The sequence below is a fragment of the Dasypus novemcinctus genome, chromosome X (genome assembly GCF_030445035.2).
Source record: "Dasypus novemcinctus isolate mDasNov1 chromosome X, mDasNov1.1.hap2, whole genome shotgun sequence".
Taxonomy (NCBI): Eukaryota; Metazoa; Chordata; class Mammalia; order Cingulata; family Dasypodidae; genus Dasypus; species Dasypus novemcinctus.
This window is the reverse complement of record NC_080704.1, coordinates 106,954,763-107,098,941: the sequence shown is the minus strand read 5'-3', so window position 1 is coordinate 107,098,941 and position 144,179 is coordinate 106,954,763. Positions and strand designations below refer to the sequence as shown.

At 40.2% G+C, this 144,179-nt stretch overlaps 5 protein-coding genes and 2 pseudogenes across 8 annotated transcripts; 4 read left to right on the top strand and 3 right to left on the bottom strand.

Annotated features, from left to right (window-relative positions):
* The first annotated feature begins 13,717 nt into the window (after positions 1–13,717).
* Positions 13,718–27,724, top strand: LOC139437998 (52 kDa repressor of the inhibitor of the protein kinase pseudogene; annotated as a pseudogene).
* Positions 27,725–41,125: 13,401 nt separating this feature from the next.
* HNRNPH2 (heterogeneous nuclear ribonucleoprotein H2) lies at positions 41,126–46,785 on the bottom strand. Of its 2 annotated transcripts, none has more exons than XM_004447578.5 (2): positions 46,675–46,785; positions 41,126–43,302 (listed from the first exon to the last, which is right to left on the bottom strand). In XM_004447578.5, the coding sequence occupies exon 2, from the start codon at positions 43,247–43,249 to the stop codon at positions 41,900–41,902; it is 1,350 nt and encodes a 449-aa protein (XP_004447635.1). In that variant the 5' UTR covers positions 43,250–43,302; positions 46,675–46,785; the 3' UTR covers positions 41,126–41,899. The 2 variants fall into 2 exon arrangements, with proteins under 2 accessions (XP_004447635.1, XP_004447634.1); XM_004447577.5 differs by having other exon boundaries at positions 46,663–46,778.
* Positions 46,786–46,842: 57 nt separating this feature from the next.
* GLA (galactosidase alpha) lies at positions 46,843–56,685 on the top strand. 2 transcript variants are annotated; one of them, XM_004447576.5, is made up of 7 exons: positions 46,843–47,262; positions 50,228–50,402; positions 51,069–51,246; positions 51,848–51,939; positions 53,573–53,734; positions 53,923–54,120; positions 54,389–56,685. In XM_004447576.5, the coding sequence occupies exons 1-7, from the start codon at positions 46,976–46,978 to the stop codon at positions 54,653–54,655; spliced, it is 1,359 nt and encodes a 452-aa protein (XP_004447633.2). In that variant the 5' UTR covers positions 46,843–46,975; the 3' UTR covers positions 54,656–56,685. The 2 variants fall into 2 exon arrangements, with proteins under 2 accessions (XP_004447633.2, XP_058147310.2); XM_058291327.2 differs by having other exon boundaries at positions 46,945–47,262; positions 56,192–56,685.
* Positions 55,189–58,443, bottom strand: RPL36A (ribosomal protein L36a). The gene is made up of 5 exons (XM_004484866.4): positions 58,335–58,443; positions 57,792–57,897; positions 57,564–57,631; positions 55,981–56,103; positions 55,189–55,253 (listed from the first exon to the last, which is right to left on the bottom strand). Exons 1-5 carry the CDS (start codon positions 58,419–58,421, stop codon positions 55,233–55,235), a joined length of 405 nt encoding a protein of 134 aa, XP_004484923.2. The 5' UTR covers positions 58,422–58,443; the 3' UTR covers positions 55,189–55,232.
* Positions 58,432–96,407, top strand: BTK (Bruton tyrosine kinase). 2 transcript variants are annotated; one of them, XM_058291326.2, is made up of 19 exons: positions 58,432–58,532; positions 71,445–71,612; positions 72,121–72,219; positions 74,314–74,382; positions 75,953–76,034; positions 81,680–81,808; positions 82,132–82,199; positions 83,741–83,925; positions 84,316–84,378; positions 84,986–85,040; positions 85,348–85,427; positions 85,600–85,727; positions 86,449–86,523; positions 86,984–87,155; positions 87,672–87,888; positions 88,932–88,996; positions 90,402–90,520; positions 91,048–91,205; positions 95,896–96,407. In XM_058291326.2, exons 2-19 carry the CDS (start codon positions 71,472–71,474, stop codon positions 95,965–95,967), a joined length of 1,977 nt encoding a protein of 658 aa, XP_058147309.1. In that variant the 5' UTR covers positions 58,432–58,532; positions 71,445–71,471; the 3' UTR covers positions 95,968–96,407. The 2 variants fall into 2 exon arrangements, with proteins under 2 accessions (XP_058147309.1, XP_058147308.1); XM_058291325.2 differs by lacking the exon at positions 58,432–58,532 and adding an exon at positions 62,791–62,920.
* A 690-nt stretch (positions 96,408–97,097) lies between these two features.
* Positions 97,098–99,884, top strand: TIMM8A (translocase of inner mitochondrial membrane 8A). Its single transcript, XM_004447574.5, has 2 exons — positions 97,098–97,323; positions 98,859–99,884. The coding sequence occupies exons 1-2, from the start codon at positions 97,192–97,194 to the stop codon at positions 99,018–99,020; spliced, it is 294 nt and encodes a 97-aa protein (XP_004447631.1). The 5' UTR covers positions 97,098–97,191; the 3' UTR covers positions 99,021–99,884.
* A 42,036-nt stretch (positions 99,885–141,920) lies between these two features.
* LOC139437997 (non-histone chromosomal protein HMG-14 pseudogene) lies at positions 141,921–142,226 on the bottom strand (annotated as a pseudogene).
* Positions 142,227–144,179: the final 1,953 nt, after the last annotated feature.

Genomic DNA, 144,179 nt, shown 5'->3' with positions numbered 1-144,179 from the left:
CAGTGTCTCAGACTTTCCACCCCCGAATCCATCACGCCCTGGGGTCTACCTGGGGTCCTTGAATGCTCTGGACCTTAACGTTTGCGTTTTATCTTTATTGGTTCATATTGTTTTGTTTTTATTTTCACTTTATCTTATTTTTTACTCTTTTTGACGCCCTGATTGCTAATATTGCATTATCCCCTAGTCTTTTCTCCTAGCGTGCCCCCCAAAGTCCCTTTTTTTTTTTTTTACAGTTATTTAGGGGTTTTTTTGCTTGTTGTTTTAGATAGTGTTGTAATTGTGACACTTGTATACCTGTGTCTCTCTTCCCCCTATCTGTTCCCCACCGTGTACCTATCCTCTTTTTCTTTCTTCCTTTCTTCTTGTCTTTCTTTTTTTCTTTATTATAATTAGTGTTTTTTTTTCGGTTTTCTCTTTCCCTCTTGTCCCTCATTTTCCACTTATTTTATTTTAATTCAAGTACACAATAGGTGCTACAGGGAACACCTCATATTTGCTGGATTTTCCCATCCTCCACTGCCTCATATCTGTGTGAACTGATTTAGCCTACCTGCACTATCCTCTTTCCCCTACATCTTGATATCCGCCACCATCTACTGGCTCTCCCATATTCCACCTCCCACCTCCCTTTCTTCGATCCATGAAGGGTCTAAGTCTTAATTTCTAATATCTATGTTTTGTTTTCTGTCTGTTATCCACGCTTGAAACTATTACCACTTTTTTTCTCTTTCCCTCTCTCACGAAATCAATAGCTTTTTAGCTCATACCATAATCCTCCTATATTCAATCACCTACCTCATAATAGGTACTCTACCTACTGCTATAACTCTACACAATTTACATAAATCTAACCTCCATCCTCCCAGATCTCATATTCTTGCTTTGTTAACATATATCACCAATATTACTTTACACTTTTCCCTTGCTTACACAATTGCCTTCCCCCAACACTAATACTTTCCTTTAAAGTGAACTTAACCAACAACAAGAAACTAGAATAAGAAGAAAAAAGTGACAAAGAGAAGATATAACACCGATGCAAAAATAACAGCTAATTAACCTCCAAGAGCAGACAAAGAAGCTAAGGAACTGATTAAATCCGTCAAGATAAAGAGATGACCAGAAAGCAACAAAAATCTACAAACCAAACCAGTAATCAGGAAAACATGGCTGAATCCAGTCAACAAACCAATAATCACGAAGGGGAGCAAAACTTGGCACAAGCAATGAAAGATCTCAGAACATTTATCACCGACAAATTTGACGAAGTAATGAAAGAGGTTAACAACATGAAGACATCACTTGGAGGGGAAATTGCAGACATACGAAAAAACATAATAGATATGATGGGAATGAACACCACAGTTCAAGAAATCAAAAATACACTAGCAGCAAATATCAGCAGACTAGAAGAGACAGAGCAGAGAATTAGTGATGTGGAAGACAGTACTTCAGAAATCAAACAGATAGTAGAAGGGGTCAATAAGAAGATAGAAAAAATCCAATTAGGATTTAGGGACCTGAATGACAATGCAAAACGCTCAAACATACGTATTATAGGCATTCCAGAAGGTGAAGAGAAGGGAAAGGGGTCAGAAGGAGTGCTGCAGGAAATAATGGCTGAAAACTTCCCAAATCTACTGAAAGAGACAGGTGTACATATCCAAGAAGCACAGCGCACTCCACAAGTCATAAACCCCAACAGGCCCACCCCAAGACATATACTTGTCAAATTATCCAATGCTCAAGACAAAGAGAAAATCCTAAAAGCAGCAAGAGAAAAGAAAACCATCACATACAAGGGAAGCTCAATTAGATTAAGTGCTGATTTCTCTTCTGAAACCATGGAGGCAAGAAGGCAGTGGTATGATATAGTCAAGGTACTAAAGGAAAGAAATTTCCAACCAAGAATACTCTATCCAGCTAAATTAGCATTCAAACATGATGGAGAGTTCAAAATATTCGCAGACAAACAGAAACTGAAAGAGTATACCAACAAGAAACCTCCCCTTCAAGAAATTCTAAAGGGAGTTCTACAGGAAGAAAGAAGAAAACAGGAAAGGCAGAGTTGGAGGAGAGTATAAGACGAACAACAATAACAAAAAAGACAAAAAAAATATACAAACAAAATATGACAAACACAAATCCAATCAAAATATGGCTAACACAAATAATTCCTTGATAGTAATAACACTGAATGTCAACGGATTAAACTCACCTATCAAAAGATTCAGACTGGGCCATTGGATAAGGAAATATGACCCATCCATATGCTGTCTACAAGAGACACATCTTAGACCCAGAGACGCATGGAGATTGAAAGTGAATGGCTGGAAAACAATCATACAAGCTAACAATAACCAAAAAAAGGCAGGAGTAGCTATATTAATATCAGACAAAATAGACTTTAAATGTGAAACAATTGTGAGAGACAAAGAAGGATACTACATTTTAGTGAAAGGGAAAATCTGGCAAGAAGATCGAACAATCATAAATATCTATGCCCCTAACAAGGGTGCCTCTAAATACGTCAGGCAAACGCTGGAAAAACTAAGTGAAAGAATAGATACATCTACAATTATAGTGGGGGATTTTAATACACCACTATCAACTCTGGACAGAACATCTCAAAAGAGAATCACCAAAGAAACAAAACATCTGAATAGTATATTAGAGGAGCTGGATCTAATAGATATATATAGATCGCTACACCCAAACACAGCAGGATATACATTTTTCTCAAGCGCACATGGATCATTCTCCAAGATAGATCATATGCTAGGCCACAAAGAAAGGCTGAACGAATTCAGAAAGATTGAAATCATACAAAACATTATCTCTGACCACAGTGGAGTCAAGCTGGAGATTTGCAAGGGACAGAAGCCCAGATTTCACCCCACGATTTGGAAATTAAACAGCACACTCTTAGAAAAACAGTGGGTCAAAGAGGAAATCTCAAAAGAAATCAATGACTACCTTGAAACAAATGATAATGATAACACAACATACCAAAATTTATGGGATACAGCAAAAGCAGTACTGAGAGGGAAGTTTATAGCCATAAATTCATATATCAAAAAAGAAGAAAGAGCAAAAATTGAAGAACTAACTGCACATTTGAAGGAATTAGAAAAACAACAACAAAGTGACCCAACAGGAAGAAGAAGGAAGGAAATAACAAAGATAAGAGCAGAACTAAATGAAATAGAAAATAAGAAAGCACTTGAACAGATAAACAAGACCAAGAGCTGGTTTTTTGAGAAGATTAACAAAATTGACAAACCTTTAGCAACACTAACAAAGAAAAAAAGAGAGAAGATGCAAATACACAAAATAAGAAATGAGAAAGGCGATATCACCACTGACCCCACAGAAATAAAGACTATCATAAGAGGATATTTTGAAAAACTATATTCCAACAAAAATGACAATCTAGAGGAAATGGACAAATTCCTAGAAACACATAAGCAGCCCATATTGACGAAAGAAGAAATTGATGATCTTAACAAACCAATCACAAGCAGAGAGATAGAATCAGTTATTAAAAATCTCCCAACTAAGAAGAGCCCAGGGCCAGATGGCTTCACAAGTGAATTCTACAAAACATTCCGGAAAGAACTGACACCAATCCTGCTGAAACTATTCCAAAACATCGAAACAGAAAGAACATTACCCAACTCCTTCTATGATGCCAACATTACCCTAGTACCAAAGCCAAACAAAGACATCACAAGAAAGGAAAATTACAGACCAATTTCTCTAATGAATCTAGACGCAAAAATACTTAACAAAATACTTGCTAATCGTATTCAACAACACATTAAACGTATTATACACCACGACCAAGTGGGATTCATCCCAGGTATGCAAGGATGGTTTAACATAAGAAAATCAATCAACGTAATACACCATATAAACAGATTGAAGGAAAAAAATCACATGATTATATCTATTGATGCAGAAAAAGCATTTGACAAAATACAGCACCCTTTCTTGATAAAAACACTCCAAAAGATTGGAATACAAGGGAATTTTTTGAACATGATAAAGACTATATATGAAAAACCTAAAGCCAATATTGTTTACAATGGAGAAATCCTAGACTCCTTCCCTCTAAACTCAGGAACAAGACAAGGATGCCCACTGTCTCCGCTCCTATTTAACATTGTCTTAGAAGTACTTGCTCGAGCACTGAGGCAAGAACCAGAAATAAAAGGCATTCAAATTGGAAAGGAAGAAGTCAAAATTTCATTATTTGCAGATGACATGATCCTATACATAGAAAACCCTGAGAGATCTACAACGAAGATTCTAGAACTCATAAATGAGTTTAGTAAAGTCGCAGGTTATAAGATCAATGCGCAAAAATCAGTATCATTTCTGTACACTAATAATGAGCAAGATCAGGAGGAAATCAAGAAACAAATACCATTCACAATAGTAAATAAAAAAATCAAATACTTAGGAATAAATCTAACTAAAGAGGTAAAGAACTTATACACCGAGAACTATACAAGATTGTTCAAGGAAATCAAAGAAGACCTAAACAAATGGAAGACTATTCCTTGTTCATGGATAGGAAGACTGAATATTATTAAGATGTCTATCCTACCAAAACTGATCTACACATTCAATGCAATCCCAATAAAAATCAATGCAGCCTTCTTTAAGGAACTAGAAAAACTAACTATGAAATTTATTTGGAAAGGAAAGAGACCCCGAATAGCCAAAGACATACTGAAAAAGAAAAACGAAATTGGAGGAATCACACTACCTGACTTCAAAACATACTACAAAGCTACAGTGGTGAAAACAGCATGGTATTGGCATAAGGAGAGACACATAGACCAATGGAATCGAATTGAAAGCTCTGAAATAGAACCTCACATATACAGCCACATAATATTCGATAAAGCCACCAAACCCTCTCAACTGGGAGAGAGTGGCCTATTCAACAAATGGTGTCTGGAGAACTGGATAGCCATATGTAGAAGAATGAAAGAGGACTACCATCTTACACCTTATACAAAGATCAACTCAAGATGGATCAAAGACCTAAATATAAGAGCCAAGACCATAAAAACCTTAGAAAGCAGTGTAGGGAAACATCTACAGGACCTTGTAATAGGAAATGGATTTATGAATATCTCACCAAAAGCACGAGCAGCAAAAGAACTAATAGATAAATGGGACTACCTCAAAATAAAAGCCTTCTGCACCTCAAAGGAGTTTGTCAAGAAAGTAAAAAGGGAGCCCACACAGTGGGAGAAAATATTTGGCAATCATATATCTGATAAGAAACTTATAACGTGCATATATAAAGAACTTCTATATCTTGAAAATAAAAAGATAAACAACCCATTCAAAAAATGGGAAAAAGACTTAAACAGACACTTCTCTGAAGAAGAAATACAAATGGCAAAAAAGCACATGAAAAAATGTTCCAAATCTCTAGCTATCAGGGAAATGCAAATCAAAACTACAATGAGATACCATCTTACACCCATAAGATTGGCAGCTATGAAAAAAACAGAAGAATACAAGTGCTGGAGAGGATGTGAAGGAAGGGGAACACTCATCCACTGCTGGTGGGAATGCAGAAGGATCCAACCGTTCTGGAGGACAGTATGGCGTTTTCTCAAAAAACTAGCCATAGATTTGCCATATGACCCAGCAATACCACTGCTGGGTATATACCCAGCAGAACTGAAAACAAGGACACAAACAGATATATGTACACCAATGTTCATAGCAGCATTGTTCACTATTGCCAAAAGTTGGAATCAACCCAAATGCCCATCAACAGATGAGTGGATCAATAAAATGTGGTATATACACACAATGGAATACTACTCGGCTGTAAGAACAAACACACTACAAACACATGTGATAACATGGATGAATCTTGAGAACCTTATGTTGAGTGAAGCAACCCAGACATTGAAGGACAAATACTACATGACCTCAATGATATGAAATAAACAAGCTGCCTTAGATAGCAAGAGACTGAACGATAGGCTTACAGGAAATCGGAGGGTGGAGGAAGGATATGAGCCGATGTCTGCAGGGGTGGAATTTAAGACGAGATGGTGGTAAGTATGAACACAAAGAAGAGATAAAAGGGGGGCAAGGGGTTGCCTTTGGTTGGGGCTTTGCGGGTTTGAGGGTGGCTGGGGAGGGACGGATGGGTGACATTGCCCAAAAGTGGGGGGAGGGAGGGGTAGCATACGAACACAGGAGAGGGTTAGGTGTTGGTGGAGAGTAAAATGCCGAGAAAATCATATCAAAATATAATAAAGAGGGTTACCTGTTTAGAATGCTCGGAGGGGAGGGTCTGATGCAGGACGGGCTCCTGGGGAATGTCTAAATGCTCATTCTGCCAGAGTGGGTGTCACCATGGGGTAGAAACCCAAGTAGTGAGAGTGGGGGTGGACCCACATCCTGGGGAGGACTGATGCCACCAAATAGAGGGAACTGTATCCCTCGAGAGAAAGGGTGGCTCCCAGGGCATTGGGGCAGTTGAGCAAGTTAGGCCCTGAACACTATTCCATCTATCTCTGGAAGTGGCTCCTCAGGAAACGGAGGTTGGCTGTCACTGTGGGCACCAAGGTGGAAGGGAAAATGGACGTTAAATGTGTGGAACCAAGGTAAATGGGGGGTAAGAGAGGAGTTTCTTGAGAGTACACAAGGATGGATATAAAACATGTAATATTACACCATAACATATAGGAGATGACAGACTGATAATGTAAACCATAATGTAAAACATAGGATAACTAAGAATGTAAAGAACTGTGTATCCTAAAGTATGCACCATAATGTAAGCACAGATGTCACCTTGTTAGAAACCTAATGTCTCAGACTCTGTACATCACGTTAAGTAAATATGATGTGAATAGGGTGTAAGTGTATTGCTCTGGAAGGAAAAAGGTTTTTGTGGGGGATGTATGGGAGTGCTGTATATTATATATATGCATTGCTGTGGTCTAGGACTCCTGTGAAGAGAAGCTGAATAATTAGGGGGGGGGGGAAAAAAAAAAGATAGGATGTAGAATTTTTTCAAGTCAACATTCTTTATCTAAGTTCTTTATCTAACTTTATCCAAGTTCTTTATCTAACCTTTAAATCCCTCGCTATATGCCATTCCCTAGTAAGGGACCATGACATTATATTGGGCTTCAAATTTCGGGGAGTTCTGGATCACAGAGTGTTTCAACAATGGCAATGGAGGGATACTGGTATGGGATACCAATGACAGGTGATATATGGCTGACAGGGAGCTGTACAGAACATATGTCCAGGGTGCATGGTAATGTTTGGATATACTCATAGTGGCAACAATTAAAAACCACAGCAGGGGGGGTACTGGGTTCCTGGCCAGTGGTGCTCTGTCGTGGTCCCTAGGGGAGCAGCGACAGTCTCCCAGGTACAGCGGCGGGGACCGGGAGGGAGTGAGGGTTCAACGGTGAGCCCCTGATGCTAATGACTATGCTTGTGAGCTGATAAGCCTAAAATAAGAACAAGGCCTAGAGCAACATTGTGCCTGGGAATTTCCTCCTGTCAGCCTTCATGTTACTCAAATGTGGCCAGTCTCGAAGCCAAACTCAGCATGTAAATGCAATGCCTTCCCCCCAGCGTGGGACATGACACCCGGGGATGAGCCTCCCTGGCACCGAGGGACCACTATCAACTACCAACTGATGATGCAACTGGAAAATGACCTTATACGGAAGGTTCAATGCGGATCAGCAGAATATCCCTGTCTACATAAAATAACATGACTTTAAAATGCTGTTTGAACTAAAGTAAGGGGGAAATGGAAAAGAGAAATGAGTTTATATGGCTACGAGTTTCTAAAAAAGAGTCTGGAGGCTGGCAGAAGGATTGCCCTCATGCACAACTGAGCAGAGTCAGAGAGACAGATAAAGCAGATACAACCCCCAGATATCGGTTCCTTCGAGGGCTAAAGAGACCCATGGGAGTTATGGTCATGGCCGATGGGGTTAACTACCAGGTCAGATGGCCCCTTTTTGGAACTGGTGTTTATGTGTGATGAATCTGGACTCAGATGGGATCTTCCTTCATAAGACTTTCATGCTAATGTGCTGGAGGTGCAGTTAACGTTGGGGTTTAAGATATATTTAGGGGATTTGAGTCTCTGGACTGACAATGTGATAGCCAGGTCCTGAGCCTCAACAGACTCCAGCACCTACAATCTGATTTATTGGACTTACCACACTCAGCTAAGATGGAGTTGAAGAAGGACAACCACCACACCATGGAGCCTAGAGTGATTACAACTGAAAGTGGGAGGATTGCATCCAGCATCCATGTGGAATCTGAGCCTCCTCTTGACATAGAGGTGCAATGGACACAACCAATCCAATGTCCACATAGAAGAGGTGGCATTGGATTGGGAAAAGTGGACATGGTGGCTGATGGGTATGGGGAAAGGCAGGAAGAGATGAGAGGTGGAGGCTTTGGGACATGGAGCTGCCCTGGATGGTGCTTCAGAGGCAATCACCGGACATTGTAAATCCTCACAGGGCCCACTGGATGGAATGGAGGAGAGTATGGGCCATGATGTGGACCATTGACTATGAGGTGCAGAGGTGCCCAAAGATGTACTTACCAAATCCAATGGATGTGTCATGATGATGGGAACGAGTGTTGCTGGGGGGGGGGGGGGGAGAGGTGGGGTGGGGGGGTGGGGTTGAATGGGACCTCACATATATATTTTTAATGTAATATTATTACAAAGTCAATAAAAAAAATGATATAAAAAAAAAAAAAAAAAAAAAAAAAAAAAGATTACTGGGAGATCAAGATTGAGAAATGAACAAACATAAGGGGTGAGTGTAACCATTGACCAAAGTAAATTTATTGTTATTGTAGTTATTGTGCTAATGGAAGAACTTGTAACATTGATATAAAGATAGAGATTTCCAGGAGTTCAATCAGGAGATGGATAAATATGTGGAATATAGAACATTTTTAGAGCAGTGAATTTGGTCTTTATGATACTGCAATGACGGACACATTATACATTTGTCAAAGCCTATAAAACTGTACAGGATAAAATTTAAATCATAATATAAACTACAGACTTTGGTTAGTAGCAATGCTTCAATATTGGTTTATCAGTTGTAACAAATGTACCGCACTAATATAACATGTTTAGTAATAGGGAAAAATGTGTGAGTGGGTGGGAGGGAATATAAGAATCCCCTATACTTTTGATATAATTTTTCAGTAAATTTAAAACTTCTTGTAGCAGTTTGATATAATTGATGAATTCCAAAACGAAATATTGGATTATGTTTGTAATCTGATCTGTACCTGGGCATGATTGAGTTATCATTAGGGCGTGGAGTCCCCACCTAGTCCCCACCCCTTGGTGGGTGGAGACTTACAGATGGAAGGCGTGGCAAAGGACAGAGTTGGAGCTTTTGATGTGGGGATTTCTGATGTTAGAGTTTGATGCTGAAGACCCGGGAAGTCAGCACCCAGGAGAAAGAGAAGCCAGCCCCAGGAAGGAAGGCACCTTGAACCCAGAGAAAAGCAAGCCCCAGGAAGCCTGAACCCTCACGGACGTCGGCAGTCATCTTGCTCCAAATAGACTTTGGTGAGGGAAGTAACTTATGCTTTATAGCCTGGTATCTGTAAGCTCCTACCCCAAATAAATACCCTTTATAAAAACCAACCAATTTCTGGTATTTTGCATTAGCACCCCTTTGGCTGACGAATACATTTCTCTAAAAAGAAAGTTTATTATTACAAAAAAAGATTGCTGGGAGTAAAAATAAAAGAATAATGAGATCTTAGCAAAAGGACACAGGAGATAACCTAAATGGGGCTTCTACTGGTCACAGCACTTGAGCATAAGAAAGACTATAATAGATTGAAACATACAGAGTTTTTAAAAACTGTCAGAACAGTTCTCAGTAAAAAATTACTGCAATACAGTGCACTCACACAATAGAGAATTAGGCAACTGGAAAAACAGTGAGCAATATCTATATATACTATTTTGTATTGATCTCCAGGAAATATTATTAGATTAAAAAAGCAAAGTGGAGAACATTAGCTATCATTATTATTATTTTTTCTGTTCTTTTTTTTTTAATTTTTTTATTTTTTATTGACTTTGTAATAATATTACATTAAAAATATATATGTCATTATTATTAATAATACTATATCAGCCTCATTTTGTACCATGTTTCACTTTGTGTTCTACCATCATTGCCCTTCATTCGGTATCTGGAATAAGTGAGAACTAAAGTGTTCTATTCTTCTTCTATCCTTCTATCATAGGACCTTTGTTCATGCTGTTCCCTTGGCTCAAAATACCTGCCTTCCTCATTGCTTTGTTAGTTCCTCTTTGTCTCTCAGATCTCAGATCATTTATCACTTCCTCAGGGAAGAATTTTCAAATTTCTTTGACAGAATTAAGGCCCCTCTGTTACACATTCTCACATCACCATGTACCTTTACTTTTTAGTATTTAACACTGTTATTGTTTTTATGTATTTGTTTGATTAATGTCAGACCCACTAGATTGTAAACTTCATGAGGACTGGAATTTTGTCTTTGTTGTTGTCATTGTTCAATTTTGTATTCCCTATGCCTAATACAGTGTCTGGCACATAGTAGGTGTGCAATAAACTTGTTGAAAGAAAAAAAAAGCAAGGTGGAGAATAATATGTATCAGTTTGCTACTTTTTACCTTAAAAAAGAGGGAGGAGGTGTGAGTACATAGATGAAAGAGAAAGATTCCCTTTATTGCATAAAAATAATGGATGGACAGTCTTCTAATACAGTTCCCTCTGGTTCTCCTATTGTTCTCACTGTCAGTCCCAGCAAGTTGGACTATGGGATTGGCAGCAACCAGGAGCTCAATTTTGGGTAAGCGCCCAACTTTCCCACTACAGCAATTGCCAAAATTCCTAAGTAAAACAAGTGCCCAGGAGGAGACTGGCAGATTGTAGGCTAAACCTACTCCTGCAAAAGTTGAAGCTAATCTTATTAAAAAGGTAACAGGAAAAATCTTCAGAAAAAAAAATGTGCAAACACTAAAGATAGCAGAAAAGGACAAACAAAAAAGGGAAATCAAAGCCTTTCATATAATAGGAAGGAAAAAAGCCAAGTCTGATTGGCAAGCTTATATCAAGTGTTATCAGTAGTCCTGGTCCTTCCCTTCTTATACAGTCTGGAAGAATTCTTTTTTATCAACTATTTTGAAAATGTGTTTTTTAGTAGCTCCAGAACTACATTTTTAGAAAAGAAAAATCCCACCTCATTCCAGTTTCAAAATATATTTAGATAAGTGTAAATGCTTTCTATAGGAGGTGAAATCATGTGCTGGATATTTATTTTTCTGTAAATCCAGAAATTAGTGGCATATTGAATTAAAGGAAGCTGTGATTGCCTTGTCTGTCACCTTAACATTCCATAGACTGGGAAGCAGAGCTAGTTTTTATATTCTTTGATATGAAGCATAACTAAATCATAAGTAAGAGGTTCAGAACAGCATGCAGTTAACATGTCATAAACACTTCAAATTATTTATTCAGGTTATTTGTTATTAGTATTGTGTCTTAAAGAACATTACTCCCTGACCTTGGCTTACCTTATCAGAATTGTGTGCCAACTGTGACATCTTTGGTTGTGGTAGTCCAGTTTTTTCTGATAACTTTGTTCATGTTCTGTGAAAGAATGGGAAATTTTTAGTATGTAGTGTAGCTGTTATTAAATCACGAATGAATGGAACTTTAGATTTAACCAGCTTATGAATATTTGAACATATTGGCATATTGGTACTCAAGATCCTCCTTTTAAGGACAATTTAGCACCAGGTCTTAAGCTGGAAAGTAGCTGGACTCAACCATTTAGAAAAGGATTATATCCATATAATTGTTGTAGATTTTCTGTACTTGCATTAAGAATTGTGAATAAATTGCCCATAATGTCTGTATAATGATCATCAAATAAAAAGTTATAAACCACAAAAATGATAAGAAAAGGTAGGATAAACCATAATTATTTTAAAATGGTTACCTTTTGAGGCAGAAAATAAACAGGAAGGAGTGAACAGGAAGATAAGCTAGTCTTTTCTAATAAGTAGTCTTCAATTTTGTTTTACAGTTTAACAGAACGAGGCAAATATTTTACATATTTAGAAAACAAAATTAAACTATAATGAAAATAAAAGCAAACTAACAAGAGTTGAAAGCAAAATTCAGCAAATGAACCTGAGTATCCAGATGGTAGCATAACCATGAAAAAAAAAAAAGAATTCTTTCAAGTGACTTTATTTTTTTAAAGATTTATTTATTTCTTCCCACCCCCTCATTGTTTGCACTTACTGTGTCTGTTCATCTTCCTTGTTTCTTTAGGAGGCACTGGGAACCGAACCCCAGCCCTCTGATATGGGAGGGAGGTGCCTAATTGCTTGAGCCACCTAAATTCCCTCCTTTGTTTTGTCTTTCATTGTGTTTTTCTTCTTGTGTCTCTTGTTGCATCAGCTTGCCATGCTTGCCCATTGCACCAGCTCACTATCTTGCTTGTCCTCTTTAGGAGGCACTGGGAACCTCCACTGCCTGCTATGTTGTATTTCTCATTATGTTTTTCCTCTTGTGTCTCTTGTGTCAGCTTGCTGCACCTGCCCATCGTGCCATCCCACTGTCTTCTTTAAGAGGCACTGGGAACCGAACCAGGGAATTCCCGTGTGGTAAGCAAGAGCTCAATTGCTTGAGCCACATCTGCTTCCCTCAAGTGACTCTAGAACACAGTAATTAGGGCAATTATTTCTACTTTTCTGTATCTTTGAAATTTTTATAATAAAATATAGGAGGAAGCCATAGTAATTTGACCATATATCCCTAATAGATATACTCTGAGGATAATAAAACTGCAAAATAATAGCAATGTTTTGGAAACCATATGGGTAGTAATTATATTGGTGTTGTAATATAGCACATAAACAGAATGAAAGAAAAAACATGATCATTTCAATTGATACAGAAAACGCATTTTACAAAATCTAGCACCCTTTTTTTTATTAAAAAAAATCATTTAGAACGCTAGGAATAGAAGGAAACATCCTCAACATGACAAAAGGCATATATTAAAAAACCCACAGCTAACATCAAAATCAGCAGTTGAAAGACTGAAAGCTTTCCCTCTAAGATCAGGAAGAAGACAAGGAAGCCCACTCTCACCACTGTTATTCAACATTGAACTGGAAGTTCTAGCCAGAACAATTAGACAAGAAAAAGAAATTAAAGCCATCCACTTTGGAAAGGAAGAAGTAAAACTTTATTTGCAGGTGACATGAACCTATAGGCAGAAAGTACAAAAAAGTCTACAACAAAGCTACTACAGCTAATAAACGACTTCAGCAAAGTGGTGTGGTACAAGTTGAAAATGCAAAAATTAGTAGTGTTTCTATACACTAGTTATGGACATTCTGAAGAAGAAATGAGAAAAAAAAAAAAGAATCAAATATATAGGAGTAAATCTAACCAAGGATGTAAAGGACGTATACATGAAAAATACAAAACAGTGCTAAAAGAAATTAAACAAAGACCTAAATAAATGGAAGGACATTTCATGCTCATGGATTGGAGACGAAATATTGTTAAGATGTCAATTCTACCCGAAGTAATTTATAAATTCAATGCAATCCCAATCAATAGGCTTCTTTGCAAAAATGGAAAAGCCAATCATCAAATTTACGTGGAAAGGTAAGGGGCCCCAAATAGCCAACATCATGTTGAAAATGAAGAGCAAAAATGAAGGACTTACACTTCTCCATTTTAAAACTTATAAAGCTACAATGGTCAAAACAGTATGGTAGTGGAAAACGGACTTTGGCCCAGTGGTTAGGGCGTCCGTCTACCACATGGGAGGTCCGTGGTTCAAGCCCCGGGCCTCCTTGACCCGTGTGGAGCTGGCCCATGCACAGTGCTGATGTGCGCAAGGAGTGTCGTGCTACACAGGGGTGTCCCCCACATAGGGGAGCCCCACACGCAAGGAGTGCACCCATAAGGAGAGCCGCCCAACGCGAAGGAGGGAGCAGCCTGCTGAGGAATGGCGCCGCCCACACTTCCCGTGTCGCTGACGACAACAGAAGCGGACAAAGAAACAAGACGCAGCAAAAAGACACAGAAAACAGACAACCGGGGGAGGGGAGGGGAATTAAATAAATAAAAATAAATCTTTAAAAAAAAACAAAAAAAAACAGTATGGTACTGGGAGCGAAAGTGGTCAAGCAATTGAATGCCTGCTCCCCACCATGGGAGGTCCTGGGTTCAATCCCTGATCCCAGTACCTTGAAACAAACAAACAAACAAAAAACAGTATGGTATTGGCACAAGAACAGATATATACATCAGTGGAAAAGAATTGAGAGTTCAGAAATAGACACACACATCCATGGACAAATGTTTGTGTGTGTGTTTTTTTAGGAGGTACCAGGGATTGAACCCTGGACCTTGTACATGGGAACCAGGTGTTCAATCACTGAGCTACATCCACTCCCCAATGAGAGTTGGGTTTTTTTCATTTATCTGTTTTAATTTTAGGAGGTACTAGGGATTGAACCCTGGACCTCGTACATAGGAAGCAGTCGTCAACCACTTGAGCTACATCTGCTCCCACCAATTGTTTTTTATTTCTTTTTAATTAATGTAGTGGATATAGCTAGTATATACTCTTTACAGTGTCTGGTATTTGTTTACAAATTTTTATTAACAAAGTGCATTCTTAATCTTTAGTTTATTTTTTATTCCCCCTCCCCTCGCCATGTCTCCCTCGTCTGTCTGCTTGTTGTCTGCTCATCTTCCTCAGGAAGCACCAGGAACCAAACCACTGATGTTCCACGTAGAAGGCAAGTGCCCAACCACTTGAGCTACTTCCACTTGCAGCTCACTGCAGCTTCTTTAGGAGGCACCAAGGAACCAAACCCAGGACCTTCCATGTGGGAGGCAGGTGCTCAATTGCTTGAGCCAAATCTGCTCCCCAATTGGTTTTTGATAAGGGAGTCAAGTCCACTCAGTGGGGAAAGAATAGTCTCTTCAACAAATTGTGCTGGGAAAACTGGATGTCCACATGCAAAAGAATGGAGGGGAAGTTCTATTTCACAACATATACAAAAACTAACTCGAAATGGACCAAAAAACCTAAATATAAGAACCAGAACTATAAAAATCCTAGAAGAAAATGTAGGGAAGCATCTTCAGGACATTCTGCTTTGCAATGGTTTCTTAGACTTTACGCCAAAAGCATATCCAACAAAAGTAATATTAGATAAATGAGACCTCATCCAAATTTAAAACTTCTTTGCATCAAAGGACTTCATCATGAAAGTAAAATGACAACCTACTCAATGGGAGAAAATATTTGGAAACCACATGTCTGATAAGAGTTTAATACCCAGTGTTTATAAAGAAATCCTACAACAATAAAAAGACAAACAACCAAATAAAAAAATATAAATAAATAAGCCCCCATACATTGTTGGTGGGAATGTAAAACAGTTAAACCACTTTGGAAAACAACTTGGTGGTTCCTCAAAAAGTAAAACATAGAATTACCATATGAGCCAGCAAGTCTGCCGCCAGCTTTATATGAAAAAGAATTGAAAGCAGGTACTTAGATACTTGTACACTGGTATTCATAGCAGCTTTACTCACCATAGCTAAAACAACCCAAGTGATCATGAACAAGTGAATAGATAAATAATATATGATGGTGATGATAGCACAACAGTGTAAATGTAATCAATGCCATTGAATTATACATTTGAAAATGATTAAAATGTCCCCAATTTTATGCTGTATACATAAATATATGTATATATGTGCATATCACCACAATAAAATTTATAAAGAGGGAAAGAAAGAATTGTTGAAGTTGGTTCATGGGAGTATGGCAATCCCCTACTATTCTACTTTTATGTATATTTGAAAAAGTTGATAATAAAAAGTAAGAAGGAACATATCTACAGTACTTTAAAATTCATGGCCTTACTAAAACTTAAAATCATCATAGACATAAATACACCATAAATTTAGTCTGGTAGAAATGGTTCTGCAGAAGTAATATTAAGGTCAGAGAGGGAAGTATCATTAAGCAAATTATAAAGGTCATGCATAGCAAGACTTGAAAAAAAGTGAGATGCTAAACCCTTCAACCATCCAAAGGCACTCAAGTTATTAAGAATTAAATGTAATAATAGAGCTCTTCAGATATTCCTGGAATTTTATTTGACTAAAGTCTATGTACCTTTTAATAGAATAATGAAAATGAACTAGTTTGTAAAAATTTTTTTTACCAACTACAGTCTCCACTATCACCCCCAACCTCCTCCTCTGCTAGGCTTCCCTACCTCAGGAAATGCCAATCAGTTGCTCAAGCCCATGTTGAAAATCATTGAGGAGGAACAGATGTAGCTGAGTGTTTGAGTGCCTGCCTCCCACGTACGAGGTCCTTTGTTCAATCTCCAGTGCCATCCCAGAGTCCTCAGGATGGAGGAATAAAATGTGGATTAGAATGGACTTACTGGCATTCTACTATAGAATTATTGTGACTCTCGCAATGGAAGAAATTATATCATTGATATGGAGACAGTGGCCATGGGAGTTGCTGAAGGCAGAAAAAGAGGTGTGATATTGGGGTATTTTCAGGAGTTGGCCTTGTCCTGAATGATATTGTAGGGCCAGATGCAGGACGTTTTATATATCCTGCCATAACCCACTAAATGGACCGGGAGAGAGTGTAAACTACAACATAAACTATAGTCCATGCTGTGTAGCAATGCTCCAAAATGCACTCATCAAATGCAAAGAATGTACCACACTAATGAAAGAAGTTGTCGATGTGGAAGGAGTGGGGGGTGGGGTGGGAAGTGGAGTATTTGGGAACCTCTTATATTTTTTATTGTAACATTTTGTGTGATTTGTGTATCTTTAAAAATAATTTTTAAAATTTCATCGTTAAAAAAACTTAAAAAAAAGAAATAACATGTAGAAATATGAATTTAAGTAGGTTTTTCACATGGTTCATAATCCCTACAGTAATGCTTGATACATGCACATTAGTCTCTAGTGAGTAAAAATTAATTAGCCATATTGGATAAATACATCCAACACTTATGCAATATTTCATAATGCAGTATTCAGTTTCTTGATCTGTACACTGGAAACACTATTGCACTAAATAAATCAACACTACCACTACAAAAACAAAATCATTGAGAAGGGACAGATGGGTTTCCAGGAAGATGGCATTGGAGTAGGTAGGCAAGGCTCAACCCTCCCACAAAAACAACAGAAGAAGGGCAAAAGCTATCCAAGGAACCTACTCTGTAGGTCTACTCTGTAGACCAGGAGAGTGCTGCACACACACCCCCAGGAGGGTGAGGGACAGAGATGAAGAAGTCAAAATGAAAACCACGAGTTGTTAAACCAGTGGCTGGGAATGGCACCCATACCCCACCCTCAAGGTGAACAGCCTGTATAAACCCATGGCTCACTGCAGCCAACTGGGAGGAGAGGAGATGTCTTCCTCCCTGGGAAGAGGGAGGATGCAGAAGAGGGTGGAAAGTGGTTTCTTTTCCAGTAAATTTGACCAGCAGAGCCCACTTTGAATCTCTGCTCTGGCCATACCAGAATCATGCGCAAGTGGAGGTTGAGGGTCACCTCCATGGAAAGATTCACCAATGAATGACACCTGCAGGCCAGCCAGGAAACTGCAAGTAGAAAAAACTGCTTTTAAGGGTTAACTGTCCCAAACTCATGGGGGGCAGAACTGTGACCCATTAGTGACTCCCTGGCCCTATATTGATAACTTAAGCCGGGCAATTTTAAAGACTCAGAATAAGATGAACCAAAAATCACAAAAGAGACATGAAACAAAACCACTAGGCAAGAAAGAGAAATTGACCATCAGAGAGAATTCACCAACATATTCAGATGCCTATACATCAGCAAAAAATTGCAAGCCATAATAAGAAACAGGAAGAGATGGCCCAACCAAAGGAACAAACCAAAATCCTGATGAGGATCTAAGACAACTAATTAATGATAATCACACAAATCTCCTAAATCAATTCAAGCAGTTGAAAGAAAATACCACTAAAGAAATAAAGGATTTTTTTTTGCCAGTTACCTCAAAAGCATTCTTTATTTTTTTTGTCTTTATTTTTTTTAATATTACATTAAAAAAATATGAGGTCCCTATATACTCCCCACCCCCCTCAACCCATTGAAATAAAGGATATTGATGACTGTCCTTACGAATCTTTTCTTTTGAAATTGAAACTTAGCCTAGTATTACATATTGCCTAAGAGTTATTTCCTGAAGGCCTCCTGGTTGTCAAATGTGGCCTCTCTCTAAGTCAAACTCAGCACATAAATTCATTACCTTCCCCTCCCCGGGCATGGGACATGACTCCTGGAGATGAGCCTCCAAGGGATTATTACCAAGTGCCAACTAGTAATGTGCCTGGAAAAAGACCTTGACCAAAAGGGAAAATCATAAATACCAATGAGTTTTTAATAGCTAAGAGATTTCAAGTGAGTCGTGAGGTCATTCCAGAGGTTACACTTATGCACATGTCAGCAGGATCTCATTGATTGCCACAGTAAATATTGCCTCAGTAGCAGGGCTCCTGAAGGCTCTAGAGACATTCAGACACTTTAGGCAGGGCAGACAGCTCAGGAGTTTGATGCCCTGCCAGTGGGCCTTACTTTGGAATTTATGCTCCCCCAGTATGACAAAGTTGGACTCATTTCTGATTTCTCTACACATGGCCATTCTGCCCCTTTTATCTGAACCTATATTTAGTACTATACTTGATAGGTGTATGTCCAAGAGACTTAAATCTTTGGTCCATCCATGTGCCAGTTAGGCCCTGAATCTCAGCAGAGTTGCAACACCTACTCTCCAGTTCATTGTACTCGTGCAGGACAATTAACAAGGAGATGATGATGGACAACACCCATCCCAAGGAACAGAGAGTCTGCAACTGCAAGCAAGATAGTCCCATCCATCTGCCCCATGGGATATAAGCCCCATTCTTAATTAGAGTCAGAGTGGGCATCACCGTCCCCAAATCCTCAAGATTGGGGAATGAACAATGGACTAAAGTACTCTTATTATTCTTCTACTATAGACGTATTTTTATTCTAGCAATGGAAGAACTTTTATCATTGATGAGGAAGTAGTAGCCTCCAGAAGTTCTGAGGGGAGGGAAAGGGAAAAATAGGTGTAACATGGAGGCACTTTCAGGACATTGGAGTTGTCCTATATGACATTGCAATAACAGATACAGGTCATTATATATTTTGTCATAACTTACAAAATTGTGTGGGACAGAGTATAAACTATATTCTACGGTTAGTGGAAATGCTTCAATATGTGCTCATCAATTGTAACAAATACACCACACTAATGAAGGATGTTGCTAATGTGGGAAAGTATGGGAGGGGTAGGGAGTGGGGCATAAGAGAATCCCCTATATTTTTTATGTAACATTTATGTAATTTAAAGATGCTTTTTAAAAAAAATTTAATGTGTTAGAAAAATAAAAAGAAGACACTGGATGAACACAACAATTTGAAAGACTGCAAAGAAAAGGAACAAAGCTTATAGGAATGAAAGATACAATGGATAAGATTAAAAATATATTAGAGGGAAAAAGATGTGGCTCAGTTGGGCACCCACCTACCCTATGAGAAGTCCCGGATTCAGGTCCTGATGCCTCCCAAAGAAGACAAGCAGATGTCTGCACCCACCACAATGAGATAGACATTGTATCCTGTCAATGAGCTAGATGCCACACCCCGCCACAATAAACTAGAAACCACACCCCAGCACACCCCAGCACAAGCAGATGCCTAAATGAGCAGATGCCACAAGCCAGCAGATGCCACAGTCCATGGGGAGTGGATGTGGCTCAGGCTGCTGGGCACTCCCCTCCCACGTGGGAGGTCCTGGGTTCAGTTCCCAGTGCCTCATGGAGAAGATGAGCAATGAACAGATAGACAAGAGAACCATTCGGGGTGTAGGGGGGGGGGGGATAAATAATGTAAATAAATAAATCTTTAAAAAAATACATTACAGTGGGAGTTGATGTTGCTCAAGCAGGTGAGCATCTGCCTCCCACATGGGAGGTCCGGGGTTTGGTTCCTGATGCTTCCTAAAGAAGATAAACAGACAATGAGCTGACAACAAACAAAAACAATGAGCAGACAAAAAAATGAGTAGACAATGAGAAAAAACAACAAGCTGTCAATGAGCAAGACAAGGAGAAAACAATGAGCAGACAGCAAGCAAAACCAAAAAAACAAGCAGGAAGCAGATGTGGCTCAAGCAGTTGGGTGCCTCCCTCCCACATGGGAGATTCCCAGTGCCTCCTAAAGAAGAAATTAGCATGCAATGAGCAAAAAAGCAAGCAGACAATCAGCAAAAAAACAAAACAAAACAAAACAAAAAACAAACAAGCAAACAGAATAGGGAGCCATCTCAGGGTCGGAAATACATTAGATGCATATAAGAGCAGATTTGAATAGTGAATTGGCGCACTGAGCATCTGAAGTTGAAAAGAGAGGAGAACAGAAAGACAAAAGAATGGAAAAAATGGAACAGGAAATTGAAGAACAATGTGAAAAACACATACATATGTGTTATCAGTGTCCCAGAAGGTGAAGAGAACAGAAAAAGAACAGAAAAAAATATTTAAGGAAATAATCTCCAATCAAAAGATAGACTGGGAAGCACATGTGGCTCAAGCAATCGGGCTCCCATCTACCATATAGGAAGTCCATGGTTCAATTCCTAGGGTCTCTTGGTGAAGTCAAGGTGGCCCACATGGCCAGCTGGCTGGAGTACAGAGCTGGGGCACGTGGAGTGCTGGTCCATGTGGAATGCTGGCCTGCACAGGAGTGCTGGCCCATGTGGCAAGCTGGCCTGAGCATAGAGCTGGCACAGCAAGATGATGCAGCAAAAAGAGACACAGAGTAGAGACAATAAGAGATGCAGCAGACCAGGGAGCTGAGGTGGTGCAAAAGATAGAGTGCCTCTCCCCCAATCCAGAAGATCCCAGGATTGGTTCCTGGTGCTGCCTGAAAAGAAGACAAGTAGACACAGAAGAACACATAGCAAATGGTCACAGAAAGCAGACAGCAAATGCAAAAACATTGAGAGGGGTCTTGCTGAGCCGGCGGTGAGCCTGGCTCCCTTTCCTGGCCCCGACGGGCTGGCTGGCTGCCCTGAGGAGGTGGGGAGGGAAAGACTGGGCCAGCCAGTGGGCTGGCGACAATATGGAACTTCTGCGCTGCCCCCAACTTCACGCAGAAGAGCACGCACTCCGATCTGGCCTACTTCAGGTTCCTGCGGGACTGGCCAGATGCCAGAAGTGGGTGGAGAATTGTAGGAGAGCAGACTTAGAAGATAAAACACCTGATCAGCTAAATAAACATTATAGGTTATGTGCCAAACACTTGGAGATTTCTATGATCTGTAGAACTAGTTCTTACAGGACAGTTCTTAAAGATAATGCTATATCAACAATATTTGATCTGCCAGTCATTTGAATAATCCACATAGTAGACACAGAAAACGAATAAAAGAATTGAGTGAAGATGAAATCAGGACACTGAGTCAGAGAAAAATTGATGAAACTTCTGATCGGGAACAAAAACATAAAGAATCAAACAACAGCAATACTCAGAACCCCAATGCAGAAGAAGGGGGTAAAGAACAGGATGATGTCATTTTACCTTTAATCATTGAAAAGAAGGAAAACAAAGAATACCTAAAATCTTTATTTGAAATTTTGATTCTTATGGGAAAATAAACCATACCTCTGGATGGACATGAGGCTGATGACTCCCGGAAGGTCTCTTTACCCCTGATTACTTTCAAGCACTGCTGGAGTGTCGAATAAATTCTGGTGAAGAGGTTCTGAGAAAGCGCTTTGAAACAATAGCTTTGAACACATTTTTCTGTTCAAAAACACAGCAGAAACAGATGATAGAGACATGCGAGAGATGCATTCAGGAAGAAACCCTCAGGGAAGTGAGACTCACACTTCTTTTCCATCATCACTGATGATGTGGTGGACATAGCAGGGGAAGAACATATGCCTGTGTTGGTGAGGTTTGGAAATGAATCTCATAATCTGAGAGAGGAATTTGTGAACTTAATGCCTTGTGAAGCTGATGCAGGAATTTTGGCTGTGAAATTTCACACTACAATAACCGAGAAGTGGGAATGAACATGGAGTACGGTCATGGACAGGCTTACATAGTGTCCAGTGGATTTTCTTCGAAAATGAAAGGTGTTGCTTCTAGACTTCTAGAGAAATATCCCCAATTGTCTACACACTCTGCTCTTCCTGTGCCTTAAATACGTGGTTAGCTAAATCAGTGCCTATGATGGGAATATCTGTTGCATTGGGAACAATTGAGGAAGTTTCTTCTTTTTTCCATCGATCACCACTACTACTTTTAGAACCTGACAGTGTAATTTCTGTCCTTTTTCAGAACAATGAAGAAAGGGGAAATGAACTGAAGGAAATTTGCCATTCTCAGTGGACAGGCAGGCATGATGCTTTTGAAATTTTAGTGGGTCTCCTGCAAGCACTTGTTTTATGTTTATTATTTTTTTTTCTTCATTTTCTTTTAAATGTTACATACAAAAAATATGAGGTCCCCATATACCTCCCACCCGCCCTACCCCACTCCTCCCACATCAGCCACCTCTTCCATCATCGTGGCACATTCACTGCACCTGGTGAATACATTTTGGAGCACTGCTGCACCACATGGACAGTGGTCTACATTGTAGTCTATACTTTCCTCCATCCCACCCAGTGGGCCATGGCAGGACACACAATGTCCAGCATCTGTCCCTGCAACACCACCCAGGACAACTCCAAATCCTGAAAATGCGCCCACATTGTATCTCTTCTTCCCTCTCCCTACCATCAGCAGCTACCATGGCCACTTTCTCCACATCGATATTACATTTTCTTCCCTTACTAATCACAATAGTTCCCCAGCAGAACACCAGTAAGTCCACTCTAGTCTATACTCTAACCTTCATCCTGTGGACCCTGGGATGGTTATGTCCAGTACCCCTCTACATCAAGAGGGGGCTTAGATTACACATGGATGATGGATGCAATTCTCCTGCTTGAAGTTGTAGGCACTCTTGGCTCTCTGGTGTGGTGGTTGACCTTCTTCAGCTCCCTGTTAGCTGGCCAGTGTAAGTCCAATAAACCAGAGGGTAGGAGTTGCAAGTCTGCTGAGGCTGAGGGCCTGGTTGTCACATGGATAGTCCAGAGATTCAGATCTCCTGAGTATACACCAACCCAAACACCAACCACAGGTCTGGTAAAAGTAACAGAAGAGGCATGTGTAGAACGGTCATATCTGAGTCCCACTCCACCACGCTCAGGAACACAAATTCCAAAGTAGGGCCAATTGACACGGCCCTGAACTCCAGAGCCATCTGCCATGACCATAGAACATGTGGGTCTCTGTAGCCCTCAGGAGAACCCAGTATGTGGGTTTCAATCTACTTTGGATGTCTCTGGTACCCTGCTGAGGCATGTGTAAGCATTACCCCTCTGATGACCGCCCAATTCTTTTTTGGAGACTCATAGTCATATAAACTCATTTGTCCTTTCAATTTCCCCTTTTATCCAAGGTCAAAAAAGCAGTTTTTAACACCTGATATTACATGTAGGCTGAGATATTCTGCTGGTCTGAGTTGACCCTTTTATTCAAGGTCTTTTTCTAGTTACATCATCAGCTGGTGCTTGGTAGTAATCCCTTGGCACCAGGGAGGCTCATCCCCAGGAGTCATGTCCCACACTGGGAGCAAGGTAATGCATTTACATGCTGAGTTTGGCTTACAGAGTGGCCACATATGAGCAACATGGAGGTTCTCAGGAGGTAACTATTTGGCATCCTGCAGCTCTAGGCTTAGTTCATATTTCAGGCAAACAGTCTCATAATCGGAGCCAACAGTATAAAGGGCTCATTGTTGGACCATCCATCTTTATTGGTCTTTGCCATTGCACTTGAGGGATTGTTGCTGTTCCATTGGGGAATGTGATAGAGCTCCCCTGGGTAGGAACTCAGCACTCTCTCAGTTGTCGTTTTTTTAACTGAAACCACTATGAAAATATCCAAACATTTTTATGTACCTTGTGTAAATGCCCTGGAGAACTCCCTCCCAACCATGTGCACCTATTAATAACACCCCATGCCAGTGTTCCTTCCTGCCATAGTTGAACCTCTCTGTAGTCCAAAACTTCTTTAAAAAGAAAGCCTAATATATTGCCAGGTTCCATTAATAGGAAAATGGAATATAGTGATGGGTTTAAAGGTTAGATATAGAATACATAGTAAATAAGAAAAATTAAATATATGGGGTATCAAAAAATGAAAAAATGAAAAAGCTTTGTTTTTGAAATTTTGCCTTTCGTCACTGCTATAGGTGTTGCCCTGTATGAGCAGTGGCAAGGCAATTTCTTCCATTTCTTCCTCAGTTCCTACATACTTTCTTTTTTTTTCTGATTTTTAAGTTTGTCTTCACATAAGTTTTAGATCACAGTAATTCACATATATGATATATGGTACTCCCATATATCCAATATCAAACCCTTTTTCCCTTTCCCAGCAATGATATTTTTCCATGTTCATATTATATTGCTGCAGCTGATGTACAGATATTGAAACAATAGCTTTCAAACATGGTTCTATTTGAGTTTACATTATGGTTTTTATTTTCGACTATACAATTTTCTAAATTTTTAGTTATCTTATGTTTTACACTACGGTTTGCATTTTAGCCTATAGACTTTTATACATTTTTGGTGTAATTTAACATGTCCTATATCCATCATTGCATGATCTTGTGGAACACTTCTATTGCCCCACAGTTACACTGATTCCATCTATTCAACACCTCTTTCCCCCACCCCCACGGCCCACCATGACAGTCAATCATCATTATCTGAAGGACCATATTCAGAGATACTTGCAACAATGTTGAGGGCTTGACATACTTGTCTGCCCCAAACCACTGGGAGCCACCAATTCTCTCGAGAGATACAAATCCCTCTGTTTGAGAACATCAGTCCTCCCCAGGATGTGGGTTTACCTTCACTCTCATTGTATGGGTCTCCACCCAATGATATAACCCACTATGACAAAATGAGCACTCACACACTCCCTGTAAGCTTGCCCTGTGTCAGATGCTCCCCTTTAAGCATCTTAAACAGGTAACCTTCTGTATTATATTTCCTAAAGTGTTTTCTCTACATTATAATTTCAACCACATACCAGACAATCTATGTTCAAATGTTCCCATCACCTTCCCCACAATTTCTTGGGCCATCTGACCTATCCTCCCATCCCTTGCCCCCTCAAACCCACAAAGCCCCACCCAAAGGTATCCCTATACCCCCATTTTATCCCTTCCTTGTACAAATACTTACCTCCAGCTTATCATAGATTTCACCCATGTAGGTGTCAGCTCACAACATTCTTCTACCCTCCAACTTCCTTTAAGTTTATAATCCAGTCTCTAGCTCTCTGAGACAGCTTGGTTTGCTTATTGCATATCAGAGAGGTCATGTAGTATTTGTCCTTCAATGCCTGGCTTGCTTCACTCACTCAACATAATGTCCTCAAAATTCATCCATGTTACCACATGCTTGTACTGTATTTGTTCTTATAGCGAGTAGTATTCCATTGTATGTATATACCACATTTTATTTATCCATTCATCTTTTGATGGGCGTTTGGGTTGATTCCAACTTTTGGCAATAGTGAATAGTGCTGCTATGAACATTGGTGTGCATATATCAGTTTGTGTCCTTGTTTTCAGTTCTTCTGGGTATATACCCAGCAGTAGAATTGCTGGGTCATATGGCAAATCTATAGCCAGTTTTTTGAGAAACGGCCAAACTGTCCTCCAGAATGGCTGGATCCTTCTGCATTTCCACCAGGAGTGGATGAGTGTTCCCATTCCTCCACATCCTCTCCAACATTTGTAGTCTTCTGATTTTTTGATAACTGCCAGTCTTATGGGAGTAAGATGGTGTCTCATTGTTGTTTTGATTTGCGTTTCCCTAGTAGCTAATGATTTTGAGCATTTTTTCATGTGTTTTTTAGCCATTTGTATATCTTCTTTGGAGAGGTGTCTGTTCAAATCTTTTTCCCATTTTTTAAATGGGCTGTTTGTCTTTTTATTTTCAAGATATAGGAGTACTTTATATATGCAAGATATGTCTCCTATCAGATATATGTTTATCAAATATTTTCTGCCATTGGGTAGGCTCTCTTTTCACTTTCTTGACAAACTCCTTTGAGGTGCAGAAGGCTTTAATTTTGAGGAAGTCCCATTTATCTATTTGTTCTTTTGGTGGGAAATTCATGAAGCCATTCCCTATTACAAGGTCCTGTAGATGCTTCCCTACATTGCTTTCCAAGACTTTATGGTCTTGGCTCTTATGTTTAGGTCTTTGATCCATCTTGAGTTGATTTTTGCATAGGATGTGAGTTGGTAATCCTCTTTCATTCTTTTACATTGGCTATCCAGTTCACCAGGCACCATTTGTTAAAGAGGCCATTCTCTCCCCGTTGAGAGAGTTTGGTGTCCTTGTCAAATACCATATGGCTGTATATATGAGGATCTATATCAGAACCCTAAATTCAGTTCCATTGGTCAGTGTGTATATCCTTGTATGTTTTATGTTTAGATATTATAAATAGTGACACAAACGTTAGATGGAATAACTGTATAGCTGGTCGAGTATTTGCACTCTGTAGTGCAGTGACAAAGTTTGATTTCATTGTTACCATTGTTGTTCTTAGGACTGTCCTATCTTTTACAAGAGCTTTTGGGAAAAATATCCAGGGTCAAACCTCTGATGTCTTCTTTCCAGCCAGCAGCTTGACTGCAGTGTTGCATTCAGTCAATGAAGTGATGGAAAATATTGAAGCTTACCATGAATTTTGGTTTGAGAAAGCCATAAATTGGCAGCCAAAGTTGACATTCAAACAAAACTCCCTGGCAAATTCCTCAGGGCTCAGCAAGGTAACCTGGAATCTCAACTTACCTCTGAGTGTTACTATAAAGAAACCCTAAGTGTTCCAACAGTGGAGCACATTATTCAGGAACTTAAAGATTTATTCTCAGAACAGCACCTCAAAGCTCTTAAATGCTTGCCTTGGGTACTCTCTGTCATGGAGCAGTTCAAATTCAATACATCGGAGGAACACCATGCTGACATGTACAGAAGTGACTTACCCAATCCTGACACTCTCAGCTGAGCTTCATTGTTGGAGAATCGAGTAGAAACAGAGGGAAAGATATAGAGCTTCCTTCTACCATTTATGAAGCACTCCATCTGTCTGACATCAAGTTTTTTCCAAATGTTTATGCATTGTTGAAGGTCTTTTGTATTCTTCCCGTGATGCAGGTTGAGAAGGAACACTATGAAAATGGACGAAAGAGACTCAAAGCATACTTGAGGAACAGTTTGACAGACCAAAGGGCAAGTAACTTGGCTTTGCTTAATATAAATTTTGATATAAAACATGATCTAGATTTAATAGTGGATACATATATCAAACTCTATACAACTAAGTCAGAGCTGCCTACAAGTAATTCAGAAACCATTGAAAATACATAAGAGACTTTCAAAAATAGGTTTTATATTCTATTTGGTGAGAAAACTAAGGTGTATGTAGGCCACTTAATCACTGATTATCTTTCTTTACCTATAGATCTCCCATTGAATACATTAGTCATTAAAAATATACCTATTTAAAGGGCCCCTGTTTGAACTCTTATGTTGTGAAGACCCATCCATTCTTCCAAAAGATAGCACTGAAAGTGCCACATTTCATTTCTGTGTGATCTCTGTTGGTGGCACACGAGAATTATTTTAGTTAAGTCATTTTAGACATAATATTTATCATCACTGTGGATCCAATCATCAGGTTATCAGTTTGGTTATCAGTACTTTGAATAAATAAATTTTGAGGAGATATGGAAGGAAAGAAATACATTTTATAAAATGTAACAATGAGGCTCACAACTGACTTTTAACTAGTAGGAGTTTTAAGTATATTGTTAAAAATGTGTATTGGGCAGTTAAGGGAATTACCAGAGAGTGAGAGAAACTGATTTTGCCAAGCAAGGATTTCAGTGTAGATTTTGTCTTTATCAAATGAACCCAAAGGAGCATGTAACAATTCGAATGCCTTTTTCCACATCTGGTTGTAGCTGTTTACATTCCTTTGTTGAGCCTACACCTTCATAAGCTTTTTAGCAGGTCTGTGTTGAACACTTCTGTTTCATGGTAAGACAGTATCAAGAAGCCATGGATACTGACAACTGATTTGTCTCTTCTATTTCCATGACTATATCTACTGCTTCATCTTGACTTATAAGCAAAATCTGGAAAGCCTACAAAAAGAAGTGTTTTGGGGTTTATCTAGGAATAATAAAAAATTGCTGTTATTTTTGGTGAAGAAAATCAATTTTGTACAGTTTATTTCAATCTAAATAAAATGTGAATTTTGTTTAAAAAGCAATGAGGGGGAAACGGACTTTGGCCCAGTGGTTAGGGCGTCCGTCTACCATATGGGAGGTCCGCGGTTCAAACCCTGGGCCTCCTTGACCCATGTGGAGCTGGCCATGCACAGCGCTGATGCGCGCAAGGAGTGCCATGCCACGCAAGGGTGTCCCCCGCGTGGGGGAGCCCCACGCGCCAGGAGTGCGCCCGTGAGGAAAGCCGCCCAGCGTGAAAAGAAAGAGCAGCCTGCTGAGGAATGGCACCACCCACACTTCCCGTGCTGCTGACGACAACAGAAGCGGACAAAGAAACAAGACGCAGCAAATAGACACCAAGAACAGACAACCAGGGGAGGAGGGGAAATTAAATAAATAAATAAATCTTAAAAAATAAAAAATAAAAAATAAAAAAAATAAAAAGCAATGAGGGGGCGGGGAGGGAATAAATAAATATTTTTTAAAAGACATAGACTGACAGAATGGGTGAAAAATATATGAGGCATCTATATGTTTTCTACAAGAGACTCACCTCAGACATAAGGACACAACCAGGTTGAAAGTAAAAATAAATAAAAATTGAAAAAGATCTGGAGTAGTGAAAATAATATCAAAAAATCTAGATTTTAAATGCAAAACTATTATAAGAGATGAAGATGATCATTATATATTAATAGAAGGGGCAATTGACCAAGAAGGAATAATTATAATAAATATTTATACACCTAACCTGAGTGCCCTAGATACAAGAGGCATACACTGGCAAAACTGAAGGGAGACTATGGAACTACTGTGATTAGTAATGGAAGAAATTGTAGCATTGATGTGGAGAAAGTGGCCATGGTATAGTAGGGAGGGGGAAGAAGAGATATGATGTGGGGGCATTTTCAGGACTTGGAGTTGTCCTGGGTGGTACTGCAGGGACAGATGCTGGACATTGTATGTCCTGCCATGGCCTACTGTGTGGACTGGGGGAGAGTGTAAACTACAATGTAAACCACTATCCATGTGGGGCAGCAGTGCTCCAAAATGTATCCACCAAATGCAATGAATGTGCCATGATATTGAGAGAGGTTGTTGATGTGGGAGGAGTGGGGTGAGGGGGGTGAGGGGTATATGCGAACCTCTTATATTTTTTGAATGTAACATTAAAAAAAGGAAGAAAAAAATAAAATAAAATGAATGTAACTTATGGATGATAGATAATGGTAATATTGTAATAATTTTGCAACAATGGCAATGACAATATTATATAATTTCTAAGGGACAAAAACAGAGGGATATAGGGAGTAGGGATTTTTCCTTTTGGACTAAGAGAAACACTCCAAAATTGACTGAGCTGATGACAGCAAAACTCCATGATGAAAATAAGAGCCACTATCTGCACACTTTGAATGGATTGTACAAGGCATGAGAGTGTATAACACAGGGAATCCAGGAGTGGGAGTGTCTGTGGTTAACAGAACAAAATGAGAACATTCACTCATAATCCATAACAAATATATAATATTAATACAAAGTGTTAATAACTGGGTGGTTTGGAGGGAAAATACACCAAATGTAAGATATGGACTATAGTTAGAAGTATTATTTGATGATGCTCTTTCATAGTTTATAACAAATACTTCAGAATAATGCAAGGTGGTGATACAATGATGTATGGGAGTTCTGTAACATGATATGTATGTTTGTTCTGTAGGTTTACACCTTTATACTTTTTTTTTTTTTAATTATTTAATTTCCCCCCCTCCCCTGGTTGTCTGTTCTTGGTGTCTATTTGCTGCGTCTTGTTTCTTTGTCCGCTTCTGTTGTCGTCAGCGGCATGGGAAGTGTGGGCGGCGCCATTCCTGGGCAGGCTGCACTTACTTTCACGCTGGGCGGCTCTCCTCACGGGCGCACTCCTTGCGCGTGGGGCTCCCCCACGTGGGGGACACCCTTGCGTGGCACGGCACTCCTTGCGCGCATCAGCACTGCGCATGGGCCAGCTCCACACGGGTCAAGGAGGCCCGGGGTTTGAACCGCGGGCCTCCCATGTGGTAGACGGACGCCCTAACCACTGGGCCAAAGTCCGTTTCCCTACACCTTTATACATTAATGTTTATATATTTTCATGCATGTATGATATTCTTCAATAAAATTTTAGAACATGGTAAAAAAAACAGAAGGGCAAAATAGATGTCTCTATAATAATATTTGGAGACTTCAATAGACAGCTGTCTACATTGGTTATAACATGTGAATAGAGGATAAATAAGGAAACAGAGCTTGAATAATGTGATAAATGAACTAAACCTAACAGATATTTATATAGAATTGCACCACAAAACAGCAGGATATACATTCTCTTCAAGTGCTCATGGATCCTGTATGATGATTTGAATGTTGATTATATAAGTTCACAACTTTTACTACACATTTATTGTTTATGTATGTTCATGTATGAATGATATACTTCAATAAATTTTTTAAATAAAAAATAAATTACTAAAATCAGAATAAAGAAGAATCAGTGATACTTCCCTCTCCTTTATTCTCCATATCCAATTCATTACCAAGAACTGTTCGTTTCCAAATTACTGTCAAAGACATCCACTTCTCTCCATCTCTGCTACCACTATTCTAGCAAAAGCCACCATAATTTCTCCATGTACTATTACAATAGTTTCTCAATTCTTTGTTGATCCTTCCATTCTTGCCCCCTCAAATCCAACCTTAGCATTGTAGCCAGAGTGATATTTTCAAAATGTAAATTCTGTTGAACTCATTCTCCTGCCTAAATCCCATCGATATCTTCCCATGAATCCTGGGATAAAAATCAGAATCCTAAACATAGTATATAAGGCCCTCCATAATCTGATCCCTGCTACCTCTCCAGATAGCTTCTCCCACCATTTCCCCCTTATTCTGCATTCCATTCGCACTGTCCTTCTTATATTCTCCAATTGCATTATACTCCCTCTACTCAGGGTCTTCATAAATGCGGTTCCCTCTGCCTGGAACTCTTCCGCACCCACTACCTCTTTTTTTTCAATTTTTAAAATTTTGGAAACATATACAACATAAACTTCCCCATCTCAGTCACTCCCAAGTATACAATTCAGTGGGATCAATCACCTTCACAATGTTATGATACACTTCCCACTATCCATTACCAGAACTTGCCCATCACTTCAAACAGAAACCCTGAACATATTACAGATTCATTCCCAATTCCCCTTCTCCCCTCCATACCCCTAGTAACCTGTACTCTACTTTATGTTTCTATGAGTTTACATATTTGAGCAGTTTCAAGTAAGTAGAATCATACAATATCTGTTCCTTTGTGTCTTATATTATACACAGCATGATGTCTTAAGTGTTCATCATATATTGGCATATATCAGAACTTCGTTCCTTTTTAGGGCTGACTACGATTCCATTGTATCCATATACCACATTTTGTTTATACATTCATCTGCTGATGCACATTCGGGCTGCTTCCACCTTTTGGCTATTGTGCACCGTCTACTTTTTAAATTCAAACTTTATTTCATTTTCAAAAAATAAAATAACAGAAAAAGGCAGCTTAAGTTGTGGAAGCATTACTCCTAAAAAGTTCTGTTCAGGCACTTTTATCTCATCTAATTCCAACAACAAACTCAAGTGTTCCTCTAGTGTTCAGAAAGATACACAGATGAACACAGATCAGTTAAATGACATAGTCAAGGTCTCCTTATTAATGAAAAAAGTGAAGAGAAAAAATGCTTAATCATATTCATATCTTCCAAAACCAAACCCCGTATTCTTTTTTGGTCTTTAATATAGTACTTTCTTTGCTTTTGCTACAAAAACATTGAAGTGTTTTTGTTAACTATAGTCCACATCTCTTTCCAGCTCCGTGTTCAGTGACATCAGGTTGGTAGCTTGAAATTGGTCATGATGTAAATATTTACACCACGGATAGCAGCAAACATATCAACTCAGGCTTTTATTTTTTTCCCCAGATAACCAATTACCAGCATACCACCGTCCTATCTTCTCTCCACTCCATCCCAAGTACAAGATCCATCCTTCCAAGAGCAGGCCCACTCCCTCTTCCTCTTCCTCCTCTACTCCGTCCTTCCACAAAAATAGAGAGGGATAGGTGCAGAGAATATGGAAATAGAGCTGGAAGGGGAGGGGTGATTTCCTGCCATTACTGCTAATGGGACATCATAATAATAAATCCTTTTATGTAACTTAAACTAAACTAAAGATTTATATTCATTTTGTCATTTAATCAAAAAACAACTTTCTTTCTTCCACCTCTTCCCCTAAACTCCAGCAACATGCATCTTTAACAAAGACAAAGCTGGTTCCCACCCTCCTTGAGACTCAGTTTCTTCTCTAAAATGGGCATGACCCCTCAAGGTTGATCTGAGGATGTAATTGTATTATGTGTGTGCAAAGGACAAGCCCTGTGAAAATTGAGCTCCGCTATGTTAGAGGGGTGTGGAAAACGCAGGAGTCTATTGAGATCACTTGGGAGATAGGGCCAGAAATGTGAGCTGGGTCCATGGGATAGTGTGCGGGTCAGGCTCATGTGTCAATTTGACCAAATAATGGTGCCCAGTTGTTTGGTCAAGCAAGCATTGTCCAAATTATACTGTGAGGACATTTCATGGACTTAAAACATCAGTGAGTTGATTGTATCTATGGTTGATTACATCTACAATCAACTAAGGAGATTGCCTTCAGCAACAAGAGACTTCTCATCCAAACAGTTGAAGGCCTTAAAAGGAGAAGTGATTTCAGCAGGCTGGGAGAGAATTCCCATCTCTGCTTTAGACACCCAGATACTCTTGGGAAACTCATTGAGGACCTTCATCGGAGTTCCTGGCTTGCAGCCTGTCCTAAAAACATTTGTGCATCTTCATGTTCATGTGGGGGGGGGGAACTAATCTCATAATATTTACAGATATCTTCTGTCAGTTTTGTTTCTCTAGAGAATCGTAACTAATACAGATGGGGAGTTTTGAATGTCAGTCAGCCCAGGACTCTACAAATAATGTCTCATAAAATATAGTCTGGCTAATATATCATTGGTTGTGTCAAAGAAAAAATTGCATCAAACAATATGAAACAGGCAAGGATGACTTTATTCATAATAATCATGGTAAAGGAGAGAGAGTAGAACTCAACTCCATCAAAACAAAGGACAGTAAGCTTTTTAAGGGCTGGGGGTGGGTTAGTGGAAAAGCATTCCAAGAATTTAAGGAGGTTGATCATGGGGTGGGTGAGTGATTCACTGAGGCTTCAATTAGGACCACTTGGTTTGCAATGTTTTCCTTTGCATTAATTAGGACACCTGGAGTCTGCAAGGACCAGGAGGGAGTAAGAGGAAGATAAGGAACTACCTAGTTTGAAGCCTCTCAGTGGGTCTTAACGAGGGAAGGGAGAGAAGAAGATCATATGGGAAGGTGTCCTTTCAGTGACCTGTTGCTGTCTAGTCAGGGGGTCAGAGTGGTTAACTGATAATCCCAAAAATATATTCACATTCTAATCCCCAGAATATATGAATGTTACTATGGTGTGGTTTGAAACTGTATGTACCCCAGATAAACATAGTCTTAAACTTAATCCATCCCTGTGGGAGTAAATGCATTGTAAGTAGGACCTTTTGATGAGGTTACTTCAGTTAGGGTGTGACTTCATTCAGGATAGGTCTCAATCCTCTTATAAACAAAGTGGGAAGAGCGAGAGCAACCGCAAGAGCGAGAGAGAGAAACATGCCACAGAAGCAAGAAGCCAAAATCAATGAAACCTTGAAGAAAAGGGAGAGACCACCAGATGCCGCCGTGTGCCTTGCCATGTTGCAGAGAAGTCAAGGATCAACAGCAGCCAGTCTTTGAGAAGAAAGTGCCGCCTTGATGATACCTTGATTTTAGACATTTTCTGGGCCTCAGTCTGTAAGTTAATAAACTCCCATTGTTTAAACCAACCCATTTCATGGTATTTGCTTTAAGCAGCCTAGCAAACTCAAACAGTTACCTTATTTGCAGATATAATTAAGGATTGTGAGAAGAGGAGGTGATCCTGATTAGACCTAAATGACAACACAAATGACCTAAATGACAACACAAATATGAGAGAGGTATTTAATAATTATATCGTAATATTTTTGAAGCAAAGGCAAAGAAGGTACTATATTAATGCTAAAGGTAAAAAAAAGAAGAATGTGGATTTAGTTTTATGAGCTATAAATATGATCAAACATTTTTCTTCATTTTCTTCATTAACAAGGAGACCTTGGTCATGTCATTTAACCAATCTGTGCTCATTTATTTATACTTCTGAATACTGGAGAAACAATTGAGTTTGTTTTTAGGATTAAATGAGATAAATGTGCCTGGACAGAATTTTTAAAATAATGCTTCGAAAATTTGTTAGGCTGCCTTTTTTTCTGTTATTGAAGATGAAATGAAGTTTACTTTAAAAAGAGAAAGAGGCAGAGGGAGATTCGACCTAGATAGAAGAGGAGGAAACCTTAGAGGCAAAGATGGAGCGATGCCACTAGAAGGTAAGGAATGAGGGCAGCCACCATAAGCCAGAAGAGGCAAGGAACAGAATCTCCCCTAGAGCCTCCAGAGGGACTGTGGCCCTGCTTACACCTTGATTTCAGACTTTTAGCCTCCAGGACTGTGAGAGAATCAATTTCTGTTGTTTTCAGTCACCAAGTTGATGATATTAATAATTCATTACTGTTACCCTAGGAAACATATATAGTCAGGCAGAGCAACAGAACCTGGCTGAGTCTCTAAACTAACTTGGGCATTGTTAGCCTGCCTGCTAGGTTCACTGGCTTATATCAACTACTCAAAATTTTAGCTTTGAATAAATAAATAAATGAATGAATGAATAATAACTCCTGGGATTAGTCTCTGGGTGAGAACCACATCCTCATGCAGGGAGCTGCAAAGAAGCAGGGTTGAGCACCTCTGTCCTGTGGCTGGTGTATGCCATCCTCCCTAGAGTCAAAGGGCAGCATCCTTCCAGAGTTTTCAAGCCTTATCTTCCCTGTGGGACCCAGAGACAAGCCTCCTAGGGGAGTCCAAACAAAAACTTGCTTTCCACACTGGGCACTGACTTGGGGTTTACTGGGCCTATTAGGAGAAAGCTCTCAGGATTCTGATGAAAATACTCAGAAAGTAGAGATCTCACTGGTATCTCCTTATACAGTGGGGGACTTAGTAGATGAGATTTTTATTCCATCAGCAGAGAGATGGTTTACAGTGGTCCTTGAGGCCCATCTTTGAGAAAGCCCCTTTTTGCTGAAAATCACTGATTTGGGCTGGATGAAATTCATGTGGTTGGCATGATCAGCCTTTATTGGCTATGGCAGAAGGTAGTAAAACCTTGGGATGGTGGGGTGACTTCCAGAGCATTCTTCCCCTATTTACTTACCTGTGGAGATGATGGGCTGAAGCCTCAGCAGAGGAAGCTTTTTGCTCCTGTAAGAAGAAAGCTGAATGCTGTCATGTAGTGTACCTGAGTGTGGCTGGACATGGGCTCAGCTTGACTGTGGTCCCTGTCCTACTGGCCTCCCTGTCATCTTTCCCTCCTTTCAGGAACTTTGGGCCCTGGTGGGCTCTGGGGGTATCCTTGCCTTGCCTCTGCCTTGTTTTGTTCCTCGTCTTTCATTCTCAAAAATCATGCCTGCCCTTCCCTTTTGGTCTTTTTCTTATCTTTCAAAATTCATAGGTTTACAGGAAGTAACAGATGAGGAAACTGGCTCAGACAGGTGGTGTCATGTTTAAAGTCAGAGCTTGAATCAGGATGCTGACCTATGTCAGGCTGGCAAGCTCTGTTTACTTCTTCCTAAGATGGATTCCAAGCTAATGGACTCCCCAGTGCCTTCACTAGCCACAGTGTAAGCCTGACTTGCCCCTAAATTCTAAATTTCAGAAATAAATTATCTGGAGTCCACATATGTAAATGGTAATCCTGGTGGGATGCTGAAGCAGCTGTGCTTCAGCTCTGCCCCCAACCCACCATACATCCCACTACATACATATGAACATTCAAAATAGCATAGCCTTTGTCTGTGCAGCCTTCATTATTTCCTCCTTGTCCCTTTCAATCACCATATACAAGGACCATTTTTGCCCATTTATCTTAACTTGGCACTCTTCTGTCCTTCATTTGCCTCAGGTTAACCTTGCTGGGAACTCCCTTTAGGACAAAGTTGAGTCAAACTATGTATTCGTAGAATGTATCCTTTCTTCCATCCCTGAATTTCAGGAGCTTTACACAGAAGCTAAAATCTCCTGCAGGAAGGACCAAGCAGGCTGGGAGAGTAGTAAAACTCAGGCATAGAAAATGAACAAAGAGTGGAGCACGGTCTGGGGAAGGCTGACAGTCTGACACCTAGGGGGACAATCATTTGCTGAATTTACCAAGTTCTTCAGCTTAGCAGATGTCAGAAACCTGCTTTGGTAGCATGGATCTGTCTCCCCACAGGGCTGATTCATATGTCCATACTCAGAAATATACTGGGGCTGGGCATATTTGAAGGACTGCAAGGGAAGCCTTGCATAAGTCCATTTGTGGGTGGGTTGGGAAGCCTCCTTGGAAGGATCTCATGAATTGCATATTGGGTAGGGGATGAGAGTACTGTCGGTCAGGTATCTCTGGAGCACGTCTGGAGTACTAGTGAAATGAGCCCATGTAAGTCTACTGACAAAAGAGCCTTAGAGCCTCCAGGAAAGAATTCAAGCTCTGTTCACTGACTGAGTCAGGACACATCTGGTGAACTTGTGCGGAGACCTGACACAAGACTATTTTCAGGTCATATTGTAATCAGATTTTGTCTAGGTTCTTGACTATGCTGCAGAAATGAATTTCAAGAACATGTCGGGTTAGTTAGGCCAGTAATGTATTAAGGTAGGGAGGGAAGAGAAATGGGAGAAAACAACAGATCATGGGTCCCAGGTAGAGAGGAAGGGGCTGAAAAGTGATAAAGTGGGCTGATTTATAGACTACAGTTTCCCATTATAGATTATAAATGCCCAGGTTTTACTTGCATGGTAATCATGGCAGGGGAAAAACGGTGAGAGCAGGGTGCAGAGGGCAGGAACAGGCACACAGACTGACACAAGGACAGGTCAAAGACGAGAGAGCAAGCGAGGCTTTGCATTTGCTTTCTAAACCACTAATTAGTCTACCCCTTTGCTAATAGCATGGGAGGAGTTCCAGATGTTTGCTGTTTTGATTGGTTAACCCACCCAACAATCCCCCAGGAGGGCCCAATAATAGGGCCCCTGGAGAATATCCAGGGCTCTTCCTGGCTTCCGGAGAAAATCTCATTCCAAATGGGACTTTTCAGGAAAGTCTTCCAGCGGCCATCTTGGGGGGCGTGCCTGGGGACCTATCAAATGACACGTGTACTTCTTGCCAGGTTCCAGATCCATCTATCGATTTCCTATCTTACTAGCCGGCTTCAATGTGGGGGTGGGCCTGTTGCAGGAGAATTTATCCTGAGGGACAACAGAGCCAGGCACAATAAGCTCAGGCCAGGAACAAAGCCTCGTCTTTAGGATAGCACAGCTATTCTATTGGCAGCACTGGAATTGGGACTCTTATTTGTTTCTGTTTCAACATCCCATGGTCTAGTATAGGAAAATGGCTCAGAAAATAATGACTAAATTCCGGTGATTTTTAGATTTTGTCTCTCAGTACCCATGTCTTCTTTCAGAAGCTTAACATTCCCTTATCAGAAGACTGGAGGGATGTGTATTCTGTGTGTCTTGCCGATGACTAGTTGGGGTTGTCCATATGCAGGCTTCAGGCATCCCCTACCCTCTCCCTCCCTGGTGGGATCCTGAACCCCCCTAACCTGGTGACTTCATGGACAAGCCTGCTTTGCCTTCATGAGACTCCATTTTGAGCAATACGGGAGCAGATTGTGAAAGGTATTGTGACACTCCCTGGTTGGTATCAGGCACAGCAAGTGGAATTTCACTGTATCAGTAGCTAGCTATTCTGCAATAGTCCTTGAGGTCCATCCTGGAGAAACCCTCAATTGTGCTGACAGTGCTAGCAATTCTCCTTGATGGAAAAGGAATATAATTTGTAAAGGAATTTGCTATCTATTTCCATATCAGTTCGTTTGGGGGTGGGTGGATAGAGATGTGCCATATTTACAGATTGGATTATCTCCTTTATTGTTGGATAAAGGAATACATGCATGTGAATACATGAAGGGTGAATAAAGGAATACACATTTAAATGCACTGGAATCACCTGGAGGGCACCTTAAAATGGACCGTTGGGCCCCACCCCCAGTGGGTCTGAGAATTTGCATTTCTAACAAGGCCCCAAGCAATGCTGATTGGTACCACACTCTTGAGAACCACTGGCATAAGCCATCAGTAGAGACCCCATTAGACCAAGATTATTACTGTGGCTGCAAACTTTCTGCCAGATCCTGCTAAGGAGCTCACGTGCATGGTCTAAAATTAAGCCTGACTTAGTGGTTGGAGGTGTTGGTGGGTGGTCCACGTTCGATCAGCAGGGATGGGAGTGTACGTGTGAACATTTGTGCTGCTGAACTGACAGGTACTGCCATTCCTTTCCACACCAGTAATGTTAACCATTACCCTCTCCAGGGTTTCCCTCCTTTGACTGCTTCCCTGAGCTCTTCTGAATTTTCTTATCCAGCAAAGAAAAGGAAGCAAACACCTGTGATCACAGGGCTCAGCCTATAATTTCCTGGGATTTGATGACATCTAGTGGCTAACTGGGGATGCTTGCATCATACTTAGAGAAGGTTCTGGAAAATTAACTGAGCAGCCTAGAAAGAAAAAGACGCCCATTCCTGAATCCCCTGAGACAGGATTCCTGAAGGACTTAGGAGGGCAAGGAAATTCCTGGCTTAGTATGGGATAAGAGTTAATGGATTTTTTGCTCTCCTAGCACTACCATAGAAATTGGAAGGCATCAAAGAAACTTTTTTTTTTTTTTTAAATTTTGAGGTACTGGAGTCGAGTATTGAACCCAGGACCTTGTATGGGGGAAGCCAGCACTCAACCACTGAGCAACATCAGCCCCCATGTTGCTCTTTTTGATTGTTTGCTTGTTGATTTTTAGGAGGCACCAAGGACAGAATCCAGGGCCTCCCATGTTGGAGCACTCAACCACTCAACCACTGAGCCACATCAACTTCCTAGTTAGTTTTTTCGTATGTTTTGATTTTTTTTTTTCAGGAGGCACCGGGAACTGAACCTGGAACTTCTCATGTGTCGCAAGGCACTCAACTTCTTGAGCCATATCACCCTCATGAAAGAATCTTACATCACTTTGCCTGCTTCTTCAGCTTAAATGATTTTCTAGAAATAGTTCTCAATGAAAAGTGTCCCTGAATAAGTTGGAGTAAGGTAATACCAATTTAGTTGGTCTTCTCAAAGCCCAGGTTAATAACAGTCCAGTCCCAGGATGATCAGACCTACAAAGTGGCAAGGCTTGTGGGGGTTCAGGAGCAACTGGAAGTGCCCTGAGGGCATCAAGGCCTAACCACCACTGAGTGGTAGAATTATTAATGCTACTGTGTGGAAAGAAATGTAAGATAACCCCAGCTACTAGGGGAATCCTTAGCAAGGAACTATACACAGGTAGTCACATCTGATTTGTACTGAAAGTTCAGGATGTCAAGGATCCTGAAGGAAGCTCTGCTCCTCAAAACTGCTCTTTGTAAGCCTTAGTCCCTGGAAAGCTGCGATGGTTCTCAAAGTGTGGCTCTCAGGACAGCTGCAAATTATCAGGCCTCACCCCAGAAGTACTGAAACAAAAATTCTAAGGGTGGCCCAACAATGAATGTTTTAACGAACCCAGCAGGTGATTCTGATGCATGCTAGTTTGAGAACCACGGGTTTGAAATAAGCTTTAGAGGCCCTAAAAACCTAAAAGTAAAGGGCTTACAGGCTCTATTAATAAATTCATAAAGGAATTTCTATAACATAGGCCTACTTATTTTCTAAACCATATAAAGGTGCCTTAGATTTCCTAGCTTATGGTTAAATGAAAGGAAAAGGATTTTTTACTTGCTTTTATTTCTTTGGATTTTGGAGAATACCGTCTTGATGCAAGTACAAAATGTCCAGCTTAGCTCAATAATGATACATATGGTGAAAACGAGTTTAGAAACAAAAAACGTTCAACCTCAAAATTAATCAAAGAAATACCAATAAAATAGCAGTGATATACCACTTTTCAACTAATAAATGGGAAAAGATATAAAAGAATAATACGCATCAGTGAGGAAGGTATGGGGAAAAAATAAAACAAATTCTTGGTAGAAACACAAAGTTCCATAAAAACGTGTATACTTTTGCCTCACCAACTCCACTTCTAGGAATGTGTCTTAGAAATAATCTCAACATATGTGCACAGATGTATGTAAGGGATTAAAAGTAAAAAAAAATAAAAAGTAGCAGGGGATAAAAAGTAAATTACAGTATGCTATATGATAGAACATAATAAAAAAATAAGTTTTACAAGATTATTTTTCCAGTTTTTAAAAGGAAGATTTATTTAACAAGTTTCACTTAGTACAATACATCTAAATGGAAATCACAATACAAGGAAAAATTTAAATCAAAGCCTTGGAATTTCATACAAACAGCACGACCAAACTCCTAAAGTATTGGTATTACATCTTAAAATTGTCCCAGATCTTAAAAAAAAAAAAAGTGTACACTCACGTGCCTTACAGGAATTAAACCAAAGAGCTAGAATTAACATGCCAAATGTTTTCACTTTGAATCGTAGACACAGCTCCTATATTTGAGTTTTATAGAAAAGCATGTTTCTCAACATGCATCCAAAGTTTTCAATGTACTGTGGTATAAGAGCAACATTTAACATAAGTGAAACTGCTTTAACCTAAATATGCTTACTGCTTAGGTACACTCCTACAACATAACTAACTTGAAGAAAGCTGAAAATTGTTTTAACAGTTATGGTCAATACTGAACTTTGTTATTACATCCTAGATGAATGTTTCAGTGTTCAAAACTACTGAGCTTGAAGTTTTAAAACAATCCTGACTTCCACTTACAGTAAGCATGAATCACAAGCCTGTAATGCAAAACTGTTAAATGAATTTTTTCATTTTCTTAAAAAAAAAAGCAAGAAAGAAAGCTGATCAAAAGTGATCAGAATCAATTATATTTCCCATTTACCAAGCATACCGATATGCTAAACATCCCTCCCATTCTATTCAACTCCCATATATGCACAGCTTTTATTTCTGTAGTAGCTGTTTAGCACACCTTCTCTAAGCGAGGTTGGATTGATAATCACTGGAGTTTTCCTGCAGAACTTGGTCATAGCCACTCATACTGCTCTGACCACCATAACCACCTCCATACCCACCACTCAGTTGCTGGCTAGCAGGACCCCCATAACTAGACTGGTTGGATAAGCCCATCCCTCCCATCATTTGGCTACCATAAGCACCACCACTTGCCCCTGCTGTAGAATTCAAAAAGAGCTCTACATAGCTGTGATCATAAGCCCCACCACTTGTTCCTGCAGTAGAATTCAAGAAGAGCTCCACATATCTGTGTTGCATATTGGCTTTGTCTTTTGCCATAGCTGCCACAGCATCTTCATGAGTAGCAAATTCAACATCTGCCTCACCAGTAACTCTGCCGTCGGGTCCAATTTCAATGTGTACTCTCATGGGGTTAAGAGGTGAGAAAAAATTGTAAATATCATTCTCAGTGGCTCTGTAAGGTAAACCCCTCATGTGCACACAGTGCCCTGTGGTGCTCTGGAAACTAGACCCACCATCTCCATATCTATGATCAGACATTCCTGAAAAACAGTAATTGAGGTCTCTTCCAAATCTATCAGACCCAAAGCCATACCCATCATTATAGCCACCATAGTCATCATAGCCTCCATACCCTCCACCATAGGCACCCCTCCTCATCCTTTCAAATCCAGCTCCTCTGCCAATGCTATTATACCCTCTGCCAGCCCCCGGCCTATCATAGGGACCTGGCCGCTGCATAGCCATGAGCTTTCGAGGGGGATCATAGTGGGTTCGGACTTCAGCTCGGCTACTCTTGAAAATTTCAATGTACCGGTGCCCTATTCTTTCCTTGTGTTTCTTTAAGGCCTTTTCAGCTATCTCCTGCGAAGCAAACTGCACAAAGGCCTCCCCTGTGCTCCGACCCTGAAAGTCCACTGGCAGTGTCATCCCATTTGGCACAATTTCCAACCCTGAAAAGAACTGAACAATTTCTTCCTTGCTACAGCCAAATGGGAGTCCTCTAAGCCGGACGAAGCCGTCATTGGCAGTATCAGGACTATTCGGACCTGTATGCTTCAACACCCAATCCATTTCAACACTGTTGGACTTGAACACTTCAACGTATCTGTGTCCCATGGTTTCTCTGTCCTTCTTCAAAGCCAGTTTCACTTCATCTTCAGATTCAAGTTCGACAAATGCTTCACCACTTGGTCTGCCTTCTCTGGTGTAGATGAAACGAATACCTGATGTGCCATTTTGGATTTTGCAATCAGAGAAGAAGCGCATCACTTCATCAGCTGAGCAGGACCAGGGTAGGCCCCTGACCTTCACCACGAACCCCTCCCTGCCTTCCGTGCTCAGCATCATGATGACCGTTGGGCTCTTGGTGGCAAGTTAGGCTTAATGCAATTTTGATGTGGCTGAAAAAAAAATTAGAAGATGACCACTGTCACAAGAAAATGTTCACAATATATTAAGTGAAAAAAGCAAACTACAAATAAAAAACTTATACTGATAGCTTTTGTGTAATCATTTGTATAAACGAAAAGATGACACTAAATTTTTAACTCATTCACTCAATATTTACTGACCACCTATTATGTATAAGATGCCATTAATGGTGGCTATCTTTGGGCGATACAATTATGGGTACTTCTGTTTCAGGGAATTTTTTTCTTTGGACATTTCTGTATGTTCCAAGTTTTCTGCACTGAACTTGCATTAAAATCATAGTCAGAAAACAGGAAGGCAGCTCAGTGGTCAAGGGCTTGCTTCCAAACATACAAGGTCCCAGTTCAAGCCCCGGCCCCCAGTACCACAAAAAAATAAAATAAAATAACAACAGCAATGAAATCAGTGGAAGGTGTCAACAAATAAAAGATGACATACAATCAAAAGTAAGATTAAATAGAATTAATAGGCAAACCACACACTTATGAAGATACTGGCAATAAACACATTTATATTAAGAACTCATGTGAATCAATAAAATCAGGAAATAAATGAAAAAAAAAGACTACAGGGAAATCACCCATTCATTTTGCAGGTATTTTTTAGTTGCCACATTCAGCACTAGGCTCTCATATAAAAGAATCAACAAGCATAGAAAGGGCTTATGGTCCCATGGTGGACCAGGAATGTACTATGACAAAAATACAATATACCTACTAGGACAAAACTCTGTGAAGAGTGTAAGGAGGGTACTATGATTAAATGAAACAGATTAACCGTCCAGGGATCCATAAACAAAAAAATTATAACGGAACATAGCATAGGAGGGGGCAAGGCAAGAGAGATAAGGCTGGCAAAGTAGAGATCAGAATCCAAAAGGTCTTGCTTGACATAGAACACTAAAAGCCTTTTAGGGGTTTTAAACAGGGGTGTGAGGGAAGGGACCATCATAAGAACCCTTTCAGATAATGCACCCTGGCAACAATGTGGCACTCACATGGAAGGGGGTTGGCTTCAAACTAGCTGTGATCAGTTAGAATGGGCCTCTTTGATATCACGTAAGGGTTTTCACCTATAGCAACAGCATTAAAAAGGGAAAAGGATGTGATTTAAGCATAGCAGAAATGTGAAATCTACAGGAGTTGATGACAAGTTAGATATAGAGGCACAAAGGAGAGGAGTCTGGGAAATATAAATGGCTAGAAAACACTTGAAGGAATTTTCAAACTTTACCACTCATGAGAAATGAAAAGTAAAACCAGAATTAATCACTATTTTTCACCCATCAAGATAGAAAACTAAACAGTGAGAAAAAGTCAATGTTATTCAGAGTTCACAAACTAATATACCACTAGAGTAGTGACAATTGATACAGTATTTCTGGAAAGCAGTTTGGCAATATGTATCATATTTCCCACTTTTTGACACAGTTAAATTTGCTTTAATTTTATATGTCCTAAGGAGATGACTTGAAATTCAGACAAAGACTGATGGAGTTATATATTCTTTGAAAGGTATTTTATAATAAAATGGAATACTACAAACTTTAAAAACATGTTATAATCTTAAGTGACCCAAGATTACAGCTACTTTATAATCACAACTATATAAAAAATATATGGACACATACCTTTGACCCCATAATTTTACTTCTAGGAATCTAGTCAACTGAAATATTCACAAATGTTCACTGTAGCACTGTTAGTAATGGCAGAAAACTAGAAACCTAAATTTCTTCAAAAGAGGGATGGCTGAGTGAATTATGCTTAATCCTTGAAATGGAATGCTATGCAGCAGTTTAACAAAAGTTGTCTATCTGCCCTGACCTAGAAATTTTTCCAAAATACATTAAATGAAAGAATATGCATAACATCATCCTACATATATTAAAATATAAGCACAGGTTATATGCGTGTATGTGAATGCATGGAAAAAGATCTGGAAGTATGTAATAGAAACTTGTATTTATAAGAAAAGAACTGGAGAATAGAGGGAGAGAAGGTGAATTTTCACTATATATTTCTATATTGATTCTTTAAGTCAGTTTGTAAATAAAATAAAAAATGTTAGAAAAAATATATGCCTAGGAAATATGTCAAATATTAGTATTGATTACTCTGAGTGGTAGCTTTACAGCTTTTTCCAATTCCATTTTTTCAACTTTTTGTAGTGTTTTAATTTTCTACAGAGCGAATTATTTTTATTCAGCAAAAATATAACAAATTCAAAATAAAAATGCGTTTCTGGAATTTGGGAAATTCCAAAGTTTCTCTTGGGATATTATAAAATCTTCTAATTTTATATGTGGAAAGCATATCTGACATGGTCAAGGAACACTGGGCCTCTTGCAAGGAAAGTACAAAGTGTAATAACTGCCATAAAACTATATTAAGAATTCAATTCAATAAACATTTACTAATTGCCTATTATGTGCCTGGCACTGCATCTGCAGTGATAACAATCTTTCTATAAAACATCCTTAGGTCTGAGTGGCAGATTTACAGGCTGGTGTTTTGCATGCCTTCTCCCTGGGATGACCCATCCCATTTAAAGTCCCTGCAGCACCCTAAGCCTTAACAGCCCCTTAACAGCGGCAGAGATGTAGTGCTTCATTACAGAATCTCTTGGGAAGACCATCAGCACTCTGATGGTTTAAGTGGGTATCAGGATTCCATTCGTGAGTTAGACACATGCTTTAAAAAATTTGTAATGACATGTGGAATTAAGTGTATTTTCTTCCCGATATTTTCTTCTTCGGAAGAAAATACACCATAATGTTAAATAGTTATTTCCGGGTTGCGAATTTTTTTTTAGTATACTATTATTTTTCAAATGCTCGAAAATGAACATGTAAATTACTGTTACAAGCAGAAAAACAAATGCTATTTAAATATTCAGTAAAAGCATTGGTCATCTCTTCTCAGGCACTCAGCATTTGCCTAGATGTAACTCTACAGATAAAATAATTCACTCGGTGCCTACCCCTACAGACAATCACACAGTGGAGACAGAGGGCTTGCACCGGTGGACCACTGGTTTCAATATCTGTTTTTTCTAATTCAGAGCCGTGGTTTTCAAATGTTTTCCACCTTAAGGTCGCTCTTAAGGTTTCCCTGATACCCGCCTAGTCAGACAGATACACAAAAACACATACATAGTCACGTCCACCATTTCCCCACCAGGCGCAGCAAAGGCGGCTTCCCGGCACTGAGATGGGGGGGCGGGGGGAGGGGAGGCAGGGAATGAAAAAGGCGGAGGCGGCCCCCAAACCCCTCTTTGGTCTCCATCATCACCACCCCTGAGTCCCTAGTTCCCACCCACACACCAACCTCTAACAATACCGGATAATTTTCCTCCTTCTTCCCTCAAACGGGTATAGCGAGACGGTAGACGACGACCAGAACTACTTCTGCTCACGTAAGCGGTTGATCACGTGATCACCTACGTCATGTGAGATCTCGGTCACGTGAGCAACTCTCGGCTTAAACTCAGAATCACTGAGATGCCGCACTTCCTTCTGGAATGAAAAAAATAGGGCGGGCCAATATCAAGAAAGGAAGAGTATGATTGGTTGCTGTTCGCCTTACGGGACTGATCATTGGTCTACCTCTGGGGATAACCATACCAGTTGCCTGAGGAACAATGACGTCATTATTTAATAAGCCGTCGGTGATTGGTCCGCCTCTAAGGTTAAATTTAAAAGTTCAGGGTTACCCGCGGATGATCATGGAGACAGTGAAGCTGGCGAGCCGAGGCTCGTGGCTGAACCGCGCGATTTCGCTTGGAGTTCTGGCCCTGGTTCTCTGGAGCGTCCGTGGGGCCAGGGCCCTGGACAATGGCTTGGCGATGACCCCAACCATGGGCTGGCTGCACTGGGAGCGCTTTATGTGCAACGTTGACTGCCAGGAAGAGCCGGATTCCTGCATCAGGTGTCAGAGATATTGGGTTCCGTATCCTTCTCCTTTCCCTATGTCTGTGGCGGTGTATTTTGGGGTATGGAGACTCTCAGCGGGAACATTTGAGCCGGAGGGAGAGCTCCCCTACTGCTGAGGCTTTTTTGTCCCCAGCAAATTGCCCCGGATCGGGACTAGCCCTAAATGTTTTTTTCTAGAATGGAAGTCAGGCCAGTGGTCCCTACTCCCCTCACCCTCTCTCCCTGCAGGGCCACCCAGCTGGGGACATCATTTACCATCCAGTTCCATTCAGACCCTTCTTGCAAGCTTCTGCTCAGCCTGTGCCAGGTGATAGCTCGGAGTACTGCTGCAGAGGGTAGGAGAGATGAGGGACTGAGTCCCGTGGCCCTTTCTTCCTCTTTTGGGTCACGGGTTCCTTGGCTATAACTCGAGGGAGTTAGACATGTGGTACGTAGTCTTTTAGATCTCCCCCACCAGGCTAGAAGGTTGACCTGGAAGGACTTTTTCTATCAATAGAAGAGGATTGAGGCAGGATAAGACAAATAAGACCTATCTGATTCTCACATTCCTTGTCTGTAAATTGGGAAACCAATTCTTACCTCACAGAGTTGATTCAAGCCACTAAGAAGCGGCCTGGGCAGATTGGAATTTGACATCATGAGGGAATCTCAGCAGCCAGGTCACACAGCCTGTATGTTGGTGGTTTGTTGTCAGGAGCAGAATGTCCCCTCCAAGCCGGTAGTCTCAAATTTATCCTGGAGAAACTTCCACGTAAAGTCTAGAGTTGGTAATGGGGTTGGAGGAAGGGGTGGAGTGCTTGAAGGGAAATAAGACCTTCTCAATCTGTTTTGTTATGTGTAAGATATAAATAAAAGTTCTTATCTCACACAGGTGAGTTTTCAATGAGATAATCAATGTAAAGTATAGCACAGTGTCTGACTCTTTGATTAGGCTCCTAGAGCAAATGTTCTTAACTTGGAGTCCAAGGTAAAGTGAACGGAAATCTGTAAATGTTCTATATGTTTTTCTGGAGAGAGGTTCTCTGGCTTACATCAGAATCTCAAAGGGATCTGCAATCACAGGTCTATAAAAGGTTAAGGACCACTGATAGAGATTGCTAAAAACATAATAAGGTCATCCATGATGCAGAGGCCCCTCTAAAGGCAGAAGTCCTAGTACATCCCTATGTCCATAAGTGATTCCTATAAATATAATCACAGATAAAGTCAAGATATTTGTCAGACATCACAGAAGAAATTGGCCTTCTAGGTTTCAGACTAAGACCTTTGTTACCCTGGGGTACAGTGTCTGTTGATTGTTCCTGTTTACATATTTCTTTTTGTTGTATATGTATGTGTTTTTTAAGTGGTTGTTGTCTTTTCATTATTTTCAGTAAAAATGGGATCATGTTTATGTAGTTAGCAGTTAACAGCAAGACTCAGGTCATCCTGACTGGGTTCAAATTCTAACTCCTCATTACTTAGCTGTGTGTGATCTTGGGCAAGTTAATTAACCTAAGTGTAATTAATTCCACTGATCTGTTTTTTTTTCCAATATTTAATTTATTCCCCTCCCCCCCATTGTTTGTGCTTGCTGTGTCTGTTCATTGTGTGCTCATCTTCCTTTTAGGAAGCACTGGGAACCAAACCCAGGACCTCCCATGTGGGAGGGAGGTACCCAATTGTTTGAGCTACCTCTGCTCCCTGCTTTCTTGTGTCTCTCATTATGTTTTCCTTCTTATGTCTCTTGTTTCATCAGCTCACGACACCAGCCCATTGTTTCAGCTCACTGTCTTGCTCGTCTTCTTTAGGAGGCACTGGGAACCTAACCCAGGACCTCCCATGTAGTAGGCTGGAGCTCAACTGCTTGAGCCACATCTGCTTCCCAGATCTGTGTGTTTTAATGCTTAGTTGTACATCACCAGCTTCATTTTATGTTTTACAGATTGTTCGCATGGTTTAATCTTTTTGGTGAACTTTTTTACTCATTTTCCCAAGTTCCTTAAAAATCCCTTTTGGATGGGAAACGGACTTGGCCCAGTGGTTAGGGCATCCGTCTACCACATGGGAGGTCCGCGGTTCAAACCCCGGGCCTCCTTGACCCGTGTGGAGCTGGCCCATGCGCAGTGCTGATGCGCGCAAGGAGTGCCGAGCCACTCAGGGGTGTCCCCTGCGTAGGGGAGCCACACGCGCAGGGGAGCCCCACATGCAAGGAGTGCACCCATAAGGAAAGCCGCCCAGCGCGAAAAGAAAGTGCAGCCTGCCCAGGAATGGCGTCGCCCACACTTCCCATGCAGCTGATGACCACAGAAGCAGACAAAGAAACAAGACGAAGCAAATAGACACAGAAAACAGACAACCAGGGGAGGGGAGGGAATTAAATTAATAAATAAATCTTTTAAAAAAAAATCCCTTTTGGAATTTGTTCAAGATTTCATTAAAAGTATAAAAATATTTTCGGGAGACTTAGTTTTTTAATATTGAGTTGTCTTATCTAAGAGCAAATTAATGTCACTCCATTTATTTAAGTCATTTAGGAACATCACTGTCTTATTCATTTGGACCCTGCACACAGCTTAAATTTATTTCTAGGTATTTTAGATCTTTCTGTTGCTCTTGTGAATGGGCTCTTTTTCTCTCCAAATCATTTATTGTTATTTTCTATAGAAGCTATTGATTATGTTAACTTTGTAATTAGTCACCTTTACTGAGCTTAGTTCTAGTAGCCTTTTCAGTTTTTTCATATATTTCTCATTCTTAATTTAATTGTTTGGGGTTATTGAGGAAAAAGAATTAAGGGCATAGGGGAGACAGAAGAAAAGGGCCCAATGAAAAATCCATTTTGCCTTGTATTGATTGTGATCACTACCTCACTATGATTGGGTTAAAAAATATTATAAAACCCAAGATGCCTGACAAATAGGAGGTACCCAAGTATTTGTTGAATGAATTATAGTGATTCTTGGACTTCTGTCTTTCAGGGAGCAGCTCTTCATGCAAATGGCAGAGCTTTTGGTATCTGATGGCTGGAAGGATGCTGGTTATAAGTACCTCAGCATTGATGACTGTTGGATGGCTCCCGAACGAGATTCAAAAGGCAGACTTCGGGCAGATCCTAAGCGTTTTCCTGGTGGGATCCACCGCCTGGCTAATTATGTGAGATTATAGATATAGTTAAGTCTCTCTTTCATGCAGGGGACTATAAGTACTTCTGTACAGAGTTTGTTCAGAAACAGCCCTGGTACACTTAGAAAGTAGAATATCTGCTGTTATCTGAATGTTGAATTGTGAGGCTCATCAAGGGGAATTTTCATCCCATCAACAGACATATTTTGCAATAGCTCTTGAGGCCCATCTTGGAGAAGTTCTGTTTGTTGAAACCACTCAATTCTCTAGGAGGAAAAAGGAACTTGGTGCTTGACATATGCATACATATATTTCCATATACTCTTTAAGGAGATATTGGAATTGTACTGTAACAGAATTTTAGAAGATAGAAAAGATATATTCTGGAGCTAAATCTGTCATTGCCCCTGAAAGATAACATTTAGGATCCCATCAGAGCAAGATTACAGTAACACACAGCTTTCCCCTGTCTGTGCCATAGATCACATGTATAGTTTGAACTAGCTCAGCAGAATTGGCAGATTTGCTCTTTGTCTCCCAACAAACTCATATGGATAATTTTGGGGGTTGTGAAGAAAAGACTCTGGTCCCTGGTGAAGTGAACTTGTCTCCACCCCTGTCTGCAGTGTTTCTCTCTTTTTGCCATGTTATGATTGCCCTTTTATTGTGGTGACTTTCTGTTTCCTCTAATTTCAGGTCCATAGCAAAGGACTGAAACTAGGAATTTATGCAGATGTAGGAAATCACACCTGTGCAGGCTTCCCTGGGAGTTTTGGATACTACGATATTGATGCCAAGACCTTTGCTGACTGGGGAGTAGATCTACTGAAATTTGACGGTTGTTACTGTGACAGTTTGGAACATTTGGCAGATGGTATGTTTCATGCAAGAGATTTAGCCACAGATAAAGGGAAGAACTTTGAGGCCAAGTATCTGATCATTCAAGGAACTAATCCTCATATTTTAAATACCCATTCACAGTACAGAAAATAATTATTTTCAGTGTTCCAGAGATTCCCATCTCTTCTCTTCTTTCAATTTGTCCATTCATTCATTCACATAAAATCCACACATGCCCAGTCCTGGTTAATACTGTGTGCTTTTGAGAGGGCTCTCAGAGTCTATTACAATTTGGTAATTGTAAATTTCTATTATAATATCACAGGTGTATGGTGCCCTCACCAAAAAAAATTTAAAAAGAGGAAAGAGTCCAGGACGTCAGTCAGAGTAAAAATAATCTATCTTCATTCACTGTCTTCTGTTCTCAAGATACTCACCATTCCTGCACTACTTCCTCAGAACAATCCCAGCAGTTAGGGAAGTACTATACACAATTTAAGCATAGAGCAGTGACCTCTCTGCTGCTGGTTTAAAATATAAACAGGGACCTTCCAGGCAACCTCCTTTTAAAATGTACAGCTCCAGCTGGAAATTGCCTTCTTTTCCTTAATTTTACCCATTGTTTTCTCATTCAGGTTATAAGCACATGTCCTTGGCTCTGAACAGGACTGGCAGAAGCATTGTATACTCCTGTGAGTGGCCCCTTTATATGAAGCCCTTTCAGAAGGTGAGCTAGTGAGCCCAGAATACCCTAGAGCCTTGCTAGATTTTCAGAACTTGAGAACCTATTGCCAAGTTGCTAGTCACTATCACCTCTCAAAATCCAACCACTTCTCATTATGGCCATTGCTGTAATTGTGGTATAGCACCTGAGAAGTCATCTTTGCTTCTTCTCTTTATCTCACCATTTATATCCTATCCACCAGCTATCCCATCACTACTTCCAAAATAAACCCTGAACTAGTCTACTTCTTTCAATCATCACTACCACCCAGATCTGCCAAAAGTACATCAATTTTCTTTTCGTCCCTCACACCCCAAGCCTATTTCTGCCTCAGGGCTCTTAAGCTTGATGTTTATCTTGTGCCTGGGATGCTTGTTCCCCAAGATTTTTAAAGGGCCAGCTCCTTGCTATTGAAATCTCAGACCAAATTCCACCTACTCACTCTTCTCTGCTTTAATAAAACCTTGGACCTATTCATCCTTTATCATATTACCGTTTAATTTCATTCAAAGTTCTTAATACCATATGCAAGTATATGTTGACGTGTTTAATGTCTGTCACCCTCCCCCCCGAGAATGTAAGCTCCAAGAAGGCAGGGGCCTTCTGTGACTTTATCACTGTATCCCTAGCATATGGTGTTGAATGTTTATGTAAAGAATCTCCACTCTTTCCTTCAAATCTCTGCAAAATAACCTGTTCTTTTTCAACATCTTAAACCTTGGATATCCCATCTAATACCTACCTACATACTTCCATTCATTCTGTTAGCAAATTATATGCCTAGAATTCAGATTGTGTTATCATATGCTTGACAATGAGACCTGTCATTTTGTAGCTTTTTCTTTTATTATAAAATACAGGGAGCAGGTGTAGCTCAAGTGGTTGAGCACCTGCTTCCCATGTACAAGGTCCTGGATTCAATCCCCAGTACCTCCTTAAAAAAAAAGTATTACATGTTCAATTCATAGTTTTGAAAATACTTGGTAAAGTATAAAGTGTCCCGGCCAGCGGGACGATCAACGGGAGCTCTAGATCCTATGAGGGAAGAATGGTATGGGACAAGAGACACAAAGAATGACAGCAAGACAGTATTCTGATCAAGCTGCAAAATTTTATTGAGGGGACTGAGCATATATACTCTAGGGAGGAGGGGGGTGGCGGGTAAGGATAGGTGGCAGTCTGGGGTTGGCAGCTGCTGTTGCTAGGGCGGAAGGCAGATTTGAGGTAAGAACTTTTGGCGCTAACTGGTTCTGTAAAGAAGGGAGAGGGTGACCTAAGCTATTGTTGTATCAGCTCAGGCGGTCATGTTACCGGCATTGCTGAAAGGTAGATTCTATGCATGCTGCCTTAATTGCCCACAACAATAAAGAATATTTTAAAAATCATTCATAAATCCTAATACCTTTGTTACTTTTTGGTAAATTCCCAGAATAAACAATGTTAATGTCATTATAATTTTGATATGGAATACTTCTAAGGTAAAATTCTTACGGAGAAGTTCCATTGTAATTGGAATTTAGATCTCATGGAGACCTTATATCTGGAAAATTAAAGAAAAAGTGGAAAGTTCCTTCTCTCAACTTGTCTTTCATCTGCCTAGGATGTTTGAAAGTCATCAGGTCATATGTTTTCACAGCCCAATTACACAGAAATCAGACAGTACTGCAACCACTGGAGAAATTTTGGTGATATTTTTGATTCCTGGCAAAGTATAAAAAGTATCTTGGACTGGACATCTTCTAACCAGGAGAGTATTGTTGATGTTGCTGGACCTGGGGGCTGGAATGACCCAGATATGGTAAGAACCCTTGTTCCAAGATCTTGTAGTAGGCCTGTTTCCTAGTTGGCATTCAAGATAGAGAAATAAAATCCTTAGAAGTCTTGTTTACCACTTACAGCATGGTATTGTGGGAAGTGGCTTCTGTGTATGTCATCTAGGCAACTTTGAATGTCTCATTTGAATTCTTATTTCATCCTTTGTGCCAGTTAGTGATTGGCAATTTTGGCCTCAGCTGGGATCAGCAGATAACTCAAATGGCCCTCTGGGCCATCATGGCAGCTCCATTACTTATGTCTAATGATCTCCGACACATCAGCCCACAAGCCAAAGCTCTCCTTCAGGATAAGGACGTAATTGCCATCAACCAGGACCCCTTGGGCAAGCAGGGGTATTGTCTTAGAAAGGTATGTGCAAGAAACGTTTCTCTTGCCCTCTCTAATGAAATACAAAGTTTGTCTTGGGTCTAAATCAGTTAGAATTATTTTTCCCCATTTATTAGAATTGGTAATGAGTCTCCTTTATTTTAAAGAACTTCATTTCCAAAATATGCTACTGAATAACTTTAATTTCTCCAAGTGCTTGATAGTTCTGACAATAAAATGCCAGAAATAAAAAGGCAACTTCCTGCCAATTATTAAGCTATCATACCTATTATTTTGGCTTATTTTTCAGGAAGACAACTTTGAGGTGTGGGAGCGACCTCTCTCAGGCTTTGCCTGGGCTGTGGCTATAGTAAACCTACGGGAGATTGGTGGACCTCGTTCTCATTCCATCTTAATTGCTTCCCTGGGTCGAGGAGTGGCCTGCAATCCTGCCTGCCTCATCACCCAGTTCCTTCCTGTGAAGAGAGAGCTTGGGTTCTATGCCTGGACTTCAACCCTAAAAACTTATGTAAATCCCACAGGCACTGTCTTGCTTCGGCTGGAAGGAACAAGCTAGACTATTATAGGATGCAGTTCACTGACTAGGATACAAGACAAGCATGTGGACCCCTCCCTTTAAGATGAATTGCCTTACCTCATGGGTCGCCTAAGGCAGTGATCTTCAAACTGGAGGATGAGGGCATGAATTCCTAAAATTGGTTTCCCTGAGAACAAACCTATGGTGGAGGCTTCAAGCCTGTTCATCCTTTACAATTACCCTCTTCCCACACAAGCAAAAAAATAAAGGCACACACTTCAAGCATTGTGTACAGTAGTGTGAAAACCAACCTTCACTCAAAATACAAAGTGCAATTGTCAGTGGATCCCTGTGAAATACCCTGAGGCTAAAGTCCCTAATTAAGTGCTATCTTAAGTTTCAGGTCACTTTCTCCTATGGTTCTTTCTGGAACTCTACATAAAAGCCCCAGATAATTAATGTACCAAATTAGACCATCTCAACGTTATCAGCTCAACTAGCCAATCAAAAATGAGTCAAATACATCTACTAGTTTATTTCCCTCTGAAAAGACCAACTGCAGCCAAACAAAATGACCATAACCTTAAGATTTTATTGTCATAACAAAAGACAAAGCTTAGAACTGGATCACTTGGCCCTGTAATAGAACAGAAAAAAAGGGTGAGTTTTATATTTTGCCTCCTAAAACAATGTTTATTTCTAAAGATCACCATACTTTAAGCAATTCCCATTCTTCCTTCCCTACCAAGAACCAAAATCCTTATACCTTCAGTTGATTGTAAATGTTTAGAATAGATGGAAATGAACAGATGGTAGCACATCATGAGTATAATTATCAGCACTGAATCGTGTGAGACTGTGGTTGAAGGGCTTAATTTAGGTCATGTATATCACAAGGAAAGCTAGAGGATAAAATATGGGACAGTATAATACGATTAATGTGGTTAATGGTACACATGGGATGTTTTTCTGTGAGCAAATGTATGTCACTATTACAATATGGGAAAAAACACACCTAATGCAAACTATGGACTATATTAACAGTAATATTTTAGCAAAGCCACCACACCAATGCTAAGTGAGAACAGGGGGGTATAATAGGTATGAGTTTTTCCTTTTTGGAGCAATGACAGTGTTCTAAAAATAGATTGTGGTGTGAAAACACAACTGATTATACTGAGAGCAGCTGATTGTACACTTATGGTGTGTGAATGAACTGCTTAAAAAAAAAAGATCCTTACACCTTCAGCTATGGATCTAGTTGTTATTAGAGAAGAATGCCCCTGACCTCTATGCCACAAAACAGAAATGTTCACCTCTTCAAATTTAACAAAAGCTGGCACCTCCCACCCAAAATCATATACCTTTCTCTTCTTGTCGCCTCCTAGTTCAAAGTGTTTGCATCTCTTAATAGCCAACATCCTCTTAGATCTGCAATTGGGCTCAACACATTCGAGCCTCAGCACAATCTTCTTTGTAGTTTTAGCCTGGAAAAGATTAGGTCAAACCCTTTATAAATCACTGCGAAAAGAAATCACTTGCTTTATTAATGTTAAACCTGTTATTTGTCTTTAGCTACAGGAAGAAAACAGTAATCTAAAAAAAAAATCTCAGTGGATTTAAAAGAACATGTAATTTCTGGACAAAAAATTAGCCAAGATGACATTATACTATACCATCAACTCTTCGGATCAACATCCTAGAGAGCTTGCCACCTTGAACTAAATAACTTTAATTTCATAATTCATTATGTATTTGTAACCTAACAAGCATTTTTGAATAAGCATGACTTTTCTGTATTAGAGCACATAGTCCTGTTGAGTTTAATATTAACCAGACCTTTTACTTTGTAAGGAAAATGTATGACGTATCCTTGTAATACTTCATTCATTCTCTAGTCTTGTAACTGTGAGACTTTGGAGCAGAGAACTAGAAAAACTTCCTAAACCCTTCCCAGGGATATCAAGTCTATGATTAATTCTGTTTCAAACCTACAAAAAAGCTGTAAGATTTGAGATTGATTATATCTCCTGTCCTCTGCCAGCCAATAAAACCATTTTTCCTTCCCAGCCTAGTTCAATGTATTTGTCTATTCTGCCACAATGAGCAGCAGACCATTCTGGTCTCCTTCATAACTGTTACTTAAGATCTGTTAATTCTTAAACTACCTATAATCACATCTAGAATTTACATGCAATAAACTGAATTACTTTACTCAAAATGGACACTTTCCCATAATACTCGGCTTTTACAGTCTGCCACTTCAGTCAGAGTTGTACTGCTGCTAGTTTACAGTTTTCATGAAGTCACAGCCTAGCTAGAATCTCGCCACCTTTCTAAACAAGTTACCCCAATTTGAAAAGATACTCAAGCATTCCTTTTTATCACCTTGGGACCAAACCATTTATTGCACCTAAACACTAAAGTTATTCCTTTAAATGCTTTCTGGAACCAGGCTGGGTGAGCAGTTTGGGAAGTGGGAAAAGAAATGCTGAGTTGGTAATGCTGTGTTTCCAGGCACTTGTGCCTTTATGGCAACCAAATCACCAAGAGTAGAACAAACAGACTGACAAAATAAATGGCTATTCAAGAGTTAAAGCTGGGGACTCACATGGCCATGACAGGAAACTGGCAAAAAGAAAAGATTTCATGTACTCATACTTCAGTACTTAGGAAGGCAGGACACATTCCTTAAAAGTGGAAAACCTTGAAATGTTTTGATTGTAGACTAGCCAGATCTGGGATGCACTCCCAGCTCTATAACCTCATAGATGTCACTGGAAGTAAGTTACATAACCTCGCTGAGTTTTAGATAACTGAGCCCTTACTATACCCATACAGAAAAGGTACTATACTAGTATCAGTATCTTATAGGAGTGACGAGAGACAAATCCAAGGCCCATACCACAGGAACTGGGAAACAAGTCAAACAGCAATTATCACTAACCTTTTTCCGGAAAATTGGCTTAGTCTGCCCACCGTAACCACTCTGTTTCCTGTCATAACGACGCTTTCCTGAGAAAATGAAAATCATTTGTTAGGGTACACGGAAAAGACTTATGGGACCTATCTGCAAGAACAGTAACGCTCAATCCACAAAAACCTAACTGCGTTAATCTATTACACCACAACACAAATGCCACATTAAACCCCAATTACGTAAAATTCGTCTTACCCTGGGCATATAGAGAATCCTTGCCCTTCTTGTACTGTGTCACTTTGTGGGGTTGATGCTTGCCGCACTTCTTACAGAAAGTTCGGCGGGTTTTAGGAACATTCACCTAGTAAACAAACCGTTCAGCATGCGCAGTGTTATCAAACCACGAAAGCACAACGCCCTACCGTGATCCAGCTGAAAGCGAAGCATCATACGAAGACTCAACTTTGGTTCCTTGCTACCACACAACAACGCTCCAGGAGCTCTAACTAGAAAAGCAGCCCAGCACTACGTGCTCGTGGCAGAGTACCCTCGGCCAGGTCCCAAGGAGGAAAGGGCTCATAACTCTACCCCGGCTACCGGCTAAGTTCTACCTCTTTGATCCCACCACTTCAATTCCTGGCTCCAGAGCCCGGTCCCTTTGGGGCCGATCTCGACAACACTGAGTTTCTCTAGCACAGCGAGTCCAGGTAGGGGGTTACACCCATTGCGGGACGACACCGTCAACAGCCGGGGGAAGATTAGATTGGATGTTACCAGGCCCCAAACCCAACATCCTACCATGCCTGCGTGAGCGCTTTCAGCACGAAAAGAGAGAGCGAGCCGGAAACGGAAGTATATAGGAGGTTCTTGATCGCACTTGCTCATGGGAGTCGGTAGGAGCGACCATAGAGTCCCAGGCTCTGTTCGCAGCGACCTCCGGCGGCTGAAAAGACTCGGTTCCGAACCGCGGGCGGAAGCTTAAGGACTTCGCCTAAGGTTGGCGCCTTTTCCTCCTCCCTCCCCCAGCTTTGCAATTTTATATCACAGCATCACTTTTGGTGTACTATTGGCTAGCAGTGTCAAGTGGAGCAAGCGGTGTTCTTCCCTGACCCTCTGACCGCTTTGTCTCCGAGGGAAGCTAGGACTAGGGATGAGTTCTTGTTCCACCGCAAGGACACTGGGTGCATCTTTCTCAGTGAATTGCTGGTTCATTGGAGGCTTAGAGGTGTCAGTTGTTCCAGGTCATGTATCACATGGCTAGTTGATTCCAATGTTCATTGAATACCGATTTATGTGCCAGCAGGACCTTTCTAGAGGAGAGAGAAATAATCACGCTCAAAATGATTACAGTTCTTTGAAGAAAAGGAACAATTACCGGCATTAAAGAAGCCTCCTTTTGTTGAGGGAGTAAACTGGTTGCTATCGATTCTGAAAAGTGACCAAAAAAAACATCGTTTTTTGATGTTTTTTGCTTACCATAGCAGTAATCAGGCCAAGAGTTAGAAAGTAACCAGCAGCTATTCCCTTTCCTGCATACCTGGCAGAAGGCATGTGTTAAGGTCCCAGCGTGTCCAGCAGAGACAGACTGCAAGGTTTTTTGAATTAAGTTCTTACTAGATGCCCAGCACGTTACTAACCATTTAAAATGGATTGCCTCACATAATTCTCACAGCAATTCTAGGCGATAAGTGGTACTATTGTACCCATTTTACAGACGAGGAAATGGAGGCTGTGGGCTGTTAAATGGCTTGCCCAGTTTCCATGGTATATAGTGGAGCCAGGATACAAACCCAGATGATATTACTCCAGAGCCTTGGTTCCTTTACCATTATACAAAATTGCTGTTGTTGCCTAATAGTTATAATAGCTAACAACTAGTGAGCACTTATTTATATACCAGATATTCTCCTAACCACTTTACATACTAACCCTTTTAATCCTGACAATTCCAGGAGGTGTATACCATTATTCAAATTTTACAGGTAAGGACACAGAGGCACCAGAGACATTGAGTTCACCTACCAAAAGTCACACAGCTAGTTATTTTATGGAGCTGGAATTCGAAGCCAGGTAATCTAACAGCACAGCCTTTCACTTAACCATGACATCATACAGAGAAAAGGGGCATCCACAGGATAGGTGATGGTGAGGAGAGAGACTTGAACTGGTATAAGCTAAGACGTAGGAAGGGGTGCAAAGGAATTAGGGACTAAGAAATTATGAAAGCCTATGGTCTCCTGCTTTCAAAACCCTCCAGGAACATTCGTGGGATCTAAGCTGACTCTCTGATCACATTCTTTTTTGTTGTTTGATCTCTCGAAACGAGATCATATAATTTTTACCACACCTGCTACATTACCTAAAAATTTCTTTGCCAAACAGCCAGCCTATGGTCCCACAGCATTTTCTTCTTCTCTCCAGGCTCTTAAGCAATCTCAGTGGCCTTTGGGACTTTGTTTGGTTTTTTTTTGTTTTTTGAGGTACTGGGGCTGGAGATTATTGAATCTGGGACCTTGTATATGGGGAGACAGCACTCAACCACTGAGCCACATCGTCTCCCCAGAGTTGGTCTTTTTCATTTGTTTGCTTGTTGTCTGTTTTTTGTGTGTGTGTTTGTTTTTAGGAGGCACCAAGGACCGAACCTGGGACCTCCCATGTGGGAAGCAGGTATTCAGCTGCTTGAGCCATTTCCACTCCTATCTAAAGGTGTTTTTTTTTAATAGATTTTAAAATTTTATTTATTTATCCACCCCCCACCCCCCACCCCCATTGTTTGCACTCACTGTCTATTCATGTATGCTCATCTTTTTTTTTAGGAGGCCCCAGAAACCAAACCTGAGACCTCCCATGTGGGAGGGAGGGACCCAATCGTTTGAGCCACCTCTGCCCCCTGCTTGTTGTATCTCTCACTGTTTCCTTGGTGTGTCTCAACTTTGTGTCACCTTGTTGAGTCAGCTCACCACGCCAGCCCATCGCAGCCGCTTGCTCTCTTGCTCATCTTCTTTAGTAGGTATGGGGAACCGAACCTGGGACCTTCTATTTGGTAGATGGATACCCAACTGCTTGAGCCACGTCTGCTTCCCCATCTAAAGATTTTTGAGATTAGTAACATGGAAAGAAGAGGACAAAGAAGGTAGTCCCTCTTGATCTAATGAACCTTCATTCTTTTTATTTCTCCTCACGTGACATGGTTTTAGATTTGATTTTGGATATGTCTCTGCTTATTAATTTCCTCTAAGATGGTGCACTCCGACTAGGTATGTCCTGACCTTGCAGAGTACATTCTACATGCACTTTCCTCTGTCGAGATATTTTACTTCTACATGTGAAACCTAATATCACCTTGGCTTTACTGGCAGCCACATTACTGATATGACATTTCGCCTGATTACTATCAGCAAAATTCCTCAACCATTCTCACAGGTGCCACTGCTACTCCACTTTGACCTGGAGTCTTTTGAAGTTCAATGTTGGGACCCAGATATGGGACATGACCCTTAGCCCTGGTGAAATACACTTTGTTGAAGTTGGCTTATCACTTCAGGTGGTCAAGATATTTTTTTTAACCTAATTACCCTGACTGGTATCCAATTTAGCCCACACAGCTTTGCACCATTTGCAAATCAGCTAACCTATTTCTTTTTTTTTCTCTTAAAGATACATAGATCACACAAAATAAACTATTTCTTATATGTTCCTCAAAGGTCATAATTTAAAATGTTGATCACGAGAGTGCCAAGAACAGAACCCTATATTACACTGGACCTTTTTAGTTAACACCAGACCATTCATTTGTTTTATTTGGGTACAGTCCTTCTGTCAATATAGGTAAGTGTTCTTGGGGAATGTTTGTGGAGCACAGGGTGAGAAACAGCCTGGGGTTTACTTTCCCCTTTTCCCTGTCCTCCTCTCCCTTGTCTCGATATCCTGTTTTAAGCTTACCAACCCCCAGTCCCCACCCCAAGATGGATCTTGAGAAGGCACAGGGCATGTAACGACAAGCAGAATCTGACTGAAGAAAAGGGTAGGGAAAGTGAATTTTTTTTTCTTTTTTTTGTTTTGTTTTGTTTCTTTTTTTCTTTTGAAGGTAAATTTTTGTAGCCAACTCTCAGTTGCCTGGAGCATCTTTACAGGGGTGACTAGCTTTCACTATCAATTTGTCAAAAAGTAGGGAGACCATACAATGCTTGCTGCACATCTCTAACTTGTGCAAATATGAGGTTTAACCACTTTAACATCCTGCAAATGTTAAAAAAAAAAAAGCCCTGTTGCCTTAAAAATTCCAACAGACTTATAAAGGGACCTGTGATCTCTTTCTGCATTAAGGTGCAGTGCCTCAGGGGAAGTAAATTTGGGAGTATCTGATGTGTCCAGATGGACAAGCAGATGAGTCACCAGGGGCTCTGCCTCCATCTCTGTCTGCAGCCAATGCCCGCTGAATTTCCAGGGAGAATCCTTGCATATGAAATTGGCTAGGAGGCAGTTGAGAAAACATCAAGGCTTCAAATAAAGAAGCTAGTCTGATTTATCACTTAGCAGGATTAAAGAGGAAAGTAAATTTTAAGACTTAGTCTCTGAGGCAGAATTTTAAGTGGAGAAAATCAACATCCACAGAAAATGGGGAAGGGCACAAGTCTTCATTTGGGCTTACATTCTGACGTTTTTTATCTGTAGAAAAAATGCTTTCTTAGAAAATGACTCAGCAGGGGAAGTCTTGCCTCTACCTCTGTCAGGCTCTGTACTTTGGGGTCCCTGTGTGAGAACTCTGCTTCCTTCACTATCAAGTCTAAGTGGTTGACCCTGAGTCCCCTCTGCCTCAGAGGACATGAGACTCTAAAGATACTCTACCTTGGCAGTCCCTTTTCTTCTGCCTCAGCTAGTCTCTATATTTCTCCTCCTTCCTGTATGTCTGTACTCTCTGTGTAGACCATCCCCACAGTCCTTTAGTAATGCTGTCCCTTTACCTTGCGCCGTGTCAGTCTCCTGACCTGTCTGCTCAACCCAGCCCTGTCTAGAGTCTCAGTGGCCCAGTAATGCTGAGGAAGGTCATTTCAGAGCTGGGCTCCTGCTAGTAGTGTCGGAGGTCCCAAGCAAATGAAGGGCGGAGACAGCTGGGGTGGGGGTGGGGGTGGACAGGGACAGCAGCAGGGAACCAGATACCATGCTGCTGAGAAGAAGAAAAAAAAAAGACATTGGTTTAAGTCAGGAAACAAAAAAAGGGAACTGAGTGGCTGTGAAAGGGTGGGGTTTGCTCAGACTGTCCTTCCTCTCTGGACTGTAAGAATATGTCTCCAGGGCCAGTGTCTTCTGAGATCGAGTCCCACCTTCAAAGCCCTGGCATCTCAATGCACCTGGGAGGCTACCTGCATTAAGTCAGGACTGAGGTTGGTCTGGGGCATGGCAGGGGCTGGGCAGCAGCAGCACATACCTTTCTTGGGGTCCCTGAAGACCAGAGAGAAAGCATGGCTTGTGCCATAAAGCCTGCTGGCGGAGGAGGCTGACGGAGGGTAGCAGTGTCGTCAGCACAAGGCCATGGCAGTCCCTTCTGGCTATCAGAAGGGGCTATAAGGGTCTTTTCTGAGGAGGGCTTTGGGGGGAACATGGAGGGGGAAAGTGGTAAGAGATGACCAGGTAGCAAATGTTGTAAAGGGACATCTCTGCAAAACTTGGCAGAAAAGTACCAGTGCAGGTGGCAGTGAGATAAAAATAAGCCTTTTGGTCATATATTTCTTGAAGACCCAAAATTTCTAGTTGTGTCCATGAAATCCTTGGAAGAAGAAATTCTAAGAGGCAGATTCTCTGAGAAAATAGTAAAATCCCACATGCCCCAACAGGCAGCTGACCTTGGTGAGCTAAGGAAAGGCACTGGCTACACTAGGATGTAGGCTAACTACCTGGGGCTGCAACAGGCCAAACTTTGCTGGGATCAGACCTGGCTTGTTGGAAGGACTGTGGGGAGGGAGAGCCAACCTCTTGGTAATAGTGGGTAGGAGACAGGGACAGAAGAAAGCAGCCTCTGCTTCAGCCCACACACTGTGTGGCCAACTCCTGAGGTCGTGGCAAAGTTTTCTCTTACCATTGCTTACCATGTGCATGGTTTCCTTTTCTCTTGTCTTTTAGTATTTCTGCTCCTCCACTTCCGACCTCCTCTTTTCTCTACCTGTCTCCCTTCTTTATACCTTCCTTTATTTTGTTCGTTACCATATCCTCTGGCACAGAGTCAGCATTTAATAATTATTCTTTGAATTGCATTGACTTTTTCCTGCCCCTTAGTTCTTCCCCCACTCTTCTCTTTTCCCTTTTCTCCTAACTTGCCTGTATCTTCCTCATGGTGTTGTGAGGATTAAATGTATTAATATAAACAGTTAAAACAGTACCTGGCATATAGTTAAGTGCTACTTAACAATGTTTGCTATTATTTTTATTCTGCTTGAGACTTGCCATTGTCCCCAGAGGGTCCTTCGTAGAGCAAATGTTGTGGCATTTAGAATAAAAAGGATTGCTGACCCTGATCAAGGTATCCTTGAATGAGTTGATGGATCACCAAATGGAGTCCTGGTCTGATATCCTAACAACTCGACTCTCAAAGTTGAAAGTGTCTGTCCCATACAGTGCATTTCCAGAGGCAAGACAGCAGCAGGATCCTGTGGTTGGGGGTCTACAGAGCTCAGGGGTAAGCCTCTGTGCTGTTAGTTATGTATTAGTTCTGCTCCTTGCCTCATTTTGCATGCTAAGTCCCTGAAGCAAGGGTGCTGCTGCTTCTCTGGGGCCTCAGTTATTTCTTAAAACTATGTTACCCTCCAAATAAGCCACAAAATGCAAATTCTCATGAAAACCTAAAGCATTCAACCAGAAACAGTATCCCTATGGGCTTTATTCTGACTCCTTTGATATCCAGACTATTTAAACTACTTGTTTATTTTAAATTCCAGTAGCTTATGGCTATTGATGTTCTTGTTTAGAATCCTTTGTAAATTTTTATGATGAGAACTATCCACCCACTTGTAGGGTATTGGTACAAGTTTAAATAATCATCGCTATGATTTATTCTATGATTTATTCGAGCAAATTTCCTATAGAGAGTTTCCTTTCAGTGGACTAGACCCATACCAGAAAGTGACATAGGCATCAGGGGAGATATGGCTTATGAAAACCAAAATCTGAATGTTCTTCAAAGAGTCCTAGGATACCACTGCTTGCCCCCCAGTGAATCTGCGATCTTTTTGGTAGTTTCTGGGAATAAGGGAGAGCTAGCAGGTTCAGCAAAACAGTGCTCAACGAACTAGAGAAGAAACCTTGACCCATTTCACTCCAGAGCTGCTTGGCTATGCAAATGAAGCCATCAGAGGAGAGGGAGGGAAATCTACTTTGAGGACCATGAAACAATTGGGCCACATGTGACTTTCAGTTTCTATGGAGATTCAAGTGCAGTGACTGAGAGTGTTCAGAGAGCTTTGGAAACCTGGAAGCCTTAATCCCAGATTTTTTTTTGCCTACTCTCTGACAGCTATCACCGGATGTCCTTTGTGCTAACGTTGGTTATTTGAATCTCAGGAAGCTCATTTCACTACCCTACCTCCCTGAAATGAAAATAGACAGTAAGCTATTAGTTCACTCCTAGAAGAAAGGAGTTCTAAGAGTCAGGAGAAGTTCAAGTTTAGACAAGTTGGAGGCTTGAATATGTTGGAGGCCAAGATCACTTGCTAGGTGAAAGAAAAAAAAAAACAGTCTTCTGTGGATTGAAGTGTGAGTAAAAACAGTAAAAAAATAGTTCAACTTGGGACAGAAAGGAGATAAAGGTATTGGGAAAGGGGACTTTCAAAAAACTGCTATTTGGAGTGGAAATTGGTGTTTCTGATGACTATTTTTAGCAATATGTATCAAAATGCAAAATGAACCTACTTTTTAACCTGGTAAATGATGCTTATGGAAGGATTCTGGGTGTAACAGGAAAATAATTAGACATAATGTGAAACAAGAACCTTAGATTTTTTTTTGTTATTTTGGACATATGGATGGATGGGTGGATATGTTAAGAAAAATAAGCAGGGAGTAGATGTAGCTCGAGTGGTTGAGCACCTGGTTCCCATGTATGAGGTCCTGGATTCATTCCCCTGTACCTCCTAAAAAAATAATAAGCAGGCTACAAATAGTACAGGCAATATGATTTCAAATATGGTAAGAAAAATGCACAGAGAAAATGTAAGGAAATATGCCAAAATATTAATGCCTCTTGATAATGAGCTTATAATTGATTTTTTTCTTATAATGTCCTTGTAATGGAAATTTTTGTATAATGAATGTGTATTATTTTGATGTTCAGGGGAAAAATAAATAAAATATTTAAACCAGGGAAAACAAAAGTAAGCTGAAAAAGATGGCCAGATGGTAAACCAATCTGGAATGGAAGATGGGCACCCTAGCAGTTACCCTTAAGGCAGAGGGTCAATACTGAAATTATTATCCTCACTATGCTACTCAGTGTAAACTTATAGATTGGCTACCTGGCTCTCCTCTCATCATCATATTCCCAGTCTATTGTCTGTAGTACAAGGTAGAAGAGATGATGAATCACCAAGACCCAGAAGTTTCCAAACCATAGAATCAAAATGTAAAAAAAAAACAAAAACACGAAATTCTGGGGAAGAGCTAGAGCCTTGGGACTTGTTGAAAATGACTACAGCAGATAAGAATGTATCTGGTTGCGTTCAGCCAGAAAAATGGAGGTATCCACCATAAATTTGACTGCCCTATAAAGCTGACTCCAAAACTTGTTATCAAATAATTCGGTTTTATTGGGGCCTGAACAGAGCTTCTTGGGAACTTAACAAGAGTATTTAGGTTGCTTTGTTACTATGACTATGATTTTTTAAAGAAGACTTCTCTTCTGGCTCCAAGGCCATGGAATGCTCAATCAAAATCTCAGTCGGAACTTGAGGGATGCTTCTTGGAACTGAGAAGAGATTTTTGGCAAGGCCAAATTTAGCCCATCAGTTATATTCTACCTCTAATTAGACAGTTGATAATTCTGTCAGTTTTCAGAAAGACAGAACTGAAAAGGGAACATAGGATAGCACAAAGTACATAGTCCAACAGATAATGTGGACCTGGGTTTACCACTTTGTCTAAGTAACTGAGAATTTTTTCTCAAAGTAGAAAACTAAGATCACATGTACCAGAAAGTTGATGATGTCCATCAACAGGAGAATGGATAAAGTATGATAAGTTCAATGTATAGAATACTTTATACGTGTAAAAATGGATTGAAATATATAAACCTGAGCCACCAAGATAAGTAAATCTTTAAAAAATTACATTGAAGAAAAAAAAATCAAGATTCTGAAGAATGAATACCACTTGCACAGAATTTTAAAACATGCAAAACAAATACTATGTATCTTCTGTGGATACTTATATAGTAATAATATAAAGATATGCCTAGGAATGATAAGCACCAAATTCAAGATATTGGTAACCTCTAAGAAGGGAGAGAACTAAGATTGTGGAGGAATACACAAGAGCTTTGATTCTATCAATAATATTTTATTTCTAAGAGCATGCAACAATTCTGGCACAATATTAGGATTCTGTAGAACTCAGTGGTAAGTGAGTGAAATGCTATTCTCTGTACTTTCTATTTGAAATATTTCATAATATAAAAGAAAATACATTGAAAGTGTTATAGTCATAGTAAGTATCAACAAACCTATGCACAGAGAAGAATGAGTGTCCCACCCAAACCCTGTGCTTTCATTCCATCAGCAATATAGCATCCTGGTAAAGAAATAACAAGTGACTCTAGGAATGTGCCGGTTATACAGGATATTCCTATGGAGGATTTCAAGCAGGAAAATGTAAGAGAACCTGATGCAATTAAGAGAAAAGTACTCGTATGGCAAAAAGTATGGTTGGCAGTTCACAGAAACAGAATATCCTTACTAGCCTAGAGGAAAATGGCAAGGAACGTGCTCCAGGACCCTGACTCCTCTTTTTATCCCCCCTCCTTTTTATCACCATTTCCTCTCTTGCTGAATGTTCCTAGAAGATGCAAAGAGGCCTATGCCAACTGCTCTTTGATGATAGCCATTGGGAATGACAGGGCACTGAGCTATATGGCATCACACATCATCCCTTATCAGTGGCTTCTCTGGGTGTACCACAGAAAGAGCAAGGGCTATAGAATCACATATGGATGATGGTGGGCAAGTTACTTAACCTCTCAGTTTCCTCATCTGTTTGTTATAAAGAATAAATGAGATAATGCATGTAAAAGGCCTAACAGGTAGACTGCACTGAAAGAAACAGCGCAATAGTTCCTTTCTGTTCCCCTGAGAAGAGAAAGGGAATAGCCAGAACGGTGCCAGTCAGTTTGGTAGTACTTTAAAGGAGAAATAAAAAGAAAACACTCTGCTTGGATATTCTAGTTAGGTAGTTATTTGAAGTACAACTGGTTGGTTACTTCTAACCAGCATCTCATGGTTTCTTTCCAATCATAGGCAGGCTGTGTACTTTTGTGAATTTTGCTTTGGTGGTGTCCTTAATAGTGTTTTATCTTTTTTTTTAATTTTAATTTTTTCAAAGGTACTTAGATTACATGAATGTTACATAAAAAATATAGGGGGTTCCCAGATGCCCTGCTCCCCACATCCCCCACACTTTCCCACATTAACATCATCCCTCATTAGTGTGGTACATTCATTGCAATTGATGAAGACATTTTGAAGCATTGCCACTAAGCATGGATAACAGCTTATGTTGTAGTTTACACTCTCTCCCACCCAATTCTGTAGGTTATGGCAAGATATATAATGGCCTGTATTATTTGCCATTGTAGTGTCATTCAGGACAATTCCCAAGTCCTGAAAATACCCCCGTATACACCTGTTTTTCCCTCTCCCTGCCCTCAGAACCTCCAGTGGCCACTGCCTCAACATCAATGATATAATTTCTTCCACTGCTAGAATCACAAGTCTATAGTAGAATACCAGTAAGTCTACTTTAGTCCATAGTTCATTCCCCAATCGTGAGGATTCTGGGATGGCGATGCTCACTTCACTTCTAATTGAGAGGGGGCTTAGATCCCATTGGGCAAATGGATGGGATTCTCTTGCTTGTAATGGTATTTTATCTTAACATGAGAAAATGTAGAAGCAAAAGATAGTGTAGTTTACTCATTCTGGAAGTGCTACTTATATTACTTATTTGGCATACTGCAGTTTATGTGATGGCTTTATAATAAGCAGCCTATTTCTGAATTTTGCTACTCCATGGGGAGCTGGGAGGTTGCAAAATGTGGCCATGTGCAAATCCTTACATTCATAGTTCAATAAAGAATATTTTAATGCTGGAACTCTGTATTTTAAATGAAGAGGTCCGTGTCTATTATTTTTCCTCCTCTATATGAACAACAGTCTGTGTGTGTGTGTGTATAACATTCATGTCACTTCTGTGCCAACCCTTAAGTGAGGTGCAAGGCCAGCCCTGGCTATGCACTATTGTGGTCGAATTGACTCTGTAGGCTGCTGAAATTGTTAGAAAAAAAATGAGGCCTTCCCTAATAAGCACCCAAAGAAAATGCACCTGCCTCTAACTCAGAACTGCCCATTACACACCAACCATGGGGAAGACATAGAGACAGGTGTCTCTCCTTTCACATTATTGGAAGATGAACCAGTGGTAACTAAGGAGAAACTATCACAATTTTCAGGCTATGTGTGTCTGGACTGGATCACAAGGAATAAGGGAAAAGTCAAAGAAGGGATTATCAGCCATGGAACTCCCAGTAGTCAGTCAGCTCAAAGATATAGAGATGGAAGCCATTTCATCCATTGCTAGGTGGGGCGATAGCTAATAAGATGCTTGCTTACTTCCTTATAATTTGAACTAACACTAAACCCTACCCCAACACAGATAGTTGAAAGAAAAGAAGGTTTCCTTTTATACAAATGGGATTTGTTTTTAAAAAGAAAAAAACCAGAGTCAGATACCAGCAGGACATGTCGTATAGGAAATAAGAGCAGAGGCCAAGACTAAGCAGATGCTGGTTCTGAGCAGCAAGTATATCCACTAAAGGCATGCAACAAAAAGGTAAAATGCTGTGTGCTTTGCTAAAAGAAGCAAAACTGGACATGGTTTCATGGAATGCTTCTGATTCTATTTCTTGATCACACTACTCAATTCCTTTAGGGCTTTATTTTGTAATCTGTAGTTTGAGTTTTTGATTGTGAAGAGGTACTTAGTCGCAATTTGTCATAGAAGCAAATGTGATATTACTACAGGGATCTCAATGAGTTGGCAGTTCCTGAGAATAGAGTATTATCACTTGTTTTGCCACTACTTCTAAGTAAATGAATAGTTCTAATGTTAAAAGGAACTACTTTGAGGTTTCAGCTGAATCGGGATGTTAGAAAGGACTCTGATTGATTGGAAACTATATCACAGTGCCACTCCAATCAAAGATCATTTAAACCGGGGAGTCAGGGAAGAGAGGTGTTGGGCAGGGTATTATGAAAGTTTTACTTCTTTGCCCAATTTTTCTCAAAAGATCATTTGAAAATGTTGCACTAATCCACCACCAGAATTTAGAGAAGAAGTGGCAAAGCAATTATTCTAAACATCCCTGGTGTTCCTTTAATCTTTTTTTGTCTCTTCAATATGATAATAGAACCTTCTAAACCTCAGAAAAGTGCAAAATAATGGTTCAGATAGCTTTGAACTTTGAAAATATCCACTCCTTCATTTGCCTAGTGTGAGATATAATCTGTGCCTGACAGTACAGAAAAACTGATTTTATTTTGCTTCCATGTTGTCACCAAAAGCACAAGGAGTTTAGTTTTTTAAAAAAATTAATAAATCCCACCCCTCACAGGGAAAAAAAAACTCCACCTCTAACAAAACTCGGGTGGGGGAAGGGGCTGGTGATTTTTTAACTTATCGGTGCTCTGTTTTTGTGACAATATTTATGCTTTCACTTTGTCTTTCTAATGAATGTATAATATAGGATTATGCATAAACTTTAAGTGAACAAGTGACACAAAGTGTTTTCTGTATATAAAAAACTAATGGTGACTTATTGCAACTTACTTTGCCTTTCTATATTTTAGTTACCTAATCTGAACTTTTCTGGAGTATTGTAAGTTTTGAGAAGGCTAACTAAACAAGTTACTTTTTATTCAAAAATTATCAAAGCTAGCATCCTCAATAGTAAGACAATTGCATCACGTTTGCATGATGCTGTCTAAAAGAACTAATCAAAGGAAAAAGAAAAAAAAAAGCCAAAGATCAAAAACAGAAGCAACCATCTCCCCACCAAAAGTTTTTTTTCAACTTTAGAGCAATGCTTCCATCCTTTGTAGCTCAGTGGGTGATGGGCAAAATCAGTTGGGTGGCAGTTAGTGTATGTCCATAACTGCAGGTGCAGCCTCCTTTTCCTTATTAGACCTTTGGTTAAAGACCCCTAATGGGACAGTATTTGAAAAAATAAGTTCACTGGGAACTGAAAGTCCAATATCTGCCTCAATGAAGTTCTGGCACCTGCATTATCCCTTCTGGGGATTTCAGGGTCAACAGCTGCACAGACTTTTGCTGTTCACAGATTCTACTTCCAAGTGCCATAAGAGGTTAGTGTAAAGTTGTCTCTAGACAATGCCAAGAATAAAGGTACATGTCACTTGGCATCCAGAGCATTCCATTGTCTTACGTGGAGTCACAATGTAGGACCAAACTCCCCAATTCAATGTACATCCATTATACTTGAAAACTGACAAGAAGGATGCCAAGGTATGGAGAAGACTTTTGGTTAGCTTTGCATGGTTCTGTTGCATTTGCAACCAGGTGGCTAAACTGAGGTGGAACCAGTAGGAATGAGGATTCATGTGCTGGATCCTCAGGAACTATCATTATCAACAGCACACAAGTGAGGTCCCGAAAGAAGCTATGGCTGCAGTGATCCTGGAGAGCATCTTTCTCAAGCGATCTCAGCAGAAAAAGAAAACATCACCTTTAAACTTCAAGAAACGCCTCTTTCTCTTGACGGTGCACAAACTTTCCTACTATGAGTATGACTTTGAACGAGGGGTAAGTTTTAAGCTTCTCTGCTGTGAAACCTGAGTTTCAAGGGCTTGATCTTAGATCTTCTTTGGGGAAGAGGTAGTAGGAGGGAGATAGAATGGACCTAAGTACATTCAAACACAGCAAAATATTTTCTAACCTAGAACTAGCTACAGCCATGCTGGGGTAAAAATTCGCAGGAAGCCAAGGGTGGGGTGCGGGAAGGGTCTTAACATGGAATCTTGCAATTAGTGAGTGCTCAAATGATTGTTGAGAACGAAATCCAAAAGTTGGAAATTGCTTCCTTATTTCTCATGATAAGGCACGAGTAGTCATCCACTTCTCTATAGTATTTGCCCTCCATCTGGTAGTCAAAAAAGTATAGATTAATAGTTTCAAAATGACAGATCCTGATAATAAGAGTGTGGGTGTCACCTCACTATACTGAATGATTAGATAACAAAATCTAATCGTCCAGTTGCTTAATCGTCCTTAATCTCTCTTTCTCCATTTTCTTCCGCATTCTCTTTCTCAGAGAAGAGGTAGTAAAAAGGGGTCAATAGATGTTGAGAAGATCACCTGCGTCGAAACAGTGGTTCCCGAAAAAAATCCGCCCCCGGAAAGACAGATTCCGGTAAGAAGAGACCATTGTCTGACAGAAAGAGAGAGGGAGATTTTAAGAAATATGGAACATTTAAATTCTCTGTAAATGAGCTGGTGATACTGTTCAATGTGGAACACAGTAAAGCTCCCTTGCAAAGTTCTTCATTCTAACACATATTGATTATACAGAGTTTCGGCATCTTTTCCCTAGATATAAAACATCTCACTTAACCTAGAAAACCTGTAATACCAATTTCAAAATGATGTTATATAAAGTTTTCAAAAAGGCCAGAAATGACAGCTTTTACTCCCTCAGTTACCAGAATCAAAATTAGAGGTTTGAGCTGGTCTTGATACAGGAATCCTAAGGCTCTGAGTCACAGGAGATTCTTTGATATCTCACTGTTTATTATCCTCTCATTTCCCATAGCCTTTCTGGAACACAACATCCAGTGACTTATAAGTTGATTTTTAAAAACATCACATTTTTTTTCCTGATTACAAGAGTAATATGTTTTTATATAGAAAATCTGAAAAATATAAAAAAGCATAAAAATAAAATCATTCATAATCTCATCACCCAACTAAAACAGCTATATCTGTATAGACTTACAGATGTTTTCCTCTGACAACCGTATACACACAAACTCAATTCACACATACATTCATTCTAATATATATTGTATGTATTTAAAATATAGAATCGCTTTGTAACCTTTTTCAATTTAGCAATATATGGTAAACTTTTTCCCATGACAATAAATTCTCTTTATTAACATTGTTTTAATGACTGCAAGTATTCCTTATTATAGATAAATTGTAATTTGTCTAACTAATCTGTCACTACACATTTATGTTGTTTTTAATAATTTGATATTATAAACCATTTTGGGAGGAACATCCATGCATACATTTTTGCATGTTTTTCTTGTCCTTCTAATAAATTCCTAGAAGTGAAATTTTATTAATCTTTTTGTGAAATTGGCATACTTTATTTTTATGTCTTTATTCTATTTCATTTTCTAGAAGTGGAATTTTAATTTCATACACTCCTACTAGCTGTGTGTGAGAGTATCTGTTTTTCTACATCCTTTCCAATACTTGGTATTATAATTGAGTTTAAGTATTAGTCAACTTGACAGGCAAGAAAAGTGATATTTAATTGCTGATCTATATTGCAATTTTTAAATCTATGTGTAAGGTTGAACAATTGTTTATATGTCTACTGCTCATTTACATATTTTCCTTTGTGAATTGCCTGTTAATTTTTTACCCATTTTTCTATTAAGATGTTTGCTTGGGGAGTGGATGTAGCTCAAGTGGTTGAGAGCCTGCTTCCCATGTACAAGTTCCCCAGTACCTCTGAAAAACAAACAAACGAAAAAAACAACTCTCATTGAGGAGTAGATGTAGCTCAGTGGTTGAATGCCTGCTTCCCATGTACAAGGTCCTGAGTTCAATTCCCGGTACCTCCTAAAAAGCAAAAAGATGTTTACCTTATTCCTAATAATTTTAAGAGATCCTAAATATTAAGACTATTAATCCTTTAACTACAATATATGTTGAAAATATTTTTCCACTTTTTCATTTATCTTTGATTTTGTTTCTAGTGTTTTTTGTTATACTGGGTTTTCAAGTCTATGTCATCAAATTAGTTTATCTTTTTCTTAATAGTTCCAACCTTTGGTATTCTATTAGAAAGGCTTTACCTCCCACAAGATTATATAAATAGTCATTTGTGTTTTCCTCAGTCTCTCATAGTTTCATTTTTTATATTAAGCTCTTGGATTTATCTAGGATTTACTTTGGTATATGGTATGAAATGGCTACCTACCTCTCCTTCATCTCCCAATATTAGTGGGTAACTGTTTGTCCCAGTACCATTTATTGAGTAATCTCCCTTTCTCCAATTATTTGAAATACCCAACATTTTCTTGAGTGAGTATGTGCTGGTTCCTATAGATATGTGTCCCTACTGGACTATAGGTAGTGATCAGCAAGAACTGGTATTATCAATGCAGGAAAGCCTTTGGGAACAGTTGCAGAGGACTTCCAGTACCAAAGGAAATCCAGAAAAGAGCAATTCATTAACCAATAACCATGCTTTCTTTTTCTTACATTACAGAGAAGGGGTGATGAATCCAGCGAAATGGAGCAGATTTCAATCATTGAAAGATTCCCTTACCCCTTCCAGGTGAGTAATTTTCTCTCAACAGTTCTACAAGCAATTGCTAGACATCGGGTACAGGGTAGAGGGAAGGATACTTAGTTCCAGGGAGCAGAAATTGAGGTAGACAAGGAAGTTAGACTAAGAAATGAGTTTGGCATGCAGTAAGAATGTTTGCCTCTCTATTTTCTGGATCCAACATAGTCTCTTTCCATCTCTACCACTCTAAGAGAATCCATAAGTGCATCCATCAATTCTATAATGGTGCATCTTTTCTATGGTAACTGCATTGAGAAAGATGCTGTTTGTTGAGTGAGCATTTCACTTCCTTCTTGTTCTGCCTATCTGTCTAATGGTGGTCATGTGAGTTGAGAAAACAGAAAATGGGAGGGAAGGAGTAGTATTCGGAAGTTCAGTATGTGGAAGGTTTATTAGAATTACACATAAACCTAAATTCTGTCCTAGTCTGGGTTAGGTGAAAAGCCACATAGGCCTCTGTTTGGGAGATACGGTGTAAGCCATAAAGGAGAAAAAAAGCTTCAAATTTGATTCAGTTTGTCCCACATATGTCCTGAGAACTCTATAGGCCACATGTCATGAATATAGCAGCCTCTGCAACAGTGAAAGCCAGAAAAGGAAGTGGAAAGTCTCAGGGGAGGGGGCTTTTCTGTCATTTTCTGTCATGGATCTATGAGCACAGCAAGACTAACAAGCAAAAAAAATGTAGAAGGATCTGTTCATGTTCCTGTCTGTACAAAAATTTTAAAAACCTGTGAAGGAGGTGTGTTTTACATGTAGTTTTTACTATTATTGTCTTTCAACAAGATGATGCTTTTTGTCTGGGCTAGTAGATAATGCTAAATATCAGATAATTCAAAATTAACTTGTATTTGACTTTGGAATCCACTATGCAATGACTATTAACTCTATGGGGTTTGGAACAACATCTTACATCTTACAATATCTCCACAACACTTAACATGATGCTTTGTACATGGCAGGTGTTCCAAAAATACTGATTGATTGATTTGATGATAGTGCTTAATATATACTTGATTCTTTCTGAAGTAGGTTTTTAAGTTTGGGCTATTTTAGCTAATATTGGTGAGAGAAGGCCACTAGGCAGTGGAGGAAAAGTAGCCACAAATTAAAAACTGCTATTATCCAAGAGAATAATCCACTTGTAATCAAAACTGAAGTCTTACAGATCATGACTTCAATTTTCTTCTATACAAACTCAAAGTTTAATAATAAGAGCATAAAATATCCTTTGTTGGAAAAATAAAAGTTGTGTCTTCTCCAAGGTCTGAGAGAAACATTATGAACTAGGTCTACATATAAATTGTAACACTAGTCAAGAGGATCTTGGAGTATTCAAAAGGCCATGAGCATCTAAGTCTTAATCTCTGGATATGATTGATTTAGAAATTCTTCAGATATTTCACATGACCCCAGAACCACTGCTGACTGAAGGGCCTGCCTTTCTTTTGTTTTCCATAGTAAATGTACAAAGGTGTCATTTAAGATAAGTTCCTTCAAGGGTCTTTTTCTTTTCCCTGAATTCTAAGTACTAAAGTGTTTGCATCCATTGCCCTAGGTCGTATATGATGAAGGGCCTCTCTATGTCTTTTCCCCAACTGAAGAACTGAGGAAGCGTTGGATTCACCAGCTCAAAAACAGTAAGATTTTTTTGAAATTAACTGTTTTCCAAAGAAAGAAAGAGAGAAGGAAGGACTGGGGGAGAAGAAAAGAAGCAAAGAAGGAAGGGGTGAGAAAGAAAGGAAAAAAAGAGAGAGAAAGAAAGAAGGAAAGAAAAGAGAAAGGAAGGGAGGAAAGGAGGGAGGAGAAAGGAAGGAAGAATGGAAGTAGGGAAGGAAGAGAAAGAAGAAAGGGAGGAGGGAAGAAGAGAGAAAAAGGAGGGAAGGGGAGGGGAGGGAGGGAGGGACGGAGGGAACATTTGTCCTCAATGCTAGTAATATAATTGGAGTTAGATTCCATCATAAGAATAAAAGAGCAGGTAGTGGACTAACTTTCAAACCAGTTTCACCACTGTCTCTGAAATACAATTTTATAATTGTGGTTACCTCCATTTCCCCAAATATAAAAAGGTTCCATTTTTTTACACCAATTACAAGGGTGGTGTGAAGTTCAATGGGTTAACAATATTTGGAATCCTAAGTATGAAATATCTAGTTCCAAAATATTAGAGGATGTATCAGAGTGCTTGAAGTCAGTCAGAGAACCTGGTTTCAAGCCCTCGAGTATCACTTACAAACTGTGTAACCACTGGCAAATGAGTCAACAAGCTTCTTTGAGGCTGTTTCGTCTTTGGAAACAAGGAAATAATAATGACTCCTGGACTTACCTACCTCCATGATTGTCATAAGGATTAAAGTAATCAATATACGTGAAAGCACATGGAGAACTGTAAAGTTGTAGAAGAAAGCACTGTACATCTCTTCATTGTGGATAAATATTTTCCAAGGAACTATTTTGTGCCCCTTGCTTTTTGAGGACATAAACTTGAACAGTTTCAACATTTCACATTGTGTGTTCAGATAAACTTGACTATAAGTGCTTGAAGCACAGGATGCATGCACACATATTTGTGTGTATATATAGCCACATGTCAAGTGACTGAGAGATTAACTGGTTGAGTTGACATCAGGAAAGCCTGCCTAGAGAAACAGGAAGGATGGCAGACTGATAACGGTATGGTTGGGTTATTGCATAACAGCCCTTTGTTTTAATAAACACTTAGATTCTGATACTCAGTGGCTGGCTGTACCAGCTTTGTTCATTTCCTTGAATGCAAGTCTGATTGGTCTAAATAATAAATCACCAAGTCTTTCAAACTGAAAGAGGAGAGCAGAAAAGAAGAGTCATTTATTGAATTCTTACTGTGAGTCAGACACTAAGCTAGATACTTTATATTTATCTCATTTAATTCTCACAGTAACTGAGGCTAAAACCAACAATAATAACAACTAACACTTAACGAGCATGTACAATATGCCATGCTCTGTACCAAGCGGTTCAAATGTACTAGCTCATTTAATGCTCACAATAATCTAATGAAGTATGTATTACTATATCTCTATTTACAGATGAGGGAACTGAGTCTCAAAAAGGTTAAGTAACTTGCTCAAGTGTACATGGCCAATAAGTGGTGGAGCCTGGTTTCTTACCAGTCCCTGGGTTTATGACTCCAAAGCCCAAGCTCATTACATAGTCTTATGCTTCTTGGTTTCCAAGCCCAGAAATTCCACCTGAAGTTACTTGCAAAATATTCTAGGGTAAAGTCAAGTTGAACAATACAAATGGGTGATATCCTGTGCCACATAGTTCTTGGCATTGAGATAATGGGCCTTTGTTGGCCCTGGGGATTATGAAACTAGCAAACACTTCAATAGTGCTTACTATGATCCAGGCTCTTCTCTAAATTCTTCACGTATATAACCTTTACTCTTCATATTAACAATATGAGTCAATTGCTTTCATTATCCTATTTTACAGATGAGAAAACTGAGGTACAGAGAGGTTAAGTACCCTGCCTAAGGGCACTCACTAAGTGGTAGGGTCAGACTTTGAACACAGGCTACAGATTCCATGCGTTTAACCAATTTCCAAGCCAGAGAAATAGTCTCAAGAGACTGAGATGGGAGCTCCAGAGGGCATATGTACTTACACTTCTTTGGTTCTCTCCACAGTGCTTCATACAGTGCCTTGCACAGAGAAAGGGATCAATAGATAGTTGTGTTGGTTGATTTTTCTGTGGGAGTAAACTACCACCACCAATGTGAGTTCCATGTTGATGGATGACTAGGATTTAGTTCAGAAATAGGGGCAAAGCAAGGTATACTAACTGTGGAAGAAACAAGGGAGAAAAAAAGTGTGGCATGTTCAACTTAGCTCCTTTATACTTCACATACTAATTTTAAAACCAGTCATAGTATAATCCAACAAATATTTATTGAGTGCTCACTATATTTAAGGTATGGATAATGACCAAAGATAAGAATATCCAGATTATAAACTTGGTTTAGTTACTCAGATGTTAACCTTACTATTTTAATTATGCATTGCTTTTAAAGATATCTATGTAAGTAAGATGCTGCCAGGCTAAAAATTAAATCAAACAAAATAAACAAAAACACCACCACTTGAGTTGGGTCATTAGTGTGAGCAAGTAATGTGACTAGATGTGGTTTTGTCTTCTCTTCCCTTATGTTTTTCTGAAGACATTTTTTTTCTGGTTGTTCCAGACCTAGGCGCATGTATTGTTGAACTTGCCTGGGCCCCCAAGATAAACCCCAAAGTAGGCACCTACTGACAAATACCATGGTTGCTGGGAGATTTAGGAGAAGGTAACTAACAATCCCAAGTCAGCCCCAGTGCTGCCATTGCTAATTAGTGGGATGCCCAAGGAGCCATAAAATCCCACTTTAGTGGCAGGTCATCCCCTTCTTGGATGAAGTGCACCCACTGAAAATCACGAACATGAAAAGGGGACTTCATCACAGTACTGGTTATCTCTCCTGAGGAATTTACTGTGAAGAGGGCACAAGAGAGCTTTTTGAAGTGCTGGATCTGAATGGTGGTTAAACCATTGACCTGTGAAGTCTATTATGTATAAGCTATACCTCAACCTAAAAAGCAGGGCCTCAGGTACCTCATATCTGGCTGCTATCTTTTTTAAAATGGCTCTTGCCATGCAAGGGTGGTGTCCCTGAAGACTTAGCCATGGACTGTCTCCTTCCATTTCCTTCAGCATGGCAATGGGTCCTTCTGTGTTTCAGCACCACAGATATTTGTTTACACCCAGTCTTGAATATTTGTTTGGTCAAGCTCAAAAGAGCCTATCCTAACAGCCACTTCAAAAACAAACAAGTAGCCTGACCTCACCAAACTGAATGAAAGTGGCATTGGGGAAACTCTGCCAACCCATGTGAAGAGAAAAGAATAATTTATGCCGGAAAGAGAATTATAGACATTATCCTGATAAATATGGAATAAGAGACCAGCCCATCAAGTGCTTGGAGAATGTACACAAACCATTAGTGCTTCTCAGACAGTGCTGGCCCTTGCACTGGTGAAGTAAACAGTCATCATTAGCCCTCCCACTAGGCTGCCTTGCTTTTGCAAACCTCTCCTAAGTGGCTGGAAATACCAGCTTTGGATTAGCCAATGAAAGAAGGGGTGTCATCTTCAGGGGAATTCTTAAGAGGCAGGCATTATTTGGGAATGTAGAGTGGGTTCTTTTGTGTGCTAGGGGCAGAGAGGAAGGAAACCTTATTTTCCCTCATTAGTGTATTAGCATTATCAGACCAGCTAGTCGTCAATTAAGTATTCTTAGTGTGTCTACTGGTGCCCAGCCCTGCAAAAGGTATAAAAGACCTGAGGGTCTTTAGATCCCTGGGTGAAGGTTTGTGGCATGAGAGGAGGGAGTGGAAGGTGGGGCTGGTGGGAACAATCAGCCGTGGCAGGGAAGAGTATTTTATCACTGACATTGTCCAGAATTGCCAGTGCTTGGTAATAACAAAAGGCAGTGGACTTTTAGTCAGTTACATTATTGCTTTTTTAATTCTTTATATCCCCTTATTGCCTGCACTGCATCTGAACAGCTCCCACCACCCTGCCCTTGATACAATGGAAAGGATGAGTGCAGAAAAAAAAGAGGGCAAGCAGGGGAGAATGGTTAAAAGTTTTCATATCCATGTTTAGGAAAGCATCAAGGTAGCACTTTATATATATATATTTTATATATAATATATATAAATATATAATAAACAAAATATGACTAAACAAAATAACTTTTGTTTATTTCCCTGTAAAATGCACCCAGCCACCAGACACTTCTAGGCCTCCCTTTAAAGCTGTAAGTGAATGATGAATGACCAGCAAGCTCTTAAGGATTCAAGTTGGTCTCTACAGAGGAAAGCTTTTGTTTTCTTTGTTTTTTTTTCAGGTATGCAGGGATTCTTATTTGTAGTAAATGCTAAAACATGTATTCCTAAAGTGTTCATTTTCTTAGAATAGCTTGGGTCTTTGCCCCGATGCTTACAATTGTTTTACGTTTGCTTCTCTCAGTTATCTGAAACATGTGACCCCTGCATGGTTTTTCTAATTGACTTGATGTCACAGTTCTTAAAATGTCACAGTGTTAAAAACAATAATATTAATTCCTCCTATCTGTAAATGTCTCTATTCTTTGCAAAGTATTTTGGAGATATTTTGAGCCTCACAACCCCGAGAGGGAAATTGACCTGCTATGTGTATCTCCTGCAGTGCCTGCGATCCACCTCTGTGGCTATAGAAAGATTGATTAATTGAAACATGTATGTTTTTATTTTTTTAAAATGATTGGAACCCTGCTTATTCTAGAGGCAGTATCATCTTCATTTGCACTAATAATTTTGCACCTGAACCCAGCTCTGTTCATTATTGTATTTAACACAGAAAGCCTAATCCAGAAGTTCTCACTAAAGTAAGTATCCCTAAAAGATCACTCAGGGACCTAAGTATATTAAAAGCTGGGGTGTCATACAACGAGATATTAATCAACCATAAGGAATGAAGTTATGATGCATGTAACAACATGGATGAATCTTAAACACATCATGTTGAGTGAAATAAGCCAGACACAAAAGGACAAATATTGTATGATTTGACTTATATGATATACCAAGAATAATCAATTACCTAAGAGACAGAAAGTAAATTACAAGTTACCAGGGGTGGGGGATGGAGGGAATGGGGAGTTCTTGCTTAATGGCTACAGAGTTTCTGCTTTAAGGTGATGAAAAAGTTTTGGTAATGGATGGTGGTGATGGTAGCACAACATTGTGAATGAAACTAATGTAACTGAATTTTTTTACACTTAAAGATGGTTAAAATGGCAAATTTTATGTCTATTTTACGACAATAAAATGAAAACAAAGAAATTGTAGTGTGAGTTTGGCTTGGGCACAGTGTTTCCCTTATCTGGAAACTGAACATCTTAACCAACATCTGCCTTACAGGAAGATTATAATGGCTACTAGGAAACATAGATAACATATTTTTTGTTCTTGGGCTCTAGAGACATCAGATATTCTTATCATGTTGGTCAGGAGATATTCATTACGACAGACCACTGAAGAGGACTGCACAGGGGCTCTTCAGGGCCAGGGCACACAGACAGGCAAAGCAGTCATATGAGCCAACCAGTCCCATTGTCATCAGCTTTCCTTCAGGGTGGAACTAAGCTCAAAGAGGAAAAGAAGCAAATGGTGCATTCTCCCTCATGTCACATGTGTTCTCTCTCTCCTCTCTCCTGCTATAGTAATCCGGTACAACAGTGATTTGGTACAGAAATACCACCCTTGCTTCTGGATCGATGGGCAGTATCTCTGCTGCTCACAGACAGCCAAAAATGCTATGGGCTGCCAAATTTTGGAGAACAGGAATGGAAGTAAGAGATCCGATTGGTTTAATTTCTTCATCCTTTATCTCTATTTGCATCACTCTCTCAAGGTCTGTTAAACCCCGGGACACTGCATAAGGTTGTATATTTTGGGCACCTAAAAAAGGGGCTTGGGAGAGGGGACTACTGGGGACTGATATTCAGCTGGTACTGTTCTCAAGCTGTGTGTCCTAGCCTGGGCCCATGTCCTCCCAAACTTTTTCTTACTTGCCTAAAGTTATGAGAGTATGAGAGCAAAGTCCCTAGCAAACCCGTTCCTGAGCCCTTTCCTAAAGTGCATTCTGTGTCACCACTAACTTCTTATTTTTCAGGCTTAAAACCTGGGAGTTCTCACCGAAAGACAAAAAAGCCTCTTCCCCCAACTCCTGAGGAAGACCTGGTATACAGGGAAATTGGGTGTTGTTACTGCTTAGATCAGGGGTTCTTAACCAGGGTCCATGGAAAGATTTCAGGGGGTCCGTGAGCTTGAATTGAAAAAAAATCAACTTATTATCTTTATTTTCTCTGACCTTTAACAGAAATCTAGCATTTCCTTCACTTATGAATATATGCAATAAATTACAATATATATCATGACAGTTGTTGCATATCTCAAAAAATCACTTATACTCATCCATATTTTGAAATTACAGTAGATGTTAGACCTGACGTGATGCTGGTTGAGTGTCATAAAACTATCTGCCACTACATTCTGAGAAGGGGTCTATGGTTTTCACCTGACTGGCAAAGGGGCTATGGAACCATTTACAGTCACATCCTGGAAACTCACCAGAGACTTAGAATTCCCCTGGGACTTGGCAATTTTAATTAGTGTTCTTGCTGAGACAGGATGTTTGTCCTGCTATTTAGGACTTCCTCTTTTTTTAATTTTTTAAAAGACTTATTTTATTTACTTATTTCTCCCCATCCCCTCGTTGTTTGCATTTGCTGTATCTGTTCATTGTGTGCTCATCTTCTCTTTTAGGAGGCACTGGGAACCAAACCCAGGACCTCCTGTGTAGAAGGGAGATGCCTAATCACTTGAGCCACCTATGCTCCCTGCTTTGTCACATGTGTCTCTCATTATGTTATCCTCCTTGTGTCTCTTGTTGAGTCAGTTCACGATGCCATCCCATCATGTCAGCTCACTGTCGTGCTCATCTTCTTTAGGAGGCACTGGGAACTGAACCCGGGACCTCCCATGTTGTAGGTGGGAGTTCAATTGCTTGAGCCACATCTGCTTCCCAGGACTTTCTCTTCAATGAAAAGATAGAGGCCTATTAGGTAGCTCTTGGCAACAATTTACTCCAATCAACCTGTTTGAAACATAGTAACAAAGCTTATCAGTTTCCCTATTTTAATATGAAAAATTTCAAACATACAGCAAAGTTGAAAGAATTTAAGTGAACACCCATATATATCTAATACCTAGATTCTCCCACTAATGTTTTACTTTAAAACTTGATTTTTGGGTTACTTTTTGAGATCTGAAAAGCCATTTCCCATATATTATAAGTAAGGAGGGCAAGTATTATGCTCATTTTACAAACAAGGAAACCAGTGTTTAGATCCACTTATTAAGTTAGTGCCAAGCAGGTTTCCTGACTTTGGATGTATATGGTATTTTAAACCTTGGCGGCTTAAAAACATGGAAGTCTGGGTCCCATTCCCAGAGATTTTTATGTAATTGGTGTGGGAGATGGCTAGGGAGTCAGGACTTGTAAAAGCTCCTTAGGTGATTTTAAGGTGCACTAAGTTGAGAACCTCAACATAAAATGTTTGTTAAATGAATGCTTAAAAAGAAAAACGTATATTATGCTTGATTTCAGTTAGAATGCTGTCTCTGGTAAGTCAGAGAACCCAGGGCGGGGGAGGGGGGTGGAGAACATGAGAATGCTTTATAGCAATCAAATCTCTCTGCTTTTTCTCCTATCTATACAGATCTTGAAAAAGCCACTGCCCCCTGAGCCAACAGCAGCCCCCGTCTCAAGTGAGCTGAAAAAGGTTGTTGCCCTTTATGATTATATGCCAATGAATGCGAATGATCTACAACTGCAGAAGGGTGAAGAGTATTTTATCCTAGAGGAGAGCAATTTACCCTGGTGGAGAGCACGTGATAAAAATGGGTGAGCGCGTGCAAGCCATTCCTGAGCCTTTTGCCCACCCACCCTATACGTGCAAAATCCTACAGTGGAATTCCCCTACTCAGTGTCCTCATCAGAAACTGTTTATCCCACACAAAGTGTTTATCCCACCAAGCACCTGCCAGTGTGTTTCTCTTCACATGGCCTCTGCCCCCACTCCAAGCCTGTAGGGTCTGGCACTCATGTGTGCCACATCTGAAGATGAAACACACACTTCACCTACCTAACCTTGCACAAGAGACATGATCCTCTTTCAGGGAGGGGATCGACATATGTATAGCTTAGTTCTGATCCCAGGGATATGGGTATGAGTCTTTCTCTCCCTGGGAACGATAAGATGCTGGATGATCTACCACATTGTCTCCTCTACAGGCAGGAAGGCTATATCCCTAGTAACTATGTCACTGAAGCAGAAGATTCCATAGAAATGTATGAGTGAGTATGCTGTGCTCCCAGTTCACAATTCCAGGAGGAACAAAATATTGTATATATCTTTTTATACTTTCAACATTTTAATTTCAAGATATGTTAAAACCAGAGCCAACTAGACCAAGTGATGCCACCATCCCAAGTTAGTGCCAATTTCTTACCCTTATCCCAAACCCACTCTGCTTATGGGTGCTGGCAAGGTCACCCCTCCTCCAATACAGAAGAACCACATCACAAGAAAAAGAGTTGACAGCCTGATAGGAAACGTTTGAAAAGGGTAAAAATGCCAAATGTCTAGTGAGTATTGCCTTTTCCCCCCAATCATGGAAGTGGGCTGTCCTTTGAGTGCCCCAGTCCCTAATCACTTCCTTGCAATCCCCTGCTGCCTTCCTGCCTGTCTTCACCCTCCATTCTCTATGTCCATATATCTTCACTGCTAACCTGGGTTTGGGAAAGGGACACAGTGTGCTCTGCATAGATATGATAGGCACTCAACAAATAGGGTTTATGTGAATTGATTGAATCACTGGCAGGGACAGTGCTGGAAGGTGCTCTAACCTCCCAGCCGCTTACCACAAGGCCTAGGAGTCACTCAAACACTCTCACTTTATAGGTGGTATTCCAAGCATATGACTCGGAGTCAAGCTGAGCAACTGCTAAAGCAAGAGGTAAATGTGGGACCCATCCCAAGCAAATGTGAAGACAAACAGTATTTTTCTTGTGCAGCCAATAAGCAAGGATCCTGAATTGAGGACCTGCTGCTGCCTACCACCTCCAGGCAAGGTGGTACCAATGCCACCATCCTATGAGATACCAAATACACTTTTCAGTACCAAAAGCATTAAGACTGCAGCTCAAGTATGTAACTTGGCAGTAAAAATGGGTTGTTCTAGTTTCTCTCATGTTTGGACAGGTGGGATGCAGGTGCAAGAACCACCTTCACCTACAGTCAGCTTTTTTTCTTCATTGTTTCAGGGGAAAGAAGGAGGTTTCATTGTCAGAGATTCCAGCAAAGCTGGAAAATATACTGTGTCTGTGTTTGCTAAATCTACAGGGTAAGTGCTACTTCTCCAAGGCACTGGGGACCAAGGAAAGGGCTGTCCTCCCATCACCTCCTTAATGGTGTGCCCTTCTTCTGTCCCTTCAAGTTGAAACTCATCCCACCTCACTTCTTGGGTTCTACTGACCCAAGTCCCCAAGTTGCTGACTAAATATCCACTTCTTCAGGGACCCTCAAGGGGTGATACGCCATTATGTTGTGTGTTCCACACCTCAGAGCCAGTATTACCTGGCTGAGAAGCACCTATTCAGCACCATCCCTGAACTTATTAACTACCATCAACATAACTCTGCAGGTAAGTTCTAGGGTCACTGAGAAGAAGAGTGTTACAAGCACCTGGAGAAGCAACTGAGGATGAGGTGGTGTGTGGAAGAATATACCTCACAGGATAGTGTGAATTAGCTGGATAGAGGTCAAGTAAAGAGGTGATCAAAGGCAGACCTTATGCCAAATAGGGATGGACATCTTATTTGGTGATTGATCTGTTGATTTAAAAGCTCTGTACTAATGAAAGACATAGAAGAGGCTGGTAATTAATCAGTCAGCAAGTATTTATTGAGTTCCTACTGTGTGCTCAGCAATTTCCTTAATACTAGAGAAGAGCACAAGATAATTATGAATCTAGGTCCTTGCCCTCAAAGAATATACAGGTTAGAAAACATCTAAATAGTATATAACTAAATAGTATAGAAATTCTAAAAACTGGGAGATAAGTGAGGGCATGAATACATGGGCAAAGTTTCACTGAGAAGGTAGGATTTGAACTAAGTCTGCATTGGGAGGTGGGGTATATTTAGCTGGTTGTGTGTGTGTATGTTTCAAGTAGCATTTTATTTTTATTGTCCTTGAAAACTCTTGTGAGAGGAGAAACTTTTAGAAAAATGTGGGTTCCTGGAGATTTTCTAGAATTCAAAATGTACTAGAAAGATTCACATTGGAACTGTGAGGCTTTAAGTGAGGGTGTGCGAGGCCTCACCCCATGATGCGCCAACATCATGATCCTCTGTACATTTCAGGACTCATATCCAGGCTCAAATATCCAGTGTCTCAACAAAACAAGAATGCACCTTCCACAGCAGGCCTGGGCTATGGTAACTGCTTATTTCTCAGGGGTATGGTGGGCTGGTCAGTTGTAAGGATTACCTTTGGCAGACCCCATTAGACCTTGCCTCAGTGAGTGCCCTTGCAGAGTGTTCTGCAACAGCTGCCTTCAGGAAGGTCAACACAGAGACAAGCAAAGACATTTTATGGTTTATCTCCTTCTAAAGGTTTCTACTGGGACTGCAAAAACATAGGCTCATAAAGGGATTGGGGGAGGTTGTCTCGTCTACCTTTGGGCCTTATGGCCCACTTGTACCTAAAATTCCCAGATTCCTCCAATGAGTAACTCCCTGTCTGTGAGATTTACCCACGAGCAAAGATGTATTCGTTTTCCTGAGAACTTCCCTTTTAATAAGTGTCCTATTTCTGCCCCCAGTAGAGATTCCTATCTATTGTAGGAATTATACATACATGACAAAAAAAGAATCACACCAAACTTTGTTGTTATAGGATCTTGGGAGATCGATCCAAAGGACCTGACATTCTTGAAAGAGTTGGGGACTGGACAGTTTGGAGTAGTGAAGTATGGGAAATGGAGAGGCCAGTATGATGTGGCCATCAAGATGATCAGAGAAGGCTCCATGTCTGAGGATGAGTTCATTGAAGAAGCCAAAGTCATGATGTGAGTTACAGCCCAAACTCAGCTCTCAGTCCAGTTACTGGAGTCTAGGAATTGCCAGGACTCTACACTGTGGTTTAAGGTGACTTACAATGAGAAAATTGGGGGACCAGGGCCTGAGGTCAACCTTTGATTTTCGGGAGTCCTAACTGCTAAGGTAATCATTTTTCTGCCTTAGATATTTGTTGAGAATTGTGTTGATCATGGGTGTGTACCATCTCAGTAGCATTTGGAGTAGAGTAGAAAATGAGACTGTCAAAAGAAAGACTGGTTCTAATTTAGCCTTAGTGTTCTTTTCATCCTGGACTTATTTCCTTCTCTACTGATGGACTCCAAATCCCTGCTTACCCCCACATTTAAGCACTTGAGGTTTGTGGTAGGAAGGAAGAAAGTTAAATTGCCACCATGTTCCCTAATCTGGTATTCTACTCCTAGGCCAACTCCTTTCCTCCCCAGCCCCTTTATGACTAGTATGTAGAGCCTGAAAGGAAGAACTGGTTCATTGCTGCTCTCCTATAGGAATCTTTCCCATGAGAAGCTGGTGCAGTTGTATGGCGTCTGCACCAAACAACGTCCTATCTTCATCATCACTGAATACATGGCAAATGGCTGCCTTCTGAACTACCTGAGGGAGATGCGCCATCGCTTCCAGACTCAGCAGCTGCTGGAGATGTGCAAGGATGTCTGTGAAGCCATGGAATACCTGGAGTCAAAGCAGTTCCTTCACCGAGACCTGGTGGGACCTCATGAGGATTGGCATGGGGCCAAGGGCTGAGGGGGTGGAAGTAGCAGTGGAAGATATATCATGCACTGATGGGGAGGGTTATGGTGCCATTATTTCAGGTTTATCTAGAAAATACTCAATGTTAGTTGTGCCTCTGCCCCAGTGGTGAGCTGGTTAAGTATCTCCAATCTCCAGTCCATGAGTTCTGCCATAGTGAGAGATACTTAACCAGGTCACCACTGGGGTAAACACTTACCACCTCCACCCCCAACCCTGTCTCCTATCCCCCATGAGGAAATGGTGGGTCTTTTAGTGGCCATTCTGGTCTCAGCAGGACAACCCTGTACTTCCCAATGAGACTGATCCTGGCAAAGAGCCATCATTTTGTTACATCTGAGTAACAAACTAGTGGCCAGTGGGTGCATTTGGCTTACTTGCATATGTGTGAGTGTGTGTGTTTTTAAATAGTTTTGTATTGGCAAACACTTAAACGGAGACATTTCACATTTAAAAACTGGAATGTCTACCTTCTCTTGAGCATCTGGACCATCTTGTAACACTGGACCCATCTTCTCAAAGGGCATGCTCAGTCAGCTGGAGCTGAAGAGCCTCCTTTAGACCAAGTGTGTGTGCTCCAGTTTACTGCAATCTCCACCCACCTCACTTCGCTCGTTTGCTTTGCCTGCCCAGTTCCTGGAAGCATCTGAATTTGTACCCCTATTTGTTTAAGCCAGGCTGAGGCTCAAAAAGCAGAAAAGAAAAATTTCTCTTTCTTTTTCCCTTAATTCACTCAGCATTTCAGTGAAGGGATGGGTGCCATGGAATTGCCCATGTGAATGAAATTATTCTTCATGTCCTCAGCTTTACTTATGACTACAGAGCAGGTTGCTTTACATGTGGCAAAAATGCATCCAAATTTCTCAGTGGCATCAGCTGACTCCTATTAGGTGGTAAGATGTCTGTAGTCAAAAGACATGAGGCTTCCCTGGCAGAAGCTTTGTGCCTTTAATCTGTGAGCCAGGGACAGAGTCTCACTGGGATCTATTGCACCACAGGCTGCTCGAAACTGTTTGGTAAACGATCAAGGAGTTGTTAAAGTATCTGACTTTGGCCTGTCCAGGTGAGTATGCCTATTTCATCTTTCCCTTTAAAAGTAAAAATAGCACAGTACAAACATAAGAAACATAATAGTTTTTATTCCTTCCCTTCCCCCCCATTCTAGTGTTTTCCACCATCTCTCAATCCCTATTCTTCTGTATTATTTAATTCAGTTCTCTCATCCATTCATTTTGTTGTTATAGCCCTCTCCTTTCTCCCTTTACCCTTTCCCCCTTTTTTTTTTTTTGGCTCTTTTTCCAATACCTTGCCTTTTTTTTTTAAAGATTTAATTTTTTTATTTCTCTCCCTTTCCCCCCTGTTGTCTGCTCTCTGTCCATTCGCTGTGTGTTCTTCTGTATCTGCTTGCATTATCCGGCGGCACTGGGAAATTGCATCTCTTTTTTTGTTGTTGTTGCATCATCTTGCTGCATCAGCTCTCCGTGTGTGGCACCACTCCTGGGTGGGCTGCACTTTTTTCATATGGGGCGACTCTGCTTGCAGGGTGCACTCCTTATGCATGGGGCACCCCTTGCACACAGGGCACCCCTTGCGCATGGCAGCATTGCACATGGGCCAGCTTACCACACAGGTCAGGAGGCTCTGGGGATTGATCCCCGGACCTGCCATACGGTAGATGGATGCTCTATCAGTTGAGCTACATCTGCTTATCTTGATCTGTTCATCTTTTTTTTGGTCTTTATTCACTTTTTAATATTACATTAAAAAAATATGAGGTCCCCATATACCCCCCACCCCCCTCACCCTACTCCTCCCCCCATAGCAACATTCTCCTCCATCATCATGAGACATTCATTGCATTTAGTGAATACACCTCTGAGCATCGTTGTACCTCGTGGTCAATGGTCCACATCATAGCCCACACTCTCCCACGTTCCATCCAGTGGGCCATGGGAGGACATACAATGTCTAGTAATTGTCCCTGCAGCACCACCCAGGACAGCTCCAAGTCCCGAAAATGCCTCCACATCTCATCTCTTCCTCCCATTCCCCACACCCAGCAGCCACCATGGCCACTTTCTCCACACCAATGCCACATTTTGATGACCTTGCCCATCCATTCTTTTTTCCTACTCAGAATAGAAGGTAACTGCAGAGTAGAAAGAAGGAAGGTAGAAGTGCAGAGAAGGGAAAGGCAGAGAAGGAAAAAGAGGAAGGGAGCACCTATTAGATCTTATTTAGCACCATTCTTCCTGTAACCATATTGTCAACTAGGAAAGCTAAATCAGATATGAAAAACAGAAAAATATTTAAAATAACATTTGTAAAAGACACTGGTTTGGTAGCAGAGCCTTTTGAAAAAACCTATAAGCATATATCTGTGCAGCTGTTGTGACTGTGCAAAGAAAATTTAAGCAAATATCGAGCTCACCAAATCCTAAGTGTAACAAGTCTTGAATCCCTTGCAGGTATGTCCTGGATGATGAATACACAAGCTCAGTAGGCTCCAAATTTCCAGTTCGATGGTCTCCACCAGAAGTCCTTATGTATAGCAAGTTCAGCAGCAAATCTGACATTTGGGCTTTTGGTAAGTGGATAAGATTATACAGTTAACACAGGTCAGAGGAAGAGGAATGCAATGGGAAAATTCACACTTTGCAATCTGCACAGAGAGACTGTTATTTGTTCCTGCTCTCATTCATTGAATCCTTAGTGAGTGCCTGTGATGTATCAGATGCCACAAGGTTTGCTGGGGATAAAAATAATAAACTAGACCTGGTCCCTGCCTTCTTAGAATTTACAGTATATTGGAGGAAGCAATTCACTCACTAGTTGACATTTTCTGAATGCTGATCATGCATCAGAGACTCTGCCAGACCCTATAATTACAAAGGCAAATAAAATGCTGTCTCTCCTCCAGAGGAGCTAATAATCTAGTGCAACCCTGACCACCATCCAGTTGTTCAGAATTAGGGCAGAAGTTTATACAAAATGCAAAGAAGCCCAGAGTGGGCGACAGGTGATTTTGATCTTTGAGGTTGATCTAGAAGGACTAGAGCCCTTATTATCTGATAAGACTGAAAACCAACTAAGTACATCTTCCCTCTCTTCTAGGGGTTTTAATGTGGGAAATTTACTCTCTGGGAAAGATGCCGTATGAGAGATTTACTAACAGTGAGACTGCTGAACACATTGCCCAAGGTCTACGTCTCTACAGGCCTCATCTGGCTTCAGAGAGGGTATATACCATCATGTACAGCTGCTGGCATGAGGTTAGTGTTTTATTGCGACCTCTTTGATCATTTCTATGAACCTACTTTCCCATGTAACCATCCAGGCACCCAGTCTGCACTCTCCATGACTGCAGGCCAGCTGGGCAAACTGATAGCTGCACACATTCCCTACATCCACACATACTTCGATGGCCTCAGGCTTTCTCAGGCCAACCCCAAGTCTCACTAGAGTATTATTAGAAGACCGAACACCAACTCAGTTTTAGGAAGAGTGAGTGTTGTGGAGCCATGTCACCTACCATAAGCAGGCTGCTAAAGGCACCCAGACAAGTGTATGGACATTATGAAAGAAAAGGTTCCTTCATTTGGAAGCCATTGGTCCTTTCATCTACTTTATTAGCTGCCAACCTCTGGCTGAGGTCCTAAGTGAGTTTGTGTGTGTGTGTGTGTTTTGTATGTTTGTTTGTTTTTAACCTGAAAGGGAACTAAAATAGGTAGATTTTAAGAAACAATAGATGGGAGAACAGATGTGGCCCAAGTGGTTGAGCACCTGCTTCTCACATGGGAGGTCCTAGGTTCAGTTCCCAGTGCCTCCTAAAAACAAAAAAATGAACAGCAAGCAAACAAACGAAAAAACCAACTCAGAGGAGCCAATGTGGCTCAGCGGTTGAGCACCAGCTTCTCACATACGAGGTCCTAGGTTCAATCCCAGGCCTCCGTACCTCAAAAAACAAAACAAAACAAAATAGATGGACTATGTGGGTGGATGTGGTATTTTGGGATTAAGGCGCCTCTTACTATTACTAAAATGTTTCATTACTCTCATCTTGGGTTCAGAGGTGCTGTCTCCACTTTTCAGTAGATCCTTGACAACCTTTATTTGGCAACTTAAATCTCTCATAGGAAATCAATGTCCAGCCCTGAGTTCTGCCCCACTAGAAACATGGAAAGATAGTGTCCGACAAATGCATACATGAATCTGGAGCCCTCTTGGTGAGGTGGAAAGTGGGCATCTAGAGTCAGAGTATGGCTCCTTTCCCTTGAACAAACAAGAGGTCACGAAGAAAGTGTGGAGAAAGGGAGAACCCCTTGGAGCTATTTTCCTTCTTTCCCCACTGTGATGCAGGATTAAGGGGAAATGACTATGTTCTTTCACAACAAGGGCACCCTCACTCTGCTAGTTAATACTATTTCAGGTGAGCATTTTCTCCCCAGCCTATTTAAAGTAATGACTCCCAAACTTGGATCCATATCAGACACTGGGGAACTCGTTAAAAATTGTTTTCTTTATTTTTAAAGGAGATTACATAAATGTTACATCAAAAATATAGGGGATTCCCATATGCCCACCCCTACCCCATCACACTTTCCCACATTAACATCTTAGTGTGGTACATTTGTTACAATTGAGGAACACATATTGAAGCATTGCTATTAACCATGGTCTATAGTTTACATTGTAGTTTACATTTTGCACTGCACAATTTTACAGGTTTTGAGAAAAAAAAAGTATAATGGCCTGTATCAGTCATTGGAAGATCGTACAGAACAATTCAAATATCCCTGGAGAACTCTTTTTTTACACTGATTTTTTAAAAAGATTTATTTTATTTATTTATCCCTACCCCCCTCATTATTTGCACTCGCAGTGTTCTCTCTGTGTCTGTTCATTGTGTGTTCTCTGTGTCTGCTTGTCTTCTTTTACTTTAGGAGACACCAGGAACCAAACCAGGGCCTTCCATGTGGGAGGGAGGTACCCAATCACTTGAGCCACATCTGCTCCCTGCTTGTTGTATCTCTCTTGTCTCCTTATTGTGTCATCTGGTGTGTCATCTTGTTGATGACAATGGGCTTGCCTCACCAGCCCATTGCGCCAGCTCACTATCTTGCATGTCTCTTTAGGAGGCACTGGGAACCAAACCCAGGACCTCCCATGTGGTAGGCAGGTGCCCAACTTCTTTGAGCCACATCTGCTTCCCCCTGGGGAACTCTTTTTTAAAAATACATTTTTCATTTATTTTTAAATGATACATAGATTACATAAAATGTTACATAAATAAATAAAGGGGGAAGCAGACTTGGCCCAGTGGATAGGGCGTCCGTCTACCACATGGGAGGTCCATGGTTCAAACCCCGGGCCTCCTTGACCCATGTGGAGCTAGCCCATGCGCAGTGCTGATGCGCGCAAGGAGTGCCGTGCCACGCAGGGTGTCCCACACGCAAGGAGTGCGCCCCGTAAGGAGAGCCACCCAGCACGAAAGAAAGTGCAGCCTGCCCAGGAATGGCATCGCACACACGGAGAGCTGACACAACAAGATGACGCAACAAAAAGAAACACAGATTCCTATGCCGCTGACAACAACAGAAGTGGACAAAAAGAACATGCAGCAAATGGACACAGAGAACAGACAACTGGGGCAGGGGGGAAGGGAAGAGAAATAAATAAAATAAATCTTTAAAAAAAATAAAGGGTTCCCATATGCTCCACTCCCCACATCTCCCACATTTCCCACATTAACAACAACTTTCATTCATGTGGTACATTCATTGCAATTGATGAACACATTTTGGAGCACTGCCACACAGCATGGATTATAGTTTACATTGTAGTTTACACTCTCCCACTCAATTCTGTAGGTTATGGCAGGATATATAATGTCCTGTATCCATCTTTGCAACGTCATTCAGGACAACTCCAAGTCCCCAAAATGCCCCCATATCACACCTCTTTTCCCCCCTCTCCCTGCCTTCAGCAACTCCAGTGGCCACTGTCTCCACATCAATGATATAATTTCATCTATTGCTAGAATCACAATAAGTCTATAGTCGAATACCAATAAGTCCACTCTACTCCATATATTATTCCCCAATCATGAGGATTCTGGGATGGTGATGCCCACTCTACCTCTAATTGAGAGGGGGCTTCAATCCCATATGGCTGATTGATGGGACTCTCTTGCTTGCAGTTGTAGACTCTCTTGGTTCCTTGGTGTGGCTGTTGTCTATCCTCACCTGTTAGTTGTCCTGAATAAGTCCAAGGAACTGGAAAGCAGGTGTTAACAACTCCTCTGAGGTTCAGGACCCAACTGGCACATGGGCAACCCTGAGAGTCAAGTCTTTTGAACATACACCTACCAACTCCAGCACCAACCATAGATTCAATAAAATGGATGGAAGAGGCATGCGTAGAGACGTCACATCTGAGTCCAACTCTGTTACACTTGGGAGCACAAACTCCAAAGTAGAGCCTACTGGCAGGGCACTAAACTCCAGAGTTATCTGCCATGACCATAGCACCTGGGTGCCTCCATAGCCCCCTAGGGAACTCTTAAAAGTACAGATTATTGGGCCTCATCTCTAGAGATTCTGGGTATGTTTAAAGCAGGATCCAAAAATTGGGTTTTTTTTTTTTAAACTTCCCTGGAAATTCTGATACTTAGTATCATAGAGAACCACTGAATCAAAAGATCAAGAAATTGATGAACTTTTGGTTTTGATAGATTGAGACGATTCTGAAATGAATGTGCCCTGAACCACCAAATACCCAGGGGCCTATGGACCATGGCTGTCCAAAAGAGCCTTAGTCTGGAGGCCAGACACTGATAAAAAGTCCCAGAGGCTCAGGATCCCTGCCCAGTGAAGCAGCCCATGGTTTTGAAATATTATTCCCTTTGTTAACTTTGGATATGGGAGGATAGAAAAAAGATTTAAAGCCAAACTAAAAATTCTCACAGCTGATAGGCTTTCATCCATGTTGAACACTTAAAACTTATTTGGCAGCCATTTTTCACTTGAGGATTCAAAATAAGAATGCATCAGTGTACAATTATGTAATGAACTTGCCCTCATTTTTTTTAACAAATACATTTTGATACATATTAATAAAGCACCAATCCATCCAAAGTGTACAATTAGTGGTATTTGGCACAATCACATAGTTGTGCATTCATCACCACAGTCATTTTTAGAGCATTTCATTATTCCAGCAACAGCAATAAAAAACAAAAACCAACCAACCAAACAAAACTTATCATCCCTCAGTCTCTCCATGCTTCCCCTTCTGTACATATCTGCTATTTTGTTTCCTTCTCTCTAGAATATTTGTGCTTATATTTTGTAAAATAGTCTTATAAATGCAATATCACCTATATTCTTATTTACATGAGGTATCACTATAACAACCAGCTTTTTAAAAATTTTTTTAACAAATTAATGTTATTGATACATATTAATAAAGCATACAGTTCATCCAAAGTGTATAAAAAATGGCATTTGGTACAATAACATAGTTATACATTCATCACCTCAGTTATCATTAGAGCATTTTCATTATTCCAATAATAATAATTAACAAGAAAATTCTTCACCCCTCGATGTCTCTATGCATCTTGTTGCCCTCAATTTTAACCAATGTTTGTCAGTTATAATCAGCAAATTGATCTTTTTAAAAAAATTTTTATTGTAGTAACATATATATAACTAAAATTTCCCATTTTAACCACTTTTAAGTCAAATTGTTCTTAGTAGGGTTATAACCCGAGTCATTAAAGATAAAAAGTGCACAAAGGCTTTATGGAGAATATCTACTTCTTATGTTTTGGTAATCAACAGGGTATGCTGCCAAACTTGAGTATGTATTTAATAAACATTTGCTGCTTAATCATCACATTTCACTTGAATTCTGGATTCTAGCCCACTGTGTAACCCTCTACTTTTTCTTTGGTCTTAGAAAGCAGATGAACGTCCCACTTTCAGAATTCTTCTGAGCAACATTCTGGATGTCATGGATGAAGAATCCTGAGCTCACCAATAAGCTTCTTGGTTCTACTCCTCTCCTCAAGTCCCAATTTCACTTTCTTTGACGAAATTCCAGGCTTTCAGGCCGTGGGGGCTTTGTGATCATAGTGAACACACAAAGGCCTCTCTACATCTAGGAATGCGCTTCTTTGGTTTCCCGGGATATTGCCTTCTGAGCAAAGGCCAAGGAATTATCTTGTCTGGTATTGTTCCCCACCCCTGAAAGAAAATGTCCCAAGAGTATTGAGATGGACTAAATTTTGGATGGAAACATTTTTGGGGAGGGAAGGCTTTATAAATAGCCTCACAAGGGGTACAACATCTCTTTGGGTAGGCATTAGAACGGGTGGGGTTGGTGGGCAGAATTGGGCAAGAATAAAGCTGTGCCATAAAAATGGGAGGGGAGGGAGTTTTTGATAAAATAAAATTACTAGAAAGCTTGAATGTCTCTGCTATCTTGGTTATTCATGCAGGCCCCTGAAGCACTGTATTTGTTTTCCAGAAAACTATTATGTGGCATTGGCATGACATATTCCTTCATTGAGAACTCTACGGGATCCTCGGCATTTAACCTCTCTAGCCCTTGGAAAATTCTGCCTCTGAATCAGAGACGAATTCACAAGTCAAAGCATAGTGTCTGACACACAGTAGGCATGAAATATTATTATTTGGCTGAATCCGAAAAGACGGACACAAATTCTGCCAGAGCCTACTCACTTAAGGGAGACACTCCATCAAAGAACCAGGGAGAGTAGCCCAGGGTGACAACGGGGACAAAAGGGACGAGCAGTCGGGGCCAGTGCAACACCTTGGTAGCCGGGAAAGCGCGGGCCAATTTAGAAGCAGGCAGGCGCGGAGATGTATCCGCCAGGAACGGGCCACGTGGTCCGAGGTAACTTCCTTTTATTTCCTGATTCAATTTTCTTTTTAGCAGTAACTTCCGGATAGCGCCACGGCGCTGGGCTGCACGTCGTTAAGAGTTGAAGGCGCAGGTTGGCGTCACGGCGGAGCTGCGCGCGCGAGCACGGAAGCCAGACATCGGCCAGGGAGCGCCCAGGCTGGGGCAGGAAGCCGGAGGGGCGGACTCCGGGCCCGGCCTTGCGCCGACGCAGTGCGCTCATAGGGCGGTCCCTAAGTCGGCGGGTTGTAGTTCCGGTTCCGTCTTGGAGACACGCGAAGGTCGGAGAGTTGATGCGGGGTTGGTCTCCGCACGCGTAGTCGCGTTGGGATGGATTCCTCCTCGTCTTCCTCCACCGCGGGTTTGGGCTCCGTGGACCCGCAGTTGCAGCATTTTATCGAGGTGGAGACGCAGAAACAGCGCTTTCAGCAGCTGGTGCACCAAATGACTGAACTTTGTTGGGTAAGGATCCTGGGACTGGGACCTGGACCCTGCCCCTGCTTTCCCTCTGTTCTTGCCCCCACGGGACCCGCTACAACGTCGGGGATCCGGGAGAGGGAGGAGAGGGAACCCGGCAGCACTCTCTGGTTTCTTCACGTTCCTCAGGCCAAGAGGCCAAGCCGGAAAAGAGAAGGGTGACTCCATTTTTCTGGGGACTGTCAATCCGGACCTCGGCTTTGTTGGTGCAGAAGACTGGGAATCAGAGAAAACATTTTTCCGCTGTCCCACCGAACACTTTCAGGCACCTGAGGTAGAAGCCCCCTAATGCTGGTCGCGAAGCCTGATCAGAGTCCCCTAGTACCGGGATTTAAAATTTTTGGAAGCAAAGTCCCAGGGAGTCAGTGAATCTGCGTTTCTGGACTCGTCGGGGTTTACCTTGATTATTACCCAGTTGAATTCACCTTCCCCCATGAGAAATGAGTGGCTCAAGCCCGTTATGAAAGTGGTGTAATCTCTCCCAACATACACACTTATTTTCCTTCTTGTTGGACTGTTGTGTAATATCACGCTGTTTTGGGTCTGAAGGTTAGGAATTGAGTATGCTCTGTGAGGGGACTTTGGCAAAAGAGTGGAAGGCATCTGCAGTTTAGATTTAAAATGTTCTGGCATCCAAGGACATCATACTGCCCTCCTTTGGCACACGAAACACAGAATTCAGAGGCCAAGGGTAAATTTCCTTGGACTTGGAATGTCTGAGTCTTGTGTACACAGCAGAGAATAATGAAGGAAATTCATTTAAACCACTTGAGATATTTATAGTCATCCCTTTCCATAGTCCCTTTCCCATAAACTTATGATATTGCCGGACCATAACCCTTAACAAATGCTTATTTGACTCTGGTCTGCCTTGGAATAGAGTGCTCTGGCTGTGTTAAAACCTGTGATATACATTTCGGCCAGGAGGGGGTGTGGTTAAGAATCTAGCTATGGGCCCTTTAGGAAAACTCATAGTTTTCCATTCATTTTGAATGTCAAAATGTCAAAAAAAGTCAAAAATGGCTTAATGACCTAAGTACATAAGATTGCAGAATCTGAGGTAGTAGATTTTGTTTACTCTGTTCAGTTGTAAAGTATCTTGCTGCAATGATTTATCCTTTTACCTTTTATTATGTAGTTAATTTGAAGGTTTTTAATGCAAGCAGCATTGTGGAATTACAACCAACTTCAGTGAATTCACTTGTATTTTGCCATTTTTCTTGCTTTGTGATATCTCAACTCCGCCATTTCTGGTCCTGTGACTTTTGGCAAAGTATCTCTGTGCCACGGTTTCCATCTTTGTAAAATGAGGATTATTGATAGCATGTCTTCCATAGAGTTGTGGAAATTTAATGTAAGGCTATAGAAAATTTTTCAACATACAGTAAACTGCCAAATGTTAACTATTAACGTATCAGTTACTTTTTTTGGGTAAAGTTTTTCCTGTAAGCCACAAGAAGTACCACCCTACCTCTTTTGTTCCCAGCTCCCTTTGTGATTCTCTATCTTGTCCTGAACAGGAGAAGTGCATGGACAAGCCTGGGCCAAAGTTGGACAGTCGGGCTGAGGCCTGTTTTGTGAACTGTGTTGAGCGCTTCATTGATACAAGCCAATTCATCTTGAATCGACTGGAACAGACCCAGAAATCCAAGCCAGTCTTCTCAGAAAGCCTTTCTGACTGATCTTGGCATTACCTCTTTGGAAAAGAAAGGTAGTTGAAGAAATGAAGAGCTGTTGATGGGATGATTGAAAAAAGGCTACAGGGGGATTGGCTCCTACCTTTTATCACTCTTGGGACATCCTGTCATCTGAGCATGAACCGAGACAAGTTACTTTTGTGTGGGGGCTTGAGGGTCATATATGTACTTGGTTGTGTTTTTTAATGCTAATCTTGTGAAAATAATTGACAGATGAATGGAAAACTACTAGATGCATAATACTGTATGTGGGACTATGCTTTTCTCAAAGTTCCATTAGCTATTTCCTATAATTGACAGTGGGACCACAGAGGTTACAACTGTCATTTGTATGGATTCATTTCAGAGTTCTGGGGAGATTGATACACATTTTTGTGTGTATCAGAAAGGGCGACAGTGGGGGGAGAATAATTTAGTACTATAACTATAGGCCTCCTTATCTAGTGTTTGACTATCAGTGCCGGGAGAAAAATCTATGGAGTGTTAAAACTGTACACCTCAGCTTTCTAGATTATCTTCCCTATACTATGATTTACTTAAAAACCTATATAAAGCACGGTCTCTGAAGACCGTATAGGCAGCCTGTGAGTCTAGAGGCCTTTAGTTATAAAGGAATTTAGCCAGTGAACATAATGCTCATTACTAGACTGTCACAAGGAAGAAGTTAACTTAGTCTGTATTTCAGGGTACAAAATTAAAAGATGAGCCTAAATTAGTTATAAAGATTTATTCCAATCAAAAACTAACAGCAGTTTCAGGTAGTAGAGGTGTATGCCTAGTGTTAATTGGTATAGATTCCATTTACTGCATTCTTTTCATCAATGAAATAAAAAATTCTACAAGATTCAACTCTGATTGAGAAGGCTTTCTATTCTGATTGTCATCTGCACCCTGGAGAGTTTTGCCGTGGGCTGGTTCCAAAGTTAAAATTTTTGTCAGTCTGGGTACTTGCTCTATGAAAGGCACAGCATGGTATTCCAGGGATCCCCTGACCTTTTTGTGATAAAAGAGAACCTTGAAATGAGATGGAGAAAAAGAATTCCATGTTGACAGTCAAGTCCCTGAGTGTGGTAGGGGAAGTTGTGTCGACTGAACTCCCCTCTTCAAATCCTAGTAGGCTGAATAATAAACCTATTATGGAACTACTTTTTGGGAGCCTCTAGAGCAAATCCATGAAAAGTTAGGAAAGTATATATTTCTAGAAGCTCAAGTGTCTGTTTAGCTTTTCCCTATATAGGTACTAGAAGAAAAATTTTTAAAATCCTGATGATGAAAAGACCATTCTATAAACATTTGAGTGCTTACTCTGTGCCAGGCGCTGTTTTTCGTGCCAGTGAAAAGTTAAGTAAGAAATGAGGTTGGAGAAATGGGCATGAGATGGATAGAGGCTGGGGTCTGTGTGCACTGATCATGGAGGGCCTTGTAGGCCATTGGAAGAACTTTGGGCTTTCCTAGGCAAGATGGGGGATCATTTGAGGGTGTTTTAGCAGACAAGTGATATAACAAGTTTTAGGAGGGTCTGGCTGCTGTTTGAAGAACATGCAAATGATAAAATAGTAATATAGTGCTAATAGTAATAAAAATGGCATTTTGAAGCCCTGTTGAAATCAGGCTTTTAGGGGTTAGTGTTCAGAACTTAGAAAGATGGAACTGTCAGCCCTAATGACATGCAAAGTTCTAAATTTAAATATGCCAGGTAGAAAACTCAACTGTAAAACAAAAGGATTGGATCAGCAAACTCTTTTTATTGAAATGAAATCTTACTTAGAAGCTCAAAATAGAAAATAGAAAAGTAAAGCTGCTCTGGTACAAGGCATGAGTATCTGGAGCTCTGTCTGCTGTTCCCCAGTGGTGCCTAAGGTACTGTCTTGGGGCCTCTAGGGTTTTACCAAGCATACTGTGAAGACGAACCAGGCTCTCCCTAAAGTTCCTACCGATGAGTCCATGAAATAACATTAGGGATGACAGATAAAAGGAAACCAAGCAAACACTTCATATTTGGTTATGATAAATCTCCATAAGGTACTTGGTTTATAAAAGTCAGTAAGCCCCATAGGGCTTTTACAAGAAATAATGGAAAGCAATCGTTGGCCTTTTTTTATAAAACCAATTTTCTCTCACATCAATACTTTAATTGAAAAACCTTAGCCTTGGGAGATTTTATTCCAAAGATCACCCAATAGTGCTTTTCTTAAGATGCTTCATACTCTCCTTCAGATTCACTTTTGTTGGCATCTTCTGGACTCAAAAGATGGGAAACATTTGATACCCTTTATCTTTAATCACTGGAGCAGTAAGGGCATTGTTTAGGCTTCTTGGCGTCAAGTCAAAGGACAACAGGTCATGCACAAGAGGGACACCTTGAAAGATACGGTGTGGGGGCATTTTCAGGATTTGGAATTGTCCTAGGTGGTGCTGCAGGGATGGATGATGGACGTTGTGTGTCCTGTCGTGGCCCACTGGGTGGACTGGGGGAGAGTGTGGGCTACAATGTGGACCACTGTCCATGTGCTGCAGCAGTTCTCCAGAATGTATTCGCCGGGTGCAGTGGATGTGCCACAATGATGGAAGAGTTTGTTGATGTGGGAGGGGTGGCGTGGGTAGGATGGGGCGTATATGGGGACCTCATATTTTTTTAATGTAACATTTAAAAGAAAATAAGAAAAAAAAGAAAGAAAGACATAGAGAAAATAAAGGCCAAGAGCTATGGTAAGGAAACCACAGTGAGTACCACTAATGTTGAGATTCCTTGAAAAGAATGGTAGCAGATTATGATACCAGTAGTGTAAAGGACCTAATACATGGGAAATGACTACTGAAATATCCAAGGCCTTGTTCAGATAGTTAATTTGAATGTTTATGCAAATCACAAAACAAGAGTATCAAGCCTAGGGCTGGTTTTATATCGGCATCCCTAAAAATAGCTTATTAGAGGCAATGCCCAAACCTTTGACACATGACACAGGAAGTGAGCCAACAGAAGAGCTGATAAGAATATACAAACAAAAGGGCCAAAATAATTTTGTGATGTATCTATAGCATAATGATGATAATACCTATGCATTATTGATGGTATGCATACTGTTCGCTGCACATTATACTAAGTATTTTACATGGATCTTCTTTTTAAAATTCTAACAGTAACTGAGAGAGGAACTATTATTACCATGCCCATTTACAGATGGAGAAGCTAAGGCCCAGATAAAAGTGACTTGTACAAGGTTACAGAACTAATAAGTAGTAGAATGGGAATTTGAACCCAGGTAGTTTGTATCCAGCATTCAAGGACTGAACGACTATGCTAAATTGCCTTCTATTTTATTTAGTTGTTTGTTTGTTTATTTATTTCATTCCCCTATGTACTTCTTTTTGTTTTTTGTCTTTATTTTTTTAATTACATTCAAAAAATATGAGATCCCCATATAGCCCCACCCCTCTCACCCCACTCCTCTGCCCTTAACAACAACCTTCTCCATCATCATGAGACATTCATTGCATTTGCTGAATACATCTCTGAGCACTGCTGCACCTCATGGTCAGTGGTCCACATCATAGCCCACACTCTCCCACAGTCCACCCAGTGGGCCATGGGAGGACATACAATGTCCGGTAACTGTCCCTGCAGCACAACCCAGGACAACTCCAAGTCCCCAAAAATGCCCCCACATCACATCTCTTCCTGCTATTCCCTACCCCCAGCAGCCACCATGGCCACTTTCTCCACACCAATGCCACATTTTCTTTGATTACTAATCACAATAGTTCATGAATAGAATATCAGTAAGTCCACTCTAATCCATGCTCTATTCCTCCATCCTGTGGACCTTAGAATGGTTATGTCTACTCCACATCTATATCAAGAGGGGGCTTAGATTCCACATGGATGCTGGATGCAATCCTCCTGCTTTCAGTTGTAGGCACTCTTGACTCCTTTGTGCGGTGGTTGACCTTCTTCACCTCCATGTTAGCTGAATGGGGTAAGTCCAATAAAGCAGAGTGTAGGAGTTACAAGTCTCTTGAGCCTCAGGGCCTGGCTATCACACGGTCAGTCCAGAGATTCAGGTCCCCTGGGTATACATTAAACCCCAGCGCCAACTACAGTTCCAGTAAAAGTAACAGGAGAGAGACTTGTGGACAAATCACATCTAAGTCCAGCTCCATCACACCGAAACACAAACTCCAAAGTAGGGCCAACTGAGATGGCACTGATCTCCATCTGCCATGACCATAGAACCTGTGGGTCTCTGTAGCCCTCAGAAGGACCAATACCTGGGGGTGTATGTACTTTATCTCTCTCTGGGACTCTGCTCAGGTGTGCATAAGGGCAACCCCTCTGATAACCTCCTGGCTCTTTTTGGAGACTCATAGCCAATATAAACTCATTTGTCCTTTCCATTTCCCCCTTTTATTGAGGTCAAAAGCATTTTTAACTCCTGGTATTATATGTAGATTGAGATATTCTTCTGGTCCGAGTTGACCCTTTTATTCAAGGTCATCTTCTAGTTACATCATCAGCTGGTACTTGGTAGTAATCCCTCGGTGCCAGGGAGACTCATCCCTGGGAGTCATGTCCTACACTAGGGGGAAGGCAACACATTTACATGCTGAGGTTGGCTTTGAGACTGGCCACATTTAAGCAACATGGAGACTCTCAGGAGGTAACTCTTAGGCACCCTGCAGCTCTAGGCCTTGTTCTTATTTTAGGTGCACAGGCTTACAAGCATAGTTATTAGTATCAAGGGCTCACTGTTGGACCTTCCTTCTTTTTTGGTCTTTACCGTTGCACTTGGGGGATTGTTGCTGTTCCTTTAGGGACTGTGATAGAACTCTCCTGGCTAGGAACTCAGCACTCCCTCAGTTGTTATTTTTAATTGTAACCACTATGAAAATATCCAAACATTTTTATATACCCTGGATATAAGCCCTGGAGAACTCCCTGCCAACCATGTGTCCCCTATCAATAACATCCCACACCAGTATTCCTCCCCTGCCATGGTTGAACCTCTCTGTGATCCAAAACTTCATCAAAAATGAAGCCCAATGTATTGCCAGATTCCATTAATAGTAAAATGGAATATAGTGATGAGTTTAAAGGTTAGATATAGAATAAATATTAATTTAGGAAAATTAAGGTAAAAATAAATTGGGGTGTCAAGAAATTTTAAAATGCAAAAGCTTTGTTTTTGATTTTTTGCCTTCCATCACTGCAATAAGTGTTGCCCTGTATGCAAATTGGCAAGGCAACTACTTCCATCTTTTCCTCAGTGTCTACGGCCTATCTTTTTCTTTTTTTTCCCTTAATTGTTAAGCTTATCTTCACAAAAGTTTTAGATCACAGTAATTCATATATGCAATATACAGTATTCCCACATATCCAACATAAAACCCTTTTCCCTTCCACAGCAATAATCTTTTTACATATTCATTATATTTACTGAAACTGATGTACAGATATTGAGACAATAGCTTTCAAACAAGGTAACATTTGGGTTTACCTTGTGGTTTCTATATTAGACTATACAATTTTCTAAATTTTTAGTTACCTTAAGTTTTACATTATGATTTATGTTTTAGCCTATCAGCCCCTATATATTTTTAGTGTAATTTAACATGTCTTATATCCATCCTTGCATAATCTTGTGGATCACTTCTATTGCCCACACAGTTACATTGGTTCCATCTATTCAATACCTCTATACCCTTCCCCTTAGTGCCCATAGTGACAGTCCATCTTCATTGCTTGAAGGGGGCCATGTTCAGAGATACTTGTAACAGTGTTGAGTGCTTGACATGCTCAACTTCCCTAATGCACTGGGAGCCACCATTTCCCTCGAGAGATACAATTCCCTCTATTTGAGAACATCAGTCCTCCCCAGGATGTGGGTATACCTTTACTCTCATTATATGGCTCTCTATCCAATGATATAACCCACTATGGCAAAATGAGCATTCACATACTCCCTAGGAGCCTGTCCTGTGTCAGTTTATCCCCTTTAAGCATCTTAAATAGGTAACCTTCCTTATATTTTTGAAAATGTTTTCTCAGCATTATACTCTCAACCAAATACCTGACAATCTTCTATGTTCGTATGTTGTCCACCCTCCCCACAATTTCTTGGGCAATATTACCTATCCTCCCATCCCTACGCCCCTCAAGCCCACAAAGCCCCACCCAAAGGTAACCCTATTCCCCCATTTTATCCTTTCCTTGTACAAATACTTACCTCTAGCTTATAATCGATTTCACCCATGTAGGTGTCTGCTTACATCCTTCCTCTACCCTCCATTTTCCTTTTAGCCTATCATCCAGTCTCTAGCTCTCTGAGGTAGCTTCGTTTACTTATTTCATATCATTGAAGTCATGTAGTATTTGTCCTTCCATGCCTGGGTTGCTTCACTCAACATAAGGTTCTCAAGATTTATCCATGTTATCACGTGTGTTTGTAGTGTATTCGTTCTTAAAGCTGAGTAGTATTCCATTGTATATATATATCACATTTTATTTATCCATCCGTCTGTTGTTGGGCATTTGGGTTGATTCCAACTTCTGGCAATAGTGAACAATGCTACTATGAACATTGGTGTGCATATATCGATTTGTGTCCTTGTTTTCAGTTTTACTGAGTATATGCCAAGCAGTGGAATTGCTGGGTCATATGCAAATCTATAGCTAGTTTTTTGAGAAACTGCCAAACTGTCCTCCAGAATGGCTGGATCCTTCTGCATTCCCGCCAGCAGTGGATGTGTGTTCCCATTCCTCCACATCCTCTCCAGCATTTGTAGCCTTCTGTTTTTTTCATAGCTGGCAATCTTATGGGAGTAAGATGGTATCTCATTACAGTTTTGATTTGCATTTCCCTGATAGCTAGAGATTTGGAGCATTTTTTCATGTGTTTTTTTTAGCCATTTATATTTCTTCTTTGGAGAAATATCTGTTCAAATCTCTTGCCCATTTTTTAAATGTGTTGTTTGTCTTTTTATTTTCAAGATATAGGAGTTCTTTATATATGCAAGATATAAGTCTCCTATCAGAAATAGGGTTACCAAATATCTTCTCCCATTATGTAGGCTCTATTTTCACTTTCTTAACAAACTCCTTTGAGGTGCAGAAGGCTTTAAGTTTGAGGACGTCCCATTTATCTATTTGTTCTTTTGCTGCTCGTGCTTTGGTTGTGAAGTTCATGAAGACATTTCCTATTACAAGGTCCTGTAGATGCCTCCCTACACTGCTTTCCAAAGTCTTTATGGTTTCAGCTCTTATATTTAGGTCTTTGATCCATCATGAGTTCATTTTTGTATAAGGTGTGAGATGGTAATCCTCTTTCATTCTTTTACATATGGATATCCAGTTCTCCAGGCACCATTTGTTGAATAGGCCATTCTCTCCCAGTTGAGAGGTTTTGGTGGCTTTATCAAATATTATATGACTATATATATGAGGATCTATATCAGAACTCTCAAGTCGGTTCCCTTGGTCTGTGTGTTTCTCCTTGTGCCAATACCATGCTGTTTTCACTACTGTACCTTTGTAGTATGTTTTGAAATCAGGTAGTGTGATTCCTCCAATTTCCTTTTTCTTTTTCAATATGTCTTTGGCTATTCGGGGCTTCTTTCCTTTCCAAATAAATTTCATAGCTAGTTTTTCTAGTTCCTTAATGCCGTTTTGATTTTTATTGGGATTGCATTGAATATGTATATCAGTTTTGGTAGGATAGACATCTTAATAATATTTAGTCTTCCTATCCATGAACAGGGAATATTCTTCCATTTATTTAGGTCTTCTTTGATTTCCTTGAATAGTGTTGTGTAATTCTCTGTGTATAAGTTTTTTACATCTTTAGTTAAATTTTTTCCTAGGCATTTGGTTTTTTTTTTTGACTATTGTAAATGGTATTTGTTTCTTGATTTCCTCCTGAGCTTGCTCATTATTGGTGTACAGAAATGCTACTGATTTTTGTGCATTGATTTTATAACCTGTGACTTTACTAAAATCATTTATGTGTTCTAGAAGCTTTGGTGTAGACCTGTCAGGGTTTTCTATGTATAGGATCATGTCATCTGCAAATAACGAAATTTTGACTTCTTCCTTTCCAATTTGAATACCTTTTATATCTGGTTATTGCCTCAATGCTCGAGCAAGTACTTCTAAGACAATGTTAAATAAAAGAGGTGATAGTGGGCATCCTTGTCTTGTTCCTGATCTTAGAGGGAAAGATTTTAGGATTTCACCATTGTAAACAATGTTGGCTGTGGGTTTTTCATATATACTCTTCATTGTGTTCAGAAAATTTCCTTGTATTCCAATCTTTTCAGTGTTTTTATGAAGAAAGGGTGCTGTATTTTGTCAAATGCTTTTTCCGCATCTATAGATATGATCATGTGATTTTTTTCCTTCAGTCTGTATATATGTTGTATTACATTGATTGATTTTCTTATGTGGAACCATCCTTGCATACCCGGAATGAATCCCACTTGGTCATGGTGTATAGTTCATTTAATGTATTGTTGGATACAGTTAGCAAGTACTTTGTTGAGGATTTTTGTGTCTAGGTTCATTAGAGAAATTGGTCTGTAATTTTCTTTTCTTGTGCTGTCTTTGTTTGGCTTTGGCACTAGGGTAATGTTGGCATCATAGAATGAGTTAGGTAATGTTCCTTCTGTTTTGATTTTTTTGAAGATTTTCAGCAAGATTGGCATTAGTTCTTTCCGGAATGTTTTGTAGAATTCACCTGTGAAGCCGTCTGGTCTTGGGCTCTTTTTAGTTGGGAGGTTTTTAATTACTGATTTTATCTCTTTACTTATGATTGGGTTGTTGAGATCATCATTTTCTTCTTTCATCAAAATAGGCTGCTTATGTGTTTCTAGGAATTTGTCCATTTCCTGTGAATTGTCATTTTTGTTGGAATATAGTTTTTCAAAGTATCCTCTTCTGATAGTCTTTATTTCTGTGGGGTCAGTGGTGATATCTCCTTTCTCAGTTCTTATTTTGTGTATTTGCTTCTTCTCTCTTTTTTTCTTTGTTAGTCTCGCTAAGGGATTATCAATTTTATTGATCTTCTCAAAGAACCAGCTCTTGGTTTTGTTTATCTTTTCAAGTGCTTTCTTATTTTCTATTTCATTTAGTTTTGCTCTTATCTTTGTTATTTCTTTCTTTCTTCTTCCTGTGCAGTTACTTTGTGGTTTTTTTTTTACTAATTCCTCCAAATGTGCAGTTAGTTCTTCAATTTTTGCTCCTTTTTCTTTTTTGATGTATGAATTTATGGCTATAAATTTCCCTCTCAGTATTGCTTTTGCTGCATCCCATAAGTTTTGGTATGTTGTGTTATCATTTTCATTAGTTTCAAGGTAGTTATTAATTTCTTTTGAGATTTCCTCTTTGACCCACTGTTTTTCTAAGAGTGTGCTGTTTAATTTCCATATCTTGGTGTGAAATCTGGGCTGATAGCCCTTGCAGATTTCCAGCTTCACTCCACTGTGGTCAGAGATATTATTTTGTATGATTTCAATCTTTCTGAATTCATTGAGCCTTTCTTTGTGGCCTAGCATATGGTCTATTTTGGAGAATGACCCATGTGCACTTGAGAAAAATGTATATCCTGCTGTATTTGGGTGTAATGATCTGTATATGTCTATTAGATCCAGCCTCTCTAATATACTGTTCAAAGTTTTTGTTTCTTTATTGATTCTCTTTTGCAATGTTCTATCCAAAGTTGACAGTGGTATATTAAAGTCTTCCACTATAATTGTAGAGGCATCTATTCTTTCACTTAGTTTTTCCAGTGTTTGCCTCACGTATTTGGAGGTGCCCTTGTTAGGAGCATAAATATTTGTGATTGTTCATTCTTCTTTTAATTTTTTTTAATAAAGATTTATTTTTATTTATTTAATTCCCCTCCCTTCCCCCAGTTGTCTGTTTTCTGTGTCTTTTTGCTGCGTCTTGTTTCTTTGTCCGCTTCTGTTGTTGTCAGCAGCACAGGAAGTGTGGGCGGCGCCATTCCTTGGCAGGATGCACTTTCTTTTGCGCTGGGCAGCTCTCCTTACGGGTGCACTCCTTGTGCGTGAGGCTCCCCTACACGGGGTACACCCCTGTGTGGCACGGCACTCCTTGCACACATCAGCACTGTGCATGGGCCAGCTCCACATGGGTCAAGGAGGCCCGGGGTTTGAACTGCGGACCTCCCATGTGGTAGATGGACGCCCTAACCACTGAGCCAAAGTCCGTTTCCCTGTTCATTCTTCTTGAAAGATTATCCCTTTCACTATTATGTAGTATCCATCTTTGTCTCTCACAGTTGTTTCATATTTAAAGTCTATTTTGTCTGATATTAATATATCTACTCCTGCCTCTTTTTTTATTTTTATTTTTTAGTTATTGTTTGCTTGTAAGATTGTTTTCCAGCGATTCACTTTCAACCTCCTCGAATCCCTGGGTCTAAGATGTGTTTCTTGTAGACAGCATATAGATGGGTCATATTTCCTTATCCAATCTTCCAGTCTGAATCTTTTGATAGGTGAGTTTAATCCATTGACATTCAGTGTTATTACTTTCAAGGAATTTTTTATGTTAGCCCTATTTTGTTTGGACTTTTGTTTGTCATATTTTGTTTGTTTTTCCTTCTCATTTTCTCTTTTTTGTTGCTCTTACACTCTCCTCCAACTCTGCCTCTCCTGTTTTTTTCTTTCTTCCTGTATAACTCCCTTTAGTATTTCTTGTAGGGCAGGTTTCTTGTTGGCATTTTCTCTTAGTTTCTGTTTATCTGTGAATATTTTAAACTCTCCATCACTTTTGAATGCTAGCTTAGCTGTGTAGAGTATTCTTGGTTGGAAAATTTTTCTTTAATACCTTGACTATATCATACCACTGCCTTCTTGCCTCCATGTTTTCAGATGAGAAATCAGCACTTAATCTTATGGAGCCTCCCTTGTATGTGATGGTTCTCTTTTCTCTTGCTGGTTTTAGTATTTTCTCTTTGTCTTGAGCAGTGGATAATTTGACAAGTATATGTCTTGGGGTGGCCTGTTGGGATTTATGGTGTTTGGGGTGCGTTGTGCTTCCTGGACATGTATATCCATCTCTCTCAGTAGATTTGGGAAGTTTTCAGGCATTATTTCCTCCAACATCCCTTCTGTCCCCTTTCCCTTCTCTTCTTCTTCAGGGATGCCTAGAATACGTATGTTTGTGCATTTTGCATTGTCATTCAGGTCCCTAAGTCCTAGCTAGATTTTTTCTATCTTTTTATCGATCAGTTCTACTATCTGTTTGATTTCAGATGTACTGTCTTCCACGTAACTAATTCTCTCCTCTGCCTCTTCTAATCTGCTGCTATTTGCTGAGAGTGTATTTTTGATTTCTTGAACTATGGTGTTCATCAACATCATATCTGTTATCTTTTTGCATATGTCTGCAATTTCCTCTCCAAGTGTTTTCTTCATATTGTTAATCTCTTCCTTTACTTCATTAAGTTGGTCTCTAATATATGTTTTAAGATCTTTAATTACTTGTCCAATGATCTGCTCCTCTTCTTGGTTTTTAGTTTGTTTTTTGGATCCGGCCATGTTTTCCTGATTATTGGTTTGGTTTTTAGTTTTTTGTTGCTGTCTGGTCATCATTTTATCTTGACAGGTTTAATCAGTTCCTTAGCTTCTTTGTCTAATCTTGGGGATTAATTAGTTGTTGTTCGTTCAGTTGTTCGTTCATAAGTGTTATGTCTTCTCTTTGTCCCTTTATTCTTCTTACTCTATTTTCTTGTTGCTGGCTAAGTTCACTTTGAAGGAAAATACTAGGGCCAGGGAAAGCAAAATGAGTAAGAAAAGAAAATGTATAAAGTAGTATTGGTAATAAATGTTAACAGAGCAACAATGTGAGATCTAGGAGAATGGATATTAGACTCATGTAAGTTATGTAGAGTTATAGCAGTAAGTAGAGTACCTATAATGAGATAGTCAACTGAATTTTGGGAGGAATATAGTATGAATTAAAAGGCCAGTGTTTTCATGAGAGAGGGAAAGAGAAAAGAAAGACAATAATATCAAGAGTGGATAAGAGACAGAAAGCAGAACAAAGGTATTAGAAATAAAAAGTCTGACAATTTGGGTGCCAAAGAAAGGGAGGTAGAATGTAAGAGAAACAGCAGATGATGGAGGATAGAAAGATGTTGGGGAAAGGGGATAGTGTAGGTGGCCAAAATCAATACACACAGAAAAGAGGAAATGGAGGATGAGGAAACACAGCAAGTGTGAAGCGCTCCCTGCAGCACCTATTATATAAAGAAAATAAAATTAAAAAAGAAGAAAAAGAGAGAAAAGAAAATAAAAAACGAAGAGAAAAAGTGAGAGCAAAGAAAAGGGGGGTAAACAGGCAAGAAAAAGAGAAAAAAAAACTAAATAAATGAAAAAGGACCTTGGGGGATAAAACAGGAGAAAAGACCAGGAGACAATGCAATATTAGCAACCATGCCAAAAAAAAAGAACCAATGTTTCAAGCTAGGAATCCTCTTTGCAGTTAAATAATACTCTTAGGCATCTGACCTTCCCCCTTTCTCCTTTCCTCACTTTTCTCTCTTCCAGGGCAGCAGGAAAGCTGCCTGAGAGGTCCGGTAGGAGATTCAAGTAGGTCCTTGTTGAACCAACTCAACACAGAAGACTGTGACTCTTTATTTCCAGTGTGAGAGCACCTACACCTCACCAGAAACCCCAAATATGTTATAGGAAGCTTGGATAAGACCTCCTACAGTCCTGTCCCCCCCCAACCTTAGGTGTGCTAGGAGAAGTCTAATTGATTTTCTGACTCCACCTTCTGCCAGACCAAGTTTCCTATCCCAGGACGTTTAGGTAAATTGGGCTTTCTCAGCAGATTCACCTCTCCTTTCTTCCCAGACTCTCCCCAAGTCAGCTGGTACACTCCTCCAAGTTCAAGGAGAGAAAAAGAGAGAGAGAGAGAGAGAACACAAAATGCCGAGGGCTAGGGTAATCAAGGAACTCAGACGGACCTCAGGGCGTGGTGGATTCGGGGATGAGAAGTCTGTGATATTGCAGATTCAGGGTGTGTAAGTCTCTGGAGCATGGGCCACCAGGGTTTAAGGGACACAGACCTGGGAACCACCCATCCAGTTAACCTGGGGCCTGGGAACACCACAGCACAACAAAGCCTTAAGGGATTGCAGCAGCCGGGCAGTCAGTCCTAGGAGGAGGGGTCCCGCCCACAACTTCTGACGTCTATGTAGAAACCCAAAATTCCACCTCTCGCAAGGATTTCCTCCATCACTGTCTCACCAAATCGACATCCCGACACCTCCACCCTGCAAGCCCCCGAAACAGGTCAGGGCTTGGGAAATCCCCAGCTTAACAAAGCCTTCAGGAATCACAGCAGCTGGTCCGCCAGCCCCAGGGGGAAGGGTCCCATCCACAACCTCCGACCTCCATGCAAGAGACTCAAAATTCTACCTCTTGCAAGAATCTCCTCTGTCACCGTCCCACCAAATCGACGTCCAGACACCTCCTGCCATGCAAACACCCGAAACAGCCCGGTCCAGCAGGACTCCAACCCTATTCAGCCGCTTCTTTGCAGGAGATTATGAGGTGCACTCACTCAGATGCCATCTTGCCCCGCCTCCCTTCTATTATATTTAAAGATTAGACGTAATGTTTCTCTAAAGAGCTGCACAGGAATGACTGGAAAATAGCACAATACAGTGGAAAGAATACAAGTTTTAGAGTTAGGCAGAAATGGGTTCACATCCTGGCTCCCTCAATACCTGTGTAACCTTAGGGAAGTCATTTAACCTCTTTGATCATCAGTTTATTTATTTTTTTAAGATTTATTTTATTTATTTATTTCTCCCCACCCCCCTTGTTATCTGCACTTGCTGTGTCTGTTCATCTTCATTTTGTTAGGAGGCACTGGGAGCCAAACCTAGGACCTCTCATGTGTGATAGAGGTGCCTAATTGCTTGAGCCACCTCTGCTCCCTGCTTTGTTGTATCTCTCATTATGTTTTTCCTCCCTGCATCTCTTGTTGCGTCAACTTGTTGCATCAACTTGCCATGCCTGCCCATTGTATCAGTTCGCTGTCTTCTTAAGGAGGCACTGGGAATGCCTGCTCCATGCTTTGTTGCGTCTTTTTGCTTCAGCTTGCTTTGCCTGCCTATCGCACCAGCTTACTGTCTTCTTTAGGAGGCACTGGGTTTCGAAACGGTGATCTCCCATGTGGTAGGGGGATCCCAGTTGCCTGAGTGACATCTGCTTCCTATCTCAATTTATTTATAAAACTGAGATGTTAATACCTACTTTGCAGGGTATAGAATGAGATAACATGTGAAGTACTTGGCACACTTGTAGCAGCTTAAACGATACCTGTTTGTTATTCAGAATTGAGCATTTTTGTTAACCTTGGCAAAGTCATTGTCTTGAAGTGGCAGAGCTAATGGAGCATATGATATTAAGAATTTTGGGTTTTATCCTGCAAGTAATGGAACACTATTGGAGGATTTTAAACAGTGGAGTAATATGATATTTGGACTTTTTGTTATGAAGGGACTACATGCATGTTTTAAAATTTTCAAACAATATAGAAATGTATAAAATAAATGAAAGTCCTCTTCTTACGCTCATGTGCATTTACTCTTCTTACCCTCATGTGCATTTAGAAAGATCACTTTTGCAGCTGTATGGAAGTTGGATTAAGCCAGGAAGAAAGTAATAAGGGCACTTTACTATTTCAGGCAAGTCATCTGGTGGATTGAATTAAAGTAGGGGAAGTAGGGATGAAGAGGACAGGACATATTTGAAATATAGGGGATTAGTGAGAGGGAGGAATCAGGATAAAGTGGAAAAGGTTAAAACACGATAATAGGAAAAGACGTAGGGTATAAAATAGGTGCCAATGAGAGGATGCCTTAGGGTTCAAAGAGCAGCAGAAATGATGAGGGAGAAGATAACAGAACAGAGCACATTGAATGGGCTGAAGAGGGGAACTTTCACAAATGGCTATCAGTTCCACAGTTTTGGTGTCTTGTAACCACTCCAATTTAAGGAACATAAGCATACCCCTAAAGTCAGAAATACATCACTCACAGACATAATGTTCCATAAACTTTTAGCAGAAAATTTTAAGAACAAGCCAACGGAGGGAAAAAAAGATAACATATGATCATTTGTGTTTTAACTTTGATAAGGAAAGGAGGATGGAGTAAAAAGATAAAAATAAAAAAAGAAGGAAAGTGTGCGGAATCAGAGACTTGGCAGTACAGTTTAACTACTTTAGACCTATAGTTATTTCCTTAAGGAAGTCTTAAATAATTTGCCACGTAGTGATTGACCTGATGTACTCAACCAGTGTTGTTCAAACTAAAAATCTAATATGGCCACGAGATTGCTAGATGTACTTTGTCACTACAAATTAAACATCATCAACACTACTTCATTCTTTTCTGAGCAGCTATCCTTCATTATCTTAGTGTGGCAAGATATACTACCCCATTTTTCAAGCACTTTATTTTTCCTTTGCTCAGGTAGTTTCCAAGGTGTAATCTGCTTTCCTTTCTGCTTCAAAGCTACCAACATTTTGAGATTCTTCTTCCCATAATATAAACTACTATCCCTAATTCGCCCTGTCTTCCCACGCAAGATACATAAGCCCTCAGCATTTGAAGGGTTTGGCTTTTAATCATTATGGGGAAATAGACATAGGACAACACAAATAATAAATATTGGGAAATTACAAAGTTTACCAAATTTCACAAATATTGAACAGGCCACTCTGATTAATATGCCCATCCTTATTGATATGGTAATTATCAAGATCCCCCTAGGCTTTTCTTGCTGTTTTTTTTTCCCCTCCACTTTAAAATTATCTTAGTTTTTGGCAGATATTTTATTTAGAGGAATTTCTGTTAATAGAAATTCTAGCTGTGGATTTTGATATATATATTTAAATTGAGGTGAAATTCACATAATATAAAATTATTTTGAAATAGCTTTATTGAGATATAATTCACCTACCGTACAATTCACCCATTTAAAGTATACAATTCAATGGTTTTAAGTATATACACAGGGAAACAGAATTGGCTCAACTGATAGAGCGTCCGCCTACCACATGGGAGGTCCAGGGTTCAAACCCAGGGCCTCCTGACCTGTGTGGTGAGCTGGTCCACACGCATGCTGAGGTGCACAAGGAGTGCGGTGCCATGTGGGGGTGTCCCCCACGTAGGGGAGCCCCATGCTCAAGGAGTGTGCCCTGTAAGGAGATCCGCCCCGTGCAAAAAAAGCACAGCCTGCCCAGGAGTGGCACTGCACACATGGAGAGCTGATGTAGCAAGATGATGCAACAAAAAAGAGACACAAATTCCCAGTGCCGCTGACAAGAATGCAAGGGAACACAGAAGAATACACAGCAAAGGGACACAGAGCAGACAATGGGGGGGGGGGCAGAGAGAGATAAATAAAAAATCTTTTTTTTTAAAAAGTATATATACAGATAAGTTGAATAATCACCACAGTCAATTTTTTTAAAAAAAGATTTGTTTATTTACTTATTTCCCTCCCCCCACTGCTTTCTGTTCTCTGTGTCCATTCACTATGCTTTCTTCTGTATGTCTGCTTGTCTTCTCTTTAGGCAGCACTGGGAATTTATCATGGGACCTTCCGGAATGGGAGAGAGGTGTTCAATCTCTTATACCACCTTAGCACCCTGGTCTGTGCATCTCTTATTGTCTCTCCTCTGTGTCTCTTTTTGTTGCCTTATCTTGCTGTGCCAGCTCTCTGCTTGGGCCAGCTTGCCATGCAGGCCAGCACTCCTGCGCAGGCGTATTAGTCAGCCAAAGGGGTGCTGATGCAAAATACCAGAAATTGGTTGGTTTTTATAAAGGGTATTTACTTGGGGTAGGAGCTTACAGATACCAGGCCATAAAGCATAAGTTACTTTCCTCACCAAAGTCTATTTTCACATGTTGGAGCAAGATGGTTGCTGATGTCTGCCAGGCTTCAGGCTTCCTGGGTTCCTCCCTTCTTCAGGCTTCTTTTTCCTGGGCTCAGGGTTCCTCTCTTTCTGAGGCTTGCTTCTGTTTCCTCTGTGAGCTTACTTCCTGGAACTTCAGCATCAAACTCCAACATCAAAACTCCAACATCACTTGGAGTTGTCCTGGGTGGTGCTTCAGGGACAATTACCGGACATTGTAGATCCTCCCAGGGCCCACTGGATGGAACGTGGGAGAGTATGGGCTATGATGTGGACCATTGACCATGAGGTGCAGCGATGCCCAGAGATATACTTACCAAATGCAATGGATGTGTTATGATGATGGGAGAGAGTGTTGCTGTGGGGGGAGTGGTGGGGTGGGGGTGGTGGGGTTGAATGGGACCTCATATTTTTTGAATGTAATATTTTTAAAAAATGAATAAAAATTTTTAAAAAAATAAAATAAAATAAAACAAAACAAAACTCTAACATCAAAAACCCCTCAACTGTGTCCTTTGCCATGCCTTTTATCTGTGAGTCCCCACCCACCAAGGGGCGGGGACTGAACACCATAATGACGTGGCCCAATCAAAGCCCCAGTCATAACTAATCACACCCAGGTACAGACCAGATCACAAGCATAATCCAATATCTATTTTTGTCATTCAGAACCATATCAAACTGCTACAGTGGACCAGCACTCCTTTTGAGCCAGCTCAACATGCAGGCCAGCACTCTGCGTGGGCCATCTTTCCACTTGGGGCTGGTTTGCCTTCACCAGGAGGCATCAGGAATCGACCCCTAGACCTCCCATGTGGTAAACAGGAGCCCAATACTTGAATCATATCTGCTTCCCACCACAGTCAATTTTAGGACATTTTCATCACTCCAAAAGAAAACCCCAATAAACCCTGTGCTATTGATCCCCATCACCCACTCATCCCCACTGTTCTCCCCCAACCCTGAGCAAAATTAATCATTTTTAAGTGAGCAGTTCAGTTATATTTAGTACATTCATAATGTTGTGCAGCCACTACCCTCTATCTAGTTCCAAAACATTTTCATCACCGCAAAAGGAAACCCTGTATCTATTAAGCAATTGCATTCCAACTCCCTACCCCCAACCCCTGGCATCCACCAGTCTACATTTTATCTCTATGGATTTACCTATTTTGGATATTTCATATACGTGGAATTATAAAGTATGTGACCCTGTTTCTGGCTTCTTTCACTTAGCATAATGTTTTCAAGGCTCATCCGTGTTGTAACATGTATCAGTACTTCATTCCTTTGTTAATTTTTTATGATGGTAACACACAAAGATGTATAACATAAATTTCGCCATTTTAGCCATTTTTAAGTGTGCAATTTGGTTGCATTAGTTAGATTTACAATGTTGTGTTACCATCACCACAATCCATTACCAAAATTTGGTCAACAACCAAAACAAACTCTGTATCCATTAAGTAATTCTCTATTCCTCTTCTTCCCAGCCCTTGGTAACCTGTAATCTATTCTCTGTCTCTATGAATTTGTTTATTCTCGGTATTTCATATAAGTGGAACCATACAATATTTGTCCTTTTGTGCCTGGCTTATTTCACTTAGCACAATGTTTCCAAGGCCCATCCATGCTGTAGCATGTATCAGAACTTCATTCCTTTTTCAGCTAAATAATATTCCATTTTATGGATATAACACATTTTGTTTATCCATTCTTCTGTTGATGGACACTTGGTTTGCATAAACCTTTCTGCTTCTGTGAATGAGGCTAATGTGAATATAGGTGGACAATGAGTCCCTGCTTTCATTTTTTTTAAGGAGGTACTGGGCATTGAACCCAGGATCTTGTACATGGAAAGCAGGCACTCATCCACTGAGCTACACCCACTTCCCTGAGTCCCTGGCTTCAAACCTTTTGTGTATATAGTGGAATTTCTGGGTCATACAGTAATTCTGTTTAACTTTTTGAGGATTCACCAAACAATTTGCTGTAGTTTCACATTCCTACCAGCAGCAATGCATGAGTTCCAGTTTCTCCACATCCTCACCAACACCTTCTTTCCTCTTTTATTTTTTAAATTATAGCCATCTGTAGCAGTTTGATATTATTTATGAATTCGAAATTATTGGATTAAACTTGTCTGTTCCTTTGGGCATATTAGATTGTGTTAGATTCCAAGGTTTCACTTTTACTTGATTAAATTAAGACTGGGGCTTTGATTGAGCCATGTCAGTAGGATGTCAAGTCCCTGCTCCCTTGGTGGGCAGGAACTCACAGAGAAAAAGACATGGCAGAGGAGAGAGTTTGAGTTATGATGCTAGAACCCTGGGAAGTAAACACACAGAAGAACAGAGAGGAATAGACATGGCAGAGGCCCTGGAAAGAAAGAGTGCCTGATAGTCTACTGCTGACCTTGTGGAGAGACCAGAGCAGCTGAGCCTGAGAAGAAATGAACCCCAGGGAAAGAGATGAGTCTTACACCAGCCTACACCTGAGACCCGAAGAAGCTGGGACCACAGAGCCTGAAGAGCATGGCTGAACCCTTGCACTGACTGGTAACCATCGTGCTCCAACACATGGCAACAGACTTCAGTGAGGGATGTAATTTATTCTTTATGGCCTTGTAACCATAAGCTGCTACCCCAAATAAATACCCTTTATAAAAGCCAACGGATTTCTGGTATTTTGCATCAGCACCCCTTTGGATGACTAATACAGTAAAGTAAAATGTGGTCAGTTGGTTAAGGCAATGGCCATCATAACTTGATATGTAATTTTCTCTTTGTAATTACCAAGAAATCAGTGGGGTGATACTTTGATACAACATGATTATCCTATTACCCAATAACGTCTCACCTAAAGATTTAACATCCATTGATTACTATTTCTTGCCTCTAAATATTTTTCATTTTTCATTTTATTTTCTGACTCAGGAATTTAATTGGGGGGTTGCAAATGGTGATTTCACATGTGTTTTTATTATGCTATACAGTTCCCTGTTACATTTTTTAGGTTTCCTTTTAGTAGTATACTTAGGCTTTCCCTTTAAGCCACTTCCTTTTTTTTAAAAAAAGATTTATTTCTTTCCCCCCCAACCCCCACCCCACTGCTGCTCTCTGTCCATTCACTGTGTGTTCTTCTGTGTCTGCTTGTATTCTCATTAGATGGCTCTGGGAATCTATCCTGGGACCTTCCAGAGTGGGAGCGAGGCAATAAATCTCTTGTGCCATTTCAGCTCCGTGTTCTGCTATGTCTCTTTTTTTTTGTCTTTATTCATTTTTTTAATATTACATTCAAAAAATATGAGGTCCCCATATACCCCCCACCCCCCTGCTACGTCTCTTATTGTCTCTCTTCTGGGTTTCTTGTTGCATCATCTTGCTTTGTCAGCTCTCCATGTTGGCTGGCACTCCAGCTCGGGGCAGCACTCTGTGATGGGACACTCCCATGCAGGGTGGCATTCCCATGCAGGGTGGCACTCCCATATTGGCCGGCACTCTGTGTGGGCCAGCTCGCCGTGCAGTCCAGCTTGCCTTCACTAGGAGGCCCTGGGCATCAAACTCTAGATCTCCTATATGGTAAACGGGAGCCCAAATGCTTGAGCCACGTCCATTTCCCCTTATGTTACTTTCATACCCACATAATAGTACTGCTAGTTACAAATATTATGTTGGGCTTTCACCTTTTCTATACATTTCCAAAGATTAATACCAAATTTTGCCAATTCTGCACAAGTTAACCTTCAGCTTTCCATTTTCTTAAATCATTCTATTTTCTGGTGACCCATATTCAAGTTAGTAACTCCATAGATCACATAATGTATTTAATTCATAGCAGCTCAATCATACAGTATTTGTCCTTTTGTGTCTGACTTGCTTCACTCAACATAATGTCCTCCAGATTCATGCCATGTTGTTATACTCTTCACGACTTCATTTCTTCTTAGAGCTGCATGTGAATACACTACAGTTTGTTTATCTATTCCTCAGTTGATGGACACCTGGGTTGTTTCCAGCTTTTGGCAATCGTAGATAACACAGCTATGAACATCGGTGTGCAGATGTTTGTTCATGTCACTGCTCTCAGTCCTTCTGGGTTTATACCTAGTATTTGTATTACCAGTTCACATGAAAAATCTATATTAAAATTCCTTAGGAACTACCAAACAGTTCTCAACAGTGACTGTACCATTCTACATTCCCAACAACAGTGGATAAGGATTTGTATCTCTCCACATCCTCTCCAACAACGGTAGTTCTGTCTTTTTAATATTCACCATTCTGATAGGTGTGAAATGATATCTCATTGTAGTTTTGATTTGCATTTCCCTAATTGCTAGTGATGTTGAACATTTTTTCATGTGTTCATTTGCCATTTGTATTTATTCTTTGGACAAATATCTATTCAAGTCTTTTGCCCATTTTTTAATACACTCATTTGTCTTTTTATTGTTGAATTGTAGTGTCTCTTTAAATATCATGGACGTGATTTCCAAATATTTTTTCCCACTGAGTTGGAGGCCTTTTCACCCTTTTGACAAAGTCCTGTGAGGTGCAAAAGTGTTTAATTTTGAGGAGGTCCCATTTATCTATTTTTTTTCTTTTGTTGTACATGCTTTGGGTGTGAGAGCCAAGAAAATATCACCTACCACAAGGTCTTTAAGATGTTTCCCTCTATCTTCTTCTAGTAGTTATATGGTCCTGGCTTTTATTTTTAGGTCTTTGATCCATTTTGAGTTGATTCTTGTACAGGGAGTGAGATAGAGGTCCTCTTTCATACTTTTGTTTATGGATATCCAATTCTCCCAGCACAATTTGTTAAAGAGAAGGTTTGTCAAAAACCAGATGTGGAAGGAAGTGGATGTGGCTCAAGCAATTGGGCTCCTGTCTAACATATGGGAGACCCAAGGTTCAATTCCTGGGGCCTCCTGGTGTGAAGGCAAGCTGGTCTGCACAGTGAGCTGGTCCACATGGAGTTCTGACCCATGTGGCAAGCTGGCCTGAGTGGAGAGCTGATGCAAGATGACACAACAAAACTGACACAGAGGAGAGATAATAAGAGATGGAGAGACCAAAGGGCTGAGGTGGTGCAAGAGATTGAGCACCTCTCTCCCATTCTGGAAGGTCCCAGGATTAGTTCCCAGTGCTGCCTAGAGAGAAGACAAGCAGACACAGAAGAACACACAGTGAATGGATGCAGAGAGCAGACAATGGGGGTGGGGTGGGGGGGAATAAATAAATAAATCTTTTTTAAAAGCAAAAAGCAAACCAAAAAAAACCCAGTAGTAAAAAGCAAAAAACAAACCAAAAAAACCAGTTGTGGGAGCACATGTAGCTCAAGCTGTTGAGCACCTGTTTCCCACATAGGAGGTCCAGGATTTGATCCCTGGTACCTCCAGAAAACAAAATGAGTGAAAAAAACAACTCAGGGGAGTCAATGTAACTCAGTTGTTGAGTGCCACCTTCCCTCATACAAGGTCCCAGGTTCAATTCCCAGCCCAAGTACCTCAAAAAACAAAAACAAGAGAAAAAAAAACAGTTGGCTGTAGAAGTAAGGGTTTAATCATGGACTCTCAGTTCTATTCCACTGATTGGTGTGTCTATCTATATGCCAATATCATGCTGTTTTGACCACTGTAGCTTTATAATATATTCCAAGTTCAGGCTGTAGCTTTGTAATATGTTTCAAGGTCAGGCAGTGAAATTCCTCCCTTGTCACTCTTCTTTTTCAGAATGCTTTTGGCTATTTGGGTGCACTTTCCCTTACAAATGAATTTGGTAATGAAGCTTTATTTTTATATTTTAAATCAGAGAAGTTGTAGGTTTACAGAACAATCATGTAAAAAATACAGTGTTCCCATATACTTATTCCCTATTGTTGACACTTTGCATTAGTGTGGCATTTTTGTTACAATTGATATAAGAATATTAAAATTGTACTAACTATAGTCCATAATTTATATTAGGTATATTTTTTCATATTTTTCTCATTAAAATGAGACATCCAGAATATATATGCACACATGTGAGATATATTCTTCTCATCACCCTCATATAGTCCTTTGCAAGATACTGGCAAGAAATTTGATATTTTTCCAAATGTACCAAGATTAGAATAAAAAAGGAGGATATAGACCTCAGGTAACTGGTAGGTTAGGCAATCAGGAATATTTAATGATGATGATATAAGGTAGAAAAAATCCATTTACATTCTTCTAGGAAAGAAAGGATGTTAGCCTTATAAAGAAAGAATTAACATCCAATTCAATGCTGCTTGTCATCTTAAGATTATTTTCCTTTTAAAATAATCTTTAATACTATTTCTGAAATATGGTGGATAAAATAATCTGAAAGCCCTCCCATATTACAAAACACTTAAAAATACAGAATAAAATATAACATCCTTTTAAATGTACTGTTGAGCTTGCAAGTAAGTAAAGGAACTCACCGAGGGTCAAAACACAAAGCAGAAAACCAAAAGCCAGAGCATTTTAGTGAGAGTGCAAAGTTTATCTGCTCTGTGACTGGGGTGGGAGCAGCTTGGTTATCTTACTAAGTAAGGTGCTTAGGTTTTAATGGCCACGTAGAGACAGGAGACAGGACTTTTGGCCTACATAAAGCAGGGAGTTGGAACTGTGACACTTACAGAAAATTGGGACTTTCAGAGGACTATACCTTCAAAAGGATGGAGTAAACAAAAATCCATTAGTAGTATAGGGAAACAACTTGGGCTCTGTATGGGAAGGTGGGGAAAGGTATCCCTATAACTATTTGTAACCTCAGGCACGCTCTCACATAGGTTTGGAATTTAAAATATATACATTCTGAAAGATCCAGAAATCCTCCAGGTCATAAAATGAGCATAAAGTAGGCCTTAGCTTATTTTTAAATTTAAATACCCTTTATTGAAAAGTATAGGCTAAGTGGAGGTTTATTATCTCCCATCCCCAACAGGGCCTTAGCTTTTCATACTCCTCAAGTACCTGGCAGAAGAAACATAAAATAGCTCTGGATGGATGTATCCTCCACAAGATTCTCACAGGTAAGATCCCAAAGAACCTGACTCACAATAGAAAATTTCAAAACAAAATACAATTGGTGTGACCTATGGACTGTGGTTAACAGCAATACTGTAATCTTCTTGCATCAATAGTAAAGATGTACTGTGTTGATAATGGGGAAATATAGAAAAACTGTACCAAAGGTACACTATAGACCATGGTTGGTGGTAATAGTCTGATGATATTATATCATAATATGTAACAAATATTCCACCACAGTGTGTGTGTTGGTGAAGGGGTGTTGTATGGGAATTCTACACATGTGCATGTTTGCTTTGTAAGTTCACAACTTTTACTATACACTTGTTTATGTATGTTCATATGTAAATGATACAAAGATAATAATAGAGTTGGTTGGGGGAAATACTTTGGTTAGTAGTAACATTTTGACAATGCTCATTAATCATTAGATAAAAAGGTTTAACAACAATGCAAGTTATTGGTAGTAGGGTGAGTTATGAGAGTCCTGTATGATGTTATTTATGTTTGTTTTACAAGTTCACAACTATTATTATACACTTATTGTTTATGTTTATGTATGAATGATATACTTCAATAAATTAATTTAAAAAATAATAGGGCGGTTTGGGGAAAAATACACCAAATGTAAGATTTGGACTATAGTTATTAGTAATGTTTTGACAAGGCTCTTGCATAGTTTGTAAGAAATGTTTCAAGCAATGCAAAATGTTGGTAGAGGGGTGGTTTATGGGAACCCCATATGATGTTATGCATGTTTTTTTTAGTAAGTTCACAACTTTTACTATACACTTATTGTTTGTGTATGTTCATGTATGAATGATATACTTCAATTAAAAATATATTTTAAAAAATTTCAAGACACATAAAGAAACATCCCACCATAAGGGAATTGCTGAAAATACAACAAATGGCAGGATTAGGCCCCAAGATGTTCAGATAATAGAATCATTTTTTACACACTATAAAAATATGTTTAAAATGACTAAAGACATAATTGATAAGAAAAAAGCAGATACTGTAAAAAATAAAAGACAAAGTAGATTTGAAAAATAATTCTAGAATAAAAGCTACAGATTTTAAAATTTAAAGTTAATGAAAAAGGGAAGTGGATTTGGCTCAACTGATAGAGTGTCTGCCTACCATATGGGAGGTCTAGGGTTCAAACCCAGGGCCTCCTGACCCATGTGGTGAGCTGGCCCATGTGTAGAGCTGATGTGCACAATGAGTGCTGTGCCACGCAGGGGTGTTCCCTACATAGGGGAGTACCACACACAAGGAGTACACCCCATAAGGAGAGCCGCCATGCACGAAAAAAGTGCAGCCTGCCCAGGAGTGGTGCCGCACACAGAGCTGACACAGCAAGATGACGCAACAAAAAAGAGACGCAGTTTCCCAGTGCCACTAACAAGAATACAAGCAGACACAGAAGAACACACAGCAAATGGACACAGAGAGCAGACAAATGGGGAGAGGGAGGGAAGAAGGAGAGAGAAATAAATAAATAAATAAATCTTTAAAAAAAAGTTAATGAAGGGAGGAGTGGATGTTGCTCAAGCCCTTGAGCACCTGCCTCCAACATGGGAGGTCCTGGGTCAGGTTACTGGTCCCTCCTAAAGAAGACAAACAAACAATGAGCAGACAACTAGCAGATATTGAGGAGCCAATGAGCAAAAACAATGAGCAGACAACAAGTTAAAATAAAAAGCAAGACAACAAGCAAAACCAAAAAATGAGCAGGAAGTAGATGTGGCTCAAGCTATTGTGCACCCACCTCCCACATGGAAGTTCCCAGGTTTGGTTGCTGGTGCCTCCTATAGAAAAAATAAACAGGCAATGAGCAGACAATGAGCAAAAAACAACAAGCAGACAATGAGCAAAAACAACAATGAGTAAATGGATGAGGGAACCACCTTGGGGGGAGCATCAATGGAGGGAGTGGATGTGGCTCAAGTGGTTGAATGCCTGCTTCCCCATTGGGAGGTCCTGGGTTCAGTTCCCAGTGCCTCCTAAAAAAAAGCCAATGGGACCAGATGTAACTCAGTGGTTGAGTGCCTGATTCCCAAGTACAAGATCCTGGATTCATTTCCCAGTAAATTTCTTCCCTCACCAAAGTCTGTTGCCACATGTTGGAGCAATATGGCTGCCAGCCTCTGTGAGAATTCAGCCTTCCTCTTCAGGCTCTGTGGTGCCAGCTTCTTTTGGTCTCTGCTGTAGGCTGGTATATTAGCCAAAGGGGTGCTGATGCAAAATACCAGAAATTATTTGGTTTTTATAAAGGGTATTTATTTAGGGTAGGAGCTTACAGATACCAGGCCATAAAGCATAAGTTATTTCCCCCACCAAAGTCTATTTTTACATGTTGGAGCAAGATGGCTGCTGATGGCTGCAAGGGTTCGGGCTTCCTGGGTTCCTCCCTTCCAGGGTCTTTCTTCTTCCTGGGCTCAGGGTTCCTCTCTTCCAGGGGCTTGCTTCTCTTTCCTCTGTGAGCTTATTTCCTGGGGCTGCAGCTTAAGGCTTCAGCATCAAACTCCAACATCAAAACTCCAAAGTGAAAAAAAAAACCCTTGACTCTATTCTTTGCCATGCTTTTTATCTGTGAGTGCCCACCCACCAAGAGGTGGGGACTCAACACTCTAATGACATGGCTCAATCAAAGCCCTAATCATAACTTAATCATGACCAAGTACAGAACAGTTTATAAACATAATCCAGTATCTATTTTTGGAATTCATAACCATACCAAACTACTACAGCTGGTATAAGGCTTATCTCTCCCTGGGGCTCATTTCTTTCTGGGCTCAGCTGCTCTGATCTTGCCACAAGGTCAGCTGTAAGCTATTAGGCTCTCTCTCAGAAAATGAGAGAGTTTGTAACAAGAGACCAGCTTTGCAGGAAATACTAAAAGGTGTGTTACAGCCTGAAAAGAAAAGACAGAATAGAGAGGCTTGGAAGAGAGTCTAGAAAATTAAGATTATATCACTAAAGATAACTAAAAGTGTAAAAAGAGTGGTGAAAATAAAATATCACAGATAAAATCCAAATATTTAGTAATAAATTTCATGAATGATGTAAAGCACTTGTATTCAGAAAATTACAACCCATTGTTAAAAGAAATTTAAAGACCTAAATAATTGGAAAAGCATTCCATACTCATGGATTGGAAGACTAAATATCATTAAAATATTAATTCTATTCAAAATGATACACAGGTACAATGCAATCCCAATAAAAATTCCACAAGCATTTTAAAAGCAAATGGAAGACATGATTATCAAATTTATTTGGAAGCATAAGTAGTCCTGAATAGTCAGAAACATCTTAAAGGAAAAGCAAATTTGGAAGGCTCACACTTCTGGACTTTAAATCATATTACCTAGCTACAGTGGTTGAAACAGCATGGTACTCACATAAAGAAAGACACATAGGCCAATGGAAACGAATTGATGGTTCAGAAACAGACCCTCACATCTACGGTCATGTGATTTTTAACAAGCCTGTCAATCTGCCCCAGTTCAGGCAGAACAGTCCATTCAAGAAATGGTGCTGAGACAACTGGATAACCATAGCCAAAAGAAGGAAAGAGGATCCCTACCTCACACCTTACACAAAAATTAATTAAAATGGTTCAAAAACCAAAATATAAAAGCAAGAACCATAAAGCTTCTAGAAGAAAATGTAGGAAAATATCTTCAAGACCTGGTGATAGGAGGTGGATTCTATGTGGACCTTTGACCATGAGGTACAGCAGTGCTCAGAGATGTATACACCAAATGCAATGAATGTCTCATGATGATGGAGGAGATTGTTGTTATGGGGGGAGGAGTGCAGTGAGGGGGGTATATGGGGACCTCATATTTTTTTAATGTAACATTAAAAAAATAAAGACAAAAAAAAAAAAGAATATCCTGTTGAAGCAATGAAGCATGAAAACCAGCTTCAACCAGTTGGCCAGACCTGTGCAGAAGTCCCTTCCTGTCCTCACTTCAACTTGCTTAATTAACACAGTAAAATTTCCACCCAGGGGTGGAGTTGTCCGCCCCTTTCTTGATCATGTAATGTATGTGCAAGCGTGATTTCCTGAACATCCTAATCATACAATTATATAACCAGCAATGTGTGTTCATCCATATGTATAAAAACTAATGCATAATCAAAGCAAATGCTAAGTAGTAACTTGGATATTTAAGCAAGAGTGAAACTGCAGCACAGGGAGTCAGGTCTGAGTTACTTTGGACTGGCCTTGGCTCCTTACCTCTGCAGACGTAATCAATGTGAATTTGCCTTAAAAAAAAAGGATATAAAACAAGGACAGAGATGGATTACTGATGTTTAACATATGTAGAAGTTTTAATTAACTTTACTGTAAAAGTATGGAAATGTATAGAGTGGATGGTAACACAATATAGTGAGTAAGAGCTGGTTTGTAAATGGGAATGTGGCTGAAAGTGTAGTCTAGGGATGTGAATGCCAATTTAAAGAAAGCTAAAGAAGAATCCAGGGACTGAGTAACACAGTAAACCCAGGAGTGGATGAGAATTTTGGTTGATGGTATAGATGCAAGAGTGACCTGGTAATAGTCTCATGACATTATCACTTAATCAGTAACAAAAGTTTCATCATGGTGTGGTGTGTGTGATAGAGGGGTGTTTTATGGGAATTCTGAACATGTGCATGATTGTTTTGTACATTTACACCTTCTGTCATAAAAATATATTTAAAAAATAATAATAGGTTGTGTTGGAGGAAGAATACACCAAATGTAAGGTAAAGACTATAGTTAGTAGTAAGATTTTGACAATATTCTTTCATAATTTGTAGCAAATGTCTCACAACAATGCAAGATTTTGGTGGTGGGTTGATGTATGGGACCTCTGGATGATGTTATGCATATTTGCTTTGTAAGTTCACAACTTTTACTATAAACTTATTGTTTATGTATGTTCATCTGTAAGTGATATTTTAAAAGTATCAGGGTGAATTGGGGAAAAATATACCAAATGAAATATTTTTAAAAAACATATAAAATGAAATCTGTAAGTGCTGCTATAATAGCTTCAATAATAGATCTGATTTAAAAAAACAAACCAAAGCAAACAGATGAAGAAACCAACTCTCATTGGGGAGTGGATGTAGTTCAGTGGTTGAGCACCTGCTTCCCATGTATGAGTTTCTGGGTTCAGTTCCTGGTATCTCCTTCAAGATATGTAACTTTATAACAGGGAAACCTGCCAGAGGCCACCTCAATCTGCATATTAAAGTGATGGTATGGAAAGACAGTCTTGATTCCATTGAGAATCTTCAGTTTTCATGAAATAATGGAGAAAGTAGTTTTTCCTGTACTGCTAGAGTAAAGCATCTGTTAATTAACATAATCATGGTAAAAGTTGAAAAGTAAAAAGAGAAGTACTAAAATAGTAAAGTTCACTTGATATGTTATATGTTGCATTGGAAGTGTTTAGAAAGTGAATAAAAATTAGGAGATAGATTTCAATACCCTCAAGCTCTATTGTGCATTCAAACCAGGCCGTTAGCACCCTACATGGTGCCTCTCCATTTGAGTTATTGGCTAGGTTGGTTACTGACCCCTAAAACAATAAAGGTATCTACCACATCATGACATGCTCCTGAAGTGGATGGGGAGTAGATTGCAGTTTCAGACTCCTGCAGCAGCCTGCAATAGCTCAATATGGACAGATTTACAATGGACATTGCCTCCAAATTGGCTCCATTTAATAGTGCTGAATAGCATTATGGACCTCTCTAGGATCAACAGTGCTGCAACATGCTGGCTGTGTGAAGGACATATCAAGTGGAGCAAAAATTACCAGATAAAGTAATGGCTCTCCTAAGTACTATCATTATTTTGATTGCCATATGCTTATCTTGTTGTTGCCTATGTTTTCTTTGTGAATTTATGTCTATGGCAGTGTCTTTCCTCATGCCTAGCTGTCCTAGACATAACCACCACCATGGGAACTGGGGTTGGCAGTTTATACAAAACTCAGCAGGTCTACTACAGTCTCTCCGTTGAGTTAACCAAGAGCCTAAAAGAACTCAAGGAGGAATGCTGTTTCCCATCATGTTTGGGAGAATGCTGCCTCTGAAGGCACCTGGCCTTTCTCACTCTCTTGGTCCAGTACATCATTGCTGGCCCCTTTTTGGGCCTGCCTACCACCATCTACTTTATCCTTTTAGGTAGGACCAGGTATCTTAAAGTCTAATTTTATTTCTTCCAGAATCAATGCCTTCCAGAATAAGGCATTAGTTGTGTGGGAATTTCATCCAGCTCTAGCCATAGTGCTGCACCCATCTTCCCTCAACCTCAATAGAAGAGCTGGAAGGTTTTACACTCTGTCAGACAGGGACTACTCCCCCTAACCAGCAGGAAGCAGCTACAGAAGAATGACCATCACCCTTCAGCTTCACTTTAAGAATAAGGCTGTAGACTCTGAGGGGAAAGTTGAGGCAGGCTAGTATAGGAAACAGGGAGGGAAGCTGAGACATAGCAGAGAACATGGCCAGCCAAGAACATGGCTGTGAGACCCCACTTGGAAACCTCCTGAGGGATCCTGCAATTCCCTGATCATGAGATCTCATTTGGAAATCTTTCCTGGGTCAAAGAGGAGTCCTAGATAACCCTAAACAAGCCTCTTCATTGGGTCCCTAAGAGTTAAAAGGCAGGGATTGTAAGGCAACCAAACAGAATAGGAACAACTGGGTCCCATCCCCAACATTATGAAGGGAAGGAGAAAAGGTTTTAAAAAAGGCCTAACCCACTCTCTAAGCCAAACTCAGTATGTAAATGCATTACCTTTCCCCGATGTGGGGCATGACTCCTGGGGATGAGCCTCCCTGGTGCTGAGGGATTATTCCCAATCACTAGCAGGTGATGCAACTAGAAAGAGACCCCAAATAAAAGGGTCAACTCAGACCAGCAGAATATCTCAGCATACACGTTGGATCAAGTGTTAAAAATTGCTCTTTGACCTTGAATAAAAGGGGGAAATAGCAAAGACAAATAAGGTGATATGGCTAAGAGTCTTCCAAAAAGAGTCAGGAGGTCATCAGAGGGGTCACACTTATGCATATCTCAGCAGGACCCCAGAAAAAGCCAAAATAGATACAACCCTAGGTACTGGTTCTCCTGAAGGCTACAGAGAATCACAGGGTATATTATATAGTCATGGCACATGAATTTGGAGCTCTGTGCCATGTCAGAGGGCCCTACTTTGGAATTTGTGCTCCTGAGTGTGATGGAGCTGGACTCACGTGTGACTTTTCTATACATGCCTCTTCTGTCACTTTTACTGAACCTGCGTTTGGTGCTAGGGATGGTCCATACAAAGGAGACTTGAATTTCTGGACTGCCCATGTGCCAGCTGGGCCCTGAGCCTCAGCAGAGTGATGACTCCTACTCTCTGGTTCGTTGGTCTTACCCAGGTCAGCTAACAGGGATGTTAAGATGGGTCAACCACCACACCAGGGAATCAAGAGTGCATACAACTGTAAGCAGAGGAATTGCATCCATCATCCATGTGGAATCTAAGCCCCCTCTTGATTGAGAGGTAAAGAGGACATCACCATCCCAGCATCTACAGAATGAAGGAATAAAATATGGACTAGAGGGGACTTACTGATATTCTACTATAAAACTATTGTGATGAGTAATAGAAGAAATACTAGCATCGAGGTGGAGAAAGTGGCCACAGTAGTTGCTGAGGGCAGAGAGAGAGTAGAAGAGATGTGATGCGGGGGCACTTTTGGGATTTTGAGCTGTCCTTAATGATATTGCAGGGTCAGATGCTGGGCTTTATATATCCTGCCATAACCCACTGAATGTACTGGGGGAGAGTACAAACTACAGGGTAAACTATTATCTGTGTAGTGCAGCAGTGCCCCAAAATGTGTTCACCGAGTATGATGAGTGTGCCACAATGATGAGGGAGGTTGTTGGTGTGGGAGGAGGGGGTTGGGGGGGGGGGTTGGGGGTTTTCGGGAACTTCGTATTTTTTAATGTAACATTTTTTTGATGTATATATCTTCCAAAAATACTATTTACGAAAATGATGTGGTGGGGGTGGGGAGTGGGTTTATGGGAACCTCTTATGTTTTTTGATTTTTTATGTTTTTTAATGTAACATTCCTTGTGATCTATTAACTTTAATTTTTAAAAAAGAGAAAAAAGGGAAAAAAGATACAATGCATGTGAAGAAATGCTCAAATTCATTAGTAATCAGTGAGATGTAATTTAAAATGAGATTTTACTTTGTATCTATTAGTCTTAAAAATTGAGGGGGTGTGGTGTGGGGTATGTGGGAGCCTCTTATATTTTTTAATGTAACATTTTTTGCGATCTATGTATCTTCAAAAAATAAAATAAAAATGCTAAAAATAAATAGATAGATAGATAGATGATAGATAGAAAGGTAGATAAATAAATAAAAAGTCCTAATCCAGGGTCCCATGTACACATCTCCCCCAGCAGCATACCTGCAATCTATGTCTCAGACTGTGTACTTTTAAAAACTGTCTCTTTTAAAAATATACATAGATCAGAAAAAATGTTACATTTAAAAATATAAGAGGTTTCCATATACCCCACACCCCACGCCACCCCACTCCTCCCACATCAACAACCTCTTTCATCATTGTGGCACATTCATTGCATTTGGTGAATACATTCTGGAGCACTGCTGCACCACATGGATAAGAATTTACATTGCAGTTTACACTCTCCCCCAGTCCATTCAGTGGGTTATGGCAGGATATATAATGTCCAGCATCTGTCCCTGCAATATCATTTAGAACAACTACAAGTCCCAAAAATGCCTCCACATCACATCTCTTCTACCCTCTCCCTGCCCTCAGCAACTACCATGGCCACTGCCTACACACTTGTGTACTGTTTTTCTTTTCTTGTTTTTTTCTTCTTTATTTTCTTTTAAATGTTACATTAAAAAATATGAGGTCCCCATATACCCCCATCCCACCCACGCCACCCCTCCCACATCAACAAACTCTTCCATCATTGTGGCACATCCACTGCACCTGGCAAATACATTCTGGAGAACCACTGCAGCAAATGGACAGTGGTCCACATTGTAGTCCACACTCTCCCCCAGTCCACCAAGTGGGCCATGACAGGACACACAAGGTCCAGCATCCGTCCCTGCAGCACCACCTAGGACAACTCCAAATCCTGAAAATGGCCCCATATCATATCTCTTCTTCCCTCTCCCGACCATCAGCAGCCACCGTGGCCACCCTCTCCACATCGCTACTACAATTTCTTCCCTTACTAATCACAATAGTTCCCGAGCAGAACATGGTCATTACTAAAAATTCAGAAAACAGTAAGTGCTGGAGAGATTGTGGAGAAATAAGACTATCTCTCACTTGGTGGGAATGTAGAATAGTGCGACTTCTGTGGAAGAGTGTTGGTGATTTCTCAAGAATACAATATAGAACTGTTATATGAACTGGCAATCCCTCTACTAGGAATATATCCAGAAGAATTGAAAACAGAGATGTGAACAGACATTTGCACACCTGTGTTCATAGTGGCTTTATTCACAATTACTAAAAGATGGAAACAACCAAATTGTTCATCTACCTACAAATGGATAAACAAAATGCGGTATACACATATGATGGAATTCTATGCTGCTGTAAGAAGAAATGCAATTGGGATATATGGCAACATGGATTAACCTTAAGGACATTATGCTGAGTGAAATAAGCCAGACACAAAATGACAAATATTCTATGGTCTCACTAATATGAACTAAATACAAAGCATAAACACATTACTAGGAGATAGGATGAGGGCTGAGAAGGGGTACTGATGCTTAATGTGTGTAGAATATATATTAGCTTGGCTGTAAAGATGTGGAAATAGAGTTTTTGGTAGCACTTTATCATGAGTATAATTAACACAACTGATTTACAAATGGGATTGTGGTTGAAAGGGGTAGTCTAGGGATATAAATCTCAATTGAAAGAAAGCTAGAGAATAATCTAGGGCTGAATTACATAGTGAACCTGGAGGTAGATGAAGATTGTGGTTAATAGTACAAATACAAGAATGTTCTTCTATGAACTAGAAAAAATGTGTGTTACTACTACACGGTGGTAAGAATATGGGGCTGTATGGGGAAAATACAGTTAATGTAAGTTATGGACTATAATTAACAGCAATATTGTAATATTCTTATATCAATGTCAAACAAGATACTATATCAACACTAAGGGTCAATAATAGGAGCGTATGGGATTTTTTCACTTGGACTAAGGCAAGCATTAAAAAATTTACTGAGATGCAGGATCCCAGAGACAGTCAAAGAAGGTACAACCCGAGGTACTGTTGCTCCTGAGGGCTAAGGAGACACACAGGATCTATGATCATGACAGATGGCTCTGGAGTTCATTGCCTTGCCAGTGGGTCCTACTTTGGAATTTGTGTTCCTGGCTGTGACGGAGCTGGACTCAGATGTGACCTTTGTACACATGCCTCTTCTGTCACTTTTATTGAACCTGTGATTGGCGCTGGGGTTGGTGTATGCTCAGGAGACTTGAATCTTTGGACTATCCATGTGCCAGCTGGGCCCTGAGCTTCACTAGAGTTGTAACACCTACTCTCTGGTTTGTTGGACATACCCAGGTCAGCTAACAGGGAGGTGAGTATGGTTAACCACCACACCAGGGAACTGAGAGTGTACAACAGCAAGCAGGAGTATCCCATCCATCAGCCATGTGGGATCTAAGCCCCCTCTCGATTTAGAGGTGGAGTGGACATCACCATCCCAGGGTCCATGGTATTGAGGAATAAAATATGGATTGGAGTGGAATTGCTGGTATTCTACTATAGAACTATTGTGACTTTAGCAATGGAAGAAATTGTATCATTGATGTGGAGATGGTGGCCATGGGAGTTGCTGAGGGCAGGGAGAGGGAGAAAGAGGTGTAATACGGGGCATTTTTGGGACTTGGAGTTGTCCTGAATGATATTGCAGGGATATCTGCAGGACATTGTTTACACTGCCAAAACCCACTGGATGAACTGGAGGAGAGTGTGAACTACAATGTAAACTATGGTCCATGCATTGTGACAGTGATCCAGCGTGTATTCACCAAATGCATTGAATGTGCCTCACTGATAAAAGGGGATATTGATATGGGAGAAGTGGGGGGAGTGGGGTATATGAGAACCTCTTATATTTTTTAATGTAACAAAAAAAAAACTTCAAAAAGTTTACTGAGGCGATTACTGCACAAATCTGTGATGAACGTGAGAGTGACTGAGTATACACATTGGAAAGATTGTACAAGGCATGGGACTATATAACGCAGTGAATCATGTGGTGGATGATGGGCTGTGGTTTAGAGTACAAATATAAGAGTGTTCTCTCATGAACTATGACAAATGTTCAATACTCTTACATGGTCAATAATAGAGGGTGTATGGAAAATGTATACCAAATGTAAACTATGGACAATAGTAGTAATAGTCTGATGATGTTCTTTCATAATCAGTGACAAATGTTCCACAACAATGGAAGGTGCTGGTGGAGGGGTGAGGTATTATTTGAGATTTTTTTAGGAGGCCAAACTTTTTTTTTTCATTTTAAAAATGACTTGTTGAAGAATCATTCATACATGAACATAAATTTTAAAAGTGCATAGTAAGTTGTGAAATTAAAAAACAATCGGAGGCGGACTTGGCCCAGTGGTTAGGGCATCCGTCTACCACATGGGAGGTCCGTGGTTCAAACCCTGGGCCTCCTTGACCCGTGTGGAGCTGGCCCATGCACAGTGCTGATGCGCGCAAGGAGTGCCCTGCTGCGCAGGGGTGTCCGCAGTAGAGGGGTGTCCCACATGCAAGGAGTGCACCCCTTAAGGAGAGCCGCCCAGTGCAAAAGAAAGTGCAGCCTGCCCAGGAATGGCGCTGCACACACGGAGAGCTGACACAAGATGATGCAACAAAAAGAAACACAGATTCCCGTGCCACTGACAACAACAGAAGCGGACAAAGAAGAACACACAGCAAATGGACACAGAGAACAGACAACTGAGTGGGGGATGGGGGAGATAAATAAATAAAAATAAATCTTTAAAAAAATAATCATGCATAACATCATACAGGGCTGCCATATATCACCCCACCACATATACCTTGCATTATTGTGAAACATTTGTAACAAATTAGGGAAAGCATTGTCAAAGTATTACTACTAACTACAGTCTGTATCATACATTTAGTGTATTTTCCCCCATCCCACCCTATTATATTTTGTTCATAAACTATATAAATTATTTAAAGTGTACAATCAATGGCATTAGGTATAATCACCAAGTTGTGCATTCATCACTTCAATCAATATGAGAGTATTTTCATTACTCTGAAAAAATGAAAAAACAACAAAAAAACAACCACTATCATACCCATATTTAATGCTACTAATTACAAATCCTATGATGTGCTTTCACCATCTCTATTCATTTCCAAACACAAAATGCTTTTTACCAATTCTGCACAGATTAAAACTTAGCTTTCAATTATCTAACCACATTCTATTCTCGGGTGACTTATAGCTATTAACTCCATAGGATTGCTCATTATATTTAGCTCATAATAGCAAAATCATGCGATATTTGTCCTTTTGTGCCAGGCTTGCATCACTCAACACAATGTTATCCAGATATTTATCCAGATATTTACACGTTTTCATATGCTTCACGACTTCATTTCTTCTTCCAGCTGAATAATACTCCATCATGTGTATATACCACAGTTTGTTTATCCATTCATCATTTGATGGGCATCTGGGTTGTTTACATCTTTTGCCAATTATTGAATAATGTCACTATAAACATCAGTGTGTGAATGTCTGTTCTTGTTACTGCTCTCAGGTCTTCTAGATATATACCTAATAGCAGTATTGCCAGGTCACATGGTAGATCTATATCTAACTTCCTTATAAAACACAAAACAGACTCCCATAGTGGCTGTACCATTCTCCATTCCCCCAAAAAGGGAATAAGCATTCCTATCTCTGTACATCCTCTCCACCACTTGTAGTTTTCTGTTTTATTAATAGTGGCTATTCCAGTAGTTGGGAAATGATATCTCATTGCAGCTTTGATTTGCATTTCCCTAATAACCTGTGATGTTTAACATTTTTTCATGTGTTTTTTTCATAATTTCTATCTCTTTAGAAAAATTTCTATTTGGTTCTTTTGCCCATTTTCTTTTTTTTTTTTTTTCTTTTTTTTTCAATATTTTTTTTTAAATTTTTTTATTTTTTATTGACTTTGTAATAATATTACATTAAAAATATATATGTGAGGTCCCATTCAACCCCATCCCCCCACCCCCCCTCTCCCCCCCCCCAACAACACTCGTTCCCATCATCATGACACATCCATTGGATTTGGTAAGTACATCTTTGGGCACCTCTGCACCTCATATACATTGGTTCACATCATAGCCCATACTCTCCTCCATTCCATCCAGTGGGCCCTGTGAGGATTTACAATGTCCGGTGATTGCCTCTGAAGTACCATCCAGGGCAGCTCCATGTCCCAAAGACGCCTCCACCTCTCATCTCTTCCTGCCTTTCCCCATACCCTTCGTCCACTATGTCCACTTTTCCCATTCCAATGCCACCTCTTCTATGTGGACATTGGATTGGTTGTGTCCATTGCACCTCTATGTCAAGAGGAGGGTCAGATTCCACCTGGATGCTGGATGCAATCCTCCCATTTTCAGTTGTAATCACTCTAGGCTCCATGGTGTGGTGGTTGTCCTTCTTCAACTCCATCTTAGCTGAGTGTGGTAAGTCCAATAAATCAGATTGTAGGTGCTGGAGTCTGTTGAGGCTCAGGATCTGGCTATCACATTGTCAGTCCAGAGATTCAAATCCCCTAAATATATCTTAAACCCCAACATTAACTGCACCTCCAGCACATTGGCATGAAAGTCTTATGAAGGGAGATCCCATCTGAGTCCAGATTCATCACAGATAAACACCATTTCCAAAGAGGGGCCATCTGCCCTGGTAGTTAACCCCATCGGCCATGACCATAACTCCCGTGGGTCTCTTTAGCCCTCAAAGGAACCAATATCTGGGGGTTGTATCTGCTTTATCTGTCTCTCTGACTCTGCTCAGTTGTGCATGAGGGCAAACCTTCTGCCAGCCTCCAGACTCTTTTTTAGAAACTCGTAGCCATATAAACTCATTTCTCCTTTCCATTTCCCCCTTACTTTAGGTCAAACAGCATTTTAAAGTCATGGTATTTTATGTAGACATGGATATTCTGCTGATCCGCATTGAACCTTCCGTATAAGGTCATTTTCCAGTTGCATCATCAGTTGGTAGTTGATAGTGGTCCCTCGTTGCCAGGGAGGCTCATCCCCGGGTGTCATGTCCCACGCTGGGGGGAAGGCATTGCATTTACATGCTGAGTTTGGCTTCGAGACTGGCCACATTTGAGTAACATGAAGGCTGACAGGAGGAAATTCCCAGGCACAAAGTTGTTCTAGGCCTTGTTCTTATTTTGGGTTTATCAGCTCACAAGCATAGTCATTAGCATCAGGGGCTCACTGTTGAACCCTCACTCCCTCCCGGTCCCCGCCACTGTACCTGGGAGACTGTCGCTGCTCCCCTAGGGACCACGGCAGAGCACCACTCTTTTGCCCATTTTCTAATCAGGTCATTTGTCTTTTTATTTTTGAGTTGTAGGATCTCTATATATCATGGATATTAGACCTTTATCAGATGTGTGCTTTTCAAATATTTTCTCTCATTGAGTAGGTTGCCTTTTTACCCTCTTCACAAAGCACTATGAGGTACAGAAGTGTTTAATTTTTAGGAAGTTCTATTTATCTATTTTTCCTTTGGTGCTCATTCTTTAGGTGCAAAATTTAAAAGTCCCCCACATACTACAAGGTCTTGTAGATATTTCCCTATGTTATCATCTAGGAGTTTTTATGCCCTGGCTTTTATATTTAGGTCTTTATTCCATTTTGAGTTGATTCTTGTATAAGGAATGAGATGGGGTCCTCTTTCATTCTTTTTGTTATGGATAGCCATTTCTTCGAGCACCATTTGGTGAAGAGATTATTTTGTCCCAGAAAAGTGGACTTGGTAGGTTTATCAAAAATGACTTGACCATAGAGTTGAGAGTCTATTCTAGACTCTCAGTTCAACTCCATCAAGCAATTTGTCTATCTTTAGACAAATACCATGCTGTAGCTTCAAGGTCAGGAAGCACGAGCCTTCTGACTTTACTCTTCTTTTTAAAGAAGTTTTTGACTATTCAGGACAACTTTCCCATCCAAATAAATTCAGTAATGGACTTTTATACTTCTGTAATGTAGGATATTGGAATTTTGATTGGTATTGCATTGAATCTATAAATATGCATAGGATTGACATCTTCACAATGTTTAGTCTTCCAGCGCATGAACACTGAATGTCCTTCCATTTGTATAGGTCTTTTTTATTTCTTTTAGCAGTGTTTTGTAGTTTTCTGAATACAGATCCTTTACATTCCTTGTCAAATTAATTCCTAGATATTTGAGTCTTTTTTTGTTGCTATTGTAAATCAATTTTTTTTCTTGATTTCCTCCTCAGCTTGCTCATTACTAGTGAATAGAAACACCACTGATTTTTGTGTGTTTACCTTGCATCCTGCCACTTTGCTGAACTCATTCTCAAGAAGCTTTGTTGTAGACATTTCAGAATTTTCTAAATATAGAATCATATCATTCTGCAAATAGTGAGAGTTTTACTTCCTCTTTTCCAATTTGGATGCTTTTATTTTTTCTTGTCTAATTGCTCTAGCTAGAACTACTAGCAAATTGTTGAATAACAATGGTGACAATGGGCATCCTTTTCTTGTTCCTGGTCTTAGAGGGAGAGCTTTCAACTTCTCCCCATTGAGGATGATGTTGGCTGTGAAATTAGCAAATATGCCCTTTATTAAATTGAGAAACTTTCCTGCTGTACCTACTTTTGCTGTGTTTTTATCAAGAAAGGATGATGAATTTTGTAAATTGCCTTTTGTGCATCAGTTGGGAGGATCACGTGTTTTTTTCCCTTTGATTGGTTAAATCATTAATTGATTTTCTGATGTTAAACCTCCCTTGCATACCAGGAATAAAGCCCACTCAATCATGATGTATAATCCTTTTTATATGTCATTTGATTTGATTTGCAAGTATTTTGAGAACTTTTGAATCTATATTCATCAGAGAGATCAGTCTTTAATGTTCTTTTCTTGTAGTATCTTTATTTGGCTTTGGTACTAGGGTGATGTTGCCTTCATAAAATGTGTTGGGTAATTTTCCCTCCTTTTCAATTTTTGGAAAAGCTTAAATAGGATTAGTATTAATTCTTCTCAAAATGTTTGGTAGAATTCACCTGTGAAGCCATATGTTCCTGGAGGAATCTTTGTTGGAAGATTGCTTCTTCATTTATTGAAGTATATCACTCATACATAAATGTACATAAACAATAAGTGTATGGTAATAGTTGTGAACTTACAAAACAAACATACATAACATCATACAGGGCTCTCATACCTACCTTACTACCAGTACTTTGCATTGTTGTGAAACTTTTCTAGCTAATGATTAAAGAGCACCCTCAAAATATTACTACTAGCCACAGTATCTTACATTTGGTGTATTTTCTCCCCAACAAACCCTATTATTATTATTATTATATCATTTATACATGAACATACATAACCAATAAGTGTATAGTAAAAGATGTGAACTTACAAAACAAACAAGCATAACTTCATACAGGGGTCCCATACATCAATCCACCACCAAAACCTTGTATTGTTGTGAGATTTTATTAAAGAATAGCATCAAATCTTACTACTAATTATTGTCCCTATCTTACATTTGATGTTTTTCCCCAAACCTACCCTATTATTATTTTTTAAAAATATTTTTATGACAAAAGTTGTAAATATACAAAAACAATCATGCACATGTGCAGAATTCCCATACAACACCCTTCTATCAACACACCACACCATGGTGGAACATTTGTTACAGATTATTAGATAATATCAGATTATTACCCAGTCCATAGCATACATTTGGCACACTTTTTCCATACTCCCCCATTATCAATAGAACACATCTTGGAAAGTGGACTTGGCCCAGTGGATAGGGCGCCCACCTACCACATGGGAGGGCCACAGTTCAAACCCCGGGCCTCCTTGACCCGTGTGGAGCTGGCCCATGTGCAGTGCTGATGCGTGCAAGGAGTGCCACACCATGCAGGGGTGTCCCCCCCCCGTAGGGGAGCCCCATGCGCAAGGAGTGCACCCTGTAAGGAGAGCCACCTAGCGCAAAAGAAAGCGCAGCCTGTGCAGGAATGGCACCGCACACAGGAAGAGCTGATGCAGCAAGATGACATAACAAAAAGAGACACAGATTCCCATGCCACTGACAACAGAAGCGGACAAAAGAACATGCAGCAAATGGACATAGAGAACAGACAACTGGAGGGGGGGGGAGAGGAGAGAAATAAATAAATAAATCTTTTTAAAAATAGAGTACATCTTTGGCATAGATGCATGAGTATTACATTATTAGTGTTAACCACATTCCATAGATCACTCCAATTTTATTTTTCCCATGCTTCTCCACATTCACACCATCCTGCAATAATGATGTACATCTCCTCTAGCTTACAAAGGACACTCTTGGATCTGTACCATCAAACATAATTCTCATCCACTCCTGGGTTTACTGTGTTATTCAGTCCCTAGATGCTTCTTTAGCTTTCTTTAAATTGGCATTCACATCCCTAGACTATACTGTTCAGCAACATTCCCACTACTCACTATACTGTGTTACCATCCACTCTATATATTTCCACACTTTTACAGTAAAGTTAATTAAAACTTCTACATATGTTAAACATCAGTAATCCATCTCTGTCCTTCTTTTATATCTTTTAAGAATCCACCTCCTGCCACCAGGTCTTGAAGATATTTTCCTACATTTTCTTCTAGAAGCTTTATGGTTCTTGCTTTTATATTTAGGTTTTTGAACCATTTTTTTCTTTCATAATTGAGATTTTATTGGTTGTTTTGAAGATTAGCACAGACATTATGAACAATTTATACACAATTCTTAATGTACGTACCAAAAACCTAAAAAGCCATGAAGTTGTTTTTCTAAGGTTATTCCAGTGACTTTCCAGATTAAATTTTGGAGGCAATTTTTCCTTAAGAGGGTATCAAGTACCAATATTTTCAAATGTTGATAAACTGCTACATCTTAAGACCCATGAATTCACAATACCATACACACAACATACTCACATTTCCAATCTTTTACAGCACATAACAAAGCTATTAGAAAAACTGGACGACCACCACCAAGGATGTTAGAGTTCTGACAGGGAGAGCCAAGATCAGGGAGTGGTTTTAAGAAACATGCCTACAAAAAAACATAGGAATAGGAGTAATTTAAAATGTTCAACACATATTAAGTGCATAACTTTGATTCCAAATCACCATTTAGTATGTGTTGTATTAAAGGGTATAAAAACTGCCACCCCCAGTGGAATATTAAGTTGACACCCAAGGCAGTCAAAGCCTCCCATAATTCAATATCCCACTATTTTCTGGCTGTACTAAAAAATAAATAACCAGCAAATGATTTCCCCTCTTTAAAAAAAAAGCATTTACATTTAAAAAAATGGGATGAGGTGGGATTCCAATCGCCTTCTCAAAAATGTTTCTTCTAGATCTACTAAAAATGTTGTTTTTACAAAATAGCTGATAAAAATATCTCTCTGGATTGTACAAGAAGGGAGAAACAAGGACCACTGGTAAGACTTGGTATATGGTATTAACCAGACTTGGCTTCTTTCTCTCCTGCATCATCAGAGGCTGGACTCTTCTCATTTTTAGTTTCTCCATTTTTTTGCAGGTAAATCTTCTTTATTTTCTTGGTTAGCCACTTCAGCTTGTTTTCCCTTTGCTCCCCGTTTTCCTTTTGGTTGTACTTTTTTGTCTGAAGGTTTATCCTTCTTGCTGCCTTTTTTGGCTTTGCTTCCACTTTCACAGGAGTGAGTTTAGTGGATAACCTCGCTGACCTCCTCTTGGGCTCCTCCTTCACCACCACTTTGGCTGAGCTGACCTTCCTCTTGGGCATCTTGTCGGTGCTGCGGGATGCAGCATGCCGAGAGTCTTCTCGAAGCCAGGCTACAGGCCACTACCGCTCCTCCCGCTGCCCTTTTTGAACCAATTTTAGTTAATTTTTGTATAAGGTGTGAGATAGGGGTCCTCTTTCCTTCTTTTGGCTATGGTTATCCAGTTGTCTCAGCACCATTTCTTGAATGGACTGTTCTGCCTGAACTGGGGCAGATTGACAGGCTTGTCAAAAATCACATGACCATAGATGTGAGGGTCTGTTTCTGAACCATCAATTCAGTTCCATTGGCCTATGTGTCTTTCTTTATGTGAGTACCATGCTGTTTCTACCACTGTAGCTAGATAATATGATTTAAAGTCTGGAAGTGAGAGTCCTCCAACTTTGCTTTTCCTTCTTAAGGTGCATCTGGCTATTCAGGACCCTTACCCTTCCAAATAAATTTGATAATCATGTTTTCCATTTGCTTTTAACATGATTGTGGAATTTTTATTGGGATTGCATTGAATCTGTATATCAATTTGAGTAGAATTGATATCTTAATAATATTTAGCCTTCTATTCTGCGAGCATGGAATAGTCTTCCAAATATTTAGGTCTTTTAACAATGGGTTGTAATTTTCTGAATACAAGAGCTTTGCATCATTTGTGAAATTTATTCCTAAATATTTGAGTTATATCTGTCATATTTTATTTTCACCACTCTTTTTACACTTTCAGTTATTTTACTGATATAATCTTCATCTCTAGACTCTCTTCCAAGCCTCTCTCCTGTCTTTTCTTTTCAGGCTGTAACACACCCTTTAGCATTTCCTACAAAGCCAGTCTCTTGGTTACAAATTCCCTCAGTTTCTGTTTATCTGTGAATATTCTAAGATCTCCCTCATTTTTGAGAGATTATCTTGCTGGATATAAGATACTTTGCTGGAAGTTTTTCTCTTGCAGTATCTTAAATAGTCATACCACTGTCAACTTGCCTCCATGGTTTCTGATGAGAAATCAGCACTTAATATTATTAGGTATCCCTTATATGTTATGCATTGCTTTTCTCTTGCAGCTCTCAGAATTATCTCTTTGTCTTTGGCATTTGATATTCTGATTAGTATGTGTCTTGGAGTTGGTCTATTTCATGTCCTTTACTAGGGCTGGGAATTTTTCTACCATTATTTCATCAAATATTTTTTTCTGCCCTTTTTCCCTTCTCTTCTCCCTCTGGGACACCCATGACACATATGTTTGCATGTCTCTTGGTGTTATTTAGTTCCCTGAGACCTTGTTCATTTCTTTTTCCATTCTCTTCTTCACCTGTTCTTTTGCATTTTCACTTTTGGAGGCCATTTTTTCAAGCTCACCAATCCTTTCTTCTGCCTCCTCAAATCTGCTCTTATATTATTCCAGTGTATTTTTTATTTCATTTATTGCACCTTTCATTTCTGTATGATCTGCTATTTTTCTGTGTATGATTTCAAGTTCTTCTTTGTGCTCATCCAGTGTCTTCTTTATATCCTCAATCTCTTTAGCCAGCTCATTGAATTTATTAAGGAGATTTGTTTCAACATCTATTATTAGTTGTCTCAACTCATTTATATCATCTGGAGGCTTATCTTTTTCCTTTGACAGGGCCATATCTTCCTCTTTCTTGGTGTGGATTGTAATTTTTTGTTGGTGTCTTGTCATCTGGCTTATAAGATGTGTTTATTCTGAGTGCAGTTTCTCTCTTTACTTTAGATCTTTCTTACCCTTTCTCCCTTGCTGGTTGTGTAGTAAATGCCAAAGATGTAGTTGGTGCTGTAGGCTGTGGATGCTCAAGCTGCCCTCATTTCCCCAGTGACTGATGAAGCTTCTCCCAACTTTCTCCTTTGCCAGGGGTAGGTACAGAATCACAGTAGTGTGTAATAATCCAAGTTATGCAAGCTTACACTGTAGCTGCCCAGAGATACTGATGAAGCTTCAAGCC

Excerpts from the sequence above, each read along its gene's own strand:
- HNRNPH2 (XM_004447578.5), bottom strand. The coding sequence starts at position 43,249 with ATGATGCTGAGCACGGAAGGCAGGGAGGGGTTCGTGGTGAAGGTCAGG.
- GLA (XM_004447576.5), top strand. The coding sequence starts at position 46,976 with ATGACGTCATTATTTAATAAGCCGTCGGTGATTGGTCCGCCTCTAAGG. Across the intron at positions 47,263-50,227 it reads GAGCCGGATTCCTGCATCAG|GGAGCAGCTCTTCATGCAAA; the intron begins GTGTCAGAGATA and ends TCTGTCTTTCAG. Across the intron at positions 51,940-53,572 it reads ATATGAAGCCCTTTCAGAAG|CCCAATTACACAGAAATCAG; the intron begins GTGAGCTAGTGA and ends ATGTTTTCACAG.
- RPL36A (XM_004484866.4), bottom strand. The coding sequence starts at position 58,421 with ATGAGCAAGTGCGATCAAGAACCTCCTATATACTTCCGTTTCCGGCTC. Across the intron at positions 57,632-57,791 it reads GGATTCTCTATATGCCCAGG|GAAAGCGTCGTTATGACAGG; the intron begins GTAAGACGAATT and ends TCATTTTCTCAG. Across the intron at positions 55,254-55,980 it reads GAGGCGACAAGAAGAGAAAG|GGCCAAGTGATCCAGTTCTA; the intron begins GTATATGATTTT and ends GTTCTATTACAG.
- BTK (XM_058291326.2), top strand. The coding sequence starts at position 71,472 with ATGGCTGCAGTGATCCTGGAGAGCATCTTTCTCAAGCGATCTCAGCAG. Across the intron at positions 87,156-87,671 it reads GAAGAAGCCAAAGTCATGAT|GAATCTTTCCCATGAGAAGC; the intron begins GTGAGTTACAGC and ends GCTCTCCTATAG. Across the intron at positions 90,521-91,047 it reads ATCTGACATTTGGGCTTTTG|GGGTTTTAATGTGGGAAATT; the intron begins GTAAGTGGATAA and ends CCTCTCTTCTAG.
- TIMM8A (XM_004447574.5), top strand. The coding sequence starts at position 97,192 with ATGGATTCCTCCTCGTCTTCCTCCACCGCGGGTTTGGGCTCCGTGGAC. Across the intron at positions 97,324-98,858 it reads AAATGACTGAACTTTGTTGG|GAGAAGTGCATGGACAAGCC; the intron begins GTAAGGATCCTG and ends TGTCCTGAACAG.